Genomic DNA, 144,179 nt, shown 5'->3' with positions numbered 1-144,179 from the left:
TGCGGGACCGTAGCCCAGCTTCATGGAGACGGTTGCGAATGGTCCTCGCCGATACCCCAGGAGCAACAGTGTCCCTAATTTGCTGGGAAGTGGCGGTGCGGTCCCCTACGGCACTGCGTAGGATCCTACGGTCTTGGCGTGCATCCGTGCGTCGCTGCGGTCCGGTCCCAGGTCGACGGGCACGTGCACCTTCCGCCGACCACTGGCGACAACATCGATGTTCTGTGGAGACCTCACGCCCCACGTGTTGAGCAATTCGGCGGTACGTCCACCCGGCCTCCCGCATGCCCACTATACGCCCCGCTCAAAGTCCGTCAACTGCACATACGGTTCACGTCCACGCTGTCGCGGCATGCTACCAGTGTTAAAGACTGCGATGGAGCTCCGTAAGCCACGGCAAACTGGCTGACACTGACGGCGGCGGTGCACAAATGCTGCGCAGCTAGCGCCATTCGACGGCCAACACCGCGGTTCCTGGTGTGTCCGCTGTGCCGTGCGTGTGATCATTGCTTGTACAGCCCTCTCGCAGTGTCCGGAACAAGTATGGTGGGTCTGACACACCGGTGTCAATGTGTTCTTTTTTCCATTTCCAGGAGTGTAGATCAGGAACAGCAGAGGCCCCAGGACGCTTCCCTGCGGTACACCTAATATCATTTCAGTTTTACTCGATGATTTGCCGTCTATTACTACGAACTGCGACCTTCCTGACAGGAAATCACGAATCCAGTCGCACAAGTGAGACGATATCCCATAGGCCCGCAGCTCGATTAGAAGTCGCTTGTGAGGAACGGTGTCAAAAGCTTTCCGAAAATCTAGAAATACGGAATCAACTTGAGATCCCCTGTCGATAGCGGTCATTACTTCGTGCGAATAAAGAGCTAGCTGCGATGCACAAGAACGATGTTTTCTGAAACCATGCTGATTACGTATCAATAGATCGTTCCCTTCGAGGTGATTCATAATGTTTGAATACAGTATATGCTCCAAAACCATACTGCAAACCGACGTCAATGATATAGGTCTGTAGTTCGATGGATTACTCCTACTACCCTTCTTAAACACTGGTGCGACCTGCGCAGTTTTCCAATCTGTAGGTACAAATCTATCGTTGAGCGAGCGGTTGTATATGATTGCTAAGTAGGGAGCTATTGTATCAGCGTAATCTGAAAGGAACCTAATCGGTATACAATTTGGACCTGAAGACTTGCCCGTATCAACCGATCTGAGTTGCTTCGCAACCCCTAAGGTATCTACTTCTAAGAAACTCATGCTAGCAGCTGTTCGTGTTTCAAATTCTGGAATATTCCATTCGTCCTCCCTGGTGAAGGAATTTCGGAAAACTGCGTTCAATAACTCCGCTTTAGCGGCACAGTCGTCGATAACAGTACCATCGGCACTGCGCAGCGAACGTATTGACTGCGTCTTGCCGCTTGTGTACTTTACATACGACCAGAATTTCTTCGGATTTTCTACCAAATTTCGAGACAATGTTTCGTTGTGGAACCTATTAAATGCATCTCGCATTGAAGTCCGTTCCAAATTTCGCGCGTCTCTAAATTTTAGCCAACCTTCCGGATTTCGTGTTCTTCTGGACTTCGCATGCTTTTTCCGTTGCCTCTGCAACAGCGTTCGGACCTGTTTTGTGTACCATGGGGGATCAGTTCCATCTCTTACCAATTTATGAGGTATGAATCTCTCAATTGCTGTTGCTACTATATCTTTGAATTTGAGCCACATCTCGTCTACATTTGCATAGTCAGTTCGGAAGGAATGGAGATTGTCTCTTAGGAAGGCTACTAGTGACACTTTATCCGCTTTTTTAAATAAAATTATTTTGCGGTTGTTTCTGGTGGATTTGGAAGAAACGGTAGTGGGGCCTAGCTACAACGACCTTGTGATCACTAATCCCTGTATCAGTCATGATGCTCTCCATTAGATCTGGATTGTTTGTGGCTAAGAGGTCAAGTGTGTTTTCGCAACCATTTACAATTCGCGTGGGTTCGTGGACTAACTGCTCGAAATATTTTTCGGAGAAAGCATTTAGGACAATCTCGGAAGATGTTTTCTGCCTACCACCGGTTTTGAACACGTATTTTTGCCAACATATCGAGGGAAGGTTGAAGTCCCCACCAACTATAACCGTATGAGTGGGGTATTTATTTGTTACGAGACTCAAATTTTCTCTGAACTGTTCAGCAACTATATCATCGGAGTCTGGGGGTCGGCCGGCTGCAGTGGCCGTGCGGTTCAAGGCGCTTCAGTCCGGAACCGTGAGACTGCTACGGTCGCAGGTTCGAATCCTGCCTCGGGCATGGATGTGTGTGATGTCTTTAGGTTAGTTAGGTTTAAGTAGTTCTAAGTTCTAGGGGCTGATGACCTCAGATGTTAAATCCCATAGTGCTCAGGGCCCTTTGAACCATTTTGAAGTCTGGGGGTCGGTAGAAGGAGCCAATTATTAACTTAGTTCGGCTGTTAAGTATAACCTCCACCCATACCAATTTGCACGGAGTATCTACTTCGACTTCACTACAAGATAAACCACTACTGACAGACACAAACACTCCACCACCAATTCTGCCTAATCTATCTTTCCTGAACACCGTCTGAGACTTCGTAAAAATTTCTGCAGAACTTATTTCAGGCTTTAGCCAGCTTTCTGTACCTGTAACGATTTCAGCTTCTGTGCTTTCTATTAGCGCTTGAAGCTCTGGGACTTTCCCAGCACAACTACAACAATTTACAACTACAATTCCGACTGTTCCTTGATCCAAGCACGTCCTGTATTTGCCATGCACCCTTTGAGATTGCAGCCCACTCCGTACTTTCCCGAGGCCTTCTAACCAAAAAAACCGCCCAGTCCACGCCACACAGCCTCCCCTACCCGTGTAGCCGCCAGCTGAGTGTAGTGAACTTCTGACCTATTCAGCGGAACCCGAAACCCCACCACACTATGGCGCAAGTCAAGGAATCTGCAGCCAACACGGTCGCAAAACCGTCTGAGCCTCTGATTCAGACCCTCCACATGGCTCTGCACCAAAAGTCCGCAGTCGGTTCTGTCAACGATGATGCAGATGGTGAGCTCTGCCTTCATCTCGTAAGCTAGACCGGCAGCCTACACCAAATCAGATAGCCGCTGGAATCCTGAGAGAATTTCCTCAGATCAAAAGCGACACACGTCATTAGTGCCTACATGTGCCACCTGTAGCTGGCTGCACCCTGTGCTCTTCATGGCATCCGGAAGGACCCTTTCCACATCAGGAATGACTCCACCCGGAATGCACACGGAGTGCACACTCGATTTCTTCCCGTGCTTAGCCGCCATATCCCGAAGGGGCACCATTACGCGCCTAACATTGGAGCTCCCAACTACCAATAAGCTCACCCTCTGCGATTGCCCGGACCTTGAAGGCTGAGAATCATCCTCTGAAACAGGGCAGGCAGCTCCATCTGGTTCAGCCAGAGACAGTACCTGAAACCTGTTTGTCAGACGCACCGAGGAGGCTTTCTGATCAGCCTCTGGGGACGTCTTTCGCTGCCTGCCACGCCTTGGAACGACTTCCCAATCAACCACAGGCGAGGGCTCAGCCCTACTGCGAGCAGCAACCGGGGCAACCACAGCGGCAGACCGATCTGGGGACAGACGGGACGCGGTTGACATCCCCGTGATAGCCAAGTCCAGCTCCCCACAGTGGTGCCCATTGGCAACAGCCTCAAGCTGTGCGACCGAAGTCAGCGCCACCTGCAGCTGTGAGCGAAGGGATGCCAACTCAGCCCTCATCCGAACACAGCAATCACAGTCCCTGTCCATTCTAATCGATGTTGAACAACAGTTACTGAAACACAAGTCAGTGCCTAGATAACGCAAGGGAAACATGCAAAGAATGTATGAACTAACCTGTACAAATGCCTAACGACTGCGCTACAATCTGCCTGAATTTACAATTACAGTAACTAAAACTAGAAATTACACCTCCTATACGAAACTCACACGTAATTTAAGTGAGAATCTACGACGTAAACACAGAAAAGAAGCTATATACGTATCTTTCTGTGCTGCCGATGTGCACCAACTGGGAGCTCAGGCCACACTGATCTCTGAGAGCCTACTAGACAGACAGGTGCCACTGATGTACCCAAACGAAACAAATGCCTAACGACTGCGCTACAATCTGCCTGAATTTACGATTACAGTAACTAAAACTCGAAATTACACCTCCTATACAAAACTCACACGCAATGTAAGTAAGAATCTATGAAGTATACACAGAAAAGAAGCTATATACGTATCTTTCTGCGCTGTCGATGTGCACCAACTGCGAGCTCTTAATGTCTCGTTTTCGGGGAATCGGGAGGAATACTGTAGGTCCGTAGTGCGTATTGGCTTTGATCTGTTTCTTTTTTCTTTTCTTTTCTCATCTTCAGCTAGATCTGAAAGCGTTTTAATAGGTTTCTGACGGTTGCTTCCGTAATTAATGAGCACTGTTTTCTGCAATATAATAAAATGACGTGATAATTGTAGTAAAGCTTTACGAGGAATGAGAAGGTGTACATTTAACGCAAACAGCGACCATCTGTTCTCTAACTAAAAAAATATTTGTGCACTTAAAATTCAATTTGCTTATGGCTAGAGGTAGAGCGAAATATAGTTTAGCTACAGTTGTTGGGAAGGATGTGAATTTTACTTTAGCGACCATGCAATTACAGATCAAGAATCAAGCTCCATTAAATAAAATGCAAATTCACTGGGACTTGCAGCCCGTCCGTGCAAGGGTGAAATCCACGTACACACTGCGTCAGAGTTAATGACAGCTGCTAAGTACAGAGAGAATCCGCGTTAGTGGAAGCTTCAGCCGGCAGCAGATTCGACAGTGTTCAAACAGTAACACTGTTACCTCTGGAACTGGACGTCAATATGTGAGTGTTATTTTCTGCAAACATTATTAACGCTACGCGTGTGTCGACAGCTAACCACGGCGGGAGTATCCGGCCGTATTGTTAGTACAAACGCATGTTTAAGCCTAGTTAACTGTAGAGAATACAATTTTTTTTCTATCTACACCCTACCTAAAGAAGTGATATTGTTGTAACGTGATTTTTTGAGAGGTTGATCTTGGTCATTATTCACCGTTTCTCGTGTACCTTTACTGTTAGCTTGATATCCAGTGTGTTGTATGTACGGTTCACGCTGCATATGAATGCCACTCGTTTCAATGTTCGAATGGATGAGGAAAGCTAGATTATCTTTAGCGCAACCATACATCTTTTCTCATTGTTTCGTTAGACTTTATCAGCGTAATAGTGAAAAAATAGTAAGTTTTCATGCATTAGATCTGTTCCACATGCAAATAATACTTGAGATCGGACTTCAAAAGGAGTGACGTGATCAGTGTTCAAACTGTGCCATAGTGAGCTCCCTGCCGCCGTTGGATAAGCAGCAGCCAGCATCAAGTTGAATACTCTTTTGGCTCACTTATTTGTTTCATAGATTAATTCTTAATTTCTTCGCGTGTTTTTGGGTACTTGCATAGTTTAATTCACAAATTTCGCGCATATTATAGTATTTGAGAGTTCTAGCATTGCGTTTTAGTACCCGTATAGTATAAATTAGCGTAGTCGTCAGTTATTTATTAATTTTGAACGGCTTGTGAGATAAAAGAGAGGAAAAAATTGTTAGGAATGGATAGGGGCTGCGCCTGTTGGGTACGGATTCGGGGGCAATTGGCCACCGTCCGTAAACAGCTGGAAGCTGTGTTGGCCGTGATCGAAAGGCTCCATGCTGTTGCCCTGGGCCACGGTGTCATTGCGACACCCGAGGCGAGCGCTTTGGCGCCTCTGGAACCTGTAGCATCGCCTGGGATCTCTGATACCACTGCGCCCTCGGATTCGGACGTCCCTGCCGGTCTGCACTTGCCTGACGGTGATTGGCGAACCTTGGCGGGGTCGCGAATCCCTGGGCGGAAGGCGAAAGTGGGTGCTGGGCACAAGGCTGTACCCTTACGCCTCCGTAACAGGTTTTAAGTACTGCCCACTGAGGGAAGCACTTCTGAGCCAGGAAGGGAAGCCTCGCCTGTTGCGGCAGTAGCCAGTCTTCCTGAGAGGTCCGGACACGCAGAGGGTGGGATTGCTTGTCATAGGGAGCTCCAATGTTAGGCGGGTGATGGAGCCCCTTAGGGATATGGTAGCTAAGTTCGGGAGGAAAGCCAATGTCCACTCCGTGTGCCTACCGGGGGGAGTCTTCCAAGATGTGGAAAGGGTCCTTCCGGATGCCGTGAAGGGTACAGGTTGCAGCCAACTGCAGCTGGTGGTTCATGTCGGCTCTAATGACGTGTGTCACTATGGATCGGAAGAGATTCTTTCTGGTTTCCGGCGGCTGTCTGAGTTGGTGAAAACTGCCAGTCTTGCTAGCGAGAGGAAGGCAGAGCTCAGACGGTTCTGCGACCGTGTAGACTGCAGATTCCTCGACTTGCGCCGTAGGGTGGTGGGGTTTGGGGTTCCACTAAATAGGTCAGGTGTCCACTTCACACAGCAGACGGCTACACGGGTAGCAGGGGCTGTGTGGCGTGGCCTGGGCGGTTTTGTAGATTAGACAGTCTGGCTAAAGATAAAAAAGGGCTCCAGTCTCAAAGGGGACAGGGCAAAGAAATGACGAGAATCGACCAAGCAACAGTCGGTATTGTAGCTGTAAATTGTCGTAGCTGTGTTGGAAAAGTTCCAGAGCCTCAAGCGCTGACAGAAAGCACCGAAACAGAAATCGTTATAGTAACAGAAAGCTGGCTAAAGCCGGAGATAAAATCTGCCGAAATTTTTACAGAATTGCAAACCGTGTTCAGAAAAGATAGGTAAAATAAAGTAGGTGGTGGTGTGTTTGTGTCTGTTGGTAGTAGTTTATCTTGTAGTGAAGTGGAAATAGGTAGTTACTGCGAATTACTATGGGTAGAAGTTATACTCAACAGCCGAACCAAAATAATAATTGGCTCCTTCTACCGACCCCCCGACTCAGATGATATAATAGCTGAACGGTTCAAAGAAAACTTGAATCGCATTACAAATAAATACCTCACTCATACAGTTATAATTGGTGGAGACTTCAATCTACCCTCGATTTTTTGGCGAAAACACACGTTCAAAGCCGGTAGTAGACAGAAAACATCTTCCGAAATTGTACTAAATGCTTTCTCTGAGAATTACTTTGAACAATTAGTTCATGAGCCCACACGAATTGTAAATGATTGCGAAAACACACTTGACCTCTTAGCCACGAATAATCCTGATGTAACAGATAGCGTCATGACGCATACAGGGATTAGTGAACACAAGGTCATTGTAGCGAGGCTCAAAGCCACATCAACCAAAACCACTAAAAATGAACGCACAATATATCTGTTTAAAACAGCAGATAAAAATTCGCTTGATGCCTTCCTAAGACAGAGTCTCCATTCCTTCGAAGCTAATTGTGTAAGTGTAGACCAGATATGGCTCAAATTCCAAGTTACAGTATCGACAGCAGTAGAGAGATTCATACCGCATAAGTTAATAAGAGACGGGACTGATCCACCATGGTACACAAAACATGCCAGAACACTGTTGCAGAAGCAACGAAAAAAGCATGTCAAATTCAGAAGAACGAAAAATCTCCAAGACTAGCTAAGTTTCACAGAAGCTCGAAATTTAGTGCGGACGTCAATGCGAGATGTTTGTAATAGTTTCCACAATGAAACATTCTCTCAAAATATGGTAGAAAACCCAAAGAGATTCTGGTCGTATGTAAAGTACGCCAGTGGCAAATAGCAGTCAATACCATCACTGCGCTATAGCGATGGAAATGTTTCCGATGATAGTACCACTAAAGCGGAGTTACTAAATACAGTTTTCCGTAATTCCTTCACGAAAGAAGATGAAGTAAATATTCTACAAATCGAAACCAGAACAGCTGTTAGCATGAGTGACATAAAAGTAGATATCTTAGGTGTTGCGAAACAACTCAAATCACTTCAGAAAGGCAAATCTTCCGGTGCAGATGGTATATCAATCAGGTCCCTTTCAGAGTATGCAGACACAATAGCGCCTTTCTTAGCAATCATATACAACCGCTCACTTGACGAAAGGTCTGTTCCTAAAGACTGGAAAGTAGCACAGGTCTCACCAATATTCAAGAAAGGAAATAGGAGTAACCAATTGACTTACAGGCCCATATCACTGACCTAAATTTGCAGTAGGATTTTGGAGCATATACTGTACTCGAACATTATGAATCAAGAATGGTTCAAATGGCTCTGGGCACTATGCGACTTAACTTCTGAGGTTGTCAGTCACCTAGAACTTAGAACTAATTAAACCTAACTAACATAAGAACATCACACACATCCATGCCCGAGGCAGGATTCGAACCTGCGACCGTAGCGGTCACGCGGTTCCAGACTGAAGCGCCTAGAACAGCACGGCCACACCGACCGGCCATTATGAATCACCTTGAAGAAAATGACTTATTGATACATAAACAACACAGATTCAGAAAATATCGTTCTTGTGCAACACAGCTAGGTCTTTATTCCCATGAAGTAATGAGTGCTGTCGACAAGTCGACAAGGGATCTCCGATCGATTCCATATTCCTAGATTTCCAGAGGGTTTTTGATACCACACAAGCGACTATTAATCAGATTGCGTGCATATGGAGTATCGTCTCAGTTGTGTGACTGGATTCGTGATTTCCTCTCAGAGAGGTCACAGTTCGTAGTCATAGACGGTAAATCATCGTGTAGAACAGGAGTGATATCTGGCGTTCCGCAACGTAGTGTCATAGGCCCTTTGCTGTTTCTGATTTACATAAATGATCTAGGTGATAATCTGAGCAGCACCCTTACATTATTTGCAGATCATGCTGTAATTTACCATCTAGTAAAATCATCAGACGATCAATTCCAATTACAAAATGATCTAGAGAGAATTTCTGTATGGTGTGAAAAGTGGCAAATGACAGTAAACAAAGAAAAGTGAGAGGTCATCCACGTGGGTACTAAAAGAAATCCGATAAATTTTGGGTATACGATAAATTGCACAAATCTAAGGGCTGTTAATTTGACTAAATACCTAGGAATTACAATTACGAGCAACTTAAATTGGAAAGACCACAGAGATAATATTGTGGGCAAAGACTGCGCTTCGTTGGCAGAACATTTAGGAGATGCGACAAACCCACTACAGAAATAGCCTACACTACACTGGTCCGTCCTTTGCTGGAATATTGCTGCACGGTGTGGGATCCTTACCAGGTAGGATTGATGGAGGGCATCGAAAAAGTGCAAAGAAGGGCAGCCCGTTTCGTGTTATCGCGCAGTAAGGGTGAGAGTGTCACCGATATGGTACGCGAGTAGGGGTGGCAGTCACTGAAACAAAGGTGGTTTTCTTTGCAGCGAGATCTATTTACGAAATTTCAGTCAACAACTTCCTCTTCCGAATGCGAAAATATTTTGTTGACACCCACCTACGTAGGGAGAAATGATCATCATAATAAAATAAAAGAAATCAGAGCTCTAACGGAAAGATTTAAGTGTTCCTTTTTCCCACGCGCCATTCGAGAGTGGAATGGTAGAGAAGTAGTATGAAAATGGTTCGATGAACCCTCTGCCAGGCACTTAAGTATGAATTGCAGAGTAGCCATCCAGATGCAGATGTAGATGTTACATCTTGAACTGGACGGTAACATCCGAGTGTTACTTTCAGCAAACGTAATTAACGCTATGCGTGCAGAAAATCTTATAATCGCTTCTTTATTGGTTGCTTGTTGAATCTCCATTAGATAAAGTACTTTGTATTTTACTGCAATGCGCATGTAATTTTAATTCAACACTTGTCTTCTGAGCACGTTATAAATGTAGCAAACGTTACAAATGTTTCTTTTATTGGTTCCCCATTGCAATCTCCGCAATGATGATGTGCTATTATCGTTGTATATGATCGTTAATGATCATAGACATTCCATTAGATTTTAATATAATGACCACGTAATTTTAATTGAATACTTGCTGCTGTAAACTGAAAGTGTATATTTAACACACACATTCGTGTATCATGTAGCTGCGATTTTTTAAATTTTTTTTTACTTGATAGCTTCTTCTAAGCGTGCTGTTTCTTTACTTTTTTTAAAACTTTTTTTAATGAGGTGATATTTTCTACTAAGCGTCGGAAAGTCAACTGTGTTCCGAATCAAGTATTGCTTTCGTCTCTCTCTCTCTCTCTCTCTCTCTCTCTCTCTCTCTCTGCGGAAGACTTTTAGCTTTCAAATGTCCAAGGAAATTGTTACGACACACGCCCGGGATCTGGGACTCGTAGGTGATTAGGGTCGTATAGCTTGAGGTGAAATCTGTGAAAGACTTGTCACTCGCTGAGTATTTACGAGTGACGGAAGGTACACTTGTGGTAAATACAATAGAAAATGTATAGTCTCATGTTTCAGCTTGTCGTGGGAACGTTTAACTCTTACACTAGCTGTGACCTTAGTGGTGGAAACAATCGAATGGAAACAATCGATTTTGTCGGTTGTTGGAAAACAATAGACTAATTCGGTTGTAGCTTTATGTATCAGTTGAATTATTCATTCATTTCTTTCGCGTGAAACCAGTCTCTGGGTGCAACAGAATAAAAAAAGGCGATACAGTCAGGTGCTGTTTTGCGTACTGACGAGTTATTCATTCTTTCTTTTCAAGTGAAACCAATCTTCTTAATTTTCCTGTCGGTTGAAGCATGTATTCATTCGTTCATTCAACTGAAACCACCGTATGTTGGTTTAGTTGACTAAGTTATCCAGTTTTTCTTCCGAGTGAAACCAGTCGGTAGTACTTTCATTACTTGAAGTGAAGCAGTGGTAGGTATACAATACACGTGCCCCCAGAGGGTAGCCCCACCCCCAGGTCTACGCGAAGACATCTCAATGGGTACGCCAAAGTTAGAATAAGCATCATAAACCTTTATATCATAATGTACTGAAAGACTAATTCTTCTTTTCACCATTTAAAACTGACATGTAGATTTCTGGGCATTAAACTGTTTCAGGTTCAATTACGACGCAGCCAGTATAGCTTTGTTAGGAGTACAAAGTTCGCCAACCGTAAAATTTCTCTTAAGGGTAAGTGAAGAGAAACGAGCAATTAGATAAATACAAGGCATCTATGCTATCAAATTCTAATTTCATTCCTGTGTACTGCCTGTCGTATCGATTTAAAAATGAGGTACGTTCCTTCATGCAGTTCCTTTAGATGACAGAACTTATAAAAGACAATTCTGCCTTTTATTTCCTGCATAGTAACATTATTAAGACATTCTACGTCCTCTTGGGTGCAAGGTGGTAACTTTTCCACTTATTTTAGCAGAAGTTATGCGTAGTACTTTAAGTTAGCGCTTTAGCAAACTGATCATCATTAATTGTAGTTATTCCACTCATTTTCAATCCTGCGTACAGCTTTTCTGTTGCTAGACGTACAATCTTGTGGCGACTTACAGAATATTCTGACATCTGGTTTTCCCCATTCATTCAGATTTTTTCTTTTCCAATAGCTGTTTAATCTCTATTTTAATGGTAACTTTGTGCAAAATACTTCAGCTTGCGTTTTTTGACTTCGACCTGTTCCATTCCCAATTTTCTTTTGAGGGCACAGGACACATTAACTGCACATGAAGGAGTAATTTTTGTATTAGGGGAAGGGTGATGTCTGTTGAAGACATTACTTCTTTTTCGTAAGACCTGTACTATAACATTATTTGTGGGAAACAATCTTAATTTTCAATATCTGTATCTGACAATATTGTGGAGAACACTGTCCTGGATTGATAAAGATATGTTTTTCCTGCTTTACTAAAACACTTATATAGAGTTCTTTTATTATCTTTGAGGAAGTATGTGTTATCTCTAAATACATAGTTTACAGGTAAATAATTGAAACTGCAGGCAGACAGAACATAGTTCGCAATATTTTTCCGTCTTGATTGTCTAGAAGGTTTACTTGTACACCCATTAACATTCGTGTATTCTTTAGTTCTATAAGCGTTGAAACGGGGACTTGTGAAATTCCTGTGTGACAATAGCGAATAATATAGAAATCTTTCTATTTGTGAAGTAGCATGAACTCTGAAACCTTACTGTGATTATCTGCCAGTGATATGACTTGGTAGTTTTGACTATTTTTCTGTTGAGGAATTTTAAATTAAAACATATGCCAACTGAACTTTGTTTTAGGTTTCGTGATTATTTCGGAGGTTAATGGCTATACTTCATGTGATACATTTCTCTGGTTTGATTTAAGCTCTCAAGCTGTCGTATTTTTTATTTTATTTATTGATTTGACCTGATCTGATTAGGACCGTGAGGCACTCTCTTACATCAGACCAGTTTTTCACATATACAGTGCTCTTTTTCATTATCGTTACTTAAGAAATAACAATTTTGAAATGACAGATAGTATTAAAATTATTTTAGTGTCTATAGTGACATTGTGAGTAAGTATTTACTGACAATGAAATAATATGGTTAATACTGGCAGTACTTGTGCTTCAGTACCTGCTGATGTACCGGGAAACAGACAGAAAACTTTATGCCTGTTGATAAATGTCTGTCGTCCCGTTTTCTGTGAAACATGTGAGAAAGCCGCGCAAAGCTATGGTGGAGAGGTCAACAGAGGTCAAAATATGCGTGCTCATGGCTATATCAACTTCACGGTGAATTCGCAGTCCGCAGAGCCTGAAGTAAGTCAGGTGAAGAGCGACAGAATGAAATACGCCGGCCTCCGATGGGAACGTAGGACCAAGGAATTTGAAGTCCTCTCCTGGGAGTCAGAATTCCGGAAAACTTGGTGTTTGTGCAGACGCTAACCTTGATGGGTGGCCTGGGAGGAGTTATATAGCAGAAGTTAAGAAGAAGGGAAATTTTGTGGGAATTTGTTCACTTCCCAGAGCAGGCATTGGTCGGCGCTGGGAAGCAACGCCTAATTAACGCGACTTGCGCTTCAATTGGCGTAAGTGATTTTACTGGAGGGGAAACCGAGGCGAAGAGCGGACTGTGAGAAGTCTCCATAGAGGTCTTCTGTTCCCAGCTTGCCTAGAGTGCAGACGTGGCGTTCTTGACTCAGCTTGCCTGAGGAAGAGGTAGCATCTCTCCAGTTTAGGACTTAGCAAAGGGAACGATTGAGCTTGGAAATAAGGAAGTTTTGGTTCAGCTATGTACTGAGCAAGATAGCTAGGAATGAATAGATGAGCGCAGCCTTGCAGTACCATGAGGTCGGCCGACGTCCACACGACGACACCGCTCCGCCATGCTGTATTCAGTGATGTTGCGCCCGCTCCGGCCACTGATTAATTTGTTGGATCACATTGGCAAAGTTTCCACAAGGGTTTCATGGGCCATGTATTGTAGAATTCTTCTCGCACTTCGCATTACGCCTGGGTCAGTCGATAGGAATTACTTTTGAGTATCGCACTTTACTCCACACAAACGCAATTTATTACCAGTACCTGATAGGAGAGTCTTGTAATGTCATGATTGAAAGTCTTGAGTGCTAATCGACTGCATCTGTTTTCAGTCAAGTAGTTGAAATCCCAAGTCACTTTCTTAATTAATTTTATGTTCCACATTTGCATCTGGTGTTCAATAGCTGAATAAATCATCAATGTGCACCCTTTTTTAATTAAAAGTGATCAATTCTGAACAAAATTAATGTCAACACTGCCACCGCAGTTCAATCAGGAGTCACAGGGCCATATTACTTTTTTGCGTTATCCCATATTGCGGCAGTTTGTACTCTCTGTTGATCTGTTAGTCAATTAGTTGGGGTGAAAACGCGCCAAAACCAGCTAAGTGATGGGTGGGGTGTCACAACATCAGCAATTACATTCAGGAACAACTGCAGCTTTGATATGACCATAATACAAAATGGTATGTAAGAAAAATTAACTGTGAAACTCACCAACAACTGTTTTAACAGTAATACAAAAATTTTGTGACAAGTTGTAACTATAACACCTGCAACAGAGAAACGTGTCATCAAGAGTGCAAGGTAAGAAAAGAACACAAGTCCTAGCCTTCAGAGTATAAAATATGAAAACCTGCTGACACAGTTAACATCATTCAATACATCTGGGAACCAATAACAGTAACAAGAAGAAATACAAATTGTTACAGCTACAACTTTGTCACACAGTTTTCGTATTGCAGTTAAAACACTTTTTCGTGAGTTTCACAGCTCACTTTTCGTATTTAACATTTCATTCTCGTATACCATTCACTTTCACTTTATGAATATTCATATGCGAGGCTATTTAAGACTGGAAAGTTGTATCCTTTGTGTTACACCTTTCACTATAGACGTGTTGGTGGAAACTGAAATTTGTGGAATGATAACGTGTCCTGAACAGCTCGACTGCCTGTACATTGTCGTCATAATCGGGATGCAAGAACCTCCTTATCTCTCCGCACATTTACATTGGTGTCAGAATCGCGTTTAGTTCCCACCATTCGGTTTGTAGGGCGTCCGTATACTTTTGGCTCACGTTCGATGTTAATGGGGTCGGACAGTATTCGCGACATTTATTCCGCTGCGAGACAAGCGTGGATGCCGCAGCGCGTCGGCTTGCTGTCTTCGCACATTCCAAGCCGCACGTGGAGACTGCGCCGCCACGCAGCCCGCCGTCAGTCTCGCACGGATAACAGTGCGCAGAACCGACGCGTGCGCGTCGAGTATACGGAACTGCGCCTCGCAGCGCACGTGCGTGCTATGTGCTCGCCAGCCCCATCACGGTCGCAGCAGGAGTAGCTTCTCTGTCGCCGCGCCTGACAGGTTGCCGAGACTTGAAAAAACCGTGCGATGCCTGCGTGTTGCTTCGCTGGCCACAACTGCAATGGCGTATTACCCATGGGCGGCGTTGCTTCCCTGCCACTGTCGTCGCCGCAAGTCGCTGCCCCCAGCTGGATGTGGCCAGTCTGCGTCGCCCACTGGCGCCGCCCATCCGCTGAGTGCAGTGTGACTGGCCACTTTGCCATTCCGCAACACCGCTTACCGGCCGACATGTCAGCGTTGATGACCCTGCTGCTGTCGTTGCCCAGCCGCGCGGCCCACCTGCCGCGGCGTCGCCCAGAAGGGCCTCCCACGTTCGCCACCGGGCAGCCCCTTGCTGCCGTCTCCGTTAAACGTGCATTTACAACTGTGCACCTTGCAGCTAGTCGCCGCACGGCTGTAGCTTGCTCCACGCGGAAGGTGAATCGCCCATTGTCAACACAGGTGTAAAGGGAATCAGTCGCACGCACATGTTGAGGAAGAGACATCAAGCGTGCATCTACTTGCGTGTGGGGCAACCACAGTCGCACGGCGACTAGGAGCAAGGCACACAGATGTAAACGTACGTTTGGGGTCCTGGCCTCAAAGCCCGCGGAACCTCCTCTCGCCGTGTGCAGCCAGCCGAGCCGCTGCCCATGCCGCAGCCACGAGCACAGATCTCATCAGACTCCCCCCCGCCGTCGCCATCGTCGCCGCACATTCCGTGCGTCACGACGCTACGAGTGCTCTGTCTGTTTGTCGACATAGATCATCTTCCACAGTATTACAAAGACACCAGTTTATTTGTCACAGAGAACTCTCTGTGAAATACTTGGGTCTGTATCATCCAGTATCAGTCAGAGCGATTGTACGTCATACGCCTCCCTTTCTTCTTTCCAGTCAGAGTGTAGTATACAAACAATGTGTAAAAATGGTATCAAATTACGTTATTTCTGACACACACAACAAGTCATGTACCCTCCACCTCCCCAGATAGTAAAACAAATTACGTAAAGTCAACTAGAAAGTTTAATCATTTCCTTGAAAGCAAACATATGCTCTGATTATGTACAGACCAGTTGTGTGTCTTACACTCGTCACTCTGCTCTTTCCAACCATTCAGGACGTAGTACTAAATGGTGTGGCGGATATTCAATAAAATAAAAGTTAGGTAACTATCTGTTCAAAGTTAAAGATCTTTCCATTATTTCCGTGAAAATAATATACTTCCCGTTTAATATTAAAGTCAAGCCAGGTTCAAAGTTACGCGCATTCATACTTTTGACGTAATATGAAAATGGTTACAAGGTCGAAGGTATGCATTATATATATAAAAATGACGTCTCTGTATGTCGAAAAATTACACTGAGGTGGCAAACGTCATAGGATACCTCTTTTGCCCGGCGTAGTGCAGCAAATCGACGTGGCATGGACAACACATCAGTGGAAGTTCCCTGCAGAAATACTGAGACACGCTGCCTCTGTAGCCGTCCATAAATGCGAAAGTTTTCCTGGTGCAGGACTTTGTGGCCGAACTGACCTCTCGATTATGTCGTATAAAAGTTCCGTGGAATTAACGTCGGGAGACCTGGGTGGCCAAATCATTCACTGGAATTGTCCAGAACGTTTTTCAACCCGGTCGCGAACACTTGTGGCCCGGTGACATGGCGCACTGTGTAACACCTCGGTTCAGTTTACAGAGATAAAAGCTGTAGAAAGAATAATTTAACATTAAGAATAGAATTTGTAGAGGGGAAAATAGTGTATAATCAGAGTTCGGTAATTGCAGATCAAAATTATAGTATATCAGCAAGTAGTTTAACGTCTAAGTACACCAAAGCCACGGTAGCTCCGTCATGGAGTAGGCAGTGATGTTAAACTCTTGTGATGAAAAACCTATAAAAAGGCCTGATCGTCATTATTGCCGCCTTTTTTTCCTTGATTGTTTCGTTAAAGGGTGGAGAACCCGTGTCAGTCAGCGACACAATAATTATATTGGACTTTATCGTGTTAAGATTCACGATAAATTGTTAGAATATTACGGAGATTAAAAGTGATGTAGTGTACGATCTCTGACTGTTGGTAGCAACGGAGTATTAAGGGGATTTTAGGATTTTAGTGCTAGATTGGAACTTTACGGACATATAGACGACAGAAACTCAAATTATCTGCTGATACGAGTGAATTCAGAGGTACCGGTATTCAGATATTAACGTGTGGACTTTTGAAAGTGTCGTGTGCCGTTAGTTGCGAATCTGGACGTAGAGCGCGTGCATATCGGCATTTGCGGACTATTTAGATCCCTCCAGGCTAGGAACCTTTTAAATAGACCATCATCCATCACCATCTTAATCCTTGAATATAGACTGAAAGTGAAATACAAGAGTGTTGTACTTATTTCATTTACCTAGTACGGAACCAAAGCTATTCAGCAGTAAGTCAGCACCATCTAGCGGAAAGCGTAGGCATTAACTAACACGCTAACTGAAGTGAACGTTTACGTGTTTTACTGACTGCTTAATATGAACTTTTCTTACTCTTTGACGTCCCCACTCCCTCCGAAAGGTGGCCGCAGACTGTCTTAATCATAAAAGGGGAGAGTTTTAGCCGGGCAAATTATTAAATAAAAGCGATATTTACAAAACTCGCAATAATAGCGAAACACAAGGCCCGCACCTCATCGGAGACTCGTCGCTGTCACGTCGGGAAGTAAAGCCGGAAAACCTACCAACGATACGTATCTACGAGCAAACGTCGACGTGGAGTACCTAAAAAGGGAACCACAAGAGAGTTGGGTATGCTTCAACTGCCCTCCATAAAAATTCCCTCGTTGTTTGGGAACATAAAGTCCATGAATGACTGCAAATGTCCTCCAAGTTGCCGAGCTCAAACATTTTCAGTCAATGGTCCGTTCAGCTGGACCAGATGTCCCAGTCCATTCCATGTAAACACAGCCCGCATCATTATGGAACCACTACCAGCTTGCACAGTGCCTTGTTGGCCACTTGGGTCCATGGCCGCACTAGAATCCTAGAATCAGCTCTTACCAACTGAAGTTGGAACCCATCTGACCAAGCCATGCTTTTCCAATTGTCGAGGGTCCAGCCGATATAATCACGAATCCAGAAGATCCACTGCAGACGACGTTGTGCTGTTAGCAAAGGCACTCGCGTCGGTCGTCTGCTGCCATAACCAATTAACTCCAAATTTCGCCACACCGTGCTAACGGACACGTTCGTCGCATGCCCCACATTGATTTCTGCGGTTATTGCACGTAGTGTTACTTGTCTGTTATCACTGACAACTCTAAGCAAAAGAAAAACCGCTGCTCTCAGTTGTTAAGTGAAGACCGCCGGCCACTGCGTTGTCCTAGGTGAGAGGTAATGCCTGAAACTTGGTAATTTCGGTACATGCTTGACACTGTGGATCTCTGAATATTGAATTCCCACACGATTTCCGACATGGAATGTCCCGTGCGTCTAGCTCCAACTATTATTTTGCGTTCAAAGTCCGATAATTCCTGTCGTGCGGCCGTAATGATGCGGGAAACCTTTTCACATGAACCACCTGAGTGCAGATGACAGCTCCGCCAATGCACTGCCCTTTTATACCCCATGTAGGTTGGTTGGGTGATTTGGGGAGGGGGATCAAACAGCGAGGTTAACTGTCTCATCGGATTAGGGAAGGATGGGGAATGAAGTCGACTGAACCCTTTCAAAGGAACCATCCCAACATTTGCAAGAAGCGTTTTAATGAAATCACGGAAAACCTAAATCAGGATGACCAGACACGGCTTTGAACTGTCGTCCTCCCGAATACGAGTCCAGTATGGTAACCACTGCGCCAAATCGCTCGATATACAGGGTAGTCCACTGATCATGACCGGCCCAAATATCTCACGAAATAAGCGTCAAACGAAAAAACTACAAGGAACGAAACTTGTCTAGCTTGAAGGGCGAAATCAGATGGCGCTATGGTTGCTCCGCTAGATGGCGCTGTCATAGGTCAAACGGATATCAACTGCGTTTTTTTAAATAGAAACTCCCATTTTTATTACATATTCTTGTAGTACGTAAAGAAAGATGAACGTTTTAGTTGGACCACTTTTTTCGCTTTGTGATAGATGGCACTGTAATAGTCACAAACATATGACTCACAATTTTAGACGAACAGTTGGTAACAGGTAAGTTTTTTAAATTAAAATACAGAACGTAGGCGCGTTTGAACATTTTATTTCGGTTGTTCCAATGTGACGCAGGTACCTTTGTGAACTTATCATTTCTGAGAACGCATGCTGTTACAGCGTGATTACCTGTAAATACCACATTAATGCAGTAAATGCTCAAAATGATGTCCGTCAACCTCAATGCATTTGGCAATACGTGTAACGACAGTCCTCTCAACAGCGAGTAGTTCAACTTCCGTACTGTTGTCAGGCGTTGTCGGTGAATCAAGATAGCAAATATCCTTCAATTTTCCCCACAGAAAAAAATCCGGGAACGTCAGATTCGGTGAACGTGCGGGCCATGGTATGGTGCTTCGACAACCAATCCACCTGTCATGAAATATGCTATTCAGTACCGCTTCAACCGCACGCGAGCTATGTGCTGGACATCCATCATGTTGGAAGTCCATCACCTTTCTGTCATGCAGTGAAACATTTTGTAGTAACATTGGTAGAACATTGCACTATTTAGATTGCCATCGATAAAATGGGGGCCAATTATCCTTCCTCCCGTAATGCCGCACCATACATTAACCCGCCAAGGTCGCTGATGTTCCACTTGTCGCAGCCATCATGGATTTTCCGTTGCCCAATAGTGCATATTATGCCGGTTTACATTACCGCTGTTGGTGAATGACGCTTCGCTGCTAAATAGAACGCGTGCAAAAAATCTGTCATCGTCGCGTGATTTCTCTTGTGCCCAGTGGCAGAACTGTACACGACATTCAAAGTAGTCGCCATGCAATTCCTGGTGCATAGAAATATGGTACGGGTGCAATCGATGTTGATGTAGCATTCTCAACACCGACGTTTTTGAGATTCCCGATTCTCGCGCAATTTGTCTGCTACTGATGCGCGGATCAGCCGCGACAGCAGCTAAAACTCCTACTTGGGCATCATCATTTGTTGCAGGTCGTGGCTGACGTTTCACATGTGGCTGAACACTTCCTGTTTGTATTTCTCTGAAATTAACTTGTCGCATTGCGAATTTAGTTACTGATATTGGTCTTGAATTTTTTTCACAATTTTGCCAGTAACTTAATTTTCATTAATTCATAGCTGTAAATATTATAGATGGTAGCCATTGCGAACTGCAGTTATCTCACGGCTTGCATCCATCTTGATCCCAAGTAGATCATTCAAAATAATTACAACAAATTCACTGAATTTCAGAAACAGTAAAATTGATTCTGAAGTATTAAAGTTAAATTGCTCCTTCAGAGCTGGCGACCAAAGAAGTGCGTGGAATTAGCATCTTTTACAACGGGGTTATCTTACGTTAAGATTATAACAGTATACAGTACATTCGCTGCTGTGGTGAGGGTAAAACTACCAGCTTGGCACTGAAGCGACCATTCAGTGAAGTATTATTTGTTGCCTGCCGAAGTTATTACAAATCGAGCCCCGTTATTATCATCACGCTTAGGAGAGAGGTCCATGAAAAAATTAACTGCCTCAAAATTAACGATGTATTCCGTTAGGTTACATATGGTTAACAACTAATTAAACATTTTTATTGGTAGTAGAATAGTAACAATTTTAAAGTACAGAATAAGTGCAAGCTCTCACTGGGCAACGAAAGGCTTCAGTTTTTCTGGGAAGACACCTTCTGTCGTGTTAAACAATTTTTAGTGCCTACGCAAGGCAGAGGTCGGGTCGCGCACGGTTCTGCTACTGAAAAGGACGGTACAGTGAGTTCCTTTTACTTAGTGTCTAACGTTGGAAATGTTGGCTTTCCAGTAACTGAAAACCGTATATTTTACCAAATTTAATATCTTTCAAAGCAAACACACTTAATATATTAGCCAATAATTGCTGTTTTCACGGTTGAAAAGAAATTCTTTGCCTATTACGAAAACATTAAGAAGTTCGATTACATCCGATTCGTGAACTTCAAACTTAAGTGGAATGACCACACGTGAAATCGGTTTGTTTGGTTAAAATTTAAAAAACTGCTCCGTACAGCCGGCCGCGGTATCCGAGTGGTTCTAGGCGCTTCCGTCCGGAACCGCGCCAGTGCTACGGTCACAGGTTCGAATCCTACCTCGGGCACGGGTGTGTGTGATGTCCTTAGGTTAGTTAGGTTTAAGTAGTTCTAGGTTCTAGGGGACTGATGACCTCAGATGTTAAGTCCCATAGTGCTCAGAGCCATTTGAACCATTTTTTTGCTCCTTACACACATGTGTGGTAAAGTAATCATTACTCTCCGTCTCATCATTTCACCCGATCGGACCAGAGTATTAGAAAATAGCCCAACTGTGTTAATGAAAAACTGAAAACCCTCCCCATACCTCGAGTCCGTTCTAGCACAGTATTAAAAATTCAAGATGATAGGAACGAAACGATAGAGTGCTTTATATCCTCTCCTCTCCTTTTGTTTATAGCCCTTCAGAGCATAATATTAGAAAATAACATGAAAAATTAAAAAACTCTCTTGCTCTGTCCACACCCTTATGCCCACACAATGAAACAATCCAATATGACGGTGACAAACCAATTTTGCTTTATACCCACTTCCCACTACTACCTATCTTCAAGCAATGAACAGAAGTATTAAAAATAATGCACCAGATATGCAGTAGAAAGTATATAACCATCAGTTTAAAAATCAAAGATATTCACTATTTCCGTGAAAGTCAATTTCCTCTGACTTAATATAAAAGTGAAGCCATAGTCAAAGTTTTACATTACTTCTCTAAACATACACACCTTTGGCGTTATACTCAAGTGATTCCAGGGTCAAAAATATGCATTATGTATGTATACACACACACACACACACACACACACACACACACACACACACACACACACACACACACACACTCACACGCGCATATGTGTCTGAGTTTAATACGTGAAATGCTTTGATCTGTAGTAGTCATTTCTCTCTCTCTCTCGCCTACTCGAACACACGCACACACACATCTCTGTATTCCATTTGTCAAATACACTATACGCTTTAAACACATATCTTATTAGAAATCAGTTCTTCGCAACTTTTTCAGATGTTGTTGTTGTGGTCTTCAGTCCAAAGACTGGTTTGATGCAGCTGTCCATGCTACTCTATCCTGTGCAAGTCTCTTCATCTCCTAGTAGCCACTGCAAGCTACATCCTTCTAATCTGTTTAGTGTATTCATCTCTTGGTCTTTCTCTACAATTTTTACCCTCCACGCTTCCCTCCAATATCAAATTGGTGATCACTTGATGCTTCTGAACGTGTCCTACCAACCGATCCCTTCCTCTAGTCAAGTTTTTCCACACATTCCTCTTCTCCCTAGTTCTGTTCAGTTCTTCCGCATTAGTTACGTGATCTACCCATGTAATCTTCAGCATTTCTCTGTAGCACCACATTTCAGAAGCTTCTATTCTCTTCTTGTATAAACTGTTTATCGTCCATGTTTCACATCAATTCCTTGCTACACTCCATACAAATACTTAAAGAAAAGACTCCCGGAGACTTAAATCTATGCTCGATGTTCACAAACTTCTCTTCTTCAGAAACGCTATCCTTGCAATCGCCAATCTACGTTTTGTATCCTCTCTACTTCGACCAACCTCAGTTATGTTGCTGCCCAAATGGTAAAACCCATCTACTACTTTAAGTGTCTCATTTTCTGATCTACTTCCCTCACCGTCACCTGATTTAATTTGACTACATTCCATTATCCTCGTTTTTGCTTTTGTTGATGAACGGCTCCAGAAGTTGTAACAAATTTCTCATAAGTTTACCTTCAGCAGTGTCTCGTCATTTGAATTCCTCATTAAATTCATCTCATATATGTATTTGTGTATCATGTTTCTACCTCCGTCTTATTACATGTAATCTCTCATAACATTTTGCGACAACTGTAAATAATAGAGCTCTCAAACTTTTTTTCAGCACTAACTCACAGTACACATGTAATTTAGTGCCAGTTTAGTTCCTCTCCTGCCACTGCCAAATAGACATAGCAGTCTAGTTCAGAGGGCGTTATCTCTGCACGTCTCATCTGCCGTGATAAGACACAGCGCAGCTCAGAGACAAAGAGAGACACTCGCTAACATTGTGTGGAAACAGACTATAGGATGTAAAGGAAGGAAAGCTCAAACATAAAAACGATAGACACAAAATTTGTTTTAAATTTTTTTCATATAAAGTTTCAACGTACAATATGTTCAGATTCAAGGCCTTTTTTTACGTTAAGGTAGTTGTGACCTCCAGATAAAATATAAAATTTACTTTTTTCGCATACATTTTCCTCAATCAAATGTGCATCTAACATTCTCTTGGATTACAAATAAGACAGGCATCGATCACATATTACGATATACTGCTGATGAGAATTGATATTCCGTGCATGCTTCACCAACTTTTTATGTAGCAGAAATTACATATATCAGCAGTGTCACAGCTCTGCAACGTTAACAGATTCATACGTCTGTCACGATGGTATTTTGTAAAATGCATCAGTACAATGGTAATATCTTTGTCTTTCCTCTTAACTTCTATAGTCATCCATTCATAATCTGAAAACTGAATGCCATAGAAATTTATAGACACGTCTTCGTTCCATTTTCTGCACGTTTATCTGCTATTTTCATAGAGAGTTTCAAGTGTACTCGTGCGTAAAAGTCCTTATTTTCATTAACACTAATGTGCAATTTACGAGGAACTTTAATAGTGGCAACAATTTTTTTTTCAAAATAGATACGGGTTTCAAAGTTTTACTGACCTTCAGTGTAGTCACCAGCATTGTGTATAACCCGTTGCCAGCGATGTGGAAGTCGTAGGATACTCTTAGCAGTGCCAGTTGTGTTGACAGTGCGAGCGGCGCGGTCTATTGCCCGACGAATTTGTAGCAGTTCTGAAGCGAATGCCGTGAAGTGTTTTCTTCAGTTTAGAAACCGAGTTGAACTTACGAGGGCTTAAGTCAGGGGAGTGCAGTAGGTGGTGCAGTAGCACATAGCAGCCCCATCAGTCAAACAAATCAGTAACAGCTTGCACTACACGTGCTTGAGCATTGTCCTGCAAAATGATGGCCAGGTCCTGCAGAAAGTGTCATCACTTCTGTCTCTAGGCTGGTCGTAGGTTGTGTTCCAAAAATTAACAACATAGAGACAGTAGTGATGACACTTTATGCAGGACCTCACCATCATTTTGCAGGACAATACTCAAGCACGTGCAGTGCAAGTTGTTACTGATATGTTTGACTGATAGTAATGTCATACTCTCGAAGACGTAGTACCCAACTGGCGAGTCGACCTGTTGGATCCTTAAGACCTGTCAACCAACAAAGTGAATGACGTTCTGTAACAATTGTGAATGGCCTTCCATAGAGGTACTGTCGAAACTTGTACAGGGCCCAGATCACAGCAAGACATTCTCTTTCTTTAGTTGAGTAGTTTCTCTCGGCTTTTGAAAGTGTCCTAGAAGCATAAGTTACAACCTTCTCTTTTCCATCCGAAATTTGCACCAGAACAGCACCAATCCCATACCCGCTGGCAGCTGTGTGTAGTTCTGTAGGTGCTCTCTCTTCATACAGACCAAGTACACGGTCAGTCGTCAGAGCTTTTCGCAGCAAATCGAAAGAATCTTGTTGAGCACCACCCCAGATAAATTTAGCATTAGCTTTTAACAACTCTTGGAGTGGCCTGTCTTTGGTACAAAAGTCTTTGATAAAACGACGGTAATAAGAACATAATCCGAGGAAGCTTCTCACATCTCTAATACTTTTAGGAATAGGAAATTCCATTATAGATCTCACGTTTTCTGGGTCTGGCCGCATACCTTCGTTTGACGCAAGGTGTCTAAGTAATTGGAGACGCTTAAGAACGGCCCTCAGTCTTTTTATTCGTTCACCAAATGTTTCTGAGAACACTATAATGTCATTTAAACAACAAAGACATATCGTCCACTTCTAGTGCCTTAGAAGATTATCCATCATCCGTTCAAAAGTTGCTGGTGCATTACACAAACCAAACGGCATTACCTCAAACTCATACAGGTCCTCAGAGCTGATGAATGCAGTTTTCTCACGATCAGCCTCATCTACTTTCATTTACCAGTATTCCGAGTACACGTCCATGGTTGAGAAAAACTTAGCCTCCTTCAGACAATCTAGTGTATCGTCAATTCGTGGAAGAGAGTAAACGTCATTTTTAATTATCGTATTAAGGTTTCCGTAATCAACACAAAAGCGCCAACTGCCATCCTTCTTCCTGACGAGGACCACTGGTGTCGACCATGGGCTCTGCGAAGGCTGGAAGATGTCATTCTTCATCATTTTCTCTATCTCATCGAGAATTATTCGACGTTTGTTTGCTAACACGTGGTATGATCTCTGGCTTATTGGTTGATGGTCTCCAGTGCTAATCCAGAGCTTCACCGTCGATTTGTCTAATTTGCTCTTCACCTGTGGATTGAAACATTCCGAGAACTCTTGAAAATGGCAAGTAGCTTCTTCTGTTGCTCCTTAGTGAGATCTGGTGATAGTCGAGCTAGAAGATCTTGTCTCATAGTACTAGCGCTGATTTCGCCCACAGACTCGGCATGGGAGGTTTCTATGACGCTTAGCTGTTCTCCAATTAACGGCTCAGCGTTTGCTAAGCAAATGCGTCTTGGAAGGATCTTCGGTACTCGGCGGCAGTTAACTATCCACATTTCACCGAATCCGTTCTTAAACGAGACGACAGAGGCTGCGATGACGAAGTTATTTTTCACTGGTATGCTTCTCTTACATTCCACTAAAAGATCCACGGGTTGATGCATGGCATGACACGTGACAGTTTCCTTTCTAGCGCTGACTGTAGCAATGATCACTTCATCCAGCACACATAGACTCCACACACTCGGATGCGCATCTTCCTGTCCACAGTACCTCATCTCGTCTGGCATAATCTTCGAGCAACCACAATCTATAATTGCCTGAGAAGTTTTCAAAAGTCCCATCAGAGAATGACGTCCTGACTACACTCTTGTAAGACTATGAATTCTAAGGGCTGTGCATGGCCACTTATACCCACACGAATGACACCTCTTCCTGTAGGTTTTACATATTTCCCATTAGCCACCTTCAGCAGAGTTGTTTTGCATATGACGAATACGGTTTTCTGCAACAGGTGACGGTACTTCTCCTAAATGACTGAATATGATGCTCCGGAGTCCACAAGTGCTTGGGCTGGTCGGTCATCCATGAGGATATCGACGTAGTTTCCTATCACTTTTGTAGTGATCGACGGCGGAGGATTTTTCACTTCAGCAGCCTGACCTCCAAGGAAGGTCGCACCCTTTAGTTTTCCAGGTAGCGGCGGCTAGGTGATCGGTTGGAGCTTCTAAACGGTGATGGAGACCTTGTTGGGGAGCGTCCTCTCCAGTGGCTACCTTGCGGCGATGGTGACCTACATCGTCCCGCACCCACATCTTCTTGTTCTTCTTCGTCGTACCGGAGTTGGCGACGGTTAAGATCGGTCTGCTGTCTTCTGGTGCGGGCGTCATCAAATATCTGCCGCCTTTATCGACAACAGCGCACCATATGTCCCGGTCGTCCGCAGTGGTAACATACTGGTTGGTTATCCTGGGTCTTCCAGATGTCAGTCCTCCTTGGCGCTCAGACAGGTTTCTCATGCGGCATTCTAGGAACGTAGCTCCGCCTGGGTCTCGAATTTTTCACAGTTTTAAAAGAAAATGAAGGACGAGAGGTTGGGTTCAGTGTCTGAACCACTTTCTCCCTTATGACCTCAGGAAACGTCTCTGTTTTTTGCTCGCCATGCAATCTGAACTTCCTCTCTCACTATCTGACGAAGAACACTTGTGAAATCAGTTGCTTCCTCTATCACAGACAGCGATATGACGTTTGGAAGCTGTTCAAACTTCTTGCGTGTAACTGTTTTTTGATGCATTGTCTCGATATACTGGCACCATTTTATGAAGTCGTCTGCTGTCGAAACCTCCTTCTGGAGTAGGATTGATACATGTCCTTCATGAGATGTGCAACCGTATTTTCCTCCTTCATTCTAGGATCCACTATTTTACACAGCTCCAAGACGTCTTGAATGTAGGACGTTGTAGTTTCTCCTGGACGCTGTGCCCTGCACTTTAATTTGTCTTCAGCCTTGCACTTCTGTCGTTGTGTGTCGCAGGAAATACTTGCGCAGTTCCGCCTGGAATGCTTCCCAGCTTGTGAACTTCTCCTCGCTGTTCTCATACCATTGCTTGGCAGTGCCCTCCAAGTAGAAAAATACGTTAGCCGAACACACGGTGTCATCCCACTTGTTAAATTTGGCTATACGCTCATATACCTTCAGCCACTTGTTTGGATCTTGGTCATCGTCACCAGAGAACCCGGAAGGATGTCTCATGTGGTGGCACGTGGTTGCTGTCATCGTAACGTCCTCTTCTTCTTCTGTCTCCGATAGATTGCGATCTGTTGAATATGGCTCGAACTCGGGTTTCTCGCCACATAAACGGCGGCTCTGCCGTGTGCTGATGGGAGCCACTGTGCCGTCGGTAATGTGAGCTATCACAAGTTCCAATACCCAACGTCTCCAGCAGAATAATGTCACGTAGAGGAAGGTGTAATTAGATGAACGGTGAACACTAAATGCACTTACCGAAGGTTTATTCAGAACTTGCACATACAAGAGCGCGGAGCGAACTGCCTCTGGCCAGAACACATACAGTATATATACAGTGACAGAACATTCCATTACAATGATTCTTGACATATGTGGATACTTCTAGAATGTACTCGAACCGAATATAGAAATTAAAATTGTACTGAGCAGGTGAGATTTGAATTCACGACCCTTAATGCAACAGCGTGGTGTCATAACCACTACACCACTACAGTGCTACTCGGCCTCTTCTGCGATAATATACCGGCGAATCATCAGTCATCCACACACTTGCTATTAATTCATATCTAATCCTGAATATAATACCATGCGTTTCGCCAATTCCTTCAACAAAAATAAATGCTGCCAGTTGACCATCTGTCTGTTCTTCACCTCCATCTTCATCGTAATCCTCATCTTTTCTGTTTTCGTAAATACATTGTTTTCTTTGGCTTTATCTTGTTCTATACACTTTCGGAGTAAACGTCCCAAGTTTAAATCCACTTTTCTAGTACAAAGTCAGGAGCTTCAGCTTGTCTTTTTTTGAAGCAATGCCAGTTTACTGAGGATATCTCCTCGATCTTTCAACACCTGGGTATAAACAGTATTCCTGTACCAGATGGATGTCAGTTACAAAAGGTGGAACAGTTGTCGCTCCGTAATATAATGTTGTTGATTGGAGGCATTATGAATTAGCCAATAAGTATAGGCGTTTACCATTAGTCATTAGGTTTAGGCTTTCACAACCTTTCCTAGTTCGTGATTGGAAGGTGTACTTGTAAACCAACCAAATTTTGTGTGTCCTTAATACTGCTGAATGACAGCAGTGTTACATAATGACAGTTTTCAGTGATAGTGATCAATACTGGTACAGTATCAGTGATGAACAGTGATCAGTGGCGGTCAGTGATTAATGATAGTCAGTGATTAATGGTGGTCAGGTATCAGTAATGGTCAGTGATAATAGATGGTCATTGATTAACAGGCATTATGCATTAGGCGTTAGCAGTTAGCCGTCAGAAGTTAACCATTAGGCGTTAGCTGTTAGGCATTAGCTATTGGCCCTTGGGCGTTAGCGACTAGACATTAGCCGTTAGGTTTTGGGCGTTAGCCCTTAAGTGCTACTGGGAGGAAACCAAAGGAGAATTATAGCCACCTAGGGGGAGTGGCGACCATCCAAGGGGGAAATGGTGTCCAGCCTAAGGGGGGAATGGTAACAAGCCTGTGTGAGAGAGAGGGTTATTGCTTTGTATGAGAGAGTTCACTACACAGATAAATTTTTGTACGGAGTACAGAATTTGGCACCCCATGAACCATGGACTTTGCCGTTGATGGGGTGCCTTGCGTGCCCCAGCGATACAGATAGATGTAGTGTAGGTACAACCACATCAAAGTGGTATCTGCTACAGTCTGGAACCGCGCGACCGCTACGGTCGCAGGTTCGAATCCTGCCTCGGGCATGGATGCGTGTGATGTCCTTAGGTTAGTTAGGTTTAAGTAGTTATACGTTCTAGAGGACTTATGACCTCATAGGTTAAGTCCCATAGTGCTCAGAGCCATTTGAGCCATTTGTTTGAGTGCTGTGACCTTATTACATCAACCAAAACGGTCTCGCTGTGCTGTTACTGCAAAAGGCTGAAATCAAGGGGAAGCTGTAGCCGCTATTTTTCCGGAGGGCATGCAGCTCAACTGAATGTTGAAATGATGATAGAGTCATCTTAGGTGCAATGTTCTGGAGGTAAAATAGTCCTCTAACCGGATGTCCTGGAGGGGACTACTCATCAGGGAGAACAAAGCTGGCGTTCAACGTATCGGAGCTTGGAATGTTAGCTCATGGGGCAGGTAGGTTAGAAAATTTGAAAAGAGAAATGGGTAGGTTTGAAGTTAGATATAGTGGGAATTAGTGAAGTTTGGTAGCAGCAGGTACAGGACTTCTGGTCAGGTGAATTCAGGGTTTAAAAATATAAAATAAAATATGGTTCATGCAGGAGTATGTTTACTCATGAATAAGATAATCGGAATGGTGGTAAGCTACTATGAATAGCATAGTGAACGCATTATGGTACCCAAGACAGTCACGAAGCCCACACCCACCACAGTAGTACAAGTTTTATGCTAACTAGCTCTGCAGATGACGAAGAGATTGAAGAAATGTACGAAGCTATATAAAAAAATAATTATTCATAGATGAGGGAGATGAAAATTTTATTGTGGTTGAGGACTGGATTTCGACAGTAAGGACATTCCAATTCCAAATACTATCCTTTTAATAAGTTATGCTTCCAAAATATTAACACCAATTCCTTACAGACAAATGGAAAAACTTGTAGAAGACGACCTCAAGGAAGATCACTTCGGATTCCGGAGAAATGCTGGCACATGGGAGGCATTACTGAACCTATGACTTATCTTAGAATATAGGTTAAGGAAAGGCATACCTACCTTTATAGTATTTGTAGACTTAGAGAAATCTTTTGACAATATTGACTGGAATACTCACTTTCAAATTCTGAAGGAAGTGGGGGTACAGAAAACAGATGGCAATTACAAGAGTCGAGGACCACGAAAAGAATGCAGTGATTGGAAAGATAGTGAGACTACTTGTAGTCTATGCTGAGTGCCATTGAATCTGTACATTGAACAAGCACTAACGGAAACCAAAGAAAAGTTTGGAGTGAGACTGGGACTTTAGTGAAAAGAAATAAAAACTTTGATGTTTGACGATGGCATTCTAATTCTCTTAGAGAAAGCAAATGACTTGAAAGAACAGTTGAACGGAAAAGTATAATGCAATGTAGTCGAATCAAACCAGATGGTGCTGACGAAATTGGAATACTAAGTGAGACACTGAAACTGAAGATGAGTTTTGCCATTTGGGCAGTAAAATAACTGACGACACCCGAATTAGAGAGGACATAAAAGGTAGGCTGGCAATGGCGAGAAAATAGTGTCTGAAGAAAACAAATTTGGTAACATCGAATAAATTTTTAGTGTTAGGAATTCTTTTCTGGAAGTATATTTATGGAGTGTAACCATGTACGAAAGTGAAACATGGCCAATAAACATTTTAGACAAGAAGAGAACAGAAGCTTTCGAAATGTGTTGCTACAGACGAATGCTGAAAACTAGATGGGCAGATGACCTAAGTAACGAGGAGGCACCGAATAGAACTCTGTGATATCAAGGGACCACCAATTTAGTGTTGGAGGGAAGTGTGGTGGATAAAAATCGTAGACTAAGACCAAGACATGAATATACTAAGCATATTCACAAAGATGTAAGATGCAATAGGTATTCGGAGATAAAGATGCTTGCACAGGACAGAGCAGCATAGAGAGCAGCATCGGAATTGTCCTCAGACTGCAGACCACAACAACAACAACAACAGAATTAGACATATGAATTACAGAGATATGTGTGCGTATAAAATGCATATCTTTTGACACTGAATTCACTTAAGTTTTATGCCAGAGGTATATATGTGTAGGTAAACAACGTATTACTTTGGCCTTGGACCTTAATTTGAAGCCAGAGGTAACAGGGTGAGAAAATGATTACTCCACCACAGGTATGTTGAAGGAGTACAGTATATTTTTGTAGCATGAAGTACAGAGAGAACAAGGCTGTACAGAAGCTTTTGGAACACAGAGATGCTATTTTTTACATATATAATGCAGATCTTGACCTTGGAGTAATTGTAATATTATGCCAGAGGTATGCATGTTTGTAACTTCGGCCTTAGCTTCACTTTAATGTTAAACCAGTGGCGTGTGACTTCCACGGAAATAATGAATGTATCTTTAACTTGAAACAGAGGGTTACCTTTATTTTTTTTTCTTTTTACTGAATATCTGTCACATAATTTTAACACTACGGTTTGAATGGTTGGTAAGGGGAGAGCGAGGGGTATAAATAACGCAGTTTGTCTGTACGTAAATGACACATATCTTTGACTTTCAAGTTGACTTAACTTCTTTTTTTTTTACTGCATTTGTGAGAAGGGAGATGTGTACTTCAGAAACGATATAATGTGATACCATTTTTACGCCTCATTTTAATACCATGCTCTGACTGGGTCGAAAACGATGTAATTTGACACCATTTTTATGCATCGTTTTAATACTACATTCTGACTTGTTGAAGATATGGTGGTGGGGAGGATAATGTGTACGTCAGAAACAATGTAATTTGACACTATGTATTTATTGTTTGAATACCATACTTGCGTCGGAAAGAGGAGTGATAGGAAGAATAGATGACACAAAACTGATCTGTTTTCATCATCTTCGATTCTTTGATCTGTTGGATATCTACTGTGACTGGTTGGATACAGGAAGATAGGTAGAGGCGTTTTCTTTTTCTTTTTTTAAGTGTTCCACTAACGAAAGTGGACTATTTACTCCATGTTGGATTTTCAGAATAATGTGCAATGATTGGCTGGAGACAAAGAGAAGGCTAGGCTTCATACTGATAAGAATGATGACGTCACTCATGATAACACTTTTTAAGATCGGAGGAGAGGGAATGTACGCCAAACGTGCTAAGTAATTGGTAGACATACTATTCTAGTACTTGCACTTTGACCTAGTTCTGCTTGGTCTGAACATACCTGGCTTAATCCAATGTGCTCTAAACCTGAGTCATCGAGTACTGCAGTTTCTGATGTTGCCTGATGTAATTCTATTTCATCCTTCTCCACTGCCTCCTGTTCAATATCTCCTAATGACACTTGTAAGTAAGCCATGTCCAAGTATTTGACGAGCACTATATGAAAAAATTACGACATAACTGCTTACAGTTGAGAACACTGTTCCATAAATTCACAAAGCAGAACATAAACGTAAAATATTGTTGGCAGTGTAGTTAATTTGTGTCACTCGAAACAGCTGTCCAGAGCTCAGTCGTGCATTTCATATGAACAACTTTTTAAAGATGACCATTCCACTTGTTATTTATGCCATTTATTTCTACATCTACATCTACATCCATACTCCGCAAGCCACCTGACGGTGTGTGGCGGAGAGTACCCTGAGTACCTCTATCGGTTCTCCCTTCTATTCCAGTCTCGTATTGTTCGTGGAAAGAAGGATTGTCGGTATGCTTCTGTGTGGGCTCTAATCTCTCTGATTTTATCCTCATGGTCTCTTCGCGAGATATACGTAGGAGGGAGCAATATACTGCTTGAATCTTCTCGAAACTTTAACAAAAGCCCGTACCGAGCTACTGAGCCTCTCTCCTGCTGAGTCTTCCATTGGAGTTTGTGTTATTTATGTCCACTTGTTATTTATGATGACAAACATACGTATTTTTCATGATAAGATTTTTCAAAAAATAGCTATTCTGCAAGAAAAATAGATTATCTTAATATCTACATATTTAAATCGCGTGGTACGGCACTGATTTATTTATTTATTTATTTATTTACACGTTAAGTTCCGTAGGACCAAATTGAGGACCAAATGTCAAAGTTCATGGAACGTGTCAGTACATAAAATTACAACATAAAAGTAATAACAGATAAAAATATATGTTTATGAACTCGAAAAAAGTTAGTCCATTAGCTTAAGTGAACGCAATCAACAATACAACCAGAATCAACTTAATTTTATAAGAAACTCCTCGACGAAATAGAAGGAGTGATCCATGAGGAAACTCTTTAGTTTCAATTTGAAAGAGCGTGGATTACTGCTAAGATTTTTGAATTCGAGCGGTAGCTTATTGAAAATGGCTGCAGCAGTATACTGCACACCTTTCTGCACATGAGTTAAGGAAGTCCGATCCAAATACAGGTTCGATTTCTGCCGAGTATTATCTGAGTGAAAGTTGCTTATTCTTGGGAATAAGCTAATATTTTTGACAAGAAATGACAGTTCGTGAACTTACACCATTTATTGCCCAAACCGCCCTCTTCTGAGCCAAAAATATCCTTTTAGAATGGGAAGAGTTACCCCAAAATATAATACCATACGACGTAAGCGAATGAAAATAAGCGAAGTAGACTAATTTTCTTGTCGAACGATCACTCACTTCTGATACCGTTCGAATAGTAAAAATGGCAGTATTAAGTCTTTGAACAAGATCCTGAACGTGGGCTTTCCACGACAGCTTACTGTCTACCTGAACACCTACAAATTTGAACTGTTCAGTTTCATTAAGGGGCTCCGGAACGCCCTATACTTGCAATGTTAAAATAACGCTTATAAATTACATCTTTCCTCACAAAGTATTTGAGGTAGGAAGTTGAACTTTTTACAGATTATTTATTGGAATATGGGCTACAACTTAACACAGGGATTTTACAAAATTTTAGTTCAATTATTAAAGATGATTTTTTTTTCAATTGTAATGAAAATTCACAACATTTTTTTGCAATTTTTTATTTATATATTCAAAAATATACAGTTTTTTGGAAAAAGGCTGTGTTAAATTATGCAGAAGGTACTGTGTAATATTTACTGAAAGTTTGAAACGAATATGTTTGGAAGATACTTAGAAAACATGTAATTAGTATGAGAAAATAAAAGTTTTCGGAATCGAGCGACAAAGATTGGATTAACTTTTTAGTGCATTCCAGGTCCATAGGATGGATTATCTTCATCCTCTGCAAACTCCTCCTCCGGCTTCCTCTTGTTCCTCCTCCTGTTTACTCTTGCTTGTATTTCTAGACTCTTTACAGCCCTGTCTGCAGCCCGAAGGCGTTCCTTGTCTAAAGCAAGCATCGCTCGTACCATGTTAGAACCTATCTTCATTCCCATATTTCTAAATACCTTGCACCTTACAATGTTGCCATCATTGAAAGTCGCAACAGCATCATACACACCAAAGTGAAGTGTTTCTATTCCAACAAATACAGTCTTGGGGATTCTCGACCATATAACACTATTTACACTTTCATTGGGGGTTTTGAGTTTTTCCGTGAATACACTTTTTCAACAGTTCAGGTGCTGCTAAGTCTCTGAAAATAGGTTTTATCACCTCCATTATGTACCTGATGAACACGGACGTTAATAATAACACCATTTGACAGCAGTTTAACAGCGCCACAGTGGGTACCGCCCATGTAGAACACATTTCAAAAAAAATTTAAAAATAGTTGTAGTCTTCGGAATTGAATAAATTATATATCTATTAAAAGGTAATAGTCTGCAGATTCAGAAAACGCAAAAAAGTAAAAATTGAACTTCTCATGATTTTGAGCCTTTCCGGAGCCCCTTAATCACATGCCCATTCTGTGAAATTGAAACGTCAGGTTTTGTTGAATTGTGTGTTAGAAACTGTAAAAACTGTGTCTTACTATGATTTAGCGTTAGATTATTTCCTACAAGACATGTTACACACAACATCCTTTACTACCAACCTAATGTCATCAGCAAACATAAATATTTTAGAGTTACCCATAATACTAGGGGGCATATCACTTACATAAATAAGGAAAAGGAGTGGCCTCAACACTGATTCCTGGGGCACCTCCACTTGACTCTACCCCACTCAGATCCCACATTACAGCCATTCTCAACATTGCGAATTGCTGTCGAATAATGACCTTTTGCTGTCTGTTGCTAAAGTAAGAGGTGAACCAATTGTCACCTACTCTCTGTACTCCGTAATGGTCCAACTTCTGGAGCAATAGTTTGTGATCAACACAATCAATGCCTTATTAAATAAAAAAATATGCCTAGCGTTCGAAAACTTTTATTTAACCCATCCAGTACCTCACAGAGGTAAGAGAACATAGCATTTTCAGTTGTTAAACGACTTCTAAAGTCGAACTGTACATTTGAGAGCAAATCGTGTGATATAAAATAATCAGTTATTCTTACATACACAGCCTTTTCAATAACTTTAGCAAACACTGATGGCAGAGATATTGATCTAAAATTATCTACATTATCCCTTTCTCCCTTTTTATAAAGCGGCTTTACCACTGAGTACTTTAATCGCTCAGGAAACTGACCTTTCCTAAAGGAAAAATTACAAGTATGGCTCAATACAGGGCTAACATGTGCAGTACAGTACTTGAATATTCTGCTACGCACTCCATCATAACCATGAGAGTTCTTAGTCTTCAGTGATTTATTTATTGTCTCAATCTCCCTCTTGTCTGTTTCACAGAGAAGCGTTTCAGACATCAATCTCGGAAAGGCATTTGCCAAGAAAGTTATATGATTCCCTGTGGAAACTAAACTGTTATTTACTTCACCAGCAATTCTCAGAAAATGATTGTTAAATAGTGTACATATATCTGATTTATCAATAACAGAAATATTTTTACTGCAAACTGACTTTATATCGTCGACCTTGTGTTGCTGACCAGACACTTCCTTCACAACTGACCATAAGGTTTTAATTTTAACCTGTGAATTAGCTATTCTATTTGCATACCACATACTCTTGGCCCTCATAATAACATTTTAAGCACCTTACAATACTGTTTGTAATGGGCTACTGTAGCTTGATTGCGACTACTTCTAACATTTTGATGTAATTCCCATTTTGTTCTACATAATACCCTTATCCCACTAGTCAGTCACCCGGCCTGCCTATTACTGCTAGTACCCCGTTTAGAACGTTCTAATGGAGAGCATCTCTCAAAAAGCATGAGAAATATGTTAAGGAAAGCATTATATTTATCATCTACGTTATCGGCACTATAAACATCATGCCACTCTTGTTCCTTGACAAGGTTTAAAAACGCTGTATTGCTGTTGGATTAACTTTCCGACGTAGTTTGTAATTAAATATGACATTTGTTTGAGTACTAAAGCATTTTACTGTTAAAATTTGTGCATCATGGTCTGAAAGGCCATTCACCTTTTTACTAACAGAATGTCCATCTAGTAATGAAGAATGAATAAAAATATTGTCTATGTCTGTGCTACTGTTCCCCTGCACCCTAGTTGTAAGCGGCTCTCACTTGTCCCATAGGGCATGAGAGATGCACAACAAAATCCGTTGCTGCAAGGTTGGCTGAATGCGAACAAATTGAAAACTTTGTACTTGTCTTTCGTTGCGTTGTTGTTCTTTTTTGTAGATCTGCGTTCTGTATTTCCAAATTCTACGTACCACGTCGACTATATATTAATGTCCTATGTTGTCTCTTAAATAAATAAATAGGCCGTTGACGTTGATCAAGATCTTCAGTTACTCAGAGGTGGGTTAATATCTACACGGTATATATATTGCATCACTTTCGTCAGTATTGCGCCATAAGTCTGTTTATAAAGCATACTATAAATACCTCTGGACTCTAGTTCAAAAATGGTTCAAATGGCTCTGAGCACTATGGGACTTAACTGCTGAGGTCATCAGTCCCCTAGAACTTCGAACTACTTAAACCTAACTAACCTAAGGACATCACACACATCCATGCCCGAGGCAGGATTCGAACCTGCCACCGTAGCGGTCGCCCGGTTTCAGACTGTAGCGCCTAGAACCGTTCGGCCACCTCGGCCGGCTGGACTCTAGTATGTACATATTTAAAATACATTTTTCTTTTTTCTTCAGAAAAGTTCAGGTCTTCGAAAAGCTCACAGTGTCAACAGCGCTCCTACAAAGGTATTTTCTTACACAGCTATTTATCAACAAACAATATTAGCGCTAAGAATAGAACAGACCTTAAATATATTTAATATTGTTATATAGGTGCTTAATTATGGCCACATGTTTTTATGGATTTGGTTGTTAACAGTACTATGATTTGAATAGAGAGCATATGCTGGTACTTTCTCGGCGAGATTACAATTTAAAGTTAGGTTTCTTAAAGCTGTGACTGTTTAGCGTTGTACAGTTAATTTAACAGTGTCAAATTATAGATGGATTTTTTCTACCAGCATTGAGACTGATCAGTTTTATTTACAACGCAGTTTCATTCCTATTTATTTCAGTAAATGCTCAGTCCAGCAAAGTCACTAAATGTGCAAGGTTTCTGGGTCCTCTGTCATCTGATCTATCAATTGAGATACAAATTTAAGAAAAGGTAAGTACTTTTTAAATTCTACATTTGCTTCCTTCCATTATGTAATTTCAGTCATGGTCGGAATTCTGGCTTGTCAACAAACATACCTAATCGGAAGAAATTTACCCCGTTTCTTATGTCAATAAGTACAGTTCCGCATCCCTGATAGCATATAGGCGGTTGTTATTGCCATTGCAAGTGCCACTCACCAAACTATAACGTAAACGTGTCAACCGAATCGCTCGATATACAGCCTCCCAGGTGTAAGTGATTCGTAATTGATCCTTCTACAAAGTGAATGTATCCATACCATGGTCAAAATGTTACATACTCCAGAGGTATCATGTAATCTCCCCAACGCTATTAGAGTGTTGATGCTGTATTGCGGTGTATTTCATGGAAAAATATATGATTCTCTTATATACCAATTACAATTCCTTGCCTACACTGGCTTACTGATAAGCTTAGGTACGCATTATACTCGGGGAATATTTGGAATTTGTGCCGTAAGCTGTAATACGTTTATGGAAGCACTAGATATAGGAGGATGATACCATGTCTGTCTGCTTTAACAGTGGAAAAGTGATATAGTCTAGAGATATGGTGTCAAGACGAAAGTGTCAATTCCTCTACATATTAGCAATGCTATGCTATCAAGACGCATATATAGGGAAAAATAAGCATGGAACCGCTGAGTCCATTTCGAGAAAATATAAGAACCGATGCCCATGTTGTATAAACTGGAGCTGACTGACGTTAAAGTGGAATGTTGCCATAGCTTTGCGTAGACGACGATTATACACTGTTGCGCCAGAGAAACTAGTATGCGCATGCGTATTACAGTAAAGAGATATGTGAACAGGCAGAATATGGTGCTGCGGTCGACAACGCCTATATAAGACAACAAGTATCTGGCGCATTTGTTAGATCGGTTACTGCTGCTACACTGACAGGATATTAACACTGAAGTGAGTTTGAACGTGGTGTTACAGTCGGTGCACGAGCGATGGGACACAGCATCTCCGAGGTAGCAATGAAGTGGAGATTTTCCCATACGACAATTCCACGAGTGTACCGTGCCGGCCAGTGGGGCCGAGCGGTTCTAGGCGCTACAGTCTGGAACCGCGCGACCGCTACGGTCGCAGGTTTGAATCCTGCCTCGGGCATGGATGTGTGTGATGTCCTTAGGTTAGTTAGGTTTAAGTAGTTTTAAGTTCTAGGGGACTGATGACCTCAGAAGTTAAGTCCCATAGTGCTCAGAGCCATTTGACCCATTCAGTGTACCGCGAATATCAGCAATCCGCAAAAACATCAAATCTCCGACATCGCTGCGATCGGAAAAAGATCCTGCAAGAACAGGACGAAAGACGACTGAAGAGAATCATTCAACATGACAGAAGTGCAACCCTTCCGCAAATTGCCGCAGATTTCAATGCTGGACCATCAACAAGTATCAGCGTGCGAACCATTCAACGAAACATCATCGATATGGGCTTTCGGAGGTGAAGGCCCACGCGTGTACCCTTGTTGACTGCACATCTCAAAGCTTTACGCCTTGCCTGGGTCCGTCAACATCCACATTGGACTGTTGCCTAGTCGGTCGAGTCTCGTTTCAAATTATATCGAGCGGATGGATGTATATGATTATGCAGACAATCTCAGAATGCATGGACCCTGCATGTCAGCAGGGGACTGTTCAAGCTTCAAGCTGGTGTTGGGCGTGTGCTCTAGGAGTGATACAAGACCCCAGATACGTCTAGATACGACTCTGACAGGTGACTCATACCTAAGCGTCCTGTCTGATTACCTGCATCGATTCATGTCCATTGTGCATCCCGACGGACTTGGGCCTTTCCAGCAGGACAATGCGACACCCCACACGTCTAAATTGCTACAGAGTGGCTCCAGGAACGCTCTTCTGAGTTAAAATACTTCCGCTGGCCACCAAACTCCCCAGACATGAACATTATTGAGCATATCTTGGATGCCTTGCAACGTGCTATTCAGAAGAGATCTCCAACCCCTCGTACTCTTACGGATTTATGGACAGAGCTGCAAGATTCATGGTGACAATTCCCTCCAGCAATACTTCAAACATTAGTCGAGTCCATGCCACGTCGTGTAGCGGGACGTCTGCATACTCGCGGGTGCTGTGAATGATATGAGGCAGGTGTACCCGTCTCTTTTGCTCTTCACTGTATCAGGGAAATGAAGAAAAACATGAAGCTGAACTGGCAGCCGTACACAATGCACCTTGTACAAAGCTGTACTGAGAAAGGGAGCTAACAGGTGTACATGATGTAAGTTGTAGGATAATCTACTAAAAAGGAAGATTGACAAGAATGGTATAAATGATATCCGTCAACACGGATGATATCGAAATTATACGTAAGTGCTACATTAGACTGGAATAACAAGTATTTACGAAATTTCTCTGGTATATGACGTGACATATTGAGAAGTGAGTAGAGACACTTTCTTATAACAGTGTTTATTTCCATGGTTGAATGTTCGCACAACTAAAGTACAAAAGGAAAAGTCTCTCATACGCGTAGCTTGAGATACGTCTACATGACGAAGCCCACGAGTCGTGATAGGCGGCAGAGCAGTAGGGGCCGAGGATGATCGACTTTAGGATCCAGCCTAGCACCAGGAGTATATCCTTGAGAAGACAGTACTTCTGGGACGTCGGCCGTCGGCAGAAATAGGAGGCGGTGATTCGGGTGACAGTAGCTGCCTCTGGGACAACGGGCGGTGATGTGTGCCGCCTGGGAGCGGCAGAGAGCGGCCCTTTGTGGCGTCAGCAACAGGTGCTCACAGCGAGGGCAGTTAATCCGTACAGTGAACTGCTAATGCGGCCAGCGTTGAGACTCAGACTGTAACTGCTCCAGCATGGGTTAGTGGCGGCCTATATAATGTCGTGCGGAAGGATGCTTACGTGCCACTGCGGTGGCACGTAACGTAGCGTAGATAAGCAGTGCTCTACCTACAGCTCTCTCTGTCGCGACAGGCACGTTGCCTGTCGGCGAAGTTGGTGCGTGTACACTGTGGCAGATGCTAGCAGCTTGACTGTGCGCAGTGCCGTGAGTGTCTATTTACAAACAACTTCCGAAGTGACGGAGGGACCGTATATGCCTCGTGAAGCGTATTCGTTAGTACGATGACCGAACTATGCCTGGGGTAGCACTGTCTACATCACATCCGTCCATCCTAAAGAAGAGATGGTGCAACCATCTCACAGAAAAGCTGCACCCAAGAGGAGAGGCACAGCACAGCCGCCAGTGCTGACTCTCCGAACAACTGGCACGAAACAGTAGTACAGTCAACCAATGCGTAAACATGTGCCTGAGAATAGACCAGCAAGATGCCGAATACTGCAACAGAACCTGCATTCTACAAGCACTGAATAGAACAAAAACACTATGCAGAAAAAGAACGCCAGACATGGCAAGAGCATCTAAAAACGAATGCAATATACAGTGAACAAGACTGCTGAGCTTAGCCTGTTAGACCTATCGACACCTGATACATAAGTGTAGAGAAACAACATAAACATTACATGACAATTTCCGAAAACTCAGCTCAAGGCACATGAACATTCTGTTCCAAACTACTATACAAGACCAGAAATTGATACGAAAACAACAGACACGCCGTGACCTTGTAGGGGAAAGGTAACTGGTCTGTACATGCGACGGTGAGGCCGGACTGGCGTAGGTGGAGCTTGCGGCGAAATTTTCATGAAAGCGCAACCCGAGGCTTGGAAGAACACTCGACGAGACCGGCGGCGCTAACGGGAACGGTGTGACCGACGGCTAGACTAGCAGGAACAACAGGAGCAGCTGCTGAGGCGGCCGAGACGATGGGGCCAGCCGCAAGCACGGCGGTGGTGGAGGAGCGGCGGCGAGAGGGCTGCTGGGGCAAGGCCCGCGACGGACACACTAGAAGACAGTTGTAATCGGCGTCGTCTGGACTGATGACAACAGTAAGTCTAGCCGTAACAGGGCCAGCGGCAACAGGACTGGCGGCGTCGTCGACACGGCTGCTGAAGCAGGATAGATCATAACACAGCCTTTGACGACATGACTGACTGACTGGAAGGCTTGCTGCATCGTCGACGAGACGCCCGATGTCAGGAGGACCGGTCACGACAGGGCAAATGACGCACGGACAGACGAGAGGTTGGACATCATCGCCAACAGGCTGAGCAATGACAGGTGGCCCGGCCGAGACAGGAACGGCAACGCATGGACTGACGAACGGACTGACAGGCTTGACGAAGACGAGGGAGCCGGCGTTAATGGGGTCTGAGACGTCCAGACCGACAATAGGGCTGACGTCGTCGTCGACAGTTCTGGTGATGACAGGATGGCCGCCTGTGACAGGACCGTCACCGAGAGAAGTGACGCTGAGAATACGGCTGGCCGCGAAAGGGCCGGCGTCGACGGTATTAACGTCAACGGGGAGAGAATCAGTGTCCGATGGTGTCACAGGCAAGGGCTGGACCGAGAGCAGCAGGACTACCGACACAGAACTCGGTGAAAACGATACTAAGAGCCGCACCGTATAACTAAATTTCAAACAACCTGACGGAAGATTGCCCGGCTTGCCACACACAAAACTTTTGGACGGCCTAGTTCAGTCACTGTTAATGAACAAGCTCACTCGAATGCTATGCAGAATAACGTCCAACATCAATCAAGAACGTTGTAAAGTAACAGCTATACTTGACACCAACAGGTAATAATATTAAGTTGTTTTCATAAACGTTTTCGATATTTGGGGGTAGATCGATAAATTTCTATACGTGCCTGTATGTGAATGGAAAGCAGAAATCTTTGCACCTTAGGAAAATAACAAGTTTATGAATATGTAATAGTTAATAGCGAGAAAGAATTAAAATAATTAATTCTGTAAATATAATTTATTGCACTACTCCAGGGGTTCATAAAATAACTACACTCCTGGAAATGGAAAAAAGAACACATTGACACCGGTGTGTCAGACCCACCATACTTGCTCCGGACACTGCGAGAGGGCTGTACAAGCAATGATTACACGCACGGCACAGCGGACACACCAGGAACCGCGGTGTTGGCCGTCGAATGGCGCTAGCTGCGCAGCATTTGTGCACCGCCGCCGTCAGTGTCAGCCAGTTTGCCGTGGCATACGGAGCTCCATCGCAGTCTTTAACACTGGTAGCATGCCGCGACAGCGTGGACGTGAACCGTATGTGCAGTTGACGGACTTTGAGCGAGGGCGTATAGTGGGCATGCGGGAGGCCGGGTGGACGTACCGCCGAATTGCTCAACACGTGGGGCGTGAGGTCTCCACAGTACATCGATGTTGTCGCCAGTGGTCGGCGGAAGGTGCACGTGCCCGTCGACCTGGGACCGGACCGCAGCGACGCACGGATGCACGCCAAGACCGCAGGATCCTACGCAGTGCCGTAGGGGACCGCACCGCCACTTCCCAGCAAATTAGGGACACTGTTGCTCCTGGGGTATCGGCGAGGACCATTCGCAACCGTCTCAATGAAGCTGGGCTACGGTCCCGCACACCGTTAGGCCGTCTTCCGCTCACGCCCCAACATCGTGCAGCCCGCCTCCAGTGGTGTCGCGACAGGCGTGAATGGAGGGACGAATGGAGACGTGTCGTCTTCAGCGATGAGAGTCTCTTCTGCCTTGGTGCCAATGATAGTCGTATGCGTGTTTGGCGCCGTGCAGGTGAGCGCCACAATCAGGACTGCATACGACCGAGGCACACAGGGCCAACACCCGGCATCATGGTGTGGGGAGCGATCTCCTACACTGGCCGTACACCACTGGTGATCGTCGAGGGGACACTGAATAGTGCACGGTACATCCAAACCGTCATCGAACCCATCGTTCTACCATTCCTAGACCGGCAAGGGAACTTGCTGTTCCAACAGGACAATGCACGTCCGCATGTATCCCGTGCCACCCAACGTGCTCTAGAAGGTGTAAGTCAACTACCCTGGCCAGCAAGATCTCCGGATCTGTCCCCCATTGAGCATGTTTGGGACTGGATGAAGCGTCGTCTCACGCGGTCTGCACGTCCAGCACGAACGCTGGTCCAACTGAGGCGCCAGGTGGAAATGGCATGGCAAGCCGTTCCACAGGACTACATCCAGCATCTCTACGATCGTCTCCATGGGAGAATAGCAGCCTGCATTGCTGCGAATGGTGGATATACACTGTACTAGTGCCGATATTGTGCATGCTCTGTTGCCTGTGTCTATGTGCCTGTGGTTCTGTCAGTGTGATCATGTGATGTATCTGACCCCAGGAATGTGTCAATAAAGTTTCCCCTTCCTGGGACAATGAATTCACGGTGTTCTTATTTCAATTTCCAGGAGTGTATTTGAATTTAAAAGTCATAGTAACGAGAGTGGTGAGTTGTGATTGGCTGCACTGGTGGTGCGAGCTGTGGTGCCATGCGCATTAGCAAGGAGACACAGAAGAGCGACGCCTCGAACTGAGCAGTCGTGTTGTCTGTGGCTGGTGATGTAAAAATTCCTTTTGTGGCAAAAAGTATGTTTTAACAACTGTAAGGTGGTATGGCGTTAAAACACACGCTTTTAAGTCGTCTCTGGCACCTTTAAACCGCGGATGCAAGAATTTCCCCGTTTTTGATGCCGAAGTAATAATGGCTCTAAATGGCGTCATATTGTTCGATGAGTAATTAATGCACCAAAGATGTGAAGAAGCAGTGCAATCTTGGTTTTTCCATCGCACATCTAACGACGCTTGCAACAACGAACATCGTTACACGACAAGTCAGGGCTCTCTATTAATTTTCTTAAAGAATTGGACTGTGTGAGAACTTTGTGCACTTTTCTATTACGTGAAGTTCGGTTTACTGTATGTTAATGGTTGTTATAGATAGTGTAAAATTCAGTCAAAACCATTTCATACTCTCGAATCCAAGTCACTTTTATAACTAATTGAATTGTTTTCATAACCATAGTTTTTCGTATTGTAAAAGACTTGAAAACAATAAAATTAAGACTACTCAAGGAATTGTGACAATCCATGCAGAGAGAACGGAAGTTTTAATTGAGTGCATTGGTCGCTTGGAGATTCAATTCTTTTCAACATATTTATTTTGCTGTATTAATTTCAAAGTCTTACTGAAAGCTAAGTTCTTGCTAAAGAAAACAGTTTCCGTAATGTGATACCTAAAATTAAAGGTGGCTGCTTACAGCATATGAATGAATCAGAATTGCATTAAAAAGTAATTAACACCACCTGTTATTATAATCCAGCAACCATCCTGAATTCAATTCAAAACTAAAGCAAATCAAATTAGTTACATCAGAGCCTCACAGCAGTAACGAAAACAGGAGAATACGTAGTAACGGTATTTTTTACAAGATGATGATACAAGGTGAGCCAAAAACTATTCTTTCCCGATCTCGTATCTTTGCCTGTGGACTGTCGGAAACAATCACGATATCAAAACGATATCGAAGGTAGACAGTGTTAACATTAAGACACTGATTTGTATGCTGTAGTGAGTTTAGTTGAGGATCAAACCCCTATATCCACCAGTCGCTATGTTTCAAGTAGTCGGTCACATTTCTCATGTGTGAAACAGTCCAGGCAGGGAACACGCGGTTCAATCGAAATGCGGCAAAGTTTATATCGTTATTTGCTACATATTAACAGCGTCAGTAAGCCGCTGAGTGAAAGTGAAGTTCTTGCTTGCAGCGGGGTCACGCGTAACAGTTAATGGCTGCAGAGCAGACGAGGCCAACTTTTCCCGTCACCTCAGTTTAAGCTAACGGTAGTAGAGACAAGGAACAGAGTGCAGCGACCAGGTATTGGAGAATATGGCTTGTCATTACATAAAACAGAAGCTCTTACCCGACCTGTCTAACCAAACGATATTAACTGCAGCAATAGACAAGATATAAGACCTCTTGGTCGACAATCAACAGTCACTGGAGAATTGCTAAGATTTACTAAATTTGATGCAATTTTTGTGCAATTTGTCATTAGTTAAAAAGCGCGGATTGAATTACAGTAAAAGGATGGTAAGTGTTCGGTCGCAACGCAGCACGTGCGCTGCTCGGCGAGAGGCGACTGCCACAACAGAAATGCAGAACTAACTGTCCCACTAACTAGTCATAGTCCGTGTCCTCCGAACATGAGCCTGGAATAAACTGACAACATAAACGATAGATGTCTGCATCCTACTGGCAAAACGAGCACTGGATTGCGTATTTTGAATGCCACAGGCCATAAAGTGCAACTCCAGCTGTTTACAGTACCGTGTCCAGTACTCTTTCTGCCCGTCAAACACCCGATGCGGGAGCGGCACGCAGAAACGTGACTGTGGAAGCCAAAATCTGATCGAACTGAATTACACCCTGAAGCAGTTTCTGAATTTGCTGCTGCTGAACTGAACGACTTGAAACAAAGATATCTCCGACGGTGGCACAGGCATAATAAAACAAAATGACACGCAAACCTTTCGCGAAAATGCACCACAAGCGAACGGAAATATGAACACTGAAGCATTCAAAACAACTCAGACCAACAGTATGAACTGAGAGGATTAACACTCGTACAACACATAGACGGACCGCCTGCAATGTACTCAAAGGAAGACAGCGACGAAGGCAAATATTTCACCAACTTGCCTAGATTGAAGAACTTAGCCCGTAATAAGAATCGCGAAATCATGACGAACACCACAGCCTTCAGACTGCGACAACATAATAATCATGAAACCACTACCCCATCAAAACGAACTAACACATTAGTAAAAATCCTGTCGGTTGAAAACTATATGAACAAACTTAAAAAAGAAACCCTCTCTGCCAAAATGAACCAATTTTTATTTAGCGTATGGTATATCTACATAATGATATGGTACATGTAAATTAATTTTTAAAATGGAAAGATATTGCGTATAAAAAAGAGTAAATTTTGTTACTAATAGATATTAATACAAGTAATTACAGTTTTTTAAACATCACATTGTAAATTACACATAGATGTAAAATCATAGAAAACTAAAAAGATCAGACAGACCAGGTCGGATATTTGCAAACATCAAAGTTGAAATGGTTCAAATGGCTCTGAGCACTATGGGACTTAACTACTAAGGTCATCAGTCCCCTAGAACTTAGAACTACTTAAACCTAACTAACCTAAAGATATCACACTCATTCATGCCCGAGGCAGGATTCGAACCTGCGACCGTAGCGGTCGCGCGGTTTCAGACTGTAGCGCCTATAACCGCTCGGCCACCCAGGCCGGCAAACATCAAAGTAACTTAATCTTATTATCACAGTTGTGTATCTAGTGAGCTTAACCATCTGATTGCCGCTGGCAGAGTTTCGATGAAATCCTTCATAGTTCCTCTGAACTTACTCCTTGGGCATTCGTATATCATGTGGGTTAGTGATTGTTCTTTGTCTCCACAGTCGCACTGGGACTTGTAGACCACTTTCCAGCTACATAGAGTTTATTTGGTTCCGATGTGTCCAGTCCCGATACGATTAATTGCACTCCATACCTGTGTGGGTCTTTATTCCTGGGAGGGGCAGAGTGGGATCCATTTACGCGATTCGCTCGTGAGTGTGATAGCAGTTCCCTTGTTTTTTACACTCAGTTTTAGGCTGAAGCCTATCGACTGTACTCCTGTTGTGCCCTCCCACACTGGCTTCCGAGACTTAAATCAAGTTCGTGTAAAGTTAGTAAGTATTTCTTCAATTGGTAAGTTTTTTGGGAAGTTTTGTTGTTTAATTTCTTTAGTTTACGAAATGAAGCCTGTTGGCGTCGGAGTTGTGGAGGTGCTGCATTAGTGAGAACTGATAGCCAGGGTATGGGTGCTGATTTTAGACTTCCAGATATCACTCTCACTGTATCGTTTAAGTGACCATCGATCCTATTGACGTGATTGCTTCTCCCCACACAGGACAGCAATATTCAGCAACCGGGTAAACGAATGAGTGTGCGACCATTCTTAGGATGTCGGCGCTGGCTCCTTACGATGCACCGGATAATTTCCTGATTACGTTATTCCTGCTTTTTGATTTCTGTCCTATGACCTCCAGATGTTTCTTATACGTCAGGGACCTATCTATGGCTACTCCCAGATATGTGGGGAAGCGGATGTGGGGCATTCTCCTGCCGCAAAGCTCAAAATTCATCTTCGTGTTTGCTTGGCATATGTTGAAGTGGAAAACGCTAACCTCGGTTTTGCAGGGGTTCAGACAGAGTCACCACTTTCTGTAATATTCCTCTAATTTCTTTAGGTCATTGGTAAATGTTTGTTCTCCTTCTTCAAACGTCTTGTCATATGTTGCTATCGCTAGATCGTCACCGTAACAAAACTTTTCAGCTTTCGTGTCAGGCATGTCATAGATGCGGAAATTCAATAGACGGCGACCTGAGACTGATCCCTGAGGTAGGCCTTTCTTGGTCTTACATGACTGGCTTCTGAAATCCCCCACTGAGACCCTGATATACAGGTTTCTCAGCGTAGTTTCCGTTACTGCTACAGGACCTGTCGATGGGATTGTTTTTCTCAATTTTAGCATACGTCCATCAAGCAAAACGGTCGATGCAGGCTACCGACATCTACATTTTCTTCTGGAAACCTGTTCCAATGAATGACGTCAGAACCAAGACATGCTCGCAGCAGTTTCGTTTCGATCTGAAGCCTGCTTGGTGTTTGGGAGTTACGTCAATAGATGAGATGGTATATCCTGTTGTGTAGCAATCTTTCCAGTAATTTGTAGCATATGCTGAGCAAGGCTGTGGGGAGTGTAACTCGCTGGATCGTCCGCAAGCTTCCTTGGTTTAAGGATGACAATAGTTAGCGCTTTTGCGCTATTTTGAGTTATTGAGCGATGCCACGCTTGTTCAGCGTATCTAGATCTTTGTGGACTCTTGGTCCATGGTGTTTTATGATCTCAGGAAACACACCATTAAATACCGCCACATTCCTGTTCGTCAGTGGTTTTATATATTTAGTTAGCTCATTTGTTGTAAATGGCAAGAATAAGTTTGGATCCTGTGTGGCATCTCCGTTGGCGTCTTTCAACCGCCGCTTAACGCCTTTTTCGAATGCTGGATCGACTGGAACATTACCTGCGCGTGCGTTTATGTGCAAAGCTATTCAAAACTGTGTTATTTCACACATTAAATGTATCGGAAATTGCGAAAATGGACAAATATCAACTGTATAATAGAATAACTGGAACTCGGATTTCCCAATTATCACGACCGGTCTCCTTACCAATAGGCTATCCAAGCATGACTCAAAGGCCAGACCTAAAATTCCAGATGTCTTCAACCATGTGCCCCGTACATCCACTATGTATATTCGCGTGCAGGAGAGACGTTTTACTTGAAGGTCTCTTGCCCGGTGTCGGCTGATCAATAAGATTTTGCAGTGGTTGTGTTATTCTGAATAACGATGTAATATTCCTTTAGACATGGATGCAAATCCAAAAGGACATTGATGCATGTCCAAAGCAACATTGTTTCGTAATTCGGAACAACATCGGCTCTGCAATATCGGTGTTATTGGAAGTCTTCCGTTCAGGGAGGGGCAGCATCAGGCCTTTCTACTGCTTTTGGTAAAGTCCAGATTTTCAGTGATTTCAGACCATCTTTCTTTATGCGATTAGACGATACCTTGCAAAATTTTGTCTCCGATGTCTGGGTCACCTGTTCTTTCGAAAGCTCTATTCCAGCGAGGAGTGTACCCTTTTCTGTGTCCACGTGGGCTGTGACACCTTGCTGCTGCTGTTCTTAATCCGACGAATCTGCCTTAGTTTCCTGCGTTGGGTGGTACGCAGGGCACATTCTCATCCACGTCTTTCTTATGTAGCTCTCAGTTTACCTTGTGGAAATTTCATCGTGGTTTCGGGGTAGTCTCAAGTAAGGGGACTTGTATGCCGAGACTGAGTAATACTGGTCAATGTTGGGAGTTGGGGAACCCAGAAAGGACCGTTCTTGTATATGACATGGGCTCCTTTACGGCGTTAGTTGTCACCATAGAGACGTCTGGGTTCGTTTCGCTTTGTCATTTCGCTGATCTAAAGGTTTTGAGCTCTTTGGCATCGTAGATTGACGTAGATCGTTTTCATCCTTCCAGTCTCTCAGTATTTCACCGCTGAGATCGTTTGAGAAGTATCTCCAATCTGTGCGGTGACAGTTGAAATCTCCTATATAGATCGCTATGACTGGGAGTAGTGGTGGGCTTGGCCAGTTTATACTTGGTGGTTCATAGATAGGCATGACGGTGAGGTCTTATAGTTCTAGAGAAATTATCTCGCAATCATTTTGTCGGTTGATGTTTATCACATTATATCGACTGATGTCATGAGAAGCAGACTTGTCGCCAATGAAGTACGGCGGACTAGACCCCGTCACCACTGATGTGTCCCTACAGTGAGGAGTGATGAATTTTTTTTTTAATAACACCCTTATTGTTTATATAGAAAACAAACACAATTACAATGTCCGCAAATGAATGTCAATACAGATAAATTACAAAGAGAAAAGTTACCTGAGATACGCCTGCACGACGAAGCCCACTAGTCGTGGTAGGCAGTGGAACAAGAAGAGCCGAGGATGTTCGATGTTAGGGTCCAATGCGGCACTCGGAGTATGTTCTTGATACGGTGGTACTTCTGAGACGATGGCGCTGGTAGTTGTCGGAGACGTTGGTTCGGACGGCGATAGCAGCTGAATGGACGATAGTATTGCGAGGACGTCGGGCGTCGGCGGATGTCGGAGGCGATGTTTCGAACGACGATAGCTTGCGGTGTGACGACGTGCGGATTCGCGTGGGAAGTGGGAGTGGCGGACGGCGGCTCTTCAGCAACAGGTGCTCACAGCGAGGCCAATTACTCCGTACAGTCAGCTGCTGGCGCTACCGGCGTGAAGCCCTGGAACGTAACTGCTCCATTACGGTACGGCAGCAGCCTATATAATCTCTTGTGGAAGGATGCCTGCATGACGATGCGAGTGCACGTGGTGTAACGTAGAGAAGCAGTGCCCTGGCTACAGCGCGCTCTACACTGACAGGCACCCTGCCTATCGGTGAGGTTGGCGTTCCTGGACGCTGCTGGCGGCTTGTTTGTAAACATTGCCATGAGTTTCTTTTTACAAACAACCTATGTGTTGAGACATGGTCTGTATCTAGCCCGCAAAGCAGACACGTTAGTGTGGTGGCCGAACTATCCAGGGGCATCCTGCATACAACACAGAGCAGAAGTACACCTTGCTGACAACTGGGACCCAGGGAAGCTCTAAATTATTATATCTTTCTATAGTTTTAATTATTTAACTTGGATATCAGTTACGAAAAATCAATCAGGAGGTGTACTCATAAAATAATTTGTTCTGAAATGCTTACTATAGAGGATGCATAACCTTGTATTAGTAAGGATGAGAGAGCGTGGGTGTAAATCGGCTGTACCCTTCACCAAGAAACCTATCTGGTAGGGCTACCATATTGCATAACAATACGTTACACAAGGACGGAAAACATTAGTTGTCTGAAATGTCTTCTGTTTCACAGTCTTTGGTCTACTCTTCCACATGGCTGAGACACTGTTGTATTGTAGGAGGTAGCACTTCTTGTAGCATGTTGTTGTTATGGTCTTCAGTCCTGAGACTGGTTTGATGCAGCTCTCCATGCTACTCTATCCTGTGCAAGCTTCTTCATCTGCCAGTACCTACTGCAACCTACATCCTTCTGAATCTGCTTAGTGTATTCATCTCTTGGTCTCCCCCTACGATTTTTACCCTCCACGCTGCCCTCCAATACTAAATTGGTGATCCCTTGATGCCTCAGAACATGTCCTACCAACCGATCCCTTCTTCTGGTCAAGTTGTGCCACAAACTTCTCTTCTCCCCAATCCCATTCAATACTTCCTCATTAGTTATGTGATCTACCCATCTAATCTTCAGCATTCTTCTGTAGCACCACATTTCGAAAGCTTCTATTCTCTTCTTGTCCAAACTATTTACCGTCCATGTTTCACTTCCATACATGGATACACTCCATACAAATACTTTCAGAAATGACTTCCTGACACTTAAATCTATACTCGATGTTAACAAATTTCTCTTCTTCAGAAACGCTTTCCTTGCCATTGCCAGTCTACATTTTATATCCTCTCTACTTCGACCATCATCAGTTATTTTGCTCCCCAAATAGCAAAACTCATTTACTACTTTAAGTGTCTCATTTCCTAATCTAATACCCTCAACATCACCCGACTTAATTCGACTACATTCCATTATCCTCGTTTTGCTTTTGTTGATGTTCATCTTATATCGTCCCTTCAAGACACCATCCATTCCATTCAACTGCTCTTCCAAGTCCTTTGCTGTCTCTGACAGAATTACAATGTCATCGGCGAACCTCAACGTTTTTATTTATTCTCCATGGATTTTAATATCTACTCCGAATTTTTCTTTTGTTTCCTTTATTGCTTGCTCAACATACAGATTGAATAACATCGGGGAGAGGCTACAACCCTGTCTTACTCCCTTCTTAACCACTGCTTCCCTTTCATGTCCCTCGACTCTTATAACTGCCATCTGGTTTCTGTACAAATTGTAAATAGCCTTTCGCTCCCTGTATTTTACCCCTGCCACCTTTAGAATTTGAAAGAGAGTATTCCAGTCAACATTGTCAAAAGCTTTCTCTAAGTCTACAAATGCTAGAAACGTAGGTTTGCCTTTCCTTAATCTTTCTTCCAAGATAAGTCGTAAGGTCAGTATTGCCTCACGTGTTCCAACATTTCTACGGAATCCAAACTGATCTTCCCCGAGGTCAGCTTCTACCAGTTTTTCCATTCGTCTGTAAAGAATTCGTGTTAGTATTTTGCAGCTGTGGCTTATTAAACTGATTGTTGGGTAATTTTCACATCTGTCAACACCTGCTTTCTTTGGGATTGGAATTATTATATTCTTCTTGAAGTCTGAGGGTATTTCGCCTGTTTCATACATCTTGCTCACCAGATGGTAGAGCTTTGTCAGGACTGGCTCTCCCAAGGCCGTCAGTAGTTCCAATGGAATGTTGTCTACTCCGGGGGCCTTGTTTTGACTCAGGTCTTTCAGTGCTCTGTCAAACTCTTCACGCAGTATCGTATCTCCCATTTCGTCTTCATCTACATCCTCTTCCATTTCCATAATATTGTCCTCAAGTTCATCGCCCTTGTATAGACCCTCTATATACTCCTTCCACCTTTCTGCTTTCCCTTCTTTGCTTAGAACTGGGTTTCCATCTGAGCTCTTGATGTTCATACAAGTGGTTCTCTTATCTCCAAAGGTCTCTTTAATTATCCTGTAGGCAGTATCAAAGTTGTCCATACATTATAGCGATCCTCTACACTAGGGTAACTTCCAACGTTAACAATGGCTCGGCATCACCCCGTTTTTACGTCGCTACTTCTACACAGACGCCAGGGTGAGACGTATTGTTCGCTTGGATGCAGCATCTCGCATTTTAAAGATATCAGTGCTGATTCTTTGATAATTATATATACCGCTAGATCTCCTGCCTAATTATGTATTTTTGCGTGTAGTTTAACTATTTGCTCAAAAAAATCTTATGCAAGTTTCATGTCGTTGCTGGTGGATACACTCCTGCACAGTAACCCCAGTCCTGGGTAACCACGATGCATCACACACAAAATCACTGGGCTAGAAGTTTAGATCTATGACAGGATATCACGTGCCCGGAAGTGCTGCCATCTTGCGTCTTTACAGTGGGAAGTGCATATGTGTCAGTAATGTCGTCCCGCTATTTTGTCAGTCTGCCTCTAGATTTTAGCTGTATACCTAGAAACTAGTAGGAGGAAGCTGTTAACAAAGACAGTATACAGGTTGTCCCTCCTAAAAGCCGTCAGGCACATTTTCTCTGGTGGTTCGGAATATATATGCAATTTCCTTTCTGCATGTGTAGCTGGAATCGGCCCAAACAAATACTGCTCAATACTTCTTTCATGTGACGCCCACTGTCAGTGGTAAGCTTCTGTTTGTTTCCCGTTCCAGCAAAATATTTTTTAAGTAGAATTTTACGCGCTCATTCGACACAGAGCTCACAAATTATTCTAATGCGATCTGCGTTTAGACGATATGTATTACGAGGTACAGTAAAACACTAAGAATAATCATTACTCCAGCAATGCCCTGGCCAGTACTGGCTGCTGTTGGCATGCGGCAGCGCTGCTCTGTCGCTGCTGGAATACTGGTTCGTTTACATTCTTCTTTCCCTGTAAATACTTATCGATAAAACGAATATTGCACAACAATTTGGAGCCGGTCTATCTAGTGGGCCTGCAAAATTCCTATTTTAAAATCATTTTGTTTGTAACGGGAAACAAACCGACTGCAGCAGACCGGATATAGATGCGGAGAAACGATAGTGAAACATTAGCAGTTCTTGCTAGTATGGACAGGCTTGTTAAGGTCCGTAGATGGTTTGGGAAACAGATGAGAAGTGCGAGGAAGCTGCAGAAAAACCAATAATGGACATACACACTGTCCTTTCTTTAATATCCAACCTGGTTCCTCTATGAGCATGAACAAGTTTTTAATTATTCCATCCGTCAAGTACAGTTATCAAGTGAATTTCGTCTTCACGTAATACTCCACTCTGAGAAGCAGGCGTAGTAACGGCCAGAGGCGCAGGGACGCGAGCTGCTTACGCAGAGGAATGCCGACACAGCCCACTGAGTCGACTGCGACGGCATGGAAACCGCACGTGGCCCAGCTGCGGCGCGGAGCAGGCAGTGGGTGACGTCGGCCTGCGTAGCGGAAGGTCGCGGTCGTTCCCAGAACTGCTGGATGGATTCTGGCGATGGCGAGCGATCCCGAGGCGGCGGCGGCGGTTCGAACGATGTCTGACTGGGCTACGCACGTGGAACTGCGCGCTCTACGAAGATGTGGTGGGTAACGGCTGTCAGGCATTAAGGATGTTTAACCCGATAGCAGCACTAAGGAACGAGTCAACCAAGCTCATCTTGAACATTCTCGTTAGGGTGGTTGATAAACTGCTACGGTTCAAATGGTTGGTTCAAATGGCTCTGAGCACTATGGGACTTAACTTCTGAGGTCATCAGTCCCCTAGAACTTAGAACTACTTAAACCTAACTAACCTAAGGACATCACACACATCCACGCCCGAGGCAGGATTCAAACCTGCGACCGTAGCGGTCGCGCGGTTCCAGACTGTAGCGCCTAGAACCACTCGGCCACTCCGGCCGGCTAAACTGCTACGGAAGAGATTACAAGATAATAGACTGCTACATGGGATGTGTCCTCACCAGTACGAGTTTAGGTAAGGCACGGTAACTGAAAACGCAATTAATAAGGCGATTTCGCTAGCACCAATACTCATTCCACGTTAGTTCTAACGATAATGACCGATATTTCTGGTGCTTTCGATAACCTATGGTGGCCGTCTTTCTTTGGTCATCTTAGCGATTTGGAGTGTTCAGGACAGCTGTACAATAGTCTGAGAGATAAATGCCACGGGCGATATGATTCTTTAACATGTCCAGGAATGAAAATAACGAAGACATTAACAAAAGGCTATCCGCAGGGAACAGTGTGTGGTCTAGAATTTTGGGATGTAGCACTAGAGTCCATATTACAGAAGTTACGGGCCAGCGGTAACATAAACAGACTGGTAGCTTCTGCAGATGACGTGCTGTTCGTGGTCAGCGGCGATTCCCGCAGAATTGTGGATGACAAATGTATTGCGACGCTCCAAGAACTTGAGGGCTGGTGCCGAAGTGTTAAATTATCACTAGAACCTCACAAAAGAACGTACCTCCTGCTGAAAGGGAACCTAGCAAGAAACCCTAAAATATAATTAAATTATGTAACGATCATGCAGTAATGAGCTGTCTAGGGGTGTTTCTGGATGAACGTCGTAACTTTGCACATCATATAAAGGAAGCAGGCAGAAAATATGCAAACGTGACGAATAAAATCATAACGATTGCAAATAGACAATTTCGGCTTCCCTTGAAAACAATCAGAGCTTACCACCAATATATATTAGCATCAGTGGCAGGATATGGCGCTTGCGTTTGGGCTCATAGACTGCAGCTAGTGACGAAGAGTTCAACTAGGAGTGCTAATAAGATTAACGGGCGCCTACTGTACTACTCAGAATGATGCTTTGTTAGTAATTCTAGGAATATGCCTACTAGACTTGAAAATTACGTAAAGGGGAGCCTTTTACTGGTTAAAGAGAGGCAGTCAAATGGAGATGCGAAGGACACTTAGAACTGAGGCCAATTCGAAAAAGTTAATAAAAGACCGCGTTTTAAAACTGTGGCAAAATGAATGGGACATTTTAGACACAGGCAGGAGAACATACGAATTTCTCCCTAACATCAGGGAGGGACTAAAAATGAGAGTCCGTAACACGTCGAGAGGACTGATACATTACCTGACTGGCCATGGCCCGTATGCTATGTGTCTATACAAAATCAAAAGACAGATGCATTATAGATGTGCCTATGACAGTGTGGGCACACCAGAACATACAATGTTGGACTGTGCGCTCTACGATGAGGCTGCCTGTAGTGACCGTCAGACATTAAGGGTGTTGGATCACAAAGCAGCACTAACGAACGAGTCGAAGTGACGCATCTTTGACGATACTGCAGCCGCAATATCCAGGAAGACCAAGGACGACTTCAAGAGGCATTCAACCGCACGTCCGCATGCCGTCATCCCTTCTAGGGAATAAACTCTGCAGATAGAGAGAAACAGCTGAGTCGGCGACCACCGAATGAAATAATTTCTCAAAAATCTTGGTGCAAGTGATCATGGAAGGTGGAACTTTAATACGAAATGGTTAATGGTGGAACTGTTTGTTACAGTGCCAACGCTGCTGACGAGCTGCCCAACGCCCAAGGACTCCAGCAGATAACGGCTGTTGAGTGGGATACTATGAGGGCATATCAAAAAGCGGAAACAGCCATCTACAGATCAAATTAATCAAAATAAATGAACAAAAATAGAACAGATTGTGTAGTGCATATAATAGTATTAGTAGTTGGGTAACTGTTTACGGGTTTTATTGCAGTTTTGTTGTAGTAGAAGTGGATGTAGTATTAAAAAAATTAAGTATCAGAAATAAATAGTTATTATATAAATTTGTTATCCAAGAATACGCGTCTTGTATGGCCTGTTTTAGCTTTTCATATAATAGATGTAACTATGAAGAATAAATAAATAAACAGATCCCGAAGAGGCGGAGGCTAGAGTGGTGTTGGCTGCCCGGGCTGGGCAGACAGGCAGACGTCCGGCCTTCGCGGCCCGGTGGCGGCAGATTTACGACGTCGGCGGAGGCGAACACGGGCTGGGCGTCACATACTGCACTGCTGGTCGAACGATGAGGAGCTGGCACGGTCGTCGTTAAATACTGTTTCCACGCGCTGACAGTTGCGGAAGGCGCGACTTTAGTGTTCAGATAGTTCAAATGGCTCTAACCACTATGGGACTTAACATCTGAGGTCATGAGTCCCCTATATTTAGAACTACTTAAACCTAACTAACCTAAGAACATCACACACATCCACGCCCGAGGCAGGATTCGAACCTGAGACCGTGGACTGAAGCGCTTAGAACCTCTCGGCCACAGCGGCCGGCGACTTTAGTGTCTCACGTCGAATTACCTGCAGTGGAGCCAGTTATGGGCTGTCGTGGTTGACAGTGGATCGAGCTGCAGATCTTCCTGGCTACGGCCTGGTTTCGTCACATGGATAGCAGTGGCGCGGAAGATGTAGACGTCCACTCACCTCTAGCGTCGCTGCGCAGCGCCTGGCTGACTCCAGTATGTGACCTCGTTCCATTTCTGGGCCCTGACTTCAGCTCCATGTTAGCCTATAGTCTCTCCAGTTGGGCTCTCCTCTTCTGTGAAGAAAATTTGCCCTCTTACTTTACCGGAATGGGATCACCCTCCTCCCTGCCCCTAAGTCAATAAGAATAAAGCCCACCCTCTCCACTCTTTTCTCTCTAAAGCATCGTCAAATGCGGTCTGTACTCCGTAATGAGCGGAAGCAGTAGATTTATCTTGCTTTTAAGAAATGGTGGAAAATATCCATTACTCGGAGAGATAGCTTGTCCCTCATAATATGTATTTGCAATTTGTAACCGTAGATAGCTAAAAAAAAAATACTGCTCATCGCGGCTATAATCTGACGGGAAGTGCTGCGCCGGCCGAAGTGGCCGTGCGGTTAAAGGCGCCGCAGTCTGGAGCCGCAAGACCGCTACGGTCGCAGGTTCGAATCCTGCCTCAGGAATGGATGTTTGTGATGTCCTTAGGTTAGTTAGGTTTAACTAGTTCTAAGTTCTAGGGGACTAATGACCTCAGCAGTTGAGTTCCATAGTGCTCAGAGCCATTTGAACCATTTTTGAATTTGGAAGTGCTGCACAGTTTCACGCTACGAACAAAATGGCTTTACGTGGGCATCGACAGGATAGATCCGGATAGTAGCACAGTCATTCAGTCGATATGTATTAACTGGTACATTAAAACATGAAATGCAGTTAGTACTCCAGCAGACAAAGCACACGCTTGCAAATTAGCACATCATACCATCAATAAATACTTGTCAGCTGAGAACCAGATGAGATCGAAATCATAACATAGATTTCCGCGATCTCATCGACTATATGTCCTCCATATGATCAAAGGTATCTAGACATATGATGGTGGACATTAATATTGGGTTTGTCTTCCAGTCGAATGACATACCATATTTAAAGAAGAAAAAACAGTTAATTTAGAAACGGACCCATTACACAGACGACCAGAAGATGGAACTCCTACTGCTACTGTCACTGACAATCATTGCCTGTAGTTCTCGCTGATGGGGAGAGGGAACAGGACTGTCGACTTGCTTTTGTGAGAGCGCTGATTTCTGCCATACTGCCTTTGCGATCTTGGTGTGGCATGTATGTTGGTGGCAATAGTATCGTTCTGCAAACTGTCGCAAAAGCCGGTTCTCTAAACTGCCTCCCTCCAGTAATTCCCATCTGAGTTCATGAAGCATTTCTGTAAAACCCACGTGTTGATCCAAACTACTGGCAATATATCTAGAAGCACACCTCTGAATTGATTCTGTTCTTCCTTGTGGGGTCTTACAACATTCAAGCAGTACTCAAGCCATATAAGAGTTCTGTACGTGACCTCCTTTATACATAAACCACACGTTACTAGAACTCTCTCAACAAACTGAAGTGTACCTAACGTACTCGTTCCACAACATACAGAGAAGCAGTACAGAAGTCTATTTTTGGTACGAAAGCTTGTAGGTTATATAGGAGGTGTCCCTTCTAAGAGCCATCAGGTGCATTTTCTCTCGCGCTTTGGTAGATTTTTGCAAATTCGATTTTTCAGTGTGTAACTGAAGTCAGACCAAACAAATGCTGCTCATCACGTCTTTCATACGACGACAAATGTCCATGGAAACCGTCCGTTGTTTCCCATTGAAAACAAACATGTGGACATCAACCTATAAGCAGTAAGCGTTCTTACAAGTATTTGCACTGTAATATTTAGCGCATGTATATTTGAGATAGGCTGCACGATAATTATACATCAACCACTGTATATCTCGCGTTGAGGCCATAGGAATAAGGTAAGAAAGAGATATATGAAAAGGAGACTTAACAGTGAAATGTGTAATCATTTAGTGCAGGGTTCATTTTTTCTAAAGTGCTATTCGAGAGCCAATGACTTCGATTTTGGATTTAGGAGGAGAGGAAGATACGTCTCTTCCATATGCTGTGGTAACCTCGAAGTAATTTCCTTAAAGCAGGCAGACAAAATATAGTGTATATCTCGATGACAACAGTTTATTTGAATGGATAAATTATAGTTGGTATAGTTGGAGGTAAATTTATAACTCTCCAGAGGGATGAACAAGGAAACCTGTAATTTTAATCATACTATGGTTAATATAGGACCTGCATGATACCAGGATTCGACTAGAGCAAAGTACATCCCAAAATACCACCATGGATACGGCACAAAGTCGTCCCCTTGTGCAAAATACATATGTTTTCAACTGACTTACAAGTCGCAATGCACGCAAGGAAAACACAAGTACACTGTAAGTAAACATAATAAAATTCTACCTAGCAACTGCGCAGGCTGAATGGCACAAACAAGTGTCGGTGTGGAAATTGTTCAAAATACGATATCTCGTAAACGACGCACACTAGAACCCTGCAACAAACACCACTGACACTCTAATTTACCCCACATTTAGTTCGGTAATGTCAATAGGCATTGTTTCATTGAAAAAAGTACGAGGGTTATTCGGAATGTAAGGAACGATCGGTCGCCAAATGGAAAGCACAGTGAAAACCTGATGGAGTTTTTGCACAGGTGTGTTGGGCAGTATCTCTAGTATGACCGTCGATCGCATTATGTCGTTTTTTTTAGTTCTGAGCACACAGAGAGCACATAAAAATACTTAGAACAATAGTGTCTCCCGCCAAGTACGAGGGACTGGTGAGAAAATTCGCCCGCCTAAAGCTATGCAGCCACATTACATAACTGTCGTGCGTTGTCTTCTTCAAGACAATTCTCAGCCGCATTCTGCAGGGGCAATGAAGATGGAAATGATTGATTACCCACATTAAAGCCCGTAATTGTCTCCCTCTGGGTTTCATCTCTGCTCACATGAACTGCTGGCTATGAAGACAACATTTTGGCACAGAGAACGAGCTGTAGGTCAGCGTAGAGAATTGGCGGAAAGCACTGGCTGCTGCCTTCTATAACGAGGGTATTGGAACTTTGGTACAACGCTACGACAAACGTCTAAGTCGGATCGGCGACTGCAGATAAGTAGCTGGAAGTTGTAACTAACTGTTGCAAATAAAACAGTTTTGATTTTCACTGTGGTTTCCATTTCGCGGCCTATCGTTCCTTACTTTCCGAATACCCCTCGTATATATATCTGCACGAACAATTCTCTTCCTAAGAATTACGAAAATCTATTGACTGGCAAACAATACGAGCACTTGACTACTAAGCCATGCTGTGAAAACCGCACATCAACAGCACTTTTCATTTCCGCAGTACTTGCAGTGTAAGTTTTATGTGACTCACAAGATATAAAGGATGGTGCAAAAGAATACTGACAAACTTCGAATGGTTCTAGAGGGTGTCTTGAGGAACAACCTGTGGACTGAAGCCCGTGCCTGGAAATGTCATCCAACGATGGTACAGAGCGTCGAATTCATAAACGCAGGCGCCTGACACTTGTCTACACCTTCTGCAGCAAACGTGACTGTATGCGGAATATCTCGCGGTGTTGTCTGTTATTCAGGGATCACGACTGATAGCCACGTTCGCCAGAGGAAAAAATGGGTTGAACTATAGCTTAAAGAGCTTTATCTCCTGTGACTGCGATGCTCTGTTGCCTTGGATGACGACAGCTTCAGACACAGGTTTGCATCCGCAATCTATTTATCTCCTGGAACCCTCTAAAATCCCCAGCATTATCCGTTATGCTGGAGAAAAATAAATTGCACATAGAAACCCATGTCAGAAACATTTATCCACCGAGGTAACATAGTGTGACATTCATAGGAAACAGGTTCCGTCTCGATAGCTGAGTCGTCAGCGTGACGGATTGCCGTCCTACGGGTCGGAGATTTTCTTCGCTTAGGGACTGGGTGTTTTTTTGTCTTCACCATCATTTCATCCCCATCCGGCTTGCAGGTCGCCCAATGTGGCATCGACTGTAATAAGACCTGCACCAAGGCGGCCGGACCTGCCCCGCAAGGGGCCTCCCGGCCAATGACGCCAAACGCTCATTTTTCCATAGGAAACAAGGCCTGTCTACGTTAGAGCTAACTCCATTTTCTCCTATGGCGATCGTGACAATCAGTCGAGATCACTGACTAACAAACAACATTCCGCCGAGGTCCGCCAGCGCACAAACCCACGTTCACTGCCGTGCTGCCGGAGGGATAGCCTCGCGGCAAGCGCTGGCATCTATAATTTCGACGCTATGTAACGTCTTTGGGTTTACGGACAAGGGTTCCTGTCCCAATTTGTCACTTAGGACACCATATACAAACATCGAAGTTCGTTGGTATCTTTTTGTAGTTCTTTGTATATACAGGGTGTTGCTCCTAAGAGTTGTCAGGCGCATTTTCTCTGGTCTACCGGCAGATATTTGCAATTTCGTTTTCTCAATTGGTAGCTGTAGTCGAGCAAAACATACTGCTCATCACATATATCACGCGACGCCCGTTGTGGTCGAAAGTTTCGTGTTAGAGAAAAACGACCGTAGGCTAATTTGAAGCAGCGGTTAGAGTCATGAACTGTAACAAGGCCACGTACTGGATTCAGTCAGACGCTGGTCAGCGACCCTCGAGCTAAGTGGACCTCCACAGTTCCCGCGTCACTTCCGTTCCTTGTGACGAAACCGTACTGGCAATAAGGAAGAACTGCAGCACGAACCACTGCCAATTACGACAGCCGATCATTACCTTCAATCCCGAAAATCCGATGTGACGAGCTAAGGTCGCGCCTTCCGCAACCGTCAGGGCATGGAAGCAATATCTAACCCGGCCGTACTAGCTAGTCATCGTTAGACCAGATGGCAGAAAGTGACGTAAAGTTTGTGTCCATTTGCGACGACACCGTAACTGTGCCGCCACCGGGTCACGAATGTGGGACCTCTGCCTGTCTGATCATCACTCTAATCTCCGCCTTCTCGGGATCTCTTGCCATCGCCAGAGGCCAGCCTACAGTTCAGAGTCAGATTCTGGACAGCACCGTCACCCATTGTCTGGTAGGCACCGCAGTTGGGCCACGTGCCGATTCCGTGCCGTCGCCATTGAGTCAGCGCACTGTGTCGGGATTCCTCTGTGTAAGCATCTCGCGTCCATGGGCATCTGGCCGTTACTACGTCTGGCACTCAGTGCGAAATATTACGTGAAAACGAAAATACACTTAGTAACTGTACTTGACGGGCGGAATAATTAAAATCTTGTTCATGTTCGCAGAAGAATCAAGTTGAAAGATTAAAGGAAGGACTGTATATGTCCACCGATTGTTTTTCAGCAGCATTTCCACACTTCCCATCTGTTTCCCAAACCATATACGAACCTTACCAAGTCGACAGGAAGACTCTAACCCATCCTGAGAATCAAAAACGGCACATGTTTCATAATGGTTTCGCAGCTACTATCCCTGGTCTGGCCCATTTTGGCGACCAACGTGGGACCGATTCTGCATGTACCTGAAATATTTGGTATGAGAATCGAGATGATTTGGAGACCGATGGAACAAAAATTACCAAGAAAATACACAGTATACTAATGGGAGAAGACTGCAGACAGTGAGCCAACAGAGACGACACCATGTCATGTAAGTAGCACTTCAGAATTTTTCACGTTCACTCGTGGGATTTCCTAAATCATTTGTTTTGACCTTTCCTTACTTTTATCCTTAATTTCGGTTCAAATGGTTCAAATGGCTCTGAGCACTATGGGACTTAACAGCTGTGGTCATCAGTCCCCTAGAACTTAGAACTACTTAAACCTAACTAACCTAAGGACATCACACACATCCATGCCCGAGGCAGGATTCGAACGTGCGACCGTAGCAGTTGCACGGTTCCGGACTGCGCGCCTAGAACCGCGAGACCACCGCGCCCGGCTTTAATTTCGGGTTTATATATCGTTGCAGTGTTCGGCAAGGGACGGCAAACCGAACTGTTAACTCCAATAATATGCACGTCATGCAATTTACCTGGGAACTCCGACCCATGCTCGGAGTCTTATCTTGTAATATGTTGGGTTTTCTATAAAAAATGGCACTACGCCAGGCAGTGCAGAAAACACTGGGTACCCCGAAAAATTCGGTTATTTCGTAAGCATAATCCAGAAGAGACATAAGATTTTTGCTGTAAATAGGGAACTGTATATAATAAATGTTTTAAAATGAGGAAGGACGATAGGAGTGATATGTATATCTTTAATTAGAGATAGGTGTTATGAAAGTCGCGAGCTCTAACTTCTTATCGCGTGTTTTCTACTGAAAATCTTGCGCTTGTACTCTTGTTAACTTTACTATTACAGAGATCGCCTAAACTTTATTTTTTTTTAATTGGTCCTGTGCGCAACAGATAACTTACTTGATCTTTCTGCTCCCACAGCTTGATCTGCTGCATTCCATTATTTAGCAAAAACATAAAAAACCTATTATTCATGCTGAGTGCAATGCATGTTCTGTATGGCGGCTCCTGCTGTTGCTGCGGCTGCTGCTGCTTACTACAACTACATATAATTCAAGAGAAAGGGTTTGGTCAAATCTAAACTTGATAAATGATAACCCAAACAAGTAATTCCTTTTTTCAAAAACTATATTCTGAAAGAGATTCTTTCTCATTCAATTAACAAAACGCTAGAAGCTCTTTGAATAATCGCTTCGTATGTAAATCTGCCTCCAGTGGCATTAAAGCAATATTACAAATTAATCAAACTCTGAGACAGACTGAAATACTTCTCAATTAAATACATAGCGAAACAATTCCCTGAAAACTACAAAAGAAATCAATGACAAAAATCAATACTTAATCTATTCGCCTAACAATGGTTTCCCTTAAGAACTCAACTCTTATCATTATCAAAATTTCCGTCTGCTGCTACTCACATACACAAACCCTTTTCTTTAAATTAATAAACGCACTGCAAATTATGAAAAATATCAACTCAATACCAAATCCTGTGTCGCTGCTGGCGGACACAGCAGTACGGCAGCTCGGCGACGACCCCTCGGCCAATACACGTGCACACCACAGCAGGCGGGCTCCTACACTGGCTTCAAAACTGCCACTAATTAATCCGTGTGCTGCAAAGCGCGACTACAATATAATTGATTCCAGAGCTTGTGTATGCGCGCTGTAGCCAACCTTTAAATCCTAAGAGAGTATTGCCAACTCTCATAACCCCCAACCTCATTTTTGAAAATTTTGTGGTGTGATTCTTGCCTAACATATTGGCAAGAAACAAACAGTAAAATTTTTTACAAAACGACGAAAAAATTAGGCAAAGAGAAAAAATGTTACAATTTATATCCAATGACTAAAAGTATTTCTTGCTTAGCATCTAAGTAAAATTTTTTTACAAAATGACGAAAATTTTCTTGCATGGCATATAGGCAAGAGAAAAATGTTAAAATTTTATACAAAATGACAGAAATGTTGCTTTCCTAATTGATTGGAAAGGAGAAAACATGGCTCCTTTTACAAAAATAATATGAAAATGTTGGTAGCCTAGTATGTATGTAATAAGAAACTATCAAAGGAAATATAACAAGTTTCTTACATAAGTAGATAAAAAAGATCATATAAGTTTTAACAGATGTGTAACAATAACTACTTATGCATTGAATAGTCTTCAATAAGCTAACATAACCTAATAACCAGTAAAAAAAAAATTATTTTGTACATTTGGGCACTTACGTTTCCATGACATTAATCAGTAGTGGTCTGACTACATGATATTTTATGTTTTTATGCTCGCAGTTCCCTGTGGTCAAAAGAAACCAGGTCTACATGTTTTAAGTGCAGCAGACTCAGGGCCTGACAACCACACCTGAAGTCAAATTTTCCTCTGGTGAGACAGTTTGACAACGTAGGCAGACTCAGGGACCTTGTGTCCACTGACAACCATACGTAATGTCCATTCTCCCAGGATGACACAGTTTGACAGTGTTGGCAGACTCAGTGACCTCGTGTCCACTGACCTCCACACGTCACTGCGTTATTCCATAAGTACCTCCTCAAATGTATGTAGTAGAAGTCTCGTTAGAGTATTTCTGTGTACTGGAAACGTCATATTTTATAGAAAATAGATTCTCCCTTTAAAATACGATATCTCTAACCTAATTACAGAAATTAAGCAAGGAATAATATTATATCATATAAACAGGCATGTGAGCCCTGAGCTCATTTAAATGTTTTCTTTTACTCTATTGCCACAGCAATTACAGATTTGTGGCATGTATCTCAAGTCATGAATAATGTGAGGCTCACCACACGGTGGCAAAGTCAGTTTTCTTTAAATTTCTCGCCACTGCAATCACAGATTTGTGGCATGCATTTTTCAATTCAGTCATAGTATGAGGCTCACCACACGGTGGCAAGTTGATTTTCTTACGATAATTTGGCCAATAACAGTGGCAAAGTTTTGATTGTGACCACGAATCATTATACATGTGGCACCACACAAAGAAATATCATTTTAATTTCAAGGCATAAATCCTGTGCCGTCGAACTCTAATTACCTACTATTTTTACATTACTAGTGATGCTGAAAAAGAGTGTTACAATATTTGTAACAATAATTGTTATGTACATTTTGGTTATAAAATATTTCAATAATCCTACAAATAGAAAAGGAATTCCATAGTGATGCTATTATATATAACAATAGTTACAGAATCATTAAGAAAAAGTCTAGCCAACGGATTTCCAAATCAATTCATGAATATGTACAAAATTTAGTGAATAATTACGTGACTTTGCGTCAGAATTTTTTTAAACTCTAATTACTAAGTTATACCAAATTTATAATTATCAGTCTGTAATGACTGTCAATATTTCTGATGTCAACGTCAATGTCTGTGGTATAGCGTCTCAATTGTTTTTATATGGAGTCCTCATTGTCTCTGTTTGGAGGCCTCCCTAGTCTTTGTATGAATCTGTGTGGCCATACCTTGGACGGTCACAAAGAACAAGAAAAAGAAACAACCTACAAAGTACATAATAAAAAATAGATTATTTACAAAATACAACACACAAAACCCCTCCATCTGTCCAGTAGAAACTGAAAGAAATGGTGACAAGAAATAAATTTATGACAAGACAAGAGAAAAATCATCACCTTCCAATTAACCTCGTGCTGGAATCGGCACTGCATCACTAAATGACAATCATGAAATAGAAAAACACAAGATAAGTATTAAATTGACTTATTTTACACTCCTGTTTACACATTCATAAGATATGGCAGATACTCACGCCTCTCGGCGTAAGAGTCATTTCACTCTGGAAAGAGAAAAGAAATCGTTTAATGCACGACATAATTATCTAGGTCACAGCTCAGTGCCTTTTTTTTCACGGCTGACTGTTTATGGAACGTCTTTCTTCTCGCGACCCTTAACGGTAAGTGTGCTACGCTCCGATCTGAAAATATCGTCTACCACACAAAATTACGTCACGTTAAGTGATTTAGTTTCTGCAATGGAGAAAACTTCCGTTGCGATCATGTTTCCTGTAAGAAATGCAATAAAGTCAACCTTAACAACAAGAAGAAGAGAAACAACACTATCATTCTTACCATTCCACAATTTCACAGAACAAGAAATATTCTTGACACTCATTATTCACATAATTTAGCACTTTGCTGTGTATTTGTATCAGAACTCCTTTCGTGACTCATAGCTATGTCTTAACTTTACTGTGACTTAGATTTTAAGTAAGTGTGTACTCTATCTTAACATTACTGTAACTTAAATTTTAAACAAATGTGTATAAGCTATATCTTCCTTCATAGAAAACCGTTGTGGGTATCTTCATTTAGAAGTGTATCTTTCTTACCATCTCTTGTTCTATAAATGTCTGCAAAGTGCTTCCTCATTGTGTCACACTATTCATGAGTGGTCCATAAATCCTAATACGCCTTACCTGGCAAACTAATAAACACAAAAAATCCACATAAATCATCACTCTTCAAACTACCTCATAAATCAGAACAAGGGTCAGATCGAAGGTTTCCCAATTATACTACTGCCCATCAAATATACATTCTCAATTCAGAGCCACTTATAAACTATATTTTACCTGAAGATAACGTCAACAGTTTCTGTTATTTCGTGTTATTTCTCCCTAAAAGACGTATATAGTTATTTCTTGCATTTTCCTTCAAATAAGTCACGAAAATTTCATTGTTTCAGTGAACAATCGCAAGATGTCAACAGCTGGTATAATCCTCTCATCAGAAATGTCCCTTTGCAAAGTTCGCATTCTCTCAAACAATACAAATCATTCATAATCATTCATTCTTGGTCTTTCATACAGGATAGATTGATAGTAAAAGATTAATAGAGGAACAGGTTAGTCAAAGATTATGAAACAGTACTGAAAATTAAAATCGGAAGAATATACTGTAACGGCTGGGGCACCTATGCTCGCCAAACATATATTTACTAAAGATCAGTATACACCCTAGCGCCTTATTCCTTGAAAATTTTAATGTGTGATAAGTGATGAAGACCTGGTGATTTATGTGTTCGTATTGTCTCAAGTTCCACAGCGTTTGTGTGTGCAATGCGTCGTATACGGAAGGGTTCTTCATACACCAAGAAAAACTTCCTACTCAAATATTTTCCCTTATGAGATAGTCGATGTGATCTAAGCAATACTTTTTGACCTACCTGTAAATTATTGATGTTGACTCGTGGATTATGCAGCTTCTTTCTTCTGTCTGCAGATTTTTTGATCTTCTGTAATGCTATACTTACCACTTCATGGTGTCTTAAACCTCGCTGTGCAGGGAAGGCTACCAATTGTTTTATCTTACCTGATGGTTGTTTATTTTTCAACACAAGCAGTGGAGGCAGGGTAGTGGAATCATTAGGTAGTTCATTAATAATGATTTGGAAATCGGATAAATGTACGTCACAGTTTCTATGTTGGCGATGGCAGTACAATCTGCAAAGTTTACCTAACTCCTTCATGATACATCCTGATGGGTTACATGATGGCATAAAACGTGATATAAATACTGGTTTAATTTTCCTGCGTCGCAAGGTTTTCAGCCAACTGTTGGAACGGAATTGTGGGCCTTTGTCAGAAATCACCTTGTCAACGTGCCCTACTTCTCCAAGAAATTCTTGACGAATGCTGTAGAAACTGATTTTGCTGTAGCTTTTCGTAAAGGTGTGAATGAGACAAATTTCGAAGTAAGCTCAACAGCTACGAAACATATGAATGGCCTTTTCTAGAGCTTGTTACTGGTCCGAAGATGTCCACGGCAGCCATCTCTTTTAATTTGACTGGGATGACTGGAAATGGTGGTGTTCTGTGTGTCACTGTTGGTGGTTTTGCTTTCTGACATAACTTGTATATTGCCGGGACTTTACGGATTCTCTTTTCCATATTGAAAAATAACATGTGTCTCGTAATTTTTGAAAACATTTCTTCGCACCAAAGTGGGCATAACTGAGATGTGTGTACCAAATGAGTTCATTTACAAGTTCGTCTAGTATGCATAAAACCCAAGAAGGACTGTCAGGACGTCTGCGTCTGAATAAGATGTTATCACGTATGATATAAACCTGTCTTATAGCTGGATGTGACTTATTCTCCCACTTCATTTTTATATCCTTCCAAATCGAATCCTTTTCTTGTTCACGAGCATTGTCACTTACTGAGGACGAACTGAAGTTTTCAAAAGCAACCTTCTGCATGTAGAGTAAGCTGTAATTATTTTCTAGGCTATCTTCCTCGTTACTTTGAGCTAAACCAACAGGTGCTCGTGAAAGCGCATCAGTAATGATGTTTTGTGAATGTGGAATTTATATAACAATGAAGTTAAATTCCTGAAGAAACCAAGCCCAACATTTTAACGGTCGTGATTTAATTTGGCTGACATGAGAAATTGTAACGCCCAATGGTCGGTGTATACTTTTGTGTGCTTGCCTTGCAGATAGTAAGGAAATTTATCAAACGCCCATACTATGGTTAATGCTTCCAGCTCTGTGACTGAATAGTTGCGCTCTGATTTTGTTAATACTCGACTGGCAAAAGCTATACTTTTCTGAGTAAGAATTCCATTTTCCACAACTTCTTGGAACAAAAGGACACCAAGCCCAGATCTTGAGCTATCTGTCGAAAGGCGAAAATCAAGGGATAAATCAGGATGTGACAATATAGGTTCATTCAGTAGTACAGTTTTCAAATCGTGGTACTCTGAGCAACATGATCCCAGTCCCAAACTGTGTTCTTACCTGTCAGTTGACATAATCTATGTGTTGACAAGCTTTGTAGGCTAATATAATGACGATAAAAATTTATTATTCCCAAAAATCCTCTTAATTGTCGCTTGTTTGTTGGTAGGGGCATTTCTTTGATTGTATGTAATTTTTCTGGATCAGTTAGAATGCCTTTTGTTGTAACAATATGGCCAAGAAATTTGATTTTTGTTCTACCAAAGTCCGATTTTTCTAAATTGACTGTAATGCCATGTTCCCGAAATGTTTGTAATAATTCACTTAATACTTGGCTGTGTTTTGTCGATGAATTTTCTGCGATCAAAATGTCGTCAACATAAGTGGTGGTTCTGTCTTTTAAGTGTGTCAGTAATATTGTATTCAAAACACAGATAAATGCAGCTGTCGAAACGATGAGAACAAATGGCAATTTTCGAAGTTGGTAACAGTTTCCAAAACAGAGGAAAGCTGTGTATTTCCTACACCTCGGATTTAATTCTATTTGCCAAAAACAACTTCGTAAGTCCAAAGATGACATCACCTTCACTCCATGGAATTTTTGCAATCGTTCATCTAGTGTCTGTGGTCTATCGGTTTCAGGTTGGATTACTGTGTTAATTTGTCTGGAATCAAGAACCAGTCTAATGGAATTATCCATTTTCTTAACCACGTGTAATGGGCTGTTATATGAACTCACAGCGGGTTCGATGATTCCCTGCTCTAACATGGATTGTATTTCCTGTTTTACTTTGTCTCTGTATGTCAATGGGATGACGTATGGTGGTACAAAACATTTATTATGTTCCTTGACCTTGAATTCATAAAGAAAGTTACATATTGTTACTGTCTTGTGAGAAAAAACTTCACAATTTGTTTGTAATATTTCAAATAACTCATCAATGCCTGCATTAGGTACTACTTCGTCTTGGGAAACTTTCCTTTTAATTAATTGTTCTGTACTAATGGGTTGTTCTGTTTCACAGTAAAACGTAGTGATGTTATCTGTGCAACTATTAGACAAATTCAGTGATTGTTGTGCCTCAAGCGGAAAGGGAAAACGCAGATAACTCACTTCCTTATCCTCCTTTGTTAGCCATCCTTGAAATTTAAGCGTGACTAGCATTTGATTTACTCGTAACATGACTTCAGCATTACAAAAGTTTAACATTGCTTTATATTCACGTAGGAATTCCACACCCAAAATCATTTCTGTTGATAAAAGAGGGACCACTAAGAAATTTGCAGAAAACTCCTGTCCTTGACACCTGAAAACTAAAGAAGTCTGATTGCGTACGTCTACACTCTTTCCTTGAATGACTCCCTTTAATTTGGTCTTTAATAATGGCAAGGTTGGACAAACAGATGCCTGTTCACACTTCTTAAACCCTGTCTCGCTAATTACATTCACAGGGCTGCCAGAATCAAGTACAGCTGAAAGTAGAATATTTCCTACCCAGATTTTTATAATTGGATGAATATACATAATTTCGCTGTTATCATTTTCTTGTAATAATGTGTCTCTAATGTCCTTCAGTCCAACAAAGTTGACATAATTTGTGTGTCGGCTTTCCGCTGCTACAAACGGTTCGTTTGTAGTCCTTGTTGTTAGTCATTGTTGTGCCGGCTCGTGTTGCCGCGAAATATTGCTTGGGTTGGGTGGTCTGATTTCTACATTGTCGCCATGCTCTAAATTGGAATTTCTGTGGTCGTGCCAATTTTGATTTGTCCCCTCATAATAACTGCTTTGGTTCTCATAATTTTTATGACCATAATTATCACGTGGGCTCGATGCTCTTGTATTCTGCATGAGAACCGTGTTCCGAATTGTAATTTGCGTGTCCGCGCCAATTTCGGTTGTCTCTACCGCGACTATTCCTTCTAAAATAATTTTCAGTTCCATAACGCCTTTGCTCTCGCGGTCCGCGATCTCTGTTACTGTAATGAGAGTTCCTATGATCATAAAAATCATTTCTATGGCGTCTATGATCTGTGTTATGCGGTTGATGCAGCATATCGCGCCTATCTTCTTCCGCCCTGTACGCGTGAGGTTCGACCGAGATCCATACGCGTTTACGGTTACGCCGCGGATTATTATTTTCCCAATACTGATTACTATTATCTCTTTGTGTGTTTTCATAGTTGTCAAATTCTAATTCTTGCAAAAGAGCTTGGAATGCCTCCAAGTCATCTTTGCACCTACCTGCCAAAATTATGTGGCGTTATCTGATCGGCAGTTTTGTCAAACAGATACGAATTAATTCCGACTGACTGTTTTCAAAATATTGCACTGGAGTTGAAAATTTCGACTGCTCATAACTTTGCATCATAATGATGTAATGTCTTACACGATCTTGTATAGTCTCTGACCAGTAAGCAGATAAGAATGCGTGATAAAAATCACCATATGTGTGATATTCACGTACTATTGACCGCATTCTTGTTAGAGGCTCTCCTTCAAGATAACTGCAAATGAATTCCAGTTTGTGGCCAATTGCCCATGTTGGTGGTAAAGAATAGTCAAATTGTTGTAACCAACAAGTACTACCGTCAAAATTGCAATGGAAGGAAACTGGATAAAAAATGCCAAATTTGTCAACGTTACGGGACCCGAACTTAGAAAATGGTTTGGGCTTGCTATCCTTATGGAAATTTTAAAAAAAGCAAGGATCGATGATTACTGGTCAACGAATCCGTTGATAGACATGCCGATATTTCGCAAAACGATGTCCCGCAAACGATTCAGACAAATATCATTTTTACATTTTTTCCGACAACAGCAATAAACCGGATAATGCCGACTAACGTTTCAAAGTTCAATTCGTAGTTGATTATGAAGAAACGTTTAATCTAAGTCAAAACATCTCAATTGATGAAGGAATGATACCGTGGCGTGGACAGTTAATTCATTCGGATGCTGTGTGACTCGAGTACGCGATACATTTCCTCATTCAAGATATATTCCAGCACTGGACAACCCTTAGCCAAAACAGTGATGGAACTATTGACACCTTCTTATGTAAAGTGGCATCACCTCTACATGGATAATTATTATATCAGTGTAGAATGTGCAGAGAAGTTACTTGAAAAGAAAATTCGAGTTTGTGGAACGATACTACAAAATAGAGGATTTCCTGAAAAATTTGAAGCGCACAAAAGTAAATTTGTTTGAAGCTTGTCATCAACGGAAAGGTGACAAGCGACCGGTGACAAGCCAAGTAATCCGAATTAGCGCAGACGGCGCCAAGCGAATAAATTTGTACGAGACGTGCGGACGGCAAATTGTTAATTGGGGTAGGTCATGGCCTAGTGTTGGTCGGCGAGTCCTGGGTAGTTAGTAGAGCGGTCCTTGGATGGCAGCGGCAGTCGCAGAAGCTTTAGATGATTGGGGAACGGTTTGTTTATTTCGTTCTGTAGGGAAATCAAAATGTAGTTCTGAGAATTCTCAGATAGTGACTCACGGTTAACATGGTGTTCGAGAGGCCATGACGGTCCAGATTGCCACAGACACGATTGAAGTAGAATCGTTTTTTGGAAGGACAGAAGCAGAAGGATCCCCAGGATACATCCTTACACCGCATCTTTGTTCCCGGAAGATACGACCACGTAGGGTGCCCTCAGTATATGACGTATATTATTCAGCGGTGGTATTCGCAAATTTTTACGAGCAAGGAAGCTCTTAGGATTGAGAGCGATCTGCTCTGCTCTGCTCTGGGAGGTATCATTGTGTCGGATAAAACTGGATGTTAATGTACACTCCTGGAAATTGAAATAAGAACACCGTGAATTCATTGTCCCAGGAAGGGGAAACTTTATTGACACATTCCTGGGGTCAGATACATCACATGATCACACTGACAGAACCACAGGCACATAGACACAGGCAACAGATCATGCACAATGTCGGCACTAGTACAGTGTATATCCACCTTTCGCAGCAATGCAGGCTGCTATTCTCCCATGGAGACGATCGTAGAGATGCTGGATGTAGTCCTGTGGAACGGCTTGCCATGCCATTTCCACCTGGCGCCTCAGTTGGACCAGCGTTCGTGCTGGACGTGCAGACCGCGTGAGACGACGCTTCATCCAGTCCCAAACATGCTCAATGGGGGACAGATCCGGAGATCTTGCTGGCCAGGGTAGTTGACTTACACCTTCTAGAGCACGTTGGGTGCCACGGGATACATGCGGACGTGCATTGTCCTGTTGGAACAGCAAGTTCCCTTGCCGGTCTAGGAATGGTAGAACGATGGGTTCGATGACGGTTTGGATGTACCGTGCACTATTCAGTGTCCCCTCGACGATCACCAGTGGTGTACGGCCAGTGTAGGAGATCGCTCCCCACACCATGATGCCGGGTGTTGGCCCTGTGTGCCTCGGCCGTATGCAGTCCTCATTGTGGCGCTCACCTGCACGGCGCCAAACACGCATACGACCATCATTGGCACCAAGGCAGAAGCGACTTTCATCGCTGAAGACGACACGTCTCCATTCGTCCCTCTATTCACGCCTGTCGCGACACCACTGGAGGCGGGCTGCACAATGTTGGGGCGTGAGCGGAAGACGGCCTAACGGTGTGCGGGACCGTAGCCCAGCTTCATGGAGACGGCTGCGAATGGTCCTCGCCGATACCCCAGGAGCAACAGTGTCCCTAATTTGCTGGGAAGTGGCGGTGCGGTCCCCTACGGCACTGCGTAGGATCCTACGGTCTTGGCGTGCATCCGTGCGTCGCTGCGGTCCGGACCCAGGTCGACGGGCACGTGCACCTTCCGCCGACCACTGGCGACAACATCGATGTACTGTGGAGACCTCACGCCCCACGTGTTGAGCAATTCGGCGGTACGTCCACCCGGCCTCCCGCATGCCCACTATACGCCCTCGCTCAAAGTCCGTCAACTGCACATACGGTTCACGTCCACGCTGTCGCGGCATGCTATCAGTGTTAAAGACTGCGATGGAGCTCCGTATGCCACGGCAAACTGGCTGACACTGACGGCGGCGGTGCACAAATGCTGCGCAGCTAGCGCCATTCGACGGCCAACACCGCGGTTCCTGGTGTGTCCGCTGTGCCGTGCGTGTGATCATTGCTTGTACAGCCCTCTCGCAGTGTCCGGAGCAAGTATGGTGGGTCTGACACACCGGTGTCAATGTGTTCTTTTTTCCATTTCCAGGAGTGTATATTGCACAATTTGTGTAAGAATCAATACAGTTTCTGTTTAAATCATAGGTAGCAGGCTACAGTGGAATAGAATGAATAAATAGATATCATCGGTGCTCATCTCTAGTCAAGAAGGGAGCGAGGTCGTGAAGCGTCAGGCGGCAGCATGAGATAACCCTGCTGGCCCCTGCAAAGGGCTGGTGTCTTGCACCATGCCGCCTCAGTATTATTCCGGCCCTGGCAGGGAGATTCCACAGGTGGCATACAGGCTCAACTGGCCACGGATTCTGAAGTCGGCTAGGGAAGGTGTTGGCGCAATATTCCTCCCACCCTTTCGAAGATTCTGTCCACGAAATCGCAGGCTAGATCTGTGAATTACTTAAACGCTACATAGAACATCTTTACATTTTCCTTCCTATACCAATTTACATTTTTCACACTATAGTCTTTTCATCAGTCCAGTTCAGCTTACAATGCACGATGGCTGGTTTACTTATGGCTACTTACTACAGGGGAGACCGTGTCAATCAGAACGTGGTGGACAGGGAGTGTGTGAGGGTGAGCGGTTCTCCGCCATGTATTGGGTGGTCAGAAACAGTCTGAAAAGATTATAAGCGTATTGCAATAAAGACTGTATCGAAAAATACTTGTTATGAAAAGATTCGATACATTGCACCGTTTACAAGTTAGCTAGCACTGAAGTTAGCCAATCATGCTGTTGTGCGCGGAAATTCAAGCGACCCTCCACAGACCGCGTCGCCATTCGTGTACTTCGCTTGGTTTTCTAAATCCGTACAAGTGAGCGATACAACAATGGGACATGGGGCCGTGGTAAGGATCTAACCGTTGGCCAAAGACTGAGATGTCTCGTGCGTTGCCATCTACACCATGAGAACAACTGGCATTAATCGTATCTGACGAGTCGCTTGAATTTTCGCACATAGCAATCTGATCAGCTAACTTCAATGCTGATTAACTCGGAGACAGCGAAACGTTTTTCAAAAAATGGTTCAAATGGCTCTGAGCACTATGGGACTTAACTTCCGAGGTCATCAGTCCCCTAAAACTTAGAACTACTTAAACCGAACTAACTTAAGGAATCACACACATCCATGCCCGAGGCCGGATTCGAACCTGCGATCGTAGCGATCGCGCGGTTACAGACTTTAGCGCCTAGAACCGCAAGGCCACCACGGCCGGCGAAACGTTTTTCTTAGCAGTTATTTCTCAGCACAAAACACTCTGCAAAACCCATTCAAACTCCTCAGACTGTTTGTAACCACCGTATACAGACAAAGGCTGCACAAGCGAGAAGAGATCAAGATTCTATTCTACAGTGATCACCATGATTTGGTTCTGGTATGCACTCTTACAGTGTTGCATATATTGGAACATTTATTTCATGCTAATGTATGCCTTGTGTGCTGCTGTAAACTGATCCAGAGAAGTGAGGAAGTTGGAATTCAAGATATTGTTCTGCGAGGTCATGGTCTTAGCTGGTAATATTTCCTAAGGTTTGTTTGGCAAGTACAGTAGCAGATAAGTCAGGTTAAGAATTGTAGTCTCTGTTATAGTAGCGGGTAGCTTACAAGTTGGCCTAGAATTGTCAAACATCGTTCAGTTCTGCCGTAATTGTTGACCTCAGTTGTCTTCACTACGTTGCTTCTTGATATTCTGTCACAACCACTCGTAATGTAGTATACAGCGGTTCATTTATGAGGTAATGCGCTACTCACGCATATCTTGAAAGAGCGTCGGCAGTGTTGTCCAAGACGTGCCATTCTGTGTCGCATTTCCTTGACATCAAGTCTTCCGTACCGATTCAATTGCTGACTATCATTATCAGCAACATCGGCATACAGCGGAAATCCCCAGATAGTATGTTCTAGCGTACCTTCTTCATCACAGGCGCACTCGGAGGTCTGTCTTCTACGATTTTGATGCCTGTAGGCGGCGTAGGGCCCATGACTAATCAAGAAGTTTGTCAGGCCTCTTGAGGGATACAGGTGCTTCATTCCAAGTGTCTTTTTTATATTTGGAAGAAAATCACATGGTCGCCTGGTGACAAAAAGCAAGGCAGAACTGATCATAAATACTTGCCACCTAGCAGTTCATGTCTTCGACTGCTGCCTACACCGAGAGTTACTCGGTGCCACCTTTCAACCCGATGTGGGTCACCCAGCCTCGCATTCAACTAGGCGCCGCTTCCGCTAGCTGCTGGTGGACGATCCACTTCTAGGCGTGATGCTGCTGTTGTCTGAGTGGGTGCCCTCTGACTAGGGTATCACACAAATTGTTATGAACCGGCCGGCCGGAGTGGCCGAGCGGTTCTAGGCGCTACAGTCTGGAACCGGGCGACCGCTACGGTCGCAGGTTCGAATCCTGCCTCGGGCATGGATGTGTGTGATGTCCTTAGGTTAGTTAGGTTTAAGTAGTTATAAGTTCTAGGGGACTGATGACCTCAGAAGTTAAGTCCCATAGTGCTCAGGGCCATTTGTTATGAACCGACTCTTGGAAGTTTCCAATGAGTCCTGGGTTCGCACACCACGCGTGGTCTCGCAACTGATATACTACCGCATTCTGTTGGCGTCCAGCACTCACGCGCCTTGCTTTAGGTGGAACGCTTCACACATCTACGCGCCACAAGGTCGCTGATGTAGCGACTCCGTTTGCCGGCATCAACTCGAAGAGCTAGTCTAAACATGGAGTACCCTCTCCTTCAGCATGACAATGACGGAACAAACATGTGTGCTGCGACATCTGCAACAATCCGACGCCTACGCTTCACTGTCATCGATTATTCTCCATGCAGTCCCGAGTTGGCCCCATCCGATTTTCATCTGTTTCCAAAACTTAAAGAAAATCTTTGAACAATTCACTTTGGTAGTGATGAAGCTGTGCAAGCAGAAGTGAGGTTGTGGCTCTGTCAACAAAGTCAAACATTCTACTGTAACGGTATCAACCAACAGGTCTCTCGTTAGGTTTCATGTGTTCGTCTTCAGGGTGACTACGTTGAGAAATAAATATGTAGACATGAAGAATAACCACATAGAATGTTAATAACATTTGCTTTTTTAAGTTTTAAGATTTTTCACATAAAAAGTTCGGAGCCATTACTTTTCAGCACTGAAGAATATCCTACATGGTAAAGATGTGTTATGACAATAAAAATGAAACACAGTGGTTGTAGATGTATTATGAAAATGTGACTGTAAGACAATTATTGTAGAGGTGTAATGAAAAATATAATGATGTTCTTCCACATTATATTATAAGCTACATATCTGAATGTTTTTATTGTGATTTATATCTATCTGAACCTGAGTAATTTTCCACCTCCTTATTGTATGTGCACAATTACCAGGACTGCATCACATGACCATCTTTCACAGAGTGCATGTGCAAAGACTTGGCTGCGAGCAGGCAAAAGAAGTATATCCCAGTTCGAATCTGCATGGCGTACTGTTACGCTGATTACATCATCACTGGATGAGAATAAATTATGGTCGTAGGAAGTTCTGTGATTAGGTGTTTTTTTTCAGCCTATTTCCAAGAGGTTAATTAGATAAGGGGATTGGTGAAGGGAGGCAGGGGGAAGGCGGGTGGCGAGAGGTGAGGAGGAGAGGAGGGCAGTTTGTTTCGAAGAGTAACGGAGGAGAGGGAGAGTTCATCGTTAAATTTGCTCCAAAGTGTATATTGGTGTCCTCCCATTATTCAAAGAGCGCATTACTCTCCTATTCGTAGATATTTAAATTTTTACAACCGATTTAGTTCGCTCGGCAACTGTAGCTCTGTCATTGATTTCCTACCAAACATTACGGATGACGTATGTGACAAACAAAGAGGAATAATATCACGAACCGAAGATTCCAATGGACGGAGTATCATAGAAGAATATGTCTGTTCCTTGCAGTTTTTGCTAATGCCATAAAGGAACTCTGTTACTGCCAGTGAAACAGATGGACATAAGGCTGGCACGGCTGAAAGAGGACGTACGTAAAATTATGTGGAATACTAGGAAGAAGCACGTGTGGTCATCTTTAGCCCTTAGAGTACTTATATCCTCTCCAGTACACTGCTAGGAAGCCACTTTAGTGCTACACAGTCTAGAATGCGTAAAAACAGTGTCCTAAAACAATAGCTGCCAATATTATTGATATCGTGTAATGCCAACACACCCATATCTTAATATTAAAACTATATTTCAATTTATAGCCTAAAAATAAATATTACTGAGGGCAGGGGTGAATTTAGCTATTTGCTGCCCCTATGCACAGAAAAGTACTTCTTCCACTCGTTTCGACATAAATGTACCACCAACTGTGACACGTACCTCAACATTATGTTCAAAAAAAAAGTTCAAATGTGTGTGAAATCTTATTGGACTTAACTGCTAAGGTCATCAGTCCCTAAGCTTACACACTGCTTAACCTAAACTATCCTAAGTACAAACACATACACCCATGCCCGAGGGAGGACTCGAACCTCCGCCAGGACCAGCCGAACAGTCCTTGACTGCAGCGCCTAGACCGCTCGGCTAATCCCGCTCGGATGAACATTATGACTGCTGCTGATAATAATAATAACAATAATAACATATACATGCGTGTTGGACTCACCACACTCAAATTAGTCAAATCTATTTACGGCGTGCTTTCTTTGTAGGAAATTTGTCGACCACATCTACATAGTCTAGTTGCTGTGTTATGTCAGAATTCGTGGAGAGGACTGCAAAATATTCTTGATAATTCTGAGGAGTGTGAAGGAGTACTCGACCGAAAAAATGATTGCAGCGATTGACAAAAATATTCGTAATATAATCTCCAAATAAGAAAAAAGTTCCTGAACGTTGTTTCCACGCAACACTCTACACAATGTACTTAGGGATGAGGTTTCTATTTCGTTACTCTTCACGAATCTTTTAAAATAAATAATCTCACCACTTAAATTTTTTCCCAATTCGTATTTGTAATGCTTTTCCAGTTCTCTAGCACATTTCAATAGTGCAATATTGCCTCGTCCAGAAAAAATGCTTAGGAACTCGAAACATCCATAAAACTCTTTCAGCGAGTTTTTTTCTTTTTTCTGATTCAGATATTTGTCTATCTACAATAACCAAAAATGTATACACACGAAGATCTACCTTGCTTTCAAAAGTAGTACCAAGGTCGGCTATTTCATCCACTTTCAGTTTCATTTACTTCTTCGTTTTTGCGGATGTTTTGTACTTATTTATCCACATCTACATGATTACTCTGAAATTCACAATTAAGCACCTGACAGAAAGTTCATCGAACCACGTTCAAGCTGTTTCTCTACCGTTCCACTCTCGAACGCCGCATGGGAAAAATGAGCTCTCAAATCTTTCTGTGCGAGCTCTGATTTCCGTTATTTCATTATGATGATCATATTTCTCTATGCAGGTGGACGCCGACAGAATATTTTCGCAATCGGGGAAGAAAGTTGGTGATTGAAATTTCACGAGAAGATTCTGCCACAACGAAAAACGCCTATGTTGTAATGTTTACTACTCCAATCATTTATCATGTCCGTGGCACTCTCTCTCCTATTTCGTTATAATACAAAACGAGCTGCCCTTCTTTGAACTCCGTCAGTCCCATCTGATGCTCATCCCACACCACACAGCAATACTTCAGAAGAGGGCGCAGAAGCGTAGTGTAAGTAGTCTCTTTAGTAGACCTTCCTCTATCACTGCCAGCGTTTTCATAAGTATCCTACACAGAACGATTCTTTCGAATGTACTCATGTAAAGAATCATACGACTTTACTACAGTCCCAGTGTCGGTATTAACACTTTGCAACAAATTACTTGTACCATAAAATCTGTTCAATAACACTAACCAAAAAGGTGTCATTAGCGTAGTTTCCAGACTCTGCACAATGATCAGCACTCCAATCGCGTCGCATATTAGTGAAGCCTTTTGAGTTTCACCATCCTGAATAACTTCCAAAGCTGATATTATTTCTACCCAGTTACCGTCATGATTATACACTGAGACGCCAAAGAAACTGGTGCAGGCATGCGTATTAAAATACAGAGACACGTAAACAAGCAGAACACGGCGCTGCGGTCGGCAATGCCTGCATAAGACAACAAGTGTCTGGCGCAGTTGTTAGACTTGCTTCTGCTGTTCTGCTGTTACAATGGCAGGTTATTAAGATTTCAGTGAGTTTGGAGGTGGTGTTACAGTCGGCGCACGAGTGATGCGACACAACATCTAAGAGGTAGTGACGAAGTGGGGATTTTCCAGTACGACCATTCCACGAGTGTACCGTGAATATCAGGAATCTGGAAAAAAAAATCACATCTTCGATATTGCTGTGGCCGGAAAAATGACCTGCAAGAACAGGGCCAACGGCGACTGAAAGGAATCTTTCAACGTGACAGAAGTGCAACACTTCCGCAAATTGCTGCAGATTCCAATGCTGGGCCATCAACAAGTGTCAGCGTGGGAACCATTCGACGAAACGTTATCGATATGGACTTTCGGAGCCATTGGTGACTACATGACACAAAGCTTTACGCCTCGCCGGGCCCATCAACACTCACATTGGACTGTTGATGACTGGAAACACGTTGCCTAGTCGGACGAGTCTCCTTTCAAATTGTATCAAGCTGATGGACGTGTACGGGTATGGAAACAACCTCATGAATCCATGAAATCTGGATATCAGCAGGGGACTGTTCAAGCTGGTGGAGACTCTGTAATGGCACGGGGCGTGTGCAGTTGGAATAATATGAGATCTCTGATACGTCTAGATACGATTATGACAGGTGACACGTACGCTATCATCCTGTCTGATCACCTGCATCCATACACGTCTTCATTGAGAGGTAATGCCTGCAATGTAGTATTCTCAGCACACTCTTGACACAGTGGACCTCGAAATACTGAAGTCTTTGACGATTTACGAAATGGAATGTCCCATACGTCTAGCTCCAACTACCATTCCGCGTTCAGAGTCTGTTAGTTCTCCTCGTGCGGCCATGATCACGTCGAAAACCTTTTCACAAGAATAACCTGAGCACAAAGGGGAGCTCCGCCAATGCACTGCCCTTGTATACCGTGTGCGCGCGATACTACCGCCACTTACACTCCTGGAAATTGAAATAAGAACACCGTGAATTCATTGTCCCAGGAAGGGGAAACTTTATTGACACATTCCTGGGGTCAGATACATCACATGATCACACTGACAGAACCACAGGCACATAGACACAGGCAACAGAGCATGCACAATGTCGGCACTAGTACAGTGTATATCCACCTTTCGCAGCAATGCAGGCTGCTATTCTCCCATGGAGACGATCGTAGAGATGCTGGATGTAGTCCTGTGGAACGGCTTGCCATGCCATTTCCACCTGGCGCCTCAGTTGGACCAGCGTTCGTGCTGGACGTGCAGACCGCGTGAGACGACGCTTCATCCAGTCCCAAACATGCTCAATGGGGGACAGATCCGGAGATCTTGCTGGCCAGGGTAGTTGACTTACACCTTCTAGAGCACGTTGGGTGGCACGGGATACATGCGGACGTGCATTGTCCTGTTGGAACAGCAAGTTCCCTTGCCGGTCTAGGAATGGTAGAACGATGGGTTCGATGACGGTTTGGATGTACCGTGCACTATTCAGTGTCCCCTCGACGATCACCAGTGGTGTACGGCCAGTGTAGGAGATCGCTCCCCACACCATGATGCCGGGTGTTGGCCCTGTGTGCCTCGGACGTATGCAGTCCTGGTTGTGGCGCTCACCTGCACGGCGCCAAACACGCATATGACCATCATTGGCACCAAGGCAGAAGCGACTCTCATCGCTGAAGACGACACGTCTCCATTCGTCCCTCCATTCACGCCTGTCGCGACACCACTGGAGGCGGGCTGCACGATGTTGGGGCGTGAGCGGAAGACGGCCTAACGGTGTGCGGGACCGTAGCCCAGCTTCATGGAGACGGTTGCGAATGGTCCTCGCCGATACTCCAGGAGCAACAGTGTCCCTAATTTGCTGGGAAGTGGCGGTGCGGTCCCCTACGGCACTGCGTAGGATCCTACGGTCTTGGCGTGCATCCGTGCGTCGCATCGGTCCGGTCCCAGGTCGACGGGCACGTGCACCTTCCGCCGACCACTGGCGACAACATCGATGTACTGTGGAGACCTCACGCCCCACGTGTTGAGCAATTCGGCGGTACGTCCACCCGGCCTCCCGCATGCCCACTATACGCCCTCGCTCAAAGTCCGTCAACTGCACATACGGTTCACGTCCACGCTGTCGCGGCATGCTACCAGTGTGAAAGACTGCGATGGAGCTCCGTATGCCACGGCAAACTGGCTGACACTGACGGCGGCGGTGCACAAATGCTGCGCAGCTAGCGCCATTCGACGGCCAACACCGCGGTTCCTGGTGTGTCCGCTGTGCCGTGCGTGTGATCATTGCTTGTACAGCCCTCTCGCAGTGTTCGGAGCAAGTATGGTGGGTCTGACACACCGGTGTCAATGTGTTCTTTTTTCCATTTCCAGGAGTGTATATACGCGCATATCGCTATCCCTTGACATTTGTCGGCTCAGTGTATACGAGTCATTTGGTTCCACTGAAATAATTGTTTCAATGCCATTATTATTCTTTCTAATGTCGCAAAATTCTTGACTCAGAAAAACCACATGCTGCACTGTCCTCGCTATTGTTCACCACATTATTACACTCTAATGTTTCTAAACTAGAGCTCAAGCTTTGACTAGCTGGCTGTGTTTCATTTTTAAGTAGCTCATCGATTTTTGCACTCTTTCTCACACTTTTTGTTTCTTTATTGTCTTATTTTTCGCGAGTTTCCTGTGTTGAGCACCAGTTGATTTTCTTCGACTGTCAGCCGCTTTAATTATTACTGAAATATAATTCACAATCCAAACACTAAACGTTAAACAACTACACTCTTTGACGGCCGGTGTTGCCGAGCGGTTCTAGGCGCTTCAGTCTGGAAGCGCGCGACCGCTACGGTCGCAGGTTCGAATCCTGTCTCGGGCATGGATGTGTGTGATGTCCTTAGGTTACTTAGGTTTAAATAGTTCTAAGTTCTAGGGGCTGATGACCTCAGATGTTACGTCACATAGTGCTCAGAGCCATTTTTTTGAACTACACTCTTTACACTTTCAAATTAAGCTGAATTGCTTGCTAAGCAGTCGTATGCAAGAATGAATGGCGGTATTTTCTTTGAATTAAATAGGCATTGTTGAGTGTCGCCGCTGGTTACTCTAGACAGTGTTAGTGGCATCTTGCATCATTGAGATCAATTGGAGGAGAAAGATTTGCCTTCTTGACGCATAACGCATGAGAAGGCACGAGACTGAATAAAGGGAAAAATGATCACATTATCACGACGTAACATCACTACTAAAACAAAACGTGACCTTTCTCTTTCGCTGGCCATACCATTCATGAAATTTGAGCTGACTGTTACCTCTGTTACCCATATTCATTTTCAAGACAAAAAGAAATTAATGCCATTTAGCTGCTAGTGGGCATTGATTTGTATCAGTGGGGGAAGTTGAAAATTTGTGTCGGACGGGGTGTTTAACCCGGTTCTCCTGCTGTCTGAACAGATACCCTGACCACTAAGCCATCAGGGCACTCTGGTCATTGCAACTGGACTACCCTAACACACCTCCTGGCGCACGTAACTTCTCAACTTATCCACACATTACTGACGTAGTACCTTTTCCCATTATTCTCATTACTGCCGGCGTTGAGTTCGAGCGTGGTATGCATCCGAATGAAGGGATCATTGGCTAAGCTCGTCATGCCCGAAGGAAGAGAGTCCACACATATCGTTAGGGCGATGCTGGTCAATGATCCCTTCAGTCGGATGCACATTATGCTCGATCGCTAGGCTACGGCATGAGTGCAGAATGGCGGCGAGTGGGCGGAATCCTCGATGACGTTTGAAAGCGAGCAGACGCTGTGGTGTCCTGAGTTCAGCGGTGTTTAGTGGCATTCTGCAGTGCCACTACGTGTAGAATGCTACGTGTGTTCCGTTAGCTCTTCAGGCATTTCCACGCAATTTCACAGAAATTATTCTGTACAAAAAATTGAATTTTACGTTGCATATAGATTTATGTGTCAGCTTATGGTGAAATTCCCAACAGCTTGCTACTGGTCATACTCACGATATTTTCATTTAAGCAATATGCTACGCGAAACTCGAAAAAGTTTGCAATAAAAAAATGGCTTGCTATGATTTTGCGTATGGTGTATAACACACTGTATGTTGCTGCGAACGAAATTTAGCTAAGATACTGAATTTTCCTATAATCTCCAATCTGGAGAAAATGGAATTGACGTAGCACATTCACTTTCGACTGCATGCGAGCGAGAATGTAATATTCATAACATATCTCTTGACCGCTTCAAGATATTAAAACGAGAGCTTGTCAAATGACAGCACACAATGAGAAGAGCATTTTGCCATATGGTCAACATCCGGAAGTTTCTTGTCTATGTTACTATAGAAAATGCTATAGTTTTTATTTTTTCCAATCGCATACTGTAATTTTTAAAAAGTCACTGATAGTAAAAGCAGAATTTGCTAGTATGCAACTAAACGTGAAATTTCTACTGTTATGTTAGAGCAAACCGACACAATGAGTTTTTCTGCAAGATATTGTCCTGTCTCGTCAGCTTTACTTTGTTTAATATGACATTCTGTTTCAACGTTATGTCACAATAGCTATTGCAAGGTAAGCCTGTGAGTTTGTGCTGTGTTAAGGCATAAGAAGCACAATGAAACTCATCAGCAAGAGGAATGTACCCCTTACTAACAGTAGATGACGATTCTTGAAGTGAGAAATGCCCACCGGTGTGGCTCAGCGGTTCTAGGCGCTTCAGTCTTGAACCGCGTGACCGCTACGGTCGCAGGTTCGAATCCTGCCTCAGGCATGGATGTGTGTGATGTCCTTAGGTCAGTTAGGTTTAAGTAGTTCTAAGTTCTAGGGGACTGATGACCTCAGATGTTAAGTCCCATAGTACTCAGAGCCATTTGAAGTGAGAAATGGTTAACAATTCAGACAAAATAAATCGCCATTTCTGTTGCAGTTCTGGCGGAACCCTGATAGCCATCGTATTTTTAATAGTGAACGACTAGAACTGAAACTTACCAAAGAATATTCTCCCTGCACTTCATCTGAGGAACATGAAATACACTCCTGGAAATTGAAATAAGAACACCGTGAATTCATTGTCCCAGGAAGGGGAAGCTTTATTGACACATTCCTGGGGTCAGATACATCACATGATCACACTGACAGAACCACAGGCACATAGACACAGGCAACAGAGCATGCACAATGTCGGCACTAGTACAGCGTATATCCACCTTTCGCAGCAATACAGGCTGCTATTCTCCCATGGAGACGATCGTAGAGATGCTGGATGTAGTCCTGTGGAACGGCTTGCCATGCCATTTCCACCTGGCGCCTCAGTTGGACCAGCGTTCGTGCTGGACGTGCAGACCGCATGACACGACGCTTCATCCAGTCCCAAACATGCTCAATGGGGGACAGATCCGGAGATCTTGCTGGCCAGGGTAGTTGACTTACACCTTCTAGAGCACGTTGGGTGGCACGGGATACATGCGGACGTGCATTGTCCTGTTGGAACAGCAAGTTCCCTTGCCGGTCTAGGAATGGTAGAACGATGGGGTCGATGACGGTTTGGATGTACCGTGCACTATTCAGTGTCCCCTCGACGATCACCAGTGGTGTACGGCCAGTGTAGGAGATCGCTCCCCACACCATGATGCCGGGTGTTGGCCCTGTGTGCCTCGGTCGTATGCAGTCCTGATTGTGGCGCTCACCTGCACGGCGCCAAACACGCATACGACCATCATTGGCACCAAGGCAGAAGCGACTCTCATCGCTGAAGACGACACGTCTCCATTCGTCCCTCCATTCACGCCTGTCGCGACACCACTAGAGGCGGGCTGCACGATGTTGGGGCGTGAGCGGAAGACGGCCTAACGGTGTGTGGGACCGTAGCCCAGCTTCATGGAGACGGTTGCGAATGGTCCTCGCCGATACCCCAGGAGCAACAGTGTCCCTACTTTGCTGGGAAGTGGCGGTGCGGTCCCCTACGGCACTGAGTAGGATCCTACGGTCTTGGCGTGCATCCGTGCGTCGCTGCGGTCCGGTCCCAGGTCGACGGGCACGTGCACCTTCCGCCGACCACTGGCGACAACATCGATGTACTGTGGAGACCTCACGCCCCACGTGTTGAGCAATTCGGCGGTACGTCCACCCGGCCTCCCGCATGCCCACTATACGCCCTCGCTCAAAGTCCGTCAACTGCACATACGGTTCACGTCCACGATGTCGCGGCATGCTACCAGTGTTAAAGACTGCGATGGAGCTCTGTATGCCACGGCAAACTGGCTGACACTGACGGCGGCGGTGCACAAATGCTGCGCAGCTAGCGCCATTCGACGGCCAACACCGCGGTTCCTGGTGTGTCCGCTGTGCCGTGCGTGTGATCATTGCTTGTACAGCCCTCTCGCAGTGTCCGGAGCAAGTATGGTGGGTCTGACACACCGGTGTCAATGTGTTCTTTTTTCCATTTCCAGGAGTGTAGTTCTCATTAAATAGTGTACTATAGTTTTCTTCCTATCCCCTTTCAGAGTGAAGTGGTGAACTTCTTCACCATAAATAACTATCTTTTAATATGTTAAATGTAGATCAGATACATTTATAATCTATTTGAACCATAATGAATAATTTATCATGTTTTTTTAACCTTCGTATCCACAGATAAACAGGTATAAAATTTCTTTTCTAATAGAACAATGCTGCATTATAGCTGCAATGTAGAACTGATCCAGTAAAACTCTTTCATAACGCTGCAGCTGTGAACACATTGACGACCTGCAGAACTTTTCCATCTATTCGTCAACGTCAATATCACTGATGAATTAAAAGATATTTCTACTAAGAAGATTCACTCTATCACCCTGTAAAGGAATAGGAACGGGAAGTTGGTATGCTGTTTGCTGTACTTCTTCATATCTCAAAGATAAATCAAGTATAGAAATAAGATCCTTCTGTTTCATCCCAAGTTATTCGTTGTTAATGATATACTGAGTTACAGGATTCCCCTGGAATTGTAACGGAATTGGCGATTTATTTCTACCTGAGATTTTAAACTTTTTTATCCAGAACTGTCATCAGTGACGACTTTTGAGTAATGCAGACGGTATATTCATCTAGATGTCACGTTAAATTTCGTTTCTTTTGCCAAACCAAAACAAAAATTGAAGAAACTTAATGATTAAACGCGTAAATGGAACGATAATTTATTATCAAGCTTCACAATGAGGCTAAAATATTTTTTACCAAATTCTTTCTTTAAAATCATAAGAGCAAGTTTGTGTGGTAGTTCTTATACGTGAAGAGAAACAATAAAGTCGGTTGCATTGTTATCCGATTTGATACTGGAAGATTATACATTTACGATAGTCGATTTATTCATTGCAAGGAAAGGTCGAAGTGCTCTAGTGAAACAGAGAGAACTGTTTGGAGAGTTCAGTACATTGTGTGAGTGCGTACAATTAGGTCCTGATAAATTACACGAATGCACGATAATGTCTGTACCTACTTCAGATTACGCTTCGAAAAAGATCGATGCACGCTTGAGAGTACGCACCACCAATTTCCACCCAACTATATCGCCAGTGGAAAAACTTACAGTTACCCTGTGTGAGTAAAAGTCAGTTCAACAACTTTTTGCTTTTTAAAATTTTATTTTAAACGAAAACAGCCCTAAACAATTGCATCTAACATCCCTAATGGCAAGAAATTTGTGATACATGTTTCTTAATTAATTTTGTCAGAACAGAATGACACCATAATAACATTTACTTGCCGTCAATATTAAGCTTGATTGCTATTTCACTCCATATCCTCCTTCGGATGGACTTCTTTTTATATTGAGAATGACTAGATTGCCAAATTTCTGTCGTTTCTTGTATCATTGTGATAGCTCCATCAAAAAACATGGCTCGTCCTCGCTGCACGCTCGAGAAATACAAACGCCCCCTGCACGCTGTTACTGCTAACAGCATGCACCTCCCAAAACGCTAGCCGCCAGGACATTTCGGTATCGTCAAATGGATTTGTGTTGTACATTGCGTTGGGGAACAGTGTTTAACGTTGCCCGTCCCACTCCACTCAGGCCACGGTCTTACAGGAATTCGCCAACGCAAGTTCTAATGGTTCAAATGGCTCTAAGCTCTATGGGACTTAACATCTGAGGTCATCAGTCCCCTAGAACTTAGAACTACTTAAACCTAACTAACCTAAGGACATCACACACATCCATGCCCGAGGCAGGATTCGAACCTGCGACCGTAGCGGTAGCGCGTTTCCAGACCGAAAAACGCAGCACGTAACGGATGTAATAGGCAGGGGCACTATGTCAGTAGTATGTGGAGCATTTGAGTCCGATGAGAGGCGTGCTAGGGTATCCCATACAGTTGCGATCAGTTGCGATGACCACTACGTCCAAATGGCTTCCTGGTCCGGAGGCATCTTGGCCAGGCCTCGGATTTCCTGCCCACACTTTCTACACCGGACCGAAGCCGACCTCTCTACATCCTGGCATTTAAAATAAAATAAAATGAAAAAGACAAGAAAGTGTTCAGAGCATCTGCGTAGAGTGAAGGAGACCTGGGTTCGAATCCTAATCTTACACAAATTTTCAAATTCCTCCTTGACGTAAATCAATGCCCACTAGCAGCTAAATGTCAATAACTCCTTTGTGTCTTGATCCATAATGGCTGCAGGATCAAAAATGGTCTTTCGGACATATCCGAAAGAACAGACGCCACATACATATCCTTTTTATTGTAAGTTAACGTCGCATTCTATTTTCAAGATTTGTGAATTAAATGTTTTCAAAAATCAGTGACGATTAAGGCGCGTCTACTCTGGAAGCGCCGCTCCACGCGACGCAGAGCCTCGCAGAATGACGCAGAGGAGTGCAGAACGGAACATAATGGAGGAGAGTGTTCGTAGGTGCGCAACGACGTTCCATTGAGCGCTCGAGGACGTCAATAAAAATGGGGAACGAGAAACGCCGTCCAAATAGAGCTGCGTCCGAACTAACTACACTCCTGGAAATTGAAATAAGAACACCGTGAATTCATTGTCCCAGGAAGGGGAAACTTTATTGACACATTCCTGGGGTCAGATACATCACATGATCACACTGACAGAACCACAGGCACATAGACACAGGCAACAGAGCATGCACAATGTCGGCACTAGTACAGTGTATATCCACCTTTCGCAGCAATGCAGGCTGCTATTCTCCCATGGAGACGATCGTAGAGATGCTGGATGTAGTCCTGTGGAACGGCTTGCCATGCCATTTCCACCTGGCGCCTCAGTTGGACCAGCGTTCGTGCTGGACGTGCAGACCGCGTGAGACGACGCTTCATCCAGTCCCAAACATGCTCAATGGGGGACAGATCCGGAGATCTTGCTGGCCAGGGTAGTTGACTTACACCTTCTAGAGCACGTTGGGTGGCACGGGATACATGCGGACGTGCATTGTCCTGTTGGAACAGCAAGTTCCCTTGCCGGTCTAGGAATGGTAGAACGATGGGTTCGATGACGGTTTGGATGTACCGTGCACTATTCAGTGTCCCCTCGACGATCACCAGTGGTGTACGGCCAGTGTAGGAGATCGCTCCCCACACCATGATGCCGGGTGTTGGCCCTGTGTGCCTCGGTCGTATGCAGTCCTGATTGTGGCGCTCACCTGCACGGCGCCAAACACGCATACGACCATCATTGGCACCAAGGCAGAAGCGACTCTCATCGCTGAAGACGACACGTCTCCATTCGTCCCTCCATTCACGCCTGTCGCGACACCAGTGGAGGCGGGCTGCACGATGTTGGGGCGTGAGCGGAAGACGGCCTAACGGTGTGCGGGACCGTAGCCCAGCTTCATGGGGACGGTTGCGAATGGTCCTCGCCGATACCCCAGGAGCAACAGTGTCCCTAATTTGCTGGGAAGTGGCGGTGCGGTCCCCTACGGCACTGCGTAGGATCCTACGGTCTTGGCGTGCATCCGTGCGTCGCTGCGGTCCGGTCCCAGGTCGACGGGCACGTGCACCTTCCGCCGACCACTGGCGACAACATCGATGTACTGTGGAGACCTCACGCCCCACGTGTTGAGCAATTCGGCGGTACGTCCACCCGGCCTCCCGCATGCCCACTATACGCCCTCGCTCAAAGTCCGTCAACTGCACATACGGTTCACGTCCACGCTGTCGCGGCATGCTACCAGTGTTAAAGACTGCGATGGAGCTCCGCATGCCACGGCAAACTGGCTGACACTGACGGCGGCGGTGCACAAATGCTGCGCAGCTAGCGCCATTCGACGGCCAACACCACGGTTCCTGGTGTGTCCGCTGTGCCGTGCGTGTGATCATTGCTTGTACAGCCCTCTCGCAGTGTCCGGAGCAAGTATGGTGGGTCTGACACACCGGTGTCAATGTGTTCTTTTTTCCATTTCCAGGAGTGTATTTTCCTTGGTGTACCGACACTGTACGGAACTTGTTAGTTGTTGCGCAGGGCGCCGCCGTTTGACGTCGTCACCGGCCACGCCACGCTGTGCCGAGCCTCATTTATTGGTTTTGAGCGGCAGGTGTTGGCGCGGCTTTATAAGCCATCCCTTAAAACCCACCACCCCTTAAAATCCGCCTAGTCTGCCAAGACCTAAATGTGCCGCTGACTGGGGTATCCGTAGATTATAGCCGAATATCCATGTTGCAGATTTTTATTCACGAAGGAGTTATTAATGCAGATATCTGCAAATATCCTCATGACGCAGACCTCTAACCATAAATAACAAAGTATGGCTATATCATCGCACCCAGTCCATCCTTTGCGAAGAGCAATAACTGAAGACTAAATTGTAGACTAAAATTCTGAAAATGAAAATTAAGTTAAAAATGTGTTAGTACACTAGAGTTTTACCCTAATTTCAAACTTTTTTCTTTTATTCGTGGAAACCACTGTATTTCTGTGAAATGAGACCGAATCGTCAGAGTATCACGCGACATATTTACGCACCTGTGATTTGTTGCACTGGGCTCGTTGAGTGTATTCCGGGAGACTAGAAGGAGTACTTAGTCAGGCGGTGAGAGAGGTCGGCCGTCGGTGTTTTATTTGAAAGCCTCAGTGTGGAGAGGGGTACACGTGCAAGCGCGGCCAGTCCCAGGCGGCCACTGCAGTCTCGGTCCCCAGGGTGGCGGCGCGCAGTCGATGGCGAATGAGTCAGCCACGCGCCGGCGGCACTGCGCTCTCGCCCCGGAGGAATCACGTACCGAGTGCCGGGAACGATTCTTGCTGGAACGAAACAAATTACACTCTAAATTTGAAATTCATTTGAAAATGAGGTACAGGAATGTGAACATTAATGAACATATCACTTTTTACTCCACTAATGCTACAACAATAAAAAACGAACTTTAGTTTACTTCTTACAGACGTTTTATGTTATTTGACATATGATCAAAAATTTTTGTTTTTACATACCAAACTCCATTCTGACAGCTTTAATAATGTGTAACAAAACTACATACATGCCAGCCGGGGTGGCCGTGCGGTTCTAGGCGCTACAGTCTGGAACCGCGTGCCCGCTAGGCTCACAGGTTCGAATCTTGCCTCGGGCATGGATCTGTGTGATGTCCTTAGGTTAGATAGGTTTAAGTAGTTCTAAGTTCTAGGGGACTGATGACCTCAGACGTTTAGTCCCATAGTGCTCAGAGCCACTTGAACCATCTTTGAACAGCCAGTAGCAGTACAAGCTGTAGAGGTTAATATATATATATTGCGTCTCGGAGAGATGCGGAAAACAGTCCAGTTCTTTTCCTAATGTGGAAACGGAGTGATTTATATGACGTCCAGATACACCGAAGCACCGAAGAAACTGGTACAGGCATGTGTATCCAAATACAGAGATATGTAAACAGGCAGAATACGGCGGTGCGGTTGGCGACGCCTATACAAGACAAGACAACAAGTGTCTGGCGCAGTTGTTAGATCGTTTACTGCTGCTACAACGGCAGGTTATCAGCATTGAAGTGAGTTTCAACTTGGTGTTATAGCCGACCCACGAGCGATGGGACGGAGCATGTCCGAGGTAGCGTTGAAGTGGGAATATTCCAGTACGACCATTCCACGAGTGTACCATGAATATCAGGCATTCGGAAAAATATCAAATCTCCGACATCGCTGCGGCCGGAAAAAGTTCCTGCAAGAACGGGCCCAACGACGACTAAAGAGAATCGTTCAGCGTGACAGAAGTGCCACCCTTCCTCAAATTGCTGCAGATTTCAGTTCTGAGCCATCAACAAGTTGGGTTGGGGTTGGTTGATTTGGGGGAAGAGACCAAACTGCAAGGTCATCGGTCTCATTGGTTTAGGGATGGACGGAGAAGGAGATCGGCCTTGCCCTTTCAAAGGAACCATCCGGGCATTTACCTGGAGTGATTAGGGAAATCACGGAAAACCTAAATCAGGATGGCCGGACGCGGGATTGAACCGTCGTCCTCCCGAATGCGAGGCCAGTGTGCTAACCACTGCGCCACCTCGCTCGGTCATCAATAAGTGTCAGCCAGCGAACCATTCAACGAAACATTATTATATAGGCTTTAGGAGCCGAAACCGACTCGTGCACTCTTGATGACTGCACGACACAAAGCTTTACCCCTCGACTTGGCTCTACAACACCAACATTGGACTGTTGATGACTGGAAACATGTTGCCTAGTCGGACGAGTCTCGTTTCAAATTGTATCGAGTTGATGGACGTGTACGGGTATGGAAACAACCTCATGAACCCATGGACCCTGAATGTCAACAGGGGACTGTTCAACCTGTTGGAGGCGTGTGCAGTTGGAGTGATATGGGACCCCTGATACGCCTAGATGCGCCTTTGACAGGTGACACGTACGTAAGCATCCTGTCTGGGGGGGGGGGGGGGGTTATGGGCGCTCAACATCGAGGTCATCAGCGCTTCATCCTGTCTGATCACATGCATCCACAATTGTCCATTGTGCATTCCGACGGACTTGGGCAATTCCAGCGGGACAATTCACACGTCTAGAACTGCTACAGAGTGGCTCCAGAAACTCTTATGAGTTTAAACACTTCCGCTGGCCACCAAACTACCCAGACATGAACATTATTGAGCATATCTGGGATGCCTTGTAACATTCTGTTCAGAAGAGATCTACACCCCCCTCGTACTCTTACGGATTTATAGATAGTTGTGCAGGATTCATGGAATCAGTTCCCTCCAGCATTACTTCAGACATTATTTGAGTCCATGCACACCGAGCGAGGTGGCGCAGTGGTTAGGCACTGGACTCGCATTCGGGAGGACGAAGGTTCAATCCCGCGTCCGGCCATCCTGATTTAGGTTTTCCGTGATTTCGCTAAATCACTCCAGGCAAATGCCGAGATGGTTCCTCTGAAAGGGCACGGCCGACTTCCTTCCCCATCCTTCCCTAATCCGATGAGACCGATGACCACGCTGTCTGGTCTCCTTCCCCAAACCAACCAATAGAGTCCATGCCACGTCGTGTTGCGGCACTTCTGCCTGTTCGCTGGTGCCCTACACGATATTAGGCAGGTGCACCTGTTTCTTTGGCTCTTCAGTGTTGGCCCTCGAGCCAAGGGTGAAATCATTTCAAAAAGGCTGAGTTTATAAACTTTTGTTATGCAGCCGTGATTGAATCATCCAGTGCATGGCAAAATGACACTGTCCGAAACCTTTGCAAAGGCAATGTGGTGCACCAGAGCCATAACGACGTCTGCGGAGATGTGTACAGCGAGTAGACATGCAGCTGTTGACCTAATGACCGCCCAGATGAGCTAAGGGGCTTTGCACAGTGTCCCCTCAATGACTGTTTGGTTCACGTTGCTGCATATAGCCTCTGCAGCAGGGTGACTGCTGAGATCGTGACACCAGCATTACCCAGGCCTCACAGACGTAAGTGATGCTAATCGGGAAGTCAAGATCTTGCTCCATGCTTTTTCCATCTTTTGGTCAACCAGGGAGGAAAAGGATTTTCCGACGATGAGGACGTTATCACAGCGGTTGCCGACTTCCTCTGTGACCCAGGAGCGAATATTTACCTTCGAAGAACTGAGTGGCTGATAGAACGTCATGATCATTATGTATAAAGACTTATTGACTACGTGGAAAAACAGTGTCACGTATCTGTGTCAGTTAGAAATGTAATGCTCAGAGTTGTAAAACTATCTTAGACTATCACAACTAAGCGTACAAAAATGGTTCAAATGGCGCTGAGCACTATGGGACTTAACAGCTATGGTCATCAGTCCCCTAGAACTTAGAACTACTTAAACCTAACTAACCTAAGGACAGCACACAACACCCAGCCATCAGGAGGCAGAGAAAATCCCTGACCCCGCCGGGAATCAAACCAGGGAACCCGGGCGTGGGAAGCGAGAACGCTACCGCACGGCCACGACATGCGGGCACTAAGCGTACAGTACAGTGTCTTTCCTAGTAGCTTTGGTCAGTTGAGATTGTAGCCGCGATGCCTGTGCGGAAGGTGTGTTGCTTACCTATCCGGAGTTACCTAATTTCGATCGCTTTGTCTGCTATATGATCTACGTCTTACTAGATTCCACTAGAAACCAGAAGCGGTGAATCGTCTGGAAACTGAATGAGGATTTATAAGGGACAGCGTAACCTGCGGAACATTTTTGTTCTACGTAGTTACTTATAAATAAATAGTGTATACAGCAAAATTGAAATTCTCGGTTTTATTCGAAAACTGTTGACTTGTAACGTGCAACAGAGGGGTCTTGTAGTAAAAAAAAATAAAAAATACAGATTTATCATCTAGCGTTAGAAAATGGAACTTCCTTCAAAAAAGAAAAATCAAACTTCGCTTCAGTACTTCGTCGAGCCTGTGTCTGTTATTCATAAACAACTTTCGCACTTGTCAGTAATAAGCGGAACCTCTTGCCTTTGATCATGATGAAGAACTGTTTCCTAAATACACAAAACAACAATAATTTAGATTTTTTATGTATGTGCGTGCAGAATGCAGTTGTATCAAAAGTGACTGCTTTGGATACATAAAAGCGCAGAAGTTACGTGACGAAATAATTTTTATTGCTTATAAAATGCAATTTATGTTTTGTAAGGATGGTGAATACAGAATGGACTAACACTGAACTATGTGCGATTCTAATTATGCGCAAAACAAAAAGCAAAGAGAAGCCGTCGGCTCTCATTTTCTCTGCCACACATTCATTTATGTTCTTTCCCTACCAATGTAATCCTGCCGTTTAGTGCGTCATTTATGTATTGTACCTACACGACCGAACCGTAGTTTTGCTAGAGCGGAACTTTAGCAGTGCAGCACTCTACAAAGGATACTTGACATATTGATGTGTAACGTACTTCTAGTAGTACCCTCGAATATCGCGCTTGCATATTTGGAACCACGGTAAAATCGGTGGAATGTTTGTTACATAGTACAAAATCCTCGAATAGCATCCCGTACACTGCGAAATAACAGAAGGACTTCTAAAGAACTGTGTTTCAACGTTTGTTTTCATCTAGCGTTCTCCGGGTTGTTGTTTACGGAGCGGAGGTACTTAGCTGCTGGAATGTTCTGCAAGGTCAGCTTTAATCCGATCACAGACGGCGGCGGCGCGCGCCCCAGCCCGCGCCCCGCGCATGCGTGGGCGGGGCCGGCCTTGGCCACCCGCCGCCCCACCTGGGCACGTGCGGCAGCGCCCGCCGGCCCGAGCCGACCCTTCGCCTACGCGCTGCTCGGAGCGCCCGTCCCTCGCCTGTGTGGCGCAACGCCCACCCACACCTCCGCCGTTGCTTACCATTCGTCGGACCTGTATAATCTGTTTACAGGTTCCGGCGTCGTCCTCAGTGCCCCTTCACTTCTCTCGAGCTGCCTTCGACGCTTTCAGATAAATAAATATCGGAAAATCTGATAAAAGGAACCGGCGAACGAACGATAATAAAGTCCCGGACAAAAGAAGTTCCTTTGATCAAAGGCGACCTTCTGCTTGTATCTGCACACGAGAATAACAAGATGTTGTAACCCTGTCAACATGTATGAAAGCGAGAAAAAATAATTGTGATTTCCGTCACGTCGACGAGAAAGTCTTACAAACGGAACAGTAGTTCGGATTGAGCAAGGTTGCGGAAGTCGTGTCCTTTCCGAAGGAAGTGATTTAGCATTCGTTTTACACCATTTATCGACTACACGGTGAGTCTACATCTGGAAGGATGAACCAGGATTTGAACCCCGGTTTTTCTGAATTCTAGAGTTCGTTCGCTTTCGACATGGTTTCCTTCCGCTAGGCATAGGAAAATCCTGTCGGTTGAAACCGATACCAGTATTTTACTTCTGAATAACAGATGTTTCCCGGTATTTGTTCTGTCCCAATTATAATAGGTTTTTTTCATACTTAGTAAACTTTGTGTTCTGCCTTACGGCAGGTCTAGCTGGTCTTGGGGGAAGCCTCGTCAGAGAGGTCCACCGCATGAGCGTCTACGGAAGTGATTACAGTGGTGGTTGCCTTCCACTTATGATGATGAAATGATAATGAGGACAACAGAACACCCAGTCCCTGAGCGGAGAAAATCTCCGACCCAGCCGGGAATCGAACCCGGGCCCCTTGGCGTGACCGCCGCGCTGATCACTCAACTATCGGAGCGGACCTCATTTTTAATAACAACCGAATAAAAAACGGTATATCAATTTGCTGTAGTAGCAGCGCCAGAATTTTTGGTTATTAAATCAAACTTTTTCATGCACGAGTAGTATTTATTCGTAAAATTTCCATTGCTTTGAAAAATTATAGTAATGTATGAGAAACTTTGAAATATTACAGAAAGTAAAAACAGTGACCAGTGATATTTTAGTAACAACGCCAACAGTAAGAAACATGTAACAAGCCCAAGACATAAGAATTGCCGGCCGAAGTGGCCGAGCGGTTCTAGGCGCTACAAAAGGAAATGGTTCAAATGGCTCTGAGCACTATGGGACGTAACTTCTGAGGTCATCAGTCCCCTAGAACTTAGAACTACTTAAACCTAACTAACCTAAGGACGTCACACAAATCCATGCCCAAGGCAGGATTCGAACCTGCGACCGTAGCGGTCGCGCGGTTCGAGACTGTAGCGCCTAGAACCGCTCGGCCACTCCGGCCGGTTAGGCGCTACAGTCTGGAACCGCGCGACCGCTACGGTCGCGGGTTCGAATCCTGCCTCGGGCATAGATGTGTGTGATATCCTTAGGTTAGTTAGGTTTAAGTAGTTCTAAGTTCTAGGGGACTGATGACCACAGCAGTTAAGTCCCATAGTGCACAGAAAGATTTTTGAACATAAGAATTCGTACAGCATTGTTTGGACAATAGTGTACCTGTTACCGTGCGTCATAACCTGTCTGACGGTACGTGTGAACGTGCTCTGTGCAAGCCGTCCTCCCACTTGGTCTATACAGGGTGATTTTTTCCATCGTGTACAAACTCTAGGGACTGATCTATGAGAGGATACTTAACAAAAAGGTCTAATGAAGTTATGTCCGGAAATGCATAGTTTCCATGCTAGAGATCGTTTATTCAATCATACAGTGTTACAGAGACTGCGGTCTAATACTTGCTGTACCACGCAGCCACATTTACATTATATGTTGAAAATGGTTTCCATGTGCCTTAGCGCGTGCGTGTACTCGCCGTAGCATGTTCTGCCTCACACGTTGATACTGGAAAAGCTGCATCCGAACAGTGTACAAGGCAGCATGAATACGCTGCTCCAGACTTCCATATCTGAAATGAGCTCTGCATACACGATACCTTTGAGGTAGCCACATGACCAGAAATCGTAAGGGTTGAGATCCAGTGAACGAGCAGGCAACGCTACGAGGATAGAACAGGCAATTATTTGATAACTTTTAATGTGAAAACCTATTCTGAACCTAATAGTCCCCCGACAAAATGAAAAAGGGACAGCTCTACGCACCACTGTGGCCGTGTAGGGAACTACGATTTATCATAAAAGGCAGTGCAGTACAATCAGAAAAGGTTCATTGATTTGCTTAACACTAAGTCAAAAACTACGTGTAGCTTTATCCATGAACAACGACGTGGACCTAGTAGTTTCCTGTTCATTTTGGGGTGCTTTATTAATATGAGTCCCCTTGCCTCTCACATACCGAAGCGTTGTTTTTTTTTTCAATTAGAGTAAGTGTTCAAACGTTTGACCTTCAACTTCGGTTCATTAACTGATCCTTTTTTCAAATTACTGTGTACAGGAAAACAGGCATATCTGTGGGAATGTCAGCAGAAGCCTTTCGTAAGTGTTCTACCATGTTTTCATGGCCTATTGACACTTGTTGACAAATGTTATCTTTCAGATAAAACCACAGAAAGAAATCCGGCGAAGTCTAATCTGGCGACCTAGCAGGCTAATTTATAGGGGCATATCTGGCAATCCACCGACCATTGTAAACACTGTCTATGTCTTTCCATGCTTGAAATGAGAAATGCGCCGGGCAACAGTCATGCTGAAACCACATACTTTGTCGAACATCGAAAGCATTCTTAAGTAGTACTGGTAGTCCCTGGTCCTAAGAATTTCAATGTTTCATTCCATTCAAAGTGCCATCAATTAAAGGAGTACCGATGAGGTTGTTCCCTATGGCTCCACAGCAAAGGGTAACTGACCAAAGACGTTGACTTTCAACTTGTTGTAGCCAATGGAATTTCTCTATACTCCAGTAATGCATGTTATACCGATAAACGCTACCATGGTTTGTGAATGTAGACTCATTTGAAAACTGTACATTATCAAAGAAACTGGGGTTCGTTTGAATTGGTTGAAGTGCCCATTCATAAAATACTGCTCGATTATGAAAATCATCGACTTGAAGTTCTTGATGCAATGAAATATGATATAGATTATACTTGTAACAAAGCAATATGTTGACAATATTACCTTGGAAAATTCCGGAGTCAATTTGTAATTGCCAAAAGCTTACCTGTGGGTTTTAGAGAACAGCTGAAAGTACAGTTATTTCATTAACTTCTCCTTTAACAGTTTTTCTTCGGTGTTTAAGCTACCATCAGATATGAAGTCATTCACAAAAAAAGTAGTGAACAGTATCTGTATAACGGTGAGCATACAAAGCAGCAGCTTCGTCAATATTTCTCCCACATTCCACCATGAACCAGAGTTATTTCAGTTTTTCCTACTGCGGTTGCCACAATCATTATCCACTTGCAGTTCAGTTCTACAAATGAAGGGTAGACGTGCACCCAATAAAAACTAGTCTCGTAATGAAAGTTTCGAGACGCTTTCATTTCTACTTCTGAAACTAAGCTTCGACCGCACTGCATTGCTTGTTATGATAAGTTGTAGTTCGTTACACGGCCACTGTGGCGCGCCGAACAGTTCCCTTCTCGTTTTCTCGGGGGATACAAAGTTGAGAGTGGGGTTTCCCATTAAAATTTGTGAAATAATTCCCCATCCTACCCTCGCAGTTTCATCCGATAGTGTTTTGAAAAATACGCTTTTCTAAGCTTTCTGTTCTTTCCGATTACAGCGCCATGTGTCTCGAAACGGAAAAAATGATTCAGAGAAAATTTATGTATCTTTTTTCCTTCGAATCCAAATCTGCAATAAAGAATGGAGGCTCCTGTTTAAGATTTCAAAGTTGCCCCACCCCCACTCACATTCACACTCCGTTACACACACATACACACACACACAAACACACACACACACACACACACACACATACACACGGGCGCATGCGCACATGCACACGGGGTGGGATGGCGGGGGAGGTGAAGTTTGGCGTCATTGGATGTGCCCCTACGAGGCGAACAAATTTTCGTTATAAATTGTTTGAATCAAATGTGTGTTTTCGAGATATTTGAATGGCTCAAATGGCTCTGAGCACTATGGGACTTAACTTCAGTGGTCATCAGTCCCCTAGGACTTAGAAGTACTTAAACCTAACCAACCTAAGGACATTACACACATCCATTCCCGAGGCGGGATTCGAACCTGCGACCGTAGCGGTCGATATTTGAATGTCTTCAGATAAATTGAACATCTTGTATGCTGTACGTCTTCCTTCCTTTCCGTTAACACAGCCGTGTTTGAGACGTTGATGCCGTGAAAATGTCATGTTTTGAGCCAATAAGTTATGTTACGCTGTAACAGATGTAATGGTAAGAAAACATCGTACTACCCAGAACAAAAGAAATATTTGGTGAGGTCGAATTAATGAATTGTGCAGCAGTATGATTAGTGTACATGCAAGAGTCGTTATGTAAATGAGTTATTGAGGGGAATATGGTAAACTTTCTGTCATACACGAGTAATATTTAACGTTTATAGCTATCGAATTATGACATCTATCTTGTTCTTTTTGAAATAGAAAAATACAGTACGCCTTATTTCTATAGGAATGGAATGAGCTTTCGAAGAGGACTTCGCAGACGTAACATATGTGAAACTCGATGAAATAGTAACAAACTAACAGCACCACAAACAACCCTCCCGACGTCAGAGGAATAGGATCCACAAAAGGCTACCTTACTGTGCCAAATCTAAGGAACCGCGTAACACAGGTACGGCTTGTCTGCTAACCTCTGCGAGTAAAGCACATCAATCTGTGATCAGCTGTAGTAGTGATACGACAACTTGCAGGTGAAGCTGTTCAGGCTTTCAAATTGTACACGACAGCCGAAAAAGTATAAATGGTTCTTGTCAAGGAGGATGTCACCAAACACTTAGAACAAGGGTTTGGTTGTATGCTAGTAGGTATCTTGATCACAATCTGTATTTGGAAACATTAAAATTAAATTTTAAGATACTGGAAATGTGAAAAACAATACACCCCAACTAAAAACAACAGCAACTGATGAATGAAATGTAACTACGATTTTAGCATCTGTGGATACAATCCCCTTGTCACCGCAAGATAGTTTCACTGTGTAAGTTGAAACACCCAAAGGAGTGTTCTGTCAATACTACATTCCAACACATCCTCTCCACATATTGTTTCGTCAGCATGGCGATGACTTTGAAAATCGGTAATATTTCTCCAAATGGTACTTGTAAAAACTGCAATGTGAAGCAGAGTATTTCTGTAAACTTTCTTTAATGGAAGAAGCATCGTTTATGAACTATGGGTAAATTCATCTACGCAGCGTGCTCTTCTGGTCAGCTAAAAAACTACACTGGTTGATATAAACGGATAAACAACGATCTCACTCTCAGGACGTGTCCGCAGCTAGTGGTCTAGTGTTGCCTCTGGATCACTGGGTCCCGGGTTCGATTCCCGGGCGGGTTGGGGATTTTCTCTGCCCGGCGAATGGGTTTTTGTCTTGTCCGAATGCTTTCATCATGATTCGTGGAAGTAGCTAGATTGGAGTGTGTAGGGATTGGGACTTCGTACGGGTGCTGATGACCGCGCAGTTGAGCGCCCCACAAACCAAACATCATCATCATCTCAGACCTTGTGGTGTGGGATTTTCTGGAATGGCGCTATTAGGTCTTTTTTACTGCTGTAACATTGGATGTCTTCCCCGTTCTACGCAGATAGTCACGAGCCATCTTAACAGGACATTTGGAAATTACTGTATCGATCATTCAGGAAACGTTTAATGGGCTGCGCGCTCACCGGACTGTACAGCTCCGGTCTATTCTATGTGAGGAAAATTAAAACAAGAAATGGACCAACTGAAATACCGTATCACACGGCACTGTGATGCGGTAAGTGTTGTATCCTGCCTATTCGCCCAATATGGGGTGTCTAGAAAAAATCGTATTAAAGAAGTTTAGTACAAAAGAAAAGATTACAATACTTAAATTTATGTTAAACAGATGTGTCTCAAGCAAAGGGCGACAGACAAAATAAGAAATCCCTTCAGTATATACAATTCGTAATACAAGAGAAGTAATACAGTTCCTTGGTTGCTGCTATACAAGTATCTGTTATTGATGTCGCTGTGGTAGTAGTAGAACTGCTGGTCTTCAACTGGGTCGCAGCCAGGTGGTGAGGTGCTTATGTCCTCTTCGTGTCGAGGGCGCTGCCGTCCGGTTGTCGTCCTAGAGAGGGGTCGGTCAGCGTGCAATTGGCTGACGTGTTCTTCACAGCCCTCTCTGCTGTAACGTTCCCGACCGGCGTGCCGGCGCTTGACTTTATGCCGGAACAATACGTCGACATGTAATTCAATGTGCAGTATTTTCAATCCGAAATCACGTTATGGCATGTAGCGAATGCTTGTAACGAGTATGCTCTGGCTTTCCAAACACAAGGAATCACTTAGCGCTTGTTGGTATTTTTAGGAAACCCTTCCTCGAAATGCACGGAGGTGCCGATAATAGCACTCTTCGGCGCTGGAATGACCTTACTGTTAAAGGCTTATGACTGACAGAGGGGACTCATTGGCAGGCAGCTTTCTGTGGTACCAGAACACATTCTTTCACTAAACCTGCCGCTCCATGAGAAACATAACAGGAGAGAAAGCCTTCTTGCCGGTGTGCGCCCACCCGCAAGCCACCTGAAGTCTCCACGAGGAGGTATGCTTGTCTGCGACATGCCGCTAGCTGTCTTCCTCTTGGAGAAGACCGTAAAAATGCTTGCTGAATGCGTGGATGCGTGAACGTGCAAATCCATCAACATCAGCGGAAAACTGAAACTCTGGTACGAGGGATCAGAAACAACGAAACTGTCTAGGAGAAATCATCTATTGAGTGGTACTGATAACTGACAGCCAATGATAAGACAAAATTCCAGCACTTTGGAAGTGCAATACGGGGAAAACCTGTATAAAAACCAGAGGGCCAGAGAGGGAAGGATTTATTTTCGGCAGAGTGATGAGGCTGGGTGAGCCCATTCGGTGGACTCCTTTTTCTCAGTGATGATTGAGACTTTGTGATGATTCTTCCGAGGGACTCCGTTCTGAGACTTCAAGACTTTGTGGTCAGGATGTGGTCTATGCTTGCCCTTAGTGCTCACACACTCCCTTGACGATCTCAGTCTACTCCATGTTGTTCTGATTCCCATTCCAGTTTTTGCTAGATTTGATCCAGATCCGATGCTTATTCTCACGAGCTCTTCATATTACCTTTTCTCTCATCTGATACTACTTTTGCAGTCAGATTCCAATACTGATCTGAGTTTTGCCTCTGCTCCGGATCACTCTCTTGTCACCGTCATCTCGTCTAAATACGATTCCACGGATGCCACTTCTGTAATACGACCTAACGCAAAACTTCCACCCGGACGAAGAGCCGAGCCTTTGTAACTCAGCTACCCGTATATTAACGGCGAACATACAGCCATGTACTCTTCGTCAGCAGACAGTAGCGCCAATCTTGTCGGCCTCCAAAAAGAGGGAACAGGCCATTCAACAGCCGACAGCTGTCAGTCACCCGCCACACAGTGACCATTCGCAGAGATGAAGACAAGATACCAGCCGAAGACATACACCACCTCACTTCGACGCCTGCTCACAGCCATTTCAGCATTGCTGATGGGCTTGGTGAGATCTAACTGACAAGCTGGCTCTTCAGAGAAGTCATTTGTGCCCCGTCTGCCCAGTCCAAGTTGCCGAATGCCCTATTTTTAATGCTGTCTCTTTCTGTTGTTTTAACAGATTATTTTGCCTCCACGTCATTCCGCTGATTTACACACCAGAGAAGACGGAACTTGTAGTTTGATGAATGAGGATCAATCCTAGCTCCCAGCAAAGAAGAAATCAATTAATAATATATTGAATTCCAGCTGAAAATTACCATTCACTACATTTTTCCCGCAGTTTGGAACTTGATATTATACGAGTTACCACAATATTACAGTCTTAATAATAAGCACACAATCCATACATGAGTTTCTTGTATTCGGTATTGTAGGGCAGACATTTGGGGTACATCCCCTCTGGATGGTGGGGCAATAGTTCGCTATGTTGATACCTTGCACCCATTTGATCGCGTTCCACACATGTTATGTCGTTAAGGTCCCCTACGAAGGTTCTGTTATGTGCCACAAAACGAAGTCTACTGTTCCATTAAAAACCGGTATCATAATTCAGCAATTATAAACGTCACAAGTTGTTTGCGAACATCAGGAAACTAGATGCAATGCCTGAGATATCTTTGCGAAAACTCCACTCTATATACGCTATGTGATCAAAAGCATCCGGACACCTGGCTGAAAATGACTTACAAGTTCGTGGCGCACTCCATCGGTAATTCTGGATTTCAGTGTGGTGATGGCCCACCCTTAGCTTTGATGTGAGCTTCAAGTCTCACTGGCACACGTTCAATCAGGGGCTGGAAGGTTTCTTGGGGAATGGCAGCCCATTATTCACGGAGGGCTGCACTTAGGAGAGAGTGCTGCACTGAGGAGAGAGGTATCGCTGTCGGTCGATGAGGACTGACACGAAGTCGGCGTTCCAAAACATCCCAAAGGTGTTCTGTAGGATGCAGGTTATGACTATGTGCAGGACAGTCCATTACAGGGATGTTATTGTAGTGTAGCTACCCTGCCACAGGCCGTGCATTATGAACAGGTGCTCGATCGTGTGGAAAGATGGAATCGCCATCCCCGAATTGCTCTTCAACAGTGGGAAGCAAGAAGGTGCTTTAAACATCGATGTAGGCCTGTTCTGTGATAGCGCTATGCAAAACTACAAGGGGTGCAAGCCCCCTCCATGAAAAACACGACCGCGCCATAACACCACCGCCTCCGAGTTTTACTGTTGGCGGATGATGTTCACCGGGCATTCGCCATACCTACACCCCTGCCATCGGATCGCCACGTTGTGTACCGTGATTGGTCACTCCACACAACGTTTTTTCAGTGTTCAGTCGTCCAATGTTTACGCTCCATACACCAAGAAAGGGGTCGTTCGGCATTTACCAGCGTAATGTGTGGCTTATGAGCAGCCTCTCGACCATGAAATCCAAGTTTTCTAATCTACCGCCTAACTGTCATAGTACTTGCTGTGGATCATTATGGAGTTTGGAATTCATGTGTGAAAATTTGTACCGGACTGGGACTTGAACCCGTATTTCCCGCTTATAGTGAGCAGCCGCCTTGGCGAAATCCGACATCCGAGCACGAATCTATGACTGATCTGAACTTCCGTAAGTCAGGGAGTCCACAACCCTTAGCTCGCAGATTTCATGATTCGTGCACAAACAGACAGAAACAGTAAACGTCATTTTAGGACGTCGATACGTTGATACATGAGGGATGGTTACAATATCTGTGTTTATACAGTGTCTGTATCTTCACATTACGATGTCCTTTAGACATGCATTTATGAAATATGAAATTGTTCCACGAACGAACGATATATGGAACACAAATCACGGATACTGAGGAAAATGTACACTCCTGGAAATTGAAATAAGAACACCGTGAATTCGTTGTCCCAGGAAGTGGAATCTTTATTGACACATTCCTGAGGTCAGATACATCACATGATCACACTCACAGAACCACAGGCACATAGACACAGGCAACAGAGCATGCACAATGTCGGCACTAGTACAGTGTATATCCACCTTTCGCAGCAATGCAGGCTGCTATTCTCCCATGGAGACGATCGTAGAGATGCTGGATGTAGTCCTGTGGAACGGCTTGCCATGCCATTTCCACCTGGCGCCTCAGTTGGACCAGCGTTCGTGCTGGACGTGCAGACCGCGTGAGACGACGCTTCATCCAGTACCAAACATGCTCAATGGGGGACAGATCCGGAGATCTTGCTGGCCAGGATAGTTGACTTACACCTTCTAGAGCACGTTGGGTGGCACGGGATACATGCGGACGTGCATTGTCCTGTTGGAACAGCAAGTTCCCTTGCCGGTCTAGGAATGGTAGAACGATGGGTTCGATGACGGTTTGGATGTGCCGTGCACTATTCAGTGTCCCCTCGACGATCACCAGTGGTGTACGGCCAGTGTAGGAGATCGCTCCCCACACCATGATGCCGGGTGTTGGCCCTGTGTGCCTCGGTCGTATACAGTCCTGATTGTGGCGCTCACCTGCACGGCGCCAAACACGCATACGACCATCATTGGCACCAAGGCAGAAGCGACTCTCATCGCTGAAGACGACACGTCTCCATTCGTCCCTCCATTCACGCCTGTCGCGACACCACTGGAGGCGGGCTGCACGATGTTGGGGCGTGAGCGGAAGACTGCCTAACGGTGTGCGGGACCGTAGCCCAGCTTCATGGAGACGGTTGCGAATGGTCCTCGCCGATACCCCAGGAGCAACAGTGTCCCTAATTTGCTGCGAAGTGGCGGTGCGGTTCCCTACGGCACTGCGTAGGATCCTACGGTCTTGGCGTGCATCCGTGCGTCGCTGCGGTCCGGTCCCAGGTCGACGGGCACGTGCACCTTCCGCCGACCACTGGCGAAAACATCGATGTACTGTGGAGACCTCACGCCCCACGTGTTGAGCAATTCGGCGGTACGTCCACCCGGCCTCCCGCATGCCCACTATACGCCCTCGCTCAAAGTCCGTCAACTGCACATACGGTTCACGTCCACGCTGTCGCGGCATGCTACCAGTGTGAAAGACTGCGATGGAGCTCCGTATGCCACGGCAAACTGGCTGACACTGACGGCGGCGGTGCACAAATGCTGCGCAGCTAGCGCCATTCGACGGCCAACACCGCGGTTCCTGGTGTGTCCGCTGTGCCGTGCGTGTGATCATTGCTTGTACAGCCCTCTCGCAGTGTCCGGAGCAAGTATGGTGGGTCTGACACACCGGTGTCAATGTGTTCTTTTTTCCATTTCCAGGAGTGTATTATTCATTCACAAAAAACAATTTTAACGAAATTTCTGTTTTTATAAAATATGAAGTTATCAATTATAGCAATGTGCGTGACCCTCCAGTAAAGTTCAAAATTTCACATTTACACTCATTATCCACACATATTATAAAAGCGGATGTTTCACATCTCTTCCTAAACCACTGGACCGATTCCGACCAAACTTGGTACCCATATCGCTTATTGTCTGTAAAGAATCGCTGTTGGGTTGAAAACCACCTGCCTTCCAAAGGAAAGGGTGTGGGGATGAAAAGGTGGTGTACTCAACCACGCGAGAATATTCACACATTCTTTATTCAGCATTTGAGAATGAGAGCACTTAGTGACTTCAAACAAACTTTACACATACTTTCAAACCTCTACGAACCTTTTACTTGCTGACAATGCCAACAAAATGATGAGAGAAAGAAAGCTTATAGTATACTAAATTTTCGCTTTTCTTAGTAAAACTGCCGCATTAAGCAAGACGTTTACATTTATTACTTCTTTATTAATGACCATTCGCAACCTATTTGGTAGACAGTATCCGCATATTTCGCTGAATGAACCTGGAAAAATATATAGTTGTGCGACGCATAGTACAGGAGATGTTGCTATGGTCTTCAGTCCTGAGACTGGTTTGATGCAGCTCACCATGCTACTCTATCCTGTGCAAGCTTCTTCATCTCCCAGTACCTACTGGAATCTACATCCTTCTGAATCTGCTTAGTGTATTCATCTCTTGGTCTCCCCCTACGATTTTTACCCTCCACGCTGCCCTCCGATACTAAATTGGTGATCCCTTGATGCCTCAGAACATGTCCTACCAACCGATCCCTTCTTCTGGTCAAGTTGTGCCACAAACTTCTCCCCAATCCTATTCAATACTTCCTCATTAGTTATGTGATCTACCCATCTAATCTTCAGCATTCATCTGTAGCACTACATTTCGAAAGCTTCTATTCTCTTCTTGTCCAAACTATTTACCGTCCATGTTTCACTTCCATACATGGCTACACTCCATACAAATACTTTCAGAAATGACTTCCTGACACTTAAATCTATACTCGACGTTAACAAATTTCTCTTCTTCAAAAACGCTTTCCTTGCCATTGCCAGTCTACATTTTATATCCTCTCTACTTCGACCATCATCAGTTATTTTGCTCCCCAAATAGGAAAACTCCTTTACTACTTTAAGTGTCTCATTTCCTAATCTAATACCCTCAACTTCACTCGACTTAATTCGACTACATTCCATTACCCTCGTTTTGCTTTTGTTGATGTTCATCTTATATCCTCCTTTCAAGACACCATCCATTCCGTTCAACTGCTCTTCCAAGTCCTTTGCTGTCTCTGACAGAATTACAATGTCATCGGCGAACCCCAAAGTTTTTATTTCTTCTCCATGGATTTTAATACCTACTCCGAATTTTTCTTTTGTTTCCTTTACTGCTTGCTCAATATACAGATTGAATAACATCGGGGAGAGGCTACAACCCTGTCTCACTCCCTTCCCAACCACTGCTTCCCTTTCATGTCCCTCAACTCTTATAACTGCCATCTGGTTTCTGTACAAATTGCAAATAGCCTTTCGCTCCCTGTATTTTACCCCTGCCACCTTTAGAATTTGAAAGAGGGTATTCCAGTCAACATTGTCAAAAGCTTTCTCTAAGTCTACAAATGCTAGAAACGTAGGTTTGCCTTTCCTTAATCTTTCTTCTAAGATAAATCGTAAGGTCAGTATTGCCTCACGTCTTCCAGTATTTCTACGGAAACCAAACTGATCTTCCCCGAGGTCGGCTTCTACCAGTTTTTCCATTCGTCTGTAAAGAATTCGTGTTAGTATTTTGCAGCTGTGGCTAATTAAACTGATTGTTCGGTAATTTTCACATCTGTCAACACCTGCTTTCTTTGGGATTGGAATTATTATATTCTTCTTGAAGTCTGAGGGTATTTCGCCTGTCTCATACATCTTGCTCACCAGATGGTAGAGTTTTGTCATGACTGGCACTCCCAAGGCCGTCAGTAGTTCCAATGGAATGTTGTCTACTCCGGGGGCCTTGTTTCGACTCAGGTCTTTCAGTGCTCTGTCATACTCTTCACGCAGTATCGTATCTCCCATTTCATCTTCATCTACATCCTCTTCCATTTTCATAATATTGTCCTTAAGTTCATCGCCCTTGTATAGACCCTCTATATACTCCTTCCACCTTTCTGCTTTCCCTTCTTTGCTTAGAACTGGGTTTCCATCTGAGCTCTTGATGTTCATACAAGTGGTTCTCTTATCTCCAAAGGTCTCTTTAATTTTCCTGTAGGCAGTATCTATCTTCCCCTTAGTGAGATAAGCCTCTACGTCCTTACATTTGTCCTCTAGCCATCCCTGCTTAGCCATTTTGCACTTCCTGTTGATCTCATTTTTGAGACTTTTGTATTCCTTTTTGCCTGCTTCATTTACTGCATTTTTATATTTTCTCCTTTCATCTATTAAATTCAATATTTCTTCTGTTACCCAAGGATTTCTACTAGCCCTCGTCTTTTTACCTACTTGATCCTCTGCTGCCTTCGCTACTTCATCCCTCAAAGCTACCCATTATTCTTCTACTTTATTTCTTTCCCCCATTCCTGTCAATTGTTCCCTTATGCTCTCCCTGAAACTCTGTACAACCTCTGGTTCTTTCAGTTTATCCAGGTCCCATCTCCTTAAATTCCCACCTTTTTGCAGTTTCTTCAGTTTTAATCTACAGGTCATAACCAATAGATTGTGGTCAGAGTCCACATCTGCCCCTGGAAATGTCTTACACTTTAAAACCTGGTTCCTAAATTTCTGTCTTACCATTATATAATCTATCTGATACCTTTTAGTATCTCCAGGGTTCTTCCATGTATACAACCTTCTATCATGATTCTTAAACCAAGTGTTAGCTATGATTAAGTTGTGCTCTGTGCAAAATTCTACCAGGCGGCTGCCTCTTTCATTTCTTAGCCCCAATCCATATTCACCTACTACGTTTCCTTCTCTCCCTTTTCCTACACTCGAATTCCAGTCACCCATGACTATTAAATTTTCGTCTCCCTTCACTATCTGAATAATTTCTTTTATTTCATCATACATTTCTTCAATTTCTTCGTCATCTGCAGAGCTAGTTGGCATATAAACTTGTACTACTGCAGTAGGTGTGGGTTTCGTATCTATCTTGGCCACAATAATGCGTTCACTATGCTGTTTGTAGTAGCTTACCCGCACTCCTATTTTCCTATTCATTATTAAACCTACTCCTGCATTACCCCTATTTGACTTTGTGTTTATAACCCTGTAGTCACCTGACCAGAAGTCTTGTTCGTCCTGCCACCGAACTTCACTAATTCCCACTATATCTAACTTTAACCTATCCATTTCCCTTTTTAAATTTTTTAACCTACCTGCCCGATTAAGGGATCTGACATTCCACGCTCCGATCCGTAGAACGCCAGTTTTCTTTCTCCTGATGACGACATCCTCTTGAGTAGTCCCCGCCCGGAGATCCGAATGGGGGACTATTTTACCTCCGTAATATTTTACCCAAGAGGACGCCATCATCATTTAATCATACAGTAAAGCTGCATGCCCTCGGGAAAAATTACGGCCGTAGTTTCCCCTTGCTTTCAGCCGTTCGCAGTACCAGCACAGCAAGGACGTTTTGGTTATTGTTACAAGGCCAGATCAGTCAATCATCCAGACTGTTGCCCTTGCAACTACTGAAAAGGCTGCTGCCCCTCTTCAGGAACGACATGTTTGTCTGGCCTCTAAACAGATACCCCTCCGTTGTGTTTGTACCTACGATACGGCTATCTGTATCGCTGAGGCACGCAAGCCTCCCCACCAACGGCAAGGTCCATGGTTCATGGGGGGAGTACAGGAGATACGACGTCATAAACGTTGAGCTGCGTAAAAATGAAACTGAAGGGCGAAATTCGTTAGGGATACGGGTGAAACATGTGTACAAATACGTGTGAAATATGTTAAATATATGTAAAAAATTTGACGTGTGCGTATGGAGGCAGCCACGGGTAAAAAGGTCGTCGTAAACCCCTGGGACGATTTCAATCTAATTTGGTACGCATGTTAGTTACAATCTGTAAAGAAATACTGTGGGGGTAATATCGACCAGCCTCCTAAAGGAGATGGACAGAGAGAGGGGAGAGGAGGAGACGAACAATGATAGAGAGGGAGTAGGAGATCGCTGATAACCTCGCCGTTGTGTGCTCTTAAGCATCAAATCGAAGTAGGGGATGGAGAAGGAGAAGGGCAGATGGACGGAGATTGGGGAAGGAGGTGTTAGACATGTATGGAATGAGAGGGGAAAATATGTCGGTGCACCGATTGCAAAAAGGGAACACCTTTATCGGTAACACGAAAAATAAACAAAATAAACTATCACGATTCTAATGTGATGGTTGTAAAGTAAAGCCACTCCTGGTAGAAATAAGGATTCTCACGATAGTCTATATAGGAGTGTTTGATGTGCGGTTTGTGAGCTGGTCGGTGGTCTGTCCGGTGTCCTCCTCGTTGGTGCTACCGGGGAGCTGGTCGGTGGTGTGGCCGTTGTCTTCGGGCCTTGCTGGATCAAAAATGTGTGTGAAATCTTATGGGACTTAACTGCTAAGGTCGTCAGTCCCTAAGCTTACACACTATTTAACCTAAATTATCATGAGGACAAACAAACACACCGATGCCCGAGGGAGGATTCGAACCTCCGCCGGGACCAGCCGCACAGCTTGCTGGATCGATGTCCAGTCGAAAGTCACTTCGCTCGATGGACTGTAGGCAGCAGCGGCATTGAGCCCCGAGCGAAAATGTGTAGCTGTGGCCGAGCTGTATCTTATGCAACCCGGCGGACGGATTTCCGTGTGGGTCATCTGACACGTGGACGAAATGTAGTGCTGCGACTTGCAGCGCCGCGGGCGGCTGAGTGCGCTGCTGGAAGGCGATGCGGGGCCTTTCGCGGAGTTCACTGTAGTCTCGACTGTACACAGGGGAAAGTTTGTGTTTTTGTTGTTGTCCTTCGAGTACATAGCGGGAAATGTTGCTATTATGGTATGGTACGTACACAGCGCGGAGTGAACGGGAGTCCTTGTGTCCCTGGCTTCGGTAGGCGACGCCTAGCAGTATGGCAACCCGCCAGCCGCTGTTATGTTCCATGGTGGTATGCGGCCGGGCGAGTGGCCGGATAAAAATGGTTCAAATGGCTATGAGCACTATGGGACTTAACGTATGGGGTCATAAGTTCTCTAGAACGTAGAACTACTTAAAACTAACTAACCTAAAGACATCGCACGCATCCATGCCCGAGGCAGGATTCGAACCTGCGACCGTAGCGGTCGCGCGGTTCCAGACTGTAGAGCCTAGAACCGCTCGGCCACCTCGGCCGGCGGGCTTATATCCACTAACTTCTCTTTAACATTGAGAGCGAGAAAGTCTCTTAAGGTATTTAGCAGAGTTGATGTTGGAAGGGAAAGGAGAATTTTTTCTTAGGAAACGAATAAGGATGCAAACAGTTCCAAGTACAATTAGGAATTCTTTATTTTTCTTGATACTTCAACCTGATTACATCAGTTATTATGAACTACCACTCTGGCAACCACCTGTTCCTGAGTGCTACCTCTTACCATCAGAAGCGAGCGCTTTTCTAACGACTCGATCCGATGATACCATCAAATACTCAAATCAAGGACGAGAGCGAGACAGCTCTCCTTGCTTCCGATACACCGAAAAATACCAATTATTTCTCGTTTAGACTCAAGCAACTAAACACTATGAGATTATTTTAATGCAGCACTAGTCCCTGTGTGTACTCTGACGCACAGAAATACTATTACTCTTTCCTACTCCTAGAGACAAATTTTGTGCAGCTTGTTCTACACTGACAGGCAGAAAACTCATTGTAAGAACTGTGTCTGGATACTTATCGGAAAATCATTGCCTCACTCGAACGTGTCATAGTTTACTGCAGCATCATCGAACTGTCATAGTGGTGCTTCCCGAAAACTCACCTGGTGATTTCTGCGTCTCCAACTGTCTCTGAGTGCTTAACTTGTCCCCTTCTCTATTGCTGTTGCTACTCCGACTGCCTTTGTATATTGATTTTTTGGGATCTTGGAGGAGTTTCCTCTGGCACTGTTGCTTTCCTCTGCTTCCCTGGAAGTTTCTGTACTTACCGAAATCTTTGCAGAAGCTTCTTGCACCTCCTCGAACAGTGTAACAGGTCCCCACGTGGTGTAACACCTCCCTGTTTTTGGCCTTGGACAGCTGTCGGTCCCTATTTCTATTGCTTACGACATCTTGTCACCCCGGTAGTGACCGTGACAGCTTTGGTGTACCACTTTCGCCAGGAGTGTGTTAACCGTTGCAATCACCCTCTCTGCTTCCTACTGGCCATATCCAGCATGACTCTTAAGCTCCATGCCTGTGCCTTGCTACTAAACCCCTTGAGCGGCCTGTTCCTTGCGCCGCTATGTGTTCACACCCTTGTGATTATTCCCGTGCCTCGCGGCGTCTTCTTGCAGCGCGGCGTAATCTGACACGGTTTGGTGCACTTTTTATCAAATCAGGTGTCAAGAATTCGAAGCTTTTGGTGGCAGGAATGAGTACTATGAAAATAATCACATTACAATTGGCTTATTTTGACAGTCTCATGAAGCATTTTGCTGGAGGAGTGAACGCATACACAGTACTTTTCTGAAAATAGATGTTTCAAGAGTTTCTTTCCTTGAGTAGCCGGCCGCGGTGGTCTAGCGGTTCTAGGCGCTCAGTCCGGAACCGCGCGACAGCTACGGTCGCAGGTTCGAATCCTGCCTCGAGCATGGATGTGTGTGATGTCCTTAGGTTAGTTAGGTTTAAGTAGTTCTAAGTTCTAGGCGACTGATGACCTCAGAAGTTGAGTCGCATAGTGCTGAGAGCCATTTTTTTTTCCTTGAGTAACATTTTTTTAAAATCAGGTTTCTGAACTCTGAATTGTAGGAATACCAGTGCGGACGAAGAGTTGATATCTCAATTATTGCTTGGTACCCATCTGTGAAATTTGTTAACATCGAGTATAGATTTAAGTGTCAGGAAGTCATTTCTGAAAGTATTTGTATGGAGTGTAGCCATGTATGGAAGTGAAACATGGACGGTAAATAGTTTGGACAGGAAGAGAATAGAAGCTTTCGAAATGTGGTGCTACAGAAGAATGCTGAAGATTAGATGGGTAGATCACATAACTAATGAGGAAGTATTGAATAGGATTGGTGAGAAGAGAAGTTTGTGGCACAACTTGACCAGAAGAAGGGATCGGTTGGTTGGACATGTTCTGAGGCATCAAGGGATCACCAATTTAGTTTTGGAGGGCAGCGTGGAGGGTAAAAATCGTAGGGGGAGACCAAGAGATGAATACACTAAGCAGATTCAGAAGGATGTAGGTTGCAGTAGGTACTGGGAGATGAAGAAGCTTGCACAGGATAGAGTAGGATGGAGAGCTGCATCGAACCAGTCTCAGGACTGAAGACCACAACAACAACAACCCATCTGTGCTCATGCGATCGTTTTTTGTGTACCGACATGTGAACTTACAAACTGTTCAGCATAGGTGTTAGTCTTAATAATTATTATTGTTAACAACTTATCTTCGAAAACTAATGTAAAAGTACCAATTGGACCATTTCGGCTGGTATAAAACTCTAAAAACACTTAGTGGAGCTGCGGTTAAAGGCGCTGCAGTCTGGAACCGCAAGACCGCTACGGTCGCAGGTTCGAATCCTGCCTCGGGCATGGATGTTTGTGATGTCCTTAGGTTAGTTAGGTTTAACTAGTTCTAAGTTCTAGGGGACTAATGACCTCAGCAGTTGAGTCCCATAGTGCTCAGAGCCATTTGAACCATTTTGAACTTAGTAGAGCATCCAGAAAGTTGCCAACTGCGGACCCGAGCGCCGTTCGTCAAGCATGCAACGCAGCGCTGCCAGGCGGGCCGAACTCAGCTCGTCAAGCACGGTCGAGGGGTTGATAAAGTTTCCATTCTTTTCATACTGTGCTTGACACTTCTTATATCAATAACGTTTTAGCTCTTATATTAATAAATATTGGCAGCCATACAGAAGGAACTGAATAGGGTCTCGCACATATTTTCTGTCTTCCTATGTACCTTAAATTCGTTAGCATGAAAATTTGATTTCGACACTCATTGTTCCTTTTCTTAATACTAAGCATGTCTCAGTGTGAATGTACACATGCGATCTGAAATACATTTCACGGAACTGGATAGTGTCATATTGTGCGGTGTGACTCGATTCCTGTTTGACGGACCTGACTCCAGCTCGTGACACCTTCAACTGACGATGGAGACGTTCAAACGCTTATAATTTTACAAAAGACCAAAGCCTCTTAGTGACTACTCGTCCCTCGAAATACTTCCACAAGACTCCAAGTAGGCGTAATTAAACATTGTTTATTTGAACAAGTAAACTTCGAACACTAAACAGTCTGCTGTTACTGATGCAGTGCAACAAAGTAAATTAAACGTTTTCCAGAAATTCTTCATAGTAATGTGAAGGAAAAGTTAATCACAAACAACTGTACTTCAGCGAAACGAAAATATATTTTGAGACCAAAGAAAATTCTGTCTTCAAAACAACACGAGCAGCACGCCTTGTCCATGACGCAGATGGCCAAGGCTCTGAGCACAGGTCGCAGGAGCGAGCCGACCGGGCAGCGAAGGGGACGTCCAATCCGAGGACGTATCCGAACGGAGATGGTTCATCAGTCGCTGTCTGGCGAAGACGGAACTGACTCTAGCCGGCTTCTTGGGATGGAAAGACTAGCGCGGCGGAAGGTTGCTATTTTCCTATTGACTATCGAAGTTGCGGCGGATTCAACAAGAAGTGCAAGTCTGGAACAACCCCTGTTGCTATCTTCTGCGCCCTCTGGCTGATTACCGGGAGGCCCTCTGGGGACTGCGTCGAATACCAAGCAAACCAGCCTGAACGCCGGGTTTGAGCTGACTATAACCCGCTAAGTATACGTGCATTGCGGGTTGGCGACGTCGAAGGCGAAGAGGAGAGAGGCGTTATTTCTTCTCCCCTCCGCAAGAGTCGTGTGAAGTTAGCACCCTTTTTTTCAGAAATGTATATTTTTTTCAGAGTTCTTGATAGATATGAAATAGTTCTAGAGTTCTTTGTACAAAATTTCAATAGTTCTGCAGAATTTAGCGAAGAAAACAACAATACTCGAAAAAATTTTCGTATCGAAAACATTCTTTGTCAATTTCCGCAAAATGTAAATAAGCACGACAGTTCTGAGCACAGTTCTGAATAGAGCTCCAAGAGTTCTATCGAAAATCCCAGTAACATTTTTTTGTGCAGCTAATAGTTTACGAGATAATTGCAATTTAAGGAGAAAATCTTTTCACTTACTGTGAAGTTGGCACCCTTTTTTTCAGAAATGTATATTTTTTTCAGAGTTCTTGATAGATATGAAATAGTTCTAGAGTTCTTTGTACAAAATTTCAATAGTTCTGCAGAATTTAGCGAAGAAAACAACAATACTCGAAAAAATTTTCGCATCGAAAACATTCTTTGTCAATTTCCGCAAAATGTAAATAAGTACAACAGTTCTGAGCAAAGTTCTGAATAGAGCTCCAAGAGTTCTATCGAAAATCCCAGTAACATTTTTTTGTGCAGCTAATAGTTTATGAGATAAATTGATTTAATGTGGGACCCACTTTCTCTACAGAAAATATAAATATATTCGTACAACAGTTCTGATGACAGTTCTGGACACCACGTGAAGAGTTCTATCGAAAATCCTGGTAGTATTTTTTGTGCAGGTAATAGTTTAAGAGGAAATTGCAACATAATTAAGAACTCTATAAGATGATGATGATTGGTGTTCTAGGGCGCACAACAGCGAGGTTATCAGCGCCCGACTCTATAAGAACTCCCACTTTGAAGCTGGCACCCTATTTTACAGAAATATATATTTTTTTCAGAGTTCTTGATAGATAAGCCATAGTTCTAGAGTTCTTTGTACAAAATTTCAATAGTTCTGCAGAATTTAGCGAAGAAAACAACAGTACTCGTAAAAATTGTGGTATCGAAACGATTTTTTGTCGATTTTTGCAAAAAGTAAATTCGTACAACAGTTCTGAGGACAGTTCTCAACAGAGCCCCAATAGTTCTATCGAAAATACAAATAACATTTTTTTGTGCAGCTAATAGTTTGCGAGATAATTGCAATTTAAGGAGAAAGTCTTTTCACTTACTGTGAAGTTGGCACCCTTTTTTTCAGAAATGTATATTTTTTCCAGAGTTCTTGATAAATATGCCATAGTTCTAGAGTTCTTTGTACAAAATTTCAATAGTTCTGCAGAATTTAGCGAAGAAAACAATAATACTCGAAAAAATTTTCGTACCGAAAACATTCTTTGTCAATTTCCGCAAAATGTAAATAAGTATGACAGTTCTGAGCACAGTTCTGAATAGAGCTCCAAGAGTTCTATCGAAAATCCCGGTAACATTTTTTGGTGCAGCTAATAGTTTACGAGATAATTGCAATTTAAGGAGAAAATCTTTTCACTTACTGTGAATTTGGCACCCTTTTTTTCAGAAATGTACATTTTTTTCAGAGTTCTTGATAGAAATGCCATAGTTCTAGAGTTCTTTGTACAAAATTTGAATAGTCCTGCAGAATTTTGCGAAGAAAACAACAAAATTCGAATAAATTTTCGTATCGAAAACATTCTTTGTCAATTTTCGAAAAAAATAAATTCGTACAACAGTTCTGAACAGAACACCAAGAGCTCTATCGAAAATCCTAATAACATCTCTTTGTGGCGGTGATAGTTTATACGGTAACTGTTTTGATGGAAGACCTACTGTATCCACAGAAAAAAATTAAATCTTGCAACAGTTTTGATGAACAGTTCTGGATAACACACCAAGACTTCTATCGATAATCATAATAACATTTGTTGTGGTTATAATAGTTTGTAAGATAATTGATTAATTGTGGGGCTCACTTACTCTAAAAAAAATTATGTCTATTCGTATGTTCTGATGACAGCTCTGGATAGCAATGTAAGAGTTCTATCGAAAATACTGGTAGCATATTCTGTGCAAGTGTATTGTTTACGTAGTAACTGCATTTAATAAGGAATGCTTATGAGCATTTCCCGTGAAGTTGGCACCCCTTTTACGAGAAATATACATTTTTTTAATAGTTCTTTATATGTATGCAATAGTTCTAGATTTCCCTGCTCAAAACATGAATAGTTCTGCAGAATTTCGGGTAGAAAACAACAACTGGGCAAAATTTTGGTATAGTAAAAAATTATTTGTCAGTTTGGAAAAAATAAATTTGTATAACAGTTCTATTGGCATTTCTCGATAGCACCCGAAGAGTTGTATTGAAACTGATAAAAACAATTTTGTGGCGATAATAGTTTATACGATAATTGTTTTAATCTGATACTTTCTCTACGAAAACAAAATTCGTAGAATAGTTCTGATGACAGTTCTAAATAGCACCTACAGAGTTCTACCAAAAACTATAACAACATTTTTCGTGACGATGACATTATATGAGATAATTAATGTGAGACTCACTTTTGTCATGTAAAAGTAATAAATTCGTAAAAAAGGTCTGATGGCGTTTCTTAATAGGACCCTAAGAGTTCTACCGAAAACTGTAATAACATTTTTTGTGGGGATAACAATTAATGAGATAATATCATTTACGAGAGTTCCACTTGGTCTACATTATAATAAATTGGCACAACCCTTTCTGGATAGCACCGAAAGAGTTCTTTTAAAAATGCTAATAACATTTTTATGGTGCCAATAGATTATGAAATAGATTGTGTGTTCACTCTGCAGTGGGTGTGCGCCAATGTAAAACTTACTGGCAGATAAAAACTGTGTACTGGGCCGGGTCTCTAACCCCAGGCTGTGACGAAGGAACATCGTCACAATATCCTTTCTTCCAGGAGTGCTACTTCTGCAATTTTCGTAGGACAACTTCTGCGAAATTGGGAAAGCAGGAGATGAGGTACTGCTAGAAGTACAGCTATGAGGACGGATCATAAATTCTCACCTTTATTTTGGAATTATGTGAGACATAAACAATGTTACTTTGTGCAGTGCGGTACACAAGAAGCTCTTTTATCCGGACTATGTGGGACCGGAAGTAATCCGGATAACCGAAAATCCGGATATATATTCTACTAAATACAAAAAGTCTAAATGTTCAGCACTGTACAAATGCCGGTACACCTTCTTAAGACTGATTGTAGTAACTGTAGGTGGAAGCGTGGGATGTGCACGCTTAGATGATTCAAAGAGAGAAGGCTCGTCAGTGCAAAACAGATGGCTGAGAGGGCAGATACATTCACACACGCCACTAACCAGGTGGTGTCACACCTGTCGAGAAGCGCACCAGAGGTACAATGAGCTCTGGTGGAGTGCGGTTGGCGTGGTTACTATGCAACTTACTTGATGGACACCAATACACCGCTATATTAATGTACAATACTTGAGAAACAATGTCATTTAAACACTCTGAGCTCCTTTATCACTCAGTACTAGACTAAATTAGCGGCCTAGTGATAAGCAGATACAAAGATACAAAAGATACAAATCTTTAGTTTCAGTTTTCTGTAATCAACGTGTTTGCATACCGAGATACTGTTACCGGTATCTCATCCACTATTAAAGCTACATAAACAAAGCTATGGATGAATAATAATATAGTGTTTGCCTACACACTGAATCACATTATTCAACAATGGATTAAGTATTTTAAGCTGCAGTATCTCATATTATGTTCTTAAATCATTAGGAGAAAAAATGTACTCTTAAAATCCATTTTTTTTAAATAATCAAAACATGAAACGTAAATATTACTGGTTTGCTGTTTCAACAATGTAATAATTCAAAGAATAAAGTTTGTTTTTTATCTTTTATTTGGAATAGCGTTAAGTACATTGAACCTAAAATAACATTTACGTGTAATTCAGTATGTAAGAAAACATCAATATTCACTGCACAGTGTATTCCACAGATTTACAATTTTTTTCACCTGGAGCTCACAATATACCAATTCTTTGATAAAAGTTTCATTCCTGAATCTATTGACAGTCTTGCATTATTAAATTTCAAAGTACCAGTAAAAACTACAGGCTGTGATGTACAGGTCCGTTAACAACTCTTCTTCAGGATACACTAAGCAATACACTACGTAATCAATACACTTGCACAGAATATGTTACCAGTATTTTCGATAGAACTCTTACATTGCTATCCAGAGCTGTCATCAGAACATACGAATAGACATAATTTTTTTTAGAGTAAGTGAGCCCCACAATTAATCAATTATCTTACAAACTATTATAACCACAACAAATGTTATTATGATTATCGATAGAAGTCTTGGTGTGTTATCCAGAACTGTTCATCAAAACTGTTGCAAGATTTAATTTTTTTCTGTGGATACAGTAGGTCTTCCATCAAAACAGTTACCGTATAAACTATCACCGCCACAAAGAGATGTTATTAGGATTTTCGATAGAGCTCTTGGTGTTCTGTTCAGAACTGTTGTACGAATTTATTTTTTTCGAAAATTGACAAAGAATGTTTTCGATACGAAAATTTATTCGAATTTTGTTGTTTTCTTCGCAAAATTCTGCAGGACTATTCAAATTTTGTACAAAGAACTCTAGAACTATGGCATATTTATCAAGAACTCTGAAAAAAATGTACATTTCTGAAAAAAAGGGTGCCAACTTCACAGTAAGTGAAAAGACTTTCTCCTTAAATTGCAATTATCTCGCAAACTATTAGCTGCACAAAAAAATGTTATTTGTATTTTCAATAGAACTATTGGGGCTCTGTTGAGAACTGTCCTCAGAACTGTTGTACGAATTTACTTTTTGCAAAAATCGACAAAAAATCGTTTCGATACCACAATTTTTACGAGTACTGTTGTTTTCTTCGCTAAATTCTGCAGAACTATTGAAATTTTGTACAAAGAACTCTAGAACTATGGCTTATCTATCAAGAACTCTGAAAAAAATATATATTTCTGTAAAATAGGGTGCCAGCTTCACAGTGGGAGCTCTTATAGAGTTCTTAATTATGTTGCAATTTCCACTTAAACTATTACCTGCACAAAAAAATACTACCAGGATTTTCGATAGAACTCTTCACGTGGTGTCCAGAACTGTCATCAGAACTGTTGTACGAATATATTTATATTTTCTGTAGAGAAAGTGTGTCCCACATTAAATCAATTAACTCATAAACTATTATAGCCATAGAAAAATGTTATTGGCATTTTCGATAGAGCTCTTGGGGTTCTGTTCAGAACCGTCCTCAGAACTGTTGTACGAGTTTAATTTTTGCGAAAATTGACAATGAATGTTTTCGATACGAAAATGTTTTCGAATATTGTTGTTTTCTTCGCTAAATTCTACAGAACTATTGAAATTTTGTACAAAGAACTCTAGAACTATGGCATATCTATCAAGAACTCTGAAAAAAATATAAATTTCTGAAAAAAAGGGTGCCAACTTCACAGTAAGTGAAAAGATTTTCTCCTTAAATTGCAATTATCTCGTAAACTATTAGCTGCACAAAAAAATGTTACTGGGATTTTCGATAGAACTCTTGGAGCTCTATTCAGAACTGTGCTCAGAACTGTCATACTTATTTACATTTTGCGGAAATTGACAAAGAATGTTTTCGGTACGAAAATTTTTTCGAGTATTGTTGTTTTCTTCGCTAAATTCTGCAGAACTATTGAAATTTTGTACAAAGAACTCTAGAACTATTTCATATCTATCAAGAACTCTGAAAAAAATATACATTTCTGAAAAAAAGGGTGCTAACTTCACACGACTCTCCGCAAGTGACTAAGGAGGGGAGAAGGCAAGTGTCCAATTCGTCGATGACGTCACTGTCTGTGTGGTCGTCACAGAGTCGCGACGAAGACGCCATAGAGTCGACGTCCATGGGAGGACTGGAGATGATGTCTGACAATGTGATGTATTGGGAGCAGGCAACTCCATGTCCTAGGTGTCTGGAAGAGACCTTACCGTGTCCCATGTATCTGAAACATAGAACGGTGTAAGGGGCTGTGGTGGAGGAAGGGAGCCACAGTGGGGGCGGATCTGATTGAGATGCTTGGTCTGGGAGAGTAACCACAGCAAGGCACGGCCAAGTACGTGTGAGACGGTAACAGTAACACAACGGAGCTGTCCAGTTGGCATTTCGTCCATTAATGATTTTTTTTTGTTAAACAATTTGGTGTATTATTGTCTAATTTTTATTTACTATTAAAATTTAGTAAACATAAATCAAAAACTAATTTTATTGTTTCATGTTTGGTAATTTGACTTGATACAAGTCTAAATAAATTTTTTCTATATTAATAGAGTGAATTATTGTTGTTGTGGTCTTCAGTCCTGAGACTGGTTTGATGCAGCTCTCCTTGCTACTCTATCCTGTGCAAGCTTCTTCATCTCCCAGTATCTACTGCAACCTACATCCTTCTGAATCCGCTTAGTGTATTCATCTCTTGGTCTCCCTCTACGATTTTACCCTCCACACTGCCCTCCAATGCTAAATTTGTGATCCCTTGATGCCTCAGAACATGTCCTACCAACCGATTCCTTCTTCTAGTCAAGTTGTGCCACAAACTTCTCTTCTCCCCAATCCTATTCAATACCTCCTCATTAGTTACGTGATCTACCCACCTTATCTTCAGCATTCTTCTGTAGCACCACATTTCGAAAGCTTCTATTCTCTTCTTGTCCAAACTAGTTATCGTTCATGTTTCACTTCCATACATGGCTACACTCCATACAAATACTTTCAGAAACGACTTCCTGACAAACCTATACTCGATGTTATCAAATTTCTCTTCTTCAGAAACGCTTTCCTTGGCACTGACAGCCTACATTTTATATCCTCTCTACTTCGACCATCATCAGTTATTTTGCTTCCCAAATAGCAAAACTCCTTTACTACTTTAAGTGTCTCATTTCCTAATCTAATTCACTCAGCATCACCCGACTTAATTCGACTACATTTCATTATCCTCGTTTTGCTTTTGTTGATCTTCATCTTATATCCTCCCTTCAAGACACTGTCCATTCCGTTCAACTGCTCCTCCAAGTCCTTTGCTGTCTCTGACAGAATTACAATGTCATCGACGAACCTCAAAGTTTTTACTTCCATGAATTTTAATACCTACTCCGAATTTTTCTTTTGTTTCCTTTACTGCTTGCTCAATATACAGATTGAATAACATCGGGGAGAGGCTACAACCCTGTCTTACTCCTTTCCCAACCACTGCTTCCCTTTCATGTACCTCGATTCTTATAACTGCCATCTGGTTTCTGTACAAACTGTAAATAGCCTTTCGCTCCCTGTATTTTACCCCTGCCACCTTCAGAATTTGAAAGAGAGTATTCCAGTTAACATTGTATAAAGCCTTCTCTAAGTCTACAAATGCTAGAAACGTAGGTTTGCCTTTTCTTAATCTTTCTTCTAAGATAAGTCGTAAGGTCAGTATTGCCTCACGTGTTCCAACATTTCTACGGAATCCAAACTGATCTTCCCCGAGGTCGGCTTCTAGCAGTTTTTCCATTCGTCTATAAAGAATTCGCGTTAGTATTTTGCAGCTGTGACGTATTAAACTGATTGTTCGGTAATTTTCACATATGTCAACACCTGCTTCCTTTGGGATTGGAATTATTATATTCTTCTTGAAGTCTGAGGGTATTTCGCCTGCCTCATACATCGTGCTCACCAGATGGTAGAGTTTTGTCATGACTGGCTCTCCTGAGGCCATCAGTAGTTCAAATGGAATGTTGTCTACTCCCGGAGCCTTGTTTTGACTCAGGTCTTTCAGTGCTCTGTCAAACTCTTCACGCAGTATCTTATCTCCCATTTCTTCTTCATCTACATCCTCTTCCATTTCCATAATATTGTCCTCAAGTACATCGCCCTTGTATAAACCCTCTATATACTCCTTCCATCTTTCTGCCTTCCCTTCTTTGCTTAGAACTGGGTTGCCATCTGAGCTCTTGATATTCATACAAGTGGTTCTCTTTTCTCCAAAGGTCTCTTTAATTTTCCTGTAGGCAGTATCTATCTTACCCCTAGTGAGACAAGCCTCTACATCCTTACATTTGTCCTCTAGCCATCCCTGCTTAGCCATTTTGCACTTCCTGTCGATATCATTTTTGAGACGTTTGTATTCCTTTTTGCCTGCTTCATTTACTGCATTTTTATATTTTCTCCTTTCATCAATTAAATTCAATATTTCTTCTGTTACCCAAGGATTTCTACTAGCCCTCGTCTTTTTACCTACTTGATCCTCTGCTGCCTTCACTACTTCATCCCTCAGAGCTACCCATTCTTCTTCAACTGTATTTCTTTCCCCCATTCCTCTCAATTATTCTCTTATGCTCTCCCTGAAACTCTGTACAACCTCTGGTTCTTTCAGTTTATCCAGGTCCCATCTCCTTAAATTCCCACCTTTTTGCAGTTTCTTCAGTTTCAATCTGCAGTTCATAACCAATAGATTGTGGTCAGAATCCACATCTGCCCCAGAAAATGTCTTACAATTTAAAACCTGGTTCCTAAATCTCTGTCTTACCATTATATAATCTATCTGATACCTTTTAGTATCTCCAGGATTCTTCCAGGTATACAACCTTCTTTTATGATTCTTGAACCAAGTGTTGGCTATGATTAAGTTATGCTCTGTGCAAAATTCTACAAGGCGGCTTCCTCTTTCATTCCTTCCGCCCAATCCATATTCACCTACTATGTTGCCTTCTCTCCCTTTTCCTACACTCGAATTCGAGTCACCCATGACTATTAAATTTTCGTCTCCCTTCACTACCTGACTAATTTCTTTTATCTCGTCATACATTTCATCTATTTCTTCATCATCTGCAGAGGTAGTTGGCATATAAACTAATGTAGTAGGCATGGGCTTTGTGTCTATCTTGGCCACAATAATGCGTTCACTATGCTGTTTGTAGTAGCTAACCCGTACTCCTATTTTTTTATTCATTATTAAACCTACTCCTGCATTACCCCTATTTGATTTTGTATTTATAACCCTGTAATCACCTGACCAGAAGTCTTGTTCCTCCTGCCACCGAACTTCACTAATTCCCACTATATCTAACTTTAACCTATCCATTTCCCTTTTTAAATTTTCTAACCTACCTGCCCGATTAAGGGATCTGACATTCCACGCTCCGATCCGTAGAACGCCAGTTTTTTTTCTCCTGATAACGACGTCCTCCTGAGTAGTCCCCGCCCGGAGATCCGAATGGGGGACTATTTTACCTCCGGAATATTTTACCCAAGAGGACGCCATCATCCTTTAATCATACAGTAGAGCTGCATGTCCTCGGGAAAAATTATGGCTGTAGTTTCCCCTTGCTTTCAGCCGTTCGCAGTACCAGCACAGCAAGGACGTTTTGGTTAATGTTACAAGGCCAGATCAGTCAATCATCCAGACTGTTGCCCCTGCAACTACTGAAAAGGCCGCTGCCCGTCTTCAGGAACCACATGTTTGTCTGGCCTCTCAACAGATACCCCTCCATTGTGGTTGCACCTACGGTACGGCCATCTGTATCGTTGAGGCACGCAAGCCTCCCCACCAACGGCAAGGTCCATGGTTCATGGGGGGAGTGAATTATTATTTTTATTGAAATACAGTAGATTTAAACGTTTTTTCCTTTTTGATCTTGTAATTTTTAATGGATACACTTGATATTTTTCATCTTCTTCATCATCAAATGAAAAAACACTAACAGATACATTAATTATTTTTTTTCTTTTTATAATATGATCAACTAATTTAGGAAATTCAATATTTTTAAGTTTCTTTTATCAAGATCAAGACAAACATTTTTATATTTTGTTATTTTTTCAGCATTTTATCTACAGGAAATAAGGCTGATATTGTAGGCATAAAAACACTTTTCATCATTACTTTTTTAATTTATAAAAACTTTTTTTTTGCTTTTTATTACTTCAGGTAAACCAATATAAGATGAACCTTTTAGTGGAATATATTTATTAATTCCTAGTTGAAAACCAATAATTCTATTTAATGACCATCCTGATCCTTGTGCTTGAAAATTAAAATTTTCTTCTAAAATATCTCTTTGACCATGTTTAAATTTTTTACTAATATCTTTTTCTGTTAAAATAGTATAGTTTCATGTTTGTTGTATAAATTCTTGAATTTTTTCATTTCTTTCATTTGTTTATAGTTTACATTCACAATATAAATTAAAATTTATTTTTAAACCATTATGTACTTTCAAATAGGCTTTAAGAATTAAAAAATTTTAGTTTTTACCACTCTTAAGAAATGATGAGGATCAAGTACATCTATACTATTTTCAAAATATATAGTTCGTTATCTATTTTCAAATGTCTTTGCAACTATGTAATCTTTTATTGTTTTTCTATCTCTTGGTTTCGCTTTTACAATTATATTTGTAGAAAATGGAAATATTCTTTAGTTAGAAAAACATCATAAATATCATAATATGGTAACTTTTTTCCCAAAATGTTCACTATGTTCAGGTGTGTAATTTTTAACATCTTTCTATGATTTTCAGGTATATAAATTTAACAATATTTGTATAACTTTACTTTATCAGTTAAATAATTTTTATAATTTTCACTTACATCTGCAACATTATTTTGAACAATATTTGTATTATTTTCACTTACTTCAGGTGCATTATTTCTAAAATTAATTGATAATAATAATTGAATGACTACTAATAATAAATCAAATTAAATCAGCTTTACTTAAATTTGAGTATCACAAAATTCATATGGTTTAGCAACAGGAAGATGTTGTAGTTGATAAAGAATGTGTGTCCCATTTTGAACTTTTATTTATTACAAAAATATTCATTATTTTTTTAAAAATATTAGTTAATAAAATAATAATTATTTATTAAATAGATAATGATTATTATTTAATACATAATTAATCAAAAAGAGAATCAGTTTATTATTTAGTTTAACAACAATTAGTTTTTCAAACAATTAGTTCTTAAAAGAATTAAGTTTACTATTTAAATTAACAATCAAGTAGTTAAACAATCAATTAGATTTAATAATTTATTTAATTAACAAAAAGGATAATTATTTAATAGATAATTAATCATAAATTTCAAGATGCTTCTTCTTCTGTAGCTTTCTTATTGTTAATATATTTTAAAGTACATTTCTTACATTTCTTATGATGTTTATCTTTATGTGATGGACTCATATGAAAACAATTTATGTATTTAATTTCTTGTCAACTTTTACATTTCTTTGCAGATATAGATTTTTCTTCTTCATTATTCAATGTACATGTAGATTTTACTTCATTATCCGTTCTTAATAATATTTTTGTATGTTCTTCACTTAGATTTCATCGTAAATGATCCTTGAAATAATATTTAGCAACACTTTTGCCACATACACAAGGAATTCGATTTTCATTGCAATTTTGTACATTATATTTATTTATACGTGACCTAAATATAGTTCTATAACCATCTTTTGTATATTTTTGTAAAGTTCAATTACTCATTAATTTCTCTGTATTACAGTATTTACAAATGCAGATTTCACAGCAGACTTTTGTTGAACTGACTCCATTTACATATAAAAAATTTGTTAGATTTTTGAAAAAGTAAATTGTTATAATTTTTATAATTTTTTCAATTTAGGTATATAAGTAATCATTATTGAAACCATACAATGTTACTTCACTATAACTACCATAATTTGTTTCTGTACCATATTGATCACCAAATATATCATAAATATCAATTATTTCATCTTCAGCATCAAGTACAGCATTAATATCAATTATTTCAATTTATTCTCATACTTTATTTTTAATAATAGTCCTACAATGTGGACAATTTTCTGTTTCCTTTAACCATTTATCAGTATTTCTTTATGAGAAATGTGATTGCAACTTGTTTAACAAATTGATTATTATTTTCAGCACATAAAGAAATAGGACAATGAATATCTTTTTCACATACCTCAATTAGTTCATAAGTTTATTTTAATATAGTTCACATTTCCTTTAGGTTCTCCATGTATAATTAATCATTTTTATTAGATTTATAAAAAATAAAAAAAATAATAATTTTCAATGTATCATTTAGTTATAAGTTTAAAAATACAATTATAAGAATGTGTTTAATACAAACTATATATTTATTTTTGGAAAAGTAGTAAATTTTTTTTCAATGTAAAAGGAAACTACTTTAATTAAGAAGCTAAATAATTTTAGTATTTCTAAGGAAATTAGAAAAGTAAATGCGCTAGAGATAAATGTTTTATGTAATATTATGGACTGTGAATATTTAAATACTAGATTTGGAGGACAACTTTGTCTAGAACTTAATAATGATTTTAAAGTTATTTTACCAAATTAATTGGTGGTTTTGATATAATTAAAATGGTCAAATGAAATTGAAATATAAAGGAATGATGGAACTTAAAAATAGAAATAATGAATTTCATGATATAGAGTTCTCAATGTGATTTTTTAAAATAACTTACTTTTTTAACTAATACATTTTAATTAATTTACTTACTTTCACTATATGATTTTTTTAAACAATGTACTTTTGTTAACTAATACTTTTAATTATTTACTTACGTTCACATTGCGATTTTAAAAAATAATGTGCTTTTTTACCTAATACATTTTAATTTATTTACTTATGTTCAGTTTAAAATTTTAAAAATAACGTACTTTTCTTAACTAATACATGTTGTTGTGCTACAAATCATATTGTAATTTAGAGAAATCCCTTAGTTATTATAATTTGTTATATTATTGCATAAAATAGGTATTTATTTAACGTTATATATTCAGTTTACTTAATTAACTATACTGAATTTTTAATATAATTTTTAAAATCGGTTGTTTTATACATAAAATACAGAATTTATTTTAACATGGAGTTAGTGAGCCAGAACCTACAAAAACTATCTACTTGTGTACGGCTATGACACACCAGAGAGCTTGTCTATTGACTCATGTAACAGTGCACTTGAAGGAAAATCAAAGTCTGGCACAGTTGTACATGTTCATTTGACTTCCACTCTACCTTGTAGGGATCTACAGCATGGAGTTGACAGGTGTACAGAGTTTATTTCTTCTGATTCTCTGATAGTTTTTCCTTGAGTACAAGCTCTCATCACTTAGCAGATGAGCTTCTCTTTTTTTTTTTGTTTATATGTCACAACTCTGATACATTCCCTTTCAGATCATCTGCAAACTGTAGATTTCAGGTATTAAGTTATCCTAGTAATAACTTACTATGTCGAATACACTTAGCATCTTGGTTTGTGATAGTTTTCCTTCTCCTTACCAACAGAATGCATCTCCACAACATCGTAATTAATAGACGAACAGTTAGCAAGTTATGCATTCGAACCACAACCCCCGTCGCTGACACCTCTATGCACAAACATGTAGAGATTACACATGCGCTGAAAAGGATGAACATTCTGAAGGATGATGGTGAGGAATCTGATGATGTCCTCAGCGGTACAGGGTGGGCGAAGGGAATTGCCGGGAGGGGTGGGGGCGTCCAGAGGGTGGGCAGGAACGGTGAGTTCAGAAGTGGTAGTAGGGGGTCGGGCCTTACATTTCTGGGAGTAAGTAGGATGAGGGAGGTTACAGGTATTGCAGGAGGGGGGGACTGGGGATTGGGGCACTGCCGTAAGAAGTGGGCTTGTCTACAGTGCAGGCAGGTGGGAGCCTCGCGGCACTCAGATGTCATGTGTGCGTTTTACCGCAAGCACCTCTGGCAGCGGAGGGATTGAGGAGGGGAATGGGAGGGGTCAACTTTATAACGTTGATTAAAAAGGAGGGCACCCTCCTTCAGGAGACGGTCTATGGAGGGGGCGTGCTCGGAAAAGACCCGCATAAGGCAGGTGGGGCCAGCTGAGTTGTGGATGCGGCGAACCGCATGCACCTCCAGATGGGGATGTGCCTGAAGCTCCGCCAACACCTCCTCCTCTGTGATCGTCAGACTAAGCCGAGTCATCACAGCGGTGAGGGTCGGCGGGCGACGTGGAGGTTGGGGTTGGCGGGAGGGAGGTAGGGAAGGGGCAGGAGTGAGGGAGGCATGAAGGCCAAAGCGGGTGACAGGGATGCGGGAAAGGAGATCTGTGTGGAGAGTAGGGCTGGGGGAGGAGATGAGCACCGAATCACAGCGAGTGAGGGCGATGGCGAAGGAGACTGTGAAAATGACAATGATGAAGGCGAAGGGGAGAGTGGAGCGTGGGCGGTAGCCCTCTGGGCGACCACCCTAGCGGGGGTCGCAGAAACGGAAGGAGCAAAGGGAGGGAGTGGAGGGAAGGGATCAGAGGAGGCGTGGGAGGGAGGAACCGGGGATGGGGCGACAAATAGTGAGGGAGATGGGAGAGTGAAGAGTGGGGGGATGGACTGAGGGGGGAGTGATGCGGCACACCACGAGATAGTGGTGGTCACGGTGGCGGAGGGGGATGTGTATATGATGGCAGTGGTGGTGGCAGTAGTGGCGGTGGTGGGGGTCGACATTACGAGAAGGGGAAAAGCACAGGACAGGACAAAGAAGGCGACGAGAAACACAGAGTAGAAGGGATGGAGAAACTATGAAGGAGACTGGGGCCGAAGCCCCACTCTGCTGCTGCTGGCGGGGGAGGCGACCTAGCTGGCAGGCCGGTGGGGACGCTATTGCTGCTGTTGCTGCTGCTGCTGCTGCTGGACGCTGGCTGGGACCGCAGCTGGACGCTGGCTGCTGGGAGGAACCGCTGCTGGCTGGGATGGCTGCTGGACGCTGGCTGCTGGCAGGAACCACTGCTGGACGCTGGCAGGAACCGCTGCTGGACGCTGGCAGGAACTGCGGCTGGCCACTGGACGCTGGCTGCAGGCTGCTGGCTGCTGACAGGAACCGCTGCTGGCTGTTGGACGCTGGCTGGGACCGCTGCTGGACGCTGGCTGCAGGCTGCAGGCTGCTAGCAGAAACCGCTGCTGGCTGCTGGCTGCTGGCTGGACTGCTGCACGTTGATGGGCTGGCTGGCACCTGGCCTGGAGTAGGGCAGAGCGGGTCCCTATATACGAAACCGGAGGGAGCGGCTATTGGCCGCTGTCTGCACGTGGCTTAGCGGTGGCGCCCTCGCTGCGCGAGAGCCACTGCGCGGGCTAGCCGCTGCGGAGGCGGAGCCCCCTATGGGCTGACCACGTCCATTTGTTCTGCCGCGTGTTCGACTTCCGCGGCGGAAGGTACTAGAAACATATTCACAATTTTTGTGCTCCAATAGGAGCATTCTTTCGCTGGTAATACTGTGAACTAATAAAGTTAATATTGGCAGTTCTGCTGATCTTGCCACTTACCGAGAGGGTAGACCATCTCGTATGGTTCTGGCGCATCGTATTGCATCTTCAGCAGCAATATGAACAGCGGTTGTCACTACAGTGACAATAACGAAGTATCACAAATCGGTTACTTCAAGGACAGTTCCGAGACAGACGCCCTGTATCGGTCATTCCAATGATCCTAAACAACCCCCACTTGCGACTTCAGTGGCGTCAAGCGAGAGCTCAATGGAGGGCAAGGTGGAGGTCTGTTGTGCATTCTGATGAGAGCTGCATCCGCCTCGGTGCCAGTGATGGCCTTATGTGTGTTAGAAGGAGGCCAGTTGAGGACCTGCAACCATCCTCTCTGCGTGCTAGAAACATTGTAGCTACGCCTGGACTTATCGTCTGGGTTAGTATTTCGTACGACAGCAGGAGAACTCTCGTGGTTATCCTATGCACTCTGGCTGCAAATTTGTACGTCAATCTGGTGATTCGGCCTGTTTTCTTGCCATTGATGAATTACATTCCAGTGCGTGTTTCCCAACCACGCCACCCACATACTGCTGTTGTAACTCAACAGTCTCTTAAGAGTGTTGACATGGTACCGTGGCTTACTAGTTCACCAGATCCGTTAATGGAGCACATATCGGATATCATCGGACGACAACTCCAGTGCCATCCATAAACAGCATTAACTGTCCCTGGACTGACTAACCAAATGCAACAGGCATGGTACTCCATCCCACCTACTAACATACGGTACCTGTACAACACAATGCATGCACGTTTGCATGCTTGCATTCAACATTCTAGCCGTTACACCGTTTATTAATGTACCAGCATATCACATTTGCAATTTAATATCTCGGACTTACATTAATCTGTAATGCTGTAATGTTAATCACTTAAATATGGTACCTAGGAAAATGAATTTCAGAAATTTCATTTCTCTGCATTAGTTATTATTAGTCTGGCGATTTTGTTCTCTGTCAGTGTATTTTTTCCATTTCATTACAAGCTCAGAAAATTAACGTTTGTAGTCTCGGTATGTAGACAGTTGTGATTTCTTTCTGGGATGTTCTAGCGAGTACGTCATGAAAATTATGTTATGCGCAGTGGATTTTTAGGCCTACCAACCGGAACGTTTCGTATATGGTTGTGCACGTGTAACTGTGGAGGCTCGGTGGGCTCTAAAATTCTTCCTTTACAAATGATATCACAGCAAATTTTACGTCATGTAGCAAAAAACACGGAAAACCATAAAATCAAAACACGACTTCCCTACGTACTTGCATGAAGTTATGGAGGGCATGGAAACCCTATCTTTACAAAAAACAAGAGCTTAAACTTACTCGTACCAATACCACTCTGTAAAGGCTTCTGTTTTTTGCAATGCTGGTCTTCAAACATAGTGATTTAAACACTGCACAAATCACTACACAACTTCAGAGAATGGGAATAATATTACTCATTCACAGGGTGCTCTGTACTGCGACGAAACGATTCGAACCAAAGCAAGCCACGTAGGCATACTTATTTGGTCTGGGCGCACACGAAGTCTTCATTGCACAGTTCCATTTCTAACCACATTATTCATTGTTTAAAAATACACTTTAAACAAAACTCAATTCATGAACCGAAATTGCAAGCTATCGGCTATTCATCTTTGAACTTAAGACAATTACAGGGCGTGCACTCTACAACAACTGCTGCGTAATCCATGAAGCCACTTGGCTGAATTCAGTAACGTCTGATCTCGTTCATAGTCAAGCGCCCAGTCCCCCTGCGAGCTTGTCGTCACCCCCTCCATGTCTCGCCCTATCCCCTGTGGCGCCTATCATCATTCCTCATTATCACGTCTGATAAAACTTTTGATGTTTCTAATATGTTTCTCAGACGTCAAACTTCCACAAGTGGGTTTCATTCTCATCTCTAATATCAATAAAACTAAAGGTTTTTACCGAACCATTTTTTTCCTCCACTCCCACTCACGTTATACGGACGAGTCCTTCCACTTGGCTCAAGTGTGTCTTCGCTGGTTTACTACGTGGTAATCCTTCTGCAACCGGAAATCCACCTCCTAGGTATGCTCTGGAACCGTCCTGTTCACCGATCTGCTCCTGTGAACTGGCTTGCGCTCACGCCTCAGCACTGAGCAACCGGCCGCCTCAGGGCGAGTAATGGATGGGGAAGAGACTGGGAGGGGTAGAAGAATCGGAACAAGGTAGCTGGGCACCAGAAACTGTTTCCAACGAGTCTATTCTACGGCCTCTAATAGTTCTACGGAGAAGTATCGCTTCACGGTGGACAATTAATGCCTTTCGTAGCAAATTTATTTTCTAAAACTATTGCATGACAATGAAATGAATCTTGCATTTCTTGTAATTGACGAGACAAAAAATCTGGTGCTGCTATGTACGAAACATGATATTTGTTACAACTCTTGCAGACTTATGATGAATGTCGTTTTCGGACCAAATTTGAACTGACATGAAGATATATTTCGTGACTACTTTACTCACACGTTAAACATAAAAACACTGCACGTCAATGAATACTACTATTTTGCTTTTCACTGGAGCAACAATGTCTGATACCACTTTCTGAACACTGCTGATTCGAAGATGAGCTTTTAAATTGATGTCTATCAGTGAGCTTCTGTGAATAGATTTCGTTCTTTCCATTGTGAAAAATGTTGATCATACAAATATGTAGGACCAAGGATGACATAATCGTAGCTGCGAAGTTGTGAAGTTATGAAAATTTATGTCGAAGAAAATTTTTTATTCGAATCTACAAAAGATTTATTTTATTATCGAATATATCGCTCAAATCCTGTAAAATTGCATGTCTGTAAGTTCTAGCTGGGCATCCTGCTGTGATGTTTTATAAATTGATACCGGCGTGTCGCCTTGGAGCTCCTAACCCGGCCATAATTCTGCTTTTAATCGATTTTAAACGAGCTGCTGTCCACTTAAGGCACTACAGCATTAGTATATACGAACACATGTAAAACTACGGCGAAGACAGAGCACAGTTTGCACTTCCCCTGCGCTACATAATGACGTCTGACAGCCACATTTTATGGCGAGCCCTCACTACTGAACGCGGCGAGCGAGCGTGAGTCCTCGTGCTCCCGTGCAGTCTCCTCAACAGGCCTGCTCTGGACCATTCTCGGAGCTCCCACAGGCCTTTCACGTAGCCAACTTCCAGTCAACGGAGAGACAAATACAAAAATGGCTTCCTGCAATAGGGCATCTTCTGTATTAACTTGAAATTAAATTCTAGACTATTTCTATCTTCAAACATAAGAATGATTACGTAAATCGATATTGCAAAATATATTCTTCCATATGGAAGCTTAGGAATGGTTACTTATATTGCTTTAGAATGAGTATTTACAGCAATATGATTTGTTAGATGTGAGATTCGACTGCTGACGCTAAGATTAAGCGAAAAGCCAACTCCTGAAAATAATCGCGTTGCCACGTTTCAAGCATTTTTGTTAAACTATCGTGCATACAGTCAAACCTGCGACCATTTGCGCTTTATTTCTTTATGTGTACTCGATATATCCTGTAATCTCTATCTGATATTAGTTCCTCAGAGGGGGCTGGCCGCTGTGGTCGAGCGGTTCTAGGCGCTTCAGTCCGGAATGCGCTGCTGCTACGCTCGCAGGTTCGAATCCTGCCTCGGGCATTTATGTGTGTGATGCCCTTAGCTTAGTTAGGTTTGAGTAGTTCTAAGTCTAGGGAACTGATGACCTCAGATGTTAAGTCCCATAGTGCTTAGACCCATTTGAACAATTTTTTAACCTCAGAGTGGAGGAATATTTCTACAGAGAGTCCAGCGAAGAAGTCCCTGTTGCCAAATTACATGTCTCGGAAACTAAGATCGATAGACGAGTGCAACAAAAGGTATGTTTCTTGTGAAAGCTGTAATAAATTTATACGAAAGTTTCGAAATAATTCGAAAAGCTGCTAACAGATGGCGCTGTACGCTGTGCAAGTCATACAGTATCAGCATGCATGATTAAACTCGTCTTCTGAAAGCAGTCATTGTGGTCACAAAACAATCTTTTCGAAATGTCCATAAGTTGCAGTACAGAGGTGGCGCAAAAGGACAATGGAATTTTCCATCACATCCTGTAGTGTCTCAATGGAAACGGGTTCAGATGCCACACAGAGATCGATTGACGCTCGCCCAGCGTATTTCGACGGTTCCGGTGGACAGTGTCTTTCAGTGTACCCCACAAAAGTAGTCACAAGGACTCAGATCGGGAGAATATGGAGGGCAGTTCATCACCGCGCCAGTAAATTAGCAGCAATCCAACGCAGTGGTTATTCATCAAGAAAGCTGAACACCTATTCAGTGCGATGTGGTCTGGCCCCATAGTGCATTAACCACGTGGTACCTGGTCGATACTCCAACGCTGGGTGTGAGGCGACAAATTGCTCCAAAATTGCAATGTAACGGTCACTAATGATCGTCACATGAAAAAAAGGGACAATAATGCCTCGGCTGCATACTGCAGCTCAAATAGTAGCTTCGGGATGATACAAAGATTTGCTTCGCATAAGTGTGGACTTTCGAAACCTCAGAATACCGGTTTTGGCTATCCACAACTCCATTCACGTAGAAGTGTTTCCCATCTGTGTATTTCATCTGTGAACAGATGAAATCAACATCAAATTCTTCATTGTAATTAATTATAGGAATCTGGTTCGCAAAGTTATCCCTCTGTAGCACAGTACATACAAGAGCTTTGGATTTCCAATGGAAACATCTGTAAGCTCTGTCTCAGCATTTTCTGCAAGCTGGAAAGCTTCAAACCAGTCTCTGCTTCAATTCCTCATACTGTTTTTCTGGGACAGTGTCGAATAATTCCAGGAATCGTGATGACATTTTCAGGAGTAACTGTAGACTGTCTGGGGCCAACATTCCCTGCTAGATTATCAGCCATCCTGCCTGTCTGTTGGAATTTAGCGAATAGCTTAGAAATTATTTCCGCATTGAGTCCTTTTGGAACATTCAATCGCGGTTGGAAACTGCGCCTTGTTACCGTAGGACTGAGTTCTAACCTGCGTTATTCCAGTAGCAGAAGAACACGTTTTTCAATGGAATACATGGTTTCGATCTCTTTCTTCGGTACGCTAACCTCGTTCACATTTCAGTGGTTGGACTGATCGCTCTGAGCTGCGGCTTACAATTTGTAAGTACTATGTGTAGCGATTACAGAGCCATCTGTCAGCAGCTTTTAGAACTGTTTCGAGAATTCCGTGTAAACTTCTTATTGCTTTACCAATAAACATGCCATCTGTTGGACTCGTCTACCGATCTCAGTTTCCTAGATATGTAATTCAGAAATCAGGGACTCCTTCGCTGGACATACGGTGTATCACCTGCTCCATTTCTCATCAACACATTACAGTTTCCTAACATCCTACCAATTTTATAGGCCATTATTACAACCTTTAACACATAACGCCTTCTCATATATGACAGTGACATTGGCAGAAACTCTGTGATGGCAACTAGCATTATCAACTGAATTATTAACAGATGAAAGTGAATAATGATGGTACTAAAACATAATGATGAGACATTCCTGAAATTAATTCTTCATCCGTGGATAATCGTCTATTAAGGACAAATAATTTTGTCCTTTCTTGCCTCAGTCCAGTCGCAAACGTTGTTAGATATGTCCTAGGAACACAAGTTTGGCACTGAATCTAGAGCTTTTCGAGATCTAAAAACATCTCACTATCCATACGTGTGTCTTTTAGTACAGCATGTATGAAGATCACGAGATGGATTTCACATGACTGATGCCTTCACAACTCAAGTGAGATACTTCCACCAGATATCGCAATGCGTTTGAAATCCTGGTACCTTGGAGGAATGAGCTACAGATTATAACACAAGGGGATGGCCTAGCTAAACTTAAATAGTGCAAATGAACTGTGTAATAAAGTGGTGACCTAATCTCATTATGCTACACCGAATGAACTAAAGTGCGTTGATTAACAGTGATTAATTCCACGTGTGGGATTGTGACGTGAAAACAGTGAAATTGAATTTACTGTGCAACTCAAAAGCAACAAAACTTTACTCACTTACTCTCCCTGAACCTTTACTCAAATATCGAAACAACAGGGTTAAAAAAAACTGAATAAGCCTCCCTCTCTGTCATTGAATAATATTTCCGCAAGTATGCAGTACCATTGTTGTTGAATAATAAATATGCATGGAGCCGTAAATGCATTACGTTACTCAATGTACACTGGCGCGCCCAGCCTATACAGCTTTGGCAGGATTGTCTACAAACGAGTCCCAAATGCATGCAAATCAGCTGTCAGTTTCAGATACCGCACTGACTGCTGTTCTCGGCCAACAAGAACATAGCACATTCACTGTTCGCGCGTTGGCCGTATTATGGCGGTTTGCAAATCTACTCCCTTCAGAAAAATATTTATTTACTACATGAGAAATCAGGATCTGTGAATCATGGTTAATGTACTGAGTAAATGGGAGCGGGTCAAGGATTTTGGTATTTCCCACATCATTGTTCCACATGTATGGGGAGCGTTCCGAACCAGAGGCACTGCAGGCCAGATTGAGCAACAGGATCGAAGGGATCCACGTCAAACATCAGGTGCCGTTACAATCACATTTAACATGACTGCAATGCACGCAATCTCACGGTCCACGTTGGCAAGGCAACTTCATGGAGGTGATCTCTGTGCCCGACGACCAATACGTTATGTATGTACCCCTTATGACTAACCTCTGATTCTTGTTGTCAGGTCGCCATCCGCCATCGTTTGAGTTAGTGTTTGCTGTCAGCTGGTACTCCAGCAGTTTTTCAGTACTGCCAAAAAAATGGTTCAAATGGCTCTGAGCACTATGGGACTTAACTTCTGAGGTCATCAGTCCCCTAGAACTTAGAACTACTTAAACCTAACTAACCTAAGGACATCACACACATCCATGCCCGAGGTAGGATTCGAACCTGTGACTGCAGCGGTCGCGTGGTTACAGACTGTAGCGCCTAGAACCGCTCGGCCACCCCGGCCGGCTCAGTCCTGTCAGGTCTGCCCATTTTCAACGAGTTTGACGCTGCGTGATATCTGATCATAACATCGACTGGTTAGCCTATATTCAAAGTACTACATACCATGCTGTCGCTGATGTGATATTAAACGCCCCTAGATAGTCTTAGTAATATACTTCTCTACCCTCGCCTGACAGCTCTTTCGTTCATGGCGAGTTTTAGAAGGTTTGACCTTGCACTCGTAACAAATCTCAATACTGTTTCGAAGAGCGCACAGTGCTATGTATATATCAATGTGGTTGGTAATCTGTTATTGATTGAATTTATTCCTGCTAGTTTATGTAGAATTTTTTCTGCTCTATCTGTTGTCAGTTGCGGATGTTCGTTGAAGCTATGTCTCTCGTCAAGGTATACCCGTAAATGTTTTGTTACTATTGTGCTTTTAATGTTTCTGTGCCCAAGTTTAATTAAGGTTTTCCCTTTCAGTGATCCTTTCATTAGAAAGTATTAAGTTTTGTTCTTTGCGACTGTTGGCTTGTTCGTGTTACACCGTTGTGTGATTGTGTGAAGTGTTCCACTTGCTTTCTCTTCTAGCTGGTCGCTGTTGTCAGCTGATATGACAACTAATACGTCATCCGCGTATGCAACTACTCCATCCGCTCTAGCATCTCCTTCCAGGACATGAAGGAGGAGTTCAGTGGAAATATCCCAGAAAATGGGCTCACAGATCGATCCTTGCTGACAACAGTTAGTTATTTTCTTAATAACTCTGCGATTGCCCGAGAGCCATTCTACGACCCTATTGCTACAGCAGTCTAGGAAACTGGGATACACGGCCTTAAGTACCTCCCGTTCTTTAATACTCGCGAAAATTGCAGGCTATCAGAAACTGTCAAAAGCGCTTGCTGTGTGTATTGTTATTGTAACTGCCTATTTAGTGTGGTTCCTGAGACAGTTGTGAGTGCTCTGTTTATAGCATCATCGATTGATTTACCTTCCAGGAACCAATATTGATGTGAGCTAAGGCTGGAAAGGGCTCTTTGCACCTACAAGTGGTCACACAAGAGCCTCTCTACACCTTAGCTAGAGTATTTATTAGACAGCTGGGTCTGCATGATTCTGGATCTGACAGGTCCCTGTCTGCGGAGTTTTTTATTATTATTGATTTGCCTGTTTTCCTAACTGTTGGCGCACTGCCAAGCCTTAGAGTATCATTTAATATCGCGGTTAACATTGAGAAGGTTTGTGACAATGTCTGTTGTACTACCTCAGAGTGCATCCCATCTGGTGCCTTTTTCTTCTCTAGTCTTGCAATCGCAAAAGCAACCTCCCCTCGCGCAAACGGACAGGTAACAATTGTTGTGTGGTATGGTTCCTCAAGCTGCTCTCGTAATATGCTGTGTTGTTCCTTGATCTGTGCTCCTGACGTCATCGGGGAGGAGTTATCCAGCAGGTATTATGTTATCTGCTTCCTTTCCTTGGGTAATGTTCCAATGTGCTTGCTTGACTTACTGTTGCAAGAACGGATGGGATTTAATTTTTTCAGTCAGTATTTTGCATGGTTCGCCCCAGATGTTTTTTGTGTTTGTGTTGTCACGAAACGTTCCTAATGTTTTTTCTTGGTCTCTGTGAGAGTGTTTTAAGTTTCCGTCACTAGTCTGTATACAGTTAGTCTGAATTGTCATTCTCTTGCTTTAATGGCCCTCTGGTGGAAACGTCTTTTTCGTTGAATATCGCGATTTGGCCTTTCTAATTCGTACTCCATATTGACTTCGTTCTTTTATTGATGGATGTTGGAATTGCTTCCTGTTGCGCTTTTTGTAGTTCTTCAGTTAGTTTGAGTGCCCGGAAATCAACACTCCTCTGAATTTCTATTAGACTGTTGTTTTCCAATATTCTTCTCAATTTTTCCCAGTCTTCTTTGCCTATTAACAAACATTTGTCCTTTTCTTGTCAGGTCGTGGTTGTGTCTTGCCTCTTGCTCGTGTGAAATGTTATTAAATTATGGTCTGTCGTTGCTAAGTTTTCGTGTACTTTCCAGTCAGTAATGAGCGTGAGGGATCTATTGTTGATTAAAGTTATATCTATGTTACTAGTTGGTCTGTCGCGTCCCATGTATGGTGGTGGTTTTCGTTTCTTGTTTACTATGACTAGCCCATATTCCTGAATGACGTCATTTGTCCTGCCTGAGTTCCACGGGGTAGACCATCAGTTGTTGCCTGAAGTTCGGATGCCACAATACAGGTTTCACAACACTGTGTCACTTCTAGCGTCACAAAAAGTGCACTGTCACGAATGATGATGACAACACAAACACGAAGTCCCCGGGAAGAGAAAATTCACAACCCGGCCGGGAATCGAACACGGGATCCTGTGAACCAGAGGCAGCAACCCTAGCCGCTAGATCACGAGCTGGGGACGTGCTTGTAGAGAGTGGAAGTATGTTTCGTAGGCGTTGGATATTTGATCGGACTCCATTACAATGCCCCGAAGTTGCTGTATGAAAAACTGCAGAGGGAATTACGATAATAATCCGAAACTCAGTGTATTTTATTTCTCATCTGAAGAGAATTTGAGACGTAAATGGACATCGGCTGGTCACAGACAATACTGAGTACCGCTTTAATACCATGTGGTAAATATCGATGTGTTTTGTTTGATTAGTGTGTAGTAGTTACTTAAAATGCACTCCAAATGACTGAATTTAGCAAACACAAAAATGATTTTATAATCTCACACTTCCTTAGTTTTCATTGTATCTTTCTAACTGAACTGTGTGCTTATTTTGGGTATGTGAACTGCAATTCAACGAAGACGACATTTGAAGCAGTACCAGTATGTACGACCTGAAAAGTGGTACATTGATGACGGAACCATTGGTGGCCTATTGGAGCTTGAAAAAAGGTGAGTTAAGAAGGTGGAATGTTGTATAACCAATGTAAACTCCAGTACCGTAAGAACGAAGTAGATTTCATATGTACACTGCGAGACGAGTTTCATTTTAAGTTTTTCGTTTTCAGAAGCTATCCCATTCAAGTTGCTAGGATGCCCATCGTACCTGTCTATCCATCAAACATCAGCACGAGAGGCCCTGACAGTCGCAGGGATCGTTTACAAAATAATGCGCTTCAAATTGCTATCCAGGAAGATGCGGACACACATGAAAAAAATTTTAGATACGCAGTCATTCCATAATTTATAACAATTGAAAACCAAGCAGAGTGACTGTGAAAAGCACAGTAAGCAGATCGGACAGTATGAGTCTAGTGGTATCAAATCATAATCCTTACCCAAGAGTTATCTGTTACTCAGTTATAAGCAGTGATTCATTACCCAGTGTGTTCATTAATGATGCTGAACTGAGATATATTGGAAACATGAGCCGGCCGCGGTGGTCTAGCGGTTCTAGGCGCTCAGTCCGGAGCCGCGTGACTGCTACGGTCGCAGGTTCGAATCCTGCCTCGGGCATGGATGTGTGTGATGTCCTTAGGTTAGTTAGGTTTAAGTAGTTCTAAGTTCTAGGGGACTGATGACCATAGATGTTAAGTCCCATAGTGCTCAGAGCAATTTGAACCTTTTTTTGGAAACATGAAATTCACCAATAAAGTAAACGATATGCAGGTGGTAAGTTATGTTCTTAAGGGTATTTATTGTCTGTGTAATGGTAGTGAGGCTTCTGTGGATAACGTTTTGTCCTTAATTGAAGGGATGTTGTAAAGCTTGACATAAAAGTTGCAAGGAAAATAAACTAATACCAAACTTTTGAAGGAATAGGTTTCATTTTTGAAGTTCCCAAGTTCAACATTATTTAGATATGGTAATGATTCTATGATAACGTGGTCATAAGTGAATTCTACACTGAGGAGCCTAAGAAACTAGTACACCTGCCTAATATCGTGTAGAACACCCGCGGGCACGCAGAAGTGCCGCAACACGACGTGGTATGGACTCGAATGATATCCGAAATAGTGCTGGAGGGAACTGAAACCACGAATCCTGCAGGCCTGTCCATAACTCCGTAAGAGTACGAAAGGGGTTGTGATCTCTTCTGAACAGCACGTTGCAAATCATCTCAGATATGCTCGATAATGTTGATGCCTGGGGAGTTTGGTGGCCTGCAGAAGCGTTTAAACGCAGGAGAGTGTTCCTGGAACCATCGTGTGGCAACTCTGGGCATGTGGGGTGTCGCATTGTCCTGCTGAAATGGGCAAAGTCCGTCGGAAACGATAATGCACATGAATGGATGCAGGTGATCAGACAAGATGCTTTCGTACGTGTCACCTGTCAGAGTCGTATCTTCCGCATCAAAGGTCCCAAATCGCTTCAGCTGCACACTCCGTACAACATTACAGAACCTCCACCATCTTGAACAGTTCGCTGCTGACATGCAGAGTCCATGGATCCATGAGGTTGTCTCCGTACCCGTACATGTCCAAGTTGAAACGAGACTCGTCTGATCAGGGAACATGTGATACAGTCATCAACAGTCGAATGTCGTTGTTGACGGGCTCGGGCGAGACGTAAAGCTTTGTGTCGTGCAGTTCAAAAATGGCTCTAAGCACTATGGGAGTTAACTTCTGAGGTCATCAGTCCTCTAGAACTTATAACTATTTAAAACTAACTAATCTAAGGACATCGGACACATCCATGTCCGAGGCAGGATTCGAACCTGCGACCGTAGCGGTCGCGCGGCTCCAGACTGTAGCGCCTAGAACCGCTCGGCCACTGCGGGAAATTTTATTTATCAACAGGCAAATGAAAGGAGTGTACTTGCGAAGGTAACATCCCACAACTTTCACAGCAACCTTTTTTCTGGGTTTCACTGTAAAAATAAGTACGTCCTTATCTCAGCTTGGAGTTGCATACTGTTTCGCTGTGCAAATATTTTACTGAACAAATTTACCAAGAGAAAAAATGATGACACCACCACTAAAAAATAGCTGTGTACCAAAGATTGAAAAAATGTTAAAACTGTACTGCAGGGTGTAAGTTTTTGCTGTTTGATGC

The sequence above is a fragment of the Schistocerca cancellata genome, chromosome 4 (assembly GCF_023864275.1).
Source record: "Schistocerca cancellata isolate TAMUIC-IGC-003103 chromosome 4, iqSchCanc2.1, whole genome shotgun sequence".
Taxonomy (NCBI): domain Eukaryota; kingdom Metazoa; phylum Arthropoda; class Insecta; order Orthoptera; family Acrididae; genus Schistocerca; species Schistocerca cancellata.
The sequence above is the reverse complement of the archived record's forward strand: the minus strand, read 5'-3'. Positions refer to the sequence as shown.